Consider the following 105,238-nt stretch of genomic DNA (forward strand, 5'->3'; position numbering starts at 1 on the left):
AAACTCCATCTAAAAAAAAAAAAAAAAAAAATAAAAGAAAAGAAAATCATCTTTAGAAGAATGTCTGCTCAAGTCCTTTACCATTTTTTTTTTCTTCAGCACCTTTTTTACTCATTTTTTAAGTGGGAATATTTAATTGTTTTCTTGTTGAGTTGTAGGGTTTATTTATTCTAGATGAAAATCCATATCAGAGATATGATCTGCAAATATTTTCTCTCAGCTTGTAGGTTACCTTTTCACTTCGCCGTTAGTGTTTTTTGAGGCATGAAAGTATTTATGATTGACGTACTTCTGTCTGTCTGTTTTTGCTTTGGTTTGCCTGCGTTTTTGGTGTCATGTCTGAAAAGTCAGATATGCAATTTCAAACTTTCTTGTATTTTCTTCTAGAGGTTGTGCAGTTACAGATATTATCATTAGGTTCTTATTTCATTTCTAGTTAATTTTTGAATGTGGTGTAAGGCAAGGGTCTCCCTTTATGCTTCTGCAAATGAATATCATTTTCCCAGCACCATTTGTTGGAGAAACTGTCCTTTCCCCAGTGACAGGTCTCAGTACCGTTGTTGAGGATCACTTGAACATGTACACAAGGGTTTATTTCTGGGTTCTCTGTTTTATTCTATTGGTCTATATCTTTGCCTTTGGCCAGTACCACATTGTTTTGATAACTGTAGTTTAGTAATATGTTTTGAATTCAGGACGTGTGAGTCCTCCACTTTGTTCTTTTTCCAAATTGTCTTGGCTATTTGGGGTCCTTTGAGATTCCATGTGAATTTTAGGGTGAATTTTTATATTTATGAAACAAATACCATTTGGATTTTGATAGAAATTGCACTGAATCACTTCAAGTGGTAGGGAAAATTGACAAGATTAAGGTCTTTGAATCCAAGAACACAAGATATCTTTCCATTTATTTGTGTCTTCTCTAATTTCTTTCAGCAACATTTTATAGTTTTCAGTGTACAAGTCTTTGAGCTTGTAGGATAGGTTTATCCCTTAGTATTTCATTATTTTTGATGCCACTGTATTGAAATTATTTTCTTAATTCCTTTTGGATTATTGATTGTTAGTGTATGGAAAGGCAATTGATTTTTGAATGCTGATTTTATATCAGCAACTTGGCTGAATTCATGTACGTTTCTAACTTTTTTTGATAACTTTAGGGTTTGCTAAATATAAGATCATGATTTTACTTCTTCCTTTCCAATTTGAATGCCTTTGCTTTCTTTTTCTCACCTAACTCATCCGGTTATGAGTTTCAATACTAACTTGAATAGAAAAGACAAGAGCCAGCACCCTTGCTTGTTCCCACTCTCGGAGGAAAAGCGTTCAGTCTCTCACCATTGAGTATGATGTTAGAAGTGAGCTTTTCATAAGCAACCTTCATTGTGTTGAGGCAGTTTCATCCTCTTCCTATGTGTGGAGTGTTTTTTTTACTGTGAAAGGATGTTGAATTTTGCCACATGCTGTTTCTGCATCAGTTGGCATTACCATGGGGTTTGCCCTTCATTCTGCTAATGTGTCTGCATGGTTCATATGTTGCTTCATCCTCAGAATATACTGTCGTGTGTCTGGCTTCCTGCATTCAGCTCATGGGATTCATAAATGTCTGTGTTTCAGTCTGGGTTGACTCCATTCTTTTCTCTCTCTCTCTCTCTCTCTCTCTCTCTCTCTCTCTCTCTATCTATTTCTCTCTCTCTCTCTCTTTCTCTCTTACTGTCTTTCTTTTTTGACAGAGTCTCACTCTGTTCCCCAGGCTGGAGTATAGTGGCACGATCTTGGCTCACTGCAACCTCCACCTCCTGGGTTCAAGTGATTCTCCTGCCTCAGCCTCCCAAGTAGCTGGGACTATAGGCACGCACCACCATGCCTGGCTAACTTTTGCATTTTTAGTAGAGACTGGGTTTCACTATGTTGGCCAGGCTGGTCTCGAACTCCTGGCCTCAAGAGATCTGCCCACCTCAGCTTCCCAAAGTGCTGAGATTACAAGCATGAGCCACCCCACCCCACAAGCCTCCATTCATTTCTGTTGCTCTGCGTGTCTGTTTTGTGCACTACAACCTCACTGCCTTGACTCCTGTAGCATCATAAGTCTGAATATCTCATAGCATAAGTCCTCCAAATTTGTTCTTATTCAAGATTCGTCTGATTCTTTTAGTCCTTTGTGTTCCTCAGATTCCACATAGCAATATCTGCTGTTGTATTTCATAAAGAATGTATTGCATCTATAGATCAATTTGGGGAGAACTCAACTCAGTAATATGTGGTAGGGGGAGCCCCACAATGTGAAAAGGAAGGAATTATAAGCTGGGAAAAAATACCTGCAGCTCTTATCTCAGGAAAATGACTCACATCCCCAATATGTAAAGAGCTCCTAGAAATTGATAAGAAAAAGATCAGCAGAGTATGAGCCCCTTTATAAAAAGAAATACAGAAGGCTTTACGCATATGAACATATGTCCATTCTCAATGATAATATACAACATTGTCTAATCCAAAGGTTTGAAAATATACTCTGAAGTTGTGTAGAAATAGGAACTTTTATTCATTGCTGACAGAAATATAAGTTGCCTGCCAATGGATGCAGTTTGACCGTATCTATCAAAATTACAAACTGGCCAGGTGCAGTGGCTCATACTTGTAATACTAGCACTTTGGGAAGCCAAGGCAGGAGGATTACTTGAGGTGGGGAGTTCGAGACCAACCTGTCCAACATGGTGAAACCCCATCTCTACAAAACAAAAAATACAAAAATTAGCTGGGCATGATGGTGCTCCTGTAATCCCAGCTTCTTGGGAGGCTGAGGCACTTGAACCCAGGAGGCAGAGGTTGCAGTGAGTCGAGATCGCACCACTGCACTCCAGCCTGGGCAACAGAGAGAGACTCTGTCTCAAAACAACAGCAAAAAAAAAAAAAAAAAAACCCACAAAATTACAAATGTATTTACCCTTTCGTTTATCAGTCCTGGTATAGGGAATTCATCCCACTTAACACTTCTACACTTGACATATGTTCACAGTTATTGATTGCGGCTTTCCTCACAAGAGCAAAAGCTTAGAAACAACCCAGTTTGCTCCAGCAAGGATCTAGTTAAATAAATGATGACCATCCACATGACAAAATACAATGTAGTTGGGAAAGTAGATAAGAAAGAGAGAAAGGAGGGAGCCTTTTATGTATCACTCTGGAAAGATCTCTGGCTAAACCCAGTTGCTACCAGGGCTAGCACTTACTGTTCTGTGCCTGAGACACCCAGTTGGATTTTGTCAGCACCTTGGGAGATTGCTTTACCAACATGTCCCCAACACCTGGGTCATCATGGTCACTATGGGCCAGGCCGGAGATCCTGGCCCAGCTCAGCCACCAACCAGAAGAGAGACATTGGCCATTCCTCCCATGGGGGACGTAGCCCAGGTCCTGCAGTGAACTCTAACCCTGGGCCTCCAGGTCACGTGAAGACAGACAAACCGCAGGGAGTTCTTCTTTGCTTGCCTTAAAGAATCAAGGCCGGCCGGGCGCAGTGGCTCAAGCCTGTAATCCCAGCACTTTGGGAGGCCGAGACGGGCGGATCACGAGGTCAGGAGATCGAGACCATCCTGGCGAATATGGTGAAACCCCGTCTCTACTAAAAAATACAAAAAAACTAGCCGGGCAAGGTGGTGGGCACCTGTAGTCCCAGCTACTTGGGAGGCTGAAGCAGGAGAACGGCGTAAACCCGGGAGGCGGAGCTTGCAGTGAGCTGAGATCCGGCCACTGCACTCCAGCCTGGGTGACAGAGCAAGACTCCGTCTCCAAAAAAAAAAAAAAAAAAAAAATCAAGGCCAACTTCATTATGGAACCAGGAAATGGATTTCCTCACATGCCCATTTTATAGATGGGAAAACTGAGGCCCAGTGAAGGGAAAGCCATTGGGAATCATGGATAGCATGGCATGGCCATTCGGAGCAAGGATCCCACATCCCCTCCACCACAGGCCCCACCCAGGCTGGCCTTGAGCTGCTGGACAGGAACTTGTGCCTGACCTACCAATCCAGACAGCTGCTCCCACTGAGCTTGGACCACATGCTTGAGACCTGCCTCCCCTCTTTAAACCCTGCTCGGGCAGCCTCACACCAGTGGGGACCGTGCTTGTTCACAGCAATTCTCTCAAGCCTCTAGAACAGAGCCTGACACCAGAGGCGCTTAATGTTTACTGAATAAATAGATGAATGAATCAGTGTAATCCTCCCAACAGCCCTTCAAGGAGGTGCTCTAAAGAATCCTCCAACTTGGCCGGGCGCGGTGGCTCAAGCCTGTAATCCCAGCACTTTGGGAGGCCGAGACGGGCGGATCACGAGGTCAGGAGATCGAGACCATCCTGGCTAACACGGTGAAACCCCGTCTCTACTAAAAAATGCAAAAAAACTAGCCGGGCGAGGTGGTGGGCGCCTGTAGTCCCAGCTACTCGGGAGGCTGAGGCAGGAGAATGGCGTAAACCTGGGAGGCGGAGCTTGCAGTGAGCTGAGATCCGGCCACTGCACTCCAGCCTGGGCGACAGAGCGAGACTCCGTCTCCAAAAAAAAAAAAAAAAAAAGAATCCTCCAACTCAAAGAAGTCTTGGATTCATTCATTCATTCATTCATGCATGCATGCATTCAGCACCTGTGTGCTGCTCCCTGTTGTATGCAGACACCTGGAATATGACAGTGAACTTCAGACACCTGGAATATAACAGTGAACCCCAGACTCCTGGAATATGATGGTGAACTCCAGACACCTGGAATACAATGGTGAATGCCAGACCCTTGGAATACGATGGTGAACCCCAGCCCCTGGAATATGACAGTGAACCCCAGACACCTGGAATACAATGGTGAACCCCAGATACCTGGAATACGATGGTGGACCCCAGACACCTGGAATACGATGGTGGACCCCAGACACCTGGAATACGACGGTGACCACAGACACCTGGAATATGATGGTGAACCCCAGGCCCCTGTAATATGATGGTGAACCCCAGACCCCTGGAATGTAACAGTGAACCTAGACACCATCCCAGTCCTGAGAGCTCACAGCCCAGCAGAGGGGACAGCATCTCACCCACAGCCAGCAGTGGGGGCTACAGAACTAGAGCCTACTCTAGCATAAGGTCTTGTGCCAGCCACAGAGCTAGAGCCATCTCCAGCTCCAACACTCGGAGAGCTAAAGCCATCTTCAGTGTCGGTTCTTGCACCCCTTCTGGCACCAGGCTAGAGTTAGAATCAGCTCCAGAACAAGAGCCAGTTCTAGATCCAGCTCCAGCACCACTGCCCGGGATAGAGGCAGCTCCTGCCCTGGCTCAGGCCCCAGCTACTGAGCCAGTTCCATAGCCAGAGCCCGGCAGCTTGAGTGTCAGCCACCACTCCAGCTCCAGTGCGGGAGCCTCAGGCCGGCACCACCTTCAGCGCCAGCTCCTGTGCCAGAGCTTTACTGCCCCTCCCTGGGATGACAACATTTAATTTTTATAGTATGTTTCTATTTCACATTCTTTGTGGTTTATTATATTTTGTGATTTAAGTTTTAAATACAGGTCAGGTGCAGTGGCTCATGCCTATAATTCCAGCTCCTGGGAGGCCGAGGCGGGTGGATCGCTGGAGCCCAGGAGTTTAAGACTGGCCTGGGAAACATGGTGAAACCTCGTTTCTACCAAAAAAAAAAAAAAAAAAAAAAATAGCCGAGCTGTAGTCCCAGCTCCTTGGGAGGCTGAGGTGGGAGGATCACTTGAGCCTGGGAGGTTGAGGTTGCAGTGAGCCGAGATCACGCCACTGCACTCCAGTCTGGGTGACAGAGCAATACTCTGTCTCAGAAAACAAAAACAAATTATACACAATGAAATGAAATTTAACCTTTAATCATTGTAAACTGTACAATTCATGGATATTAAATGCATTTACTATGTGGTGTAAGCATCACCACTATCTAGTTCTAGAATCTTTTCATCACCACTAACAGACACCCTGTACCCATTAAGCAGTCACTCTCCACCCCTCACCCCTGACAACCACTCATCCACTTTCTGTCTCTATGGAGTTCTCTGGCCTGTGGCCCCGTCATGAGCACAGCTGACCATCCTTCTGCCCTTCCCCACTAAGCTGGAGACCCCTGACAAAGCTAACATGTTTGCAACCATGAACTCTACCGCTGACTACAACTTTGTCCAAAAGAAGCAATCCTTACCAAGGGACACTGGTCAGGTGTGGAGCCAACTCAGTCCTCCTCCCATGAAGCAGAAGGGACTGGAGATTCCCAAAAGCATCCTCTCAGCCATCTCCTGTGCTGACTCACCACAGGGCTGCCCTCCCCAGGGTCTGGCTGGTGGCTAGGCACTTACAGACTGGAGGGGACCAAGCCAGTCAGCCACCTTCTACCCACTGCAAGCCCAGGCCACCCCAGAATCCAGTAACTCTGTCCGTCTGTTGGATAAAACATCTGCAGGTCACCAGGTTGACCTGGCCTCAGTGGACCGCCATAGGCACCTTCTGTGCCCTGGGAACCAGAGGACCAGCTAACCCTTGCCAGTGGGTGCTGCCACCATGCTCCGATCCCCGTTGACCCCAGGTGCTGCCCCCCGCTGGCATGTCCCTGACACCTTTCCAGTACAGGTCACTGCCATCCATGCCCAGGGGTATCCTGGAGCACCCACTCACCCAGCAGATCTGACCACGGTGAAGCTGCCCTTCCAGCCGCTAGGCCCCCAGTGGGGAACTCAGGACCAGAGGCAGCTTCCACCCAAGCCCTGAGACCAGCTCAGGTGAGGCTCCTCCCTCAGCAGCTGGGACATTGCCAATGCACTCAGCATGCACTCAGCCGGCTCCTCCAGCAGCAAAGTGGAGGAGATCAATGTCAGCTTTGTCCTGGAGCCCCCTAATGGCAGGAAAAGAAGGCGACTGATCACCCTTCTCCCTGACAGCTCTTTCATTCTACGTCCCCTCCCAGCCAGGTGCCTGCATTCCCCACTCTGCACCCACAAAAGAAGCAACAAACCCTCTGACTCCTGAATGGAGCTGCTAAGAAGCCCCAGAAATAGACGCTGGCCTCAGAAGTCCTGCAGGGTCCAGGCTTCTGCTGATCTTGCTATTCCACTCAGTTCTGGGAATCGACCTCGCTGTCATCCCCAGGGACCTCCGGCATCAACTCCGACTCCAGCAGCACCTCCTCCTCTTCAGCCTCCAGCACACCACGGCTGCTAAACCCACCTTCAAACTCTCAGTCTCAGGGTTCTGCAGCCACAGCTCCTCACACTGCTCTACAACCTGCAGGTAGGCGACACCACATCATCCACATCAGCCTGGACAAGGACAAGGCAACAGGTACAAGAGCGTCCTGGGGAGCCAGGCGGGCAGGCAGTCCCTGGTCCCCTCACTCAGGCCTGTCTGGATACAGACAGACCTCTCCTGCAGGACTGTTTTGACAAGTAGCCAGTTCTGGGCCATCCAGGCAGCATGCCCAGCCTGAGAGGAAGCAGATGGCCCCCACAGGCCTTATCAAGAGCCAGAACCAGCTCCCAAACCAATTTAGAGTTGGAGCCAGCAGCAGACACAGAGCTAGACCCAGGGCCAAGTCCAGACGAAGAGCCAGTGGCAGCACTGTCGCTCGCATCAGCTCCAGAGGTACAGCCCAGGCCAGCACCAGCTCCTGCACCAGCTGCAGAGCTACAGACAGCCCCAGCACCAGCTTCAGAGCTACAAGCAGCTCTAGAAACAGCTCTAGCGCCATCAGCGGAGGTAGATCTAGCTCCAATATGAACTTGAACATCAAATCCAGAGTTTGGGCACCTTTATCACAAATTGCTGCACCAGCTGCAGTGGTAGTTCCAGCACCAGCTCTAGAGCTTGAACCGACTCTAAACCAAGCACAGAATTAGAGTCAATGCCAGGTTCATACTATAGCCAACACCAGATTCCGAGGAAGAGTCAGGTCCAGAACCACCTCCAGCACTAGCTCCAAGCTAGAGCCTGTGCTGCCTCCAGAGCCTAAACAAGAGCTCTAGCTCCAACACCAAAGCAACTCCAGAGATACAGGCAGCTCTGTCAACTCGGATACCATCTCTAGAGCTAACCCCAGCTGCAACAAGAGCTCTAGCTCAAACACCAATCTAGAAATCGCTCAAGCACTACCACTCCCAGCAACTCCAAGGATAGAGGCAGCTCTAATGCCAACTCTGATGCCATCTCTAGAGCTATGACCTGCCCCAGCACCAATTCAAGGAGATAGCCAGTGAGAGTTTTCCTTTTAGATACAGCTCCAGAACCTCCTGTAGCATCGCCTCCTGACCTAGAGCCACTTCAGCATCCACTTCACAGCTAAGGCTAGTGCCGGCTACATGTCAAGACCTGACTCTGCCATCACGTCCAGAGGCAGAGCCAGTCTCTGGCCCAGAACCACAGCTAGAATCAGCTCTGGCACCAGCTCCAGTGCCAGCTCCCAAGATACAGCCAGTGCCAGCCCCAGAACCAGAAGCTTCATGACCCTCACCTGTCAAGGCATTCTTTTTTTTTTTCTGCCTGTTTTCTTTTATCCGTATACTTTATAGTTACCTGTATTTTATGTTATCAAATTCATATAAAATAAAGATTACCATTTTTTCTTTTTTTCTTTTTTTTTGACACAGAGTATTGCTCTGTTGCCAGGCTGGAATGCAATGGCATGATCTCAGCTCACTGCAACCTCCGCCTCCTGAGTTCAAGCGATTCTCCTGCCTCAGCTCCCGCGTAGCCATGCCCGGCTAATTTTTGTATTTTTAGTAGAGACGGAGTTTAACCATGTTGGCCAGGCTGGTCTCGAACTCCTGACGTCGTGATCTGCCCGCCTCGGCCTCCCAAAGTGCTAGGATTACAGGCGTGAGCCACCACGCCCAGCCTAAAGATGACCTTTTAAAACATATTCAGTTGTATAACTGAATGGTATTCACTACATTCACCATCCTGGGCACCAACACTACTCTCTAGTTCTAAACACTTTCATCACCCCAAACGGAAACCCCGCCCCTGGTAAGTAGTCACGCCCCATCTCCCACTCCGCGCCTCTAGCACCAGAGCTGGCCCCTGAGCTGGCATTAGAGCTCCCCCTGCTGTCAGCCTCGAATCTGCCACCCATGTCTGCTTGTTTACCTTCTCTGGATTTTTCATACAAGTGGAATCATATCACGTGTGGCCCTCGCTGAAGGGTTTACTGCACTTAGTAAGATGTTTTCAAGGTTCATCCACTTTGTAGCATATATCAATACCTCATCTCTCCTTATGGCTGAATAATATTCCACTGTATGGCCAGACCACACTTTTTTTTTTTTTTTGAGACAGGGTCTCACTCTCTTGCCTGCCCATGCTGGAGTGCAATGGCACAATTACGGCTCACTGCAGCCTCGGCAACCCAGGTTCAAGCAATCCTCTCACCTCAGCCTCCTGAGTAGTTGGGATTACAGGCACATGTCATCACACCCGACTAATTTTTTTTTTTTTTTTTTTGGTAGGGATGAGGTCTTACTGTGTTGCCTAGACTGATGTTGAACTACTCCTGACCTCAAGTGATCCTCCTACCTCATCCTCCCAAAATGCTGGGATTACAGGCATGAGCCACCACATCCAGCTTGTATTCAATTCTTTTGAGTATATATACCTAGGAAAGAAATCACGGAGTCAAATGGTAGCACTATGCTGAATTTTCTGGGGAACGGCCAAACTGCTTTCCATAGCCACTGCACCATTTTACACTTACTCCAGCAAAATATGAGGCTTTGGTTTCCTCAACATCCTCTCCAGCAGTCGTTACGTTCATGTTTTAAAAATATAGCCACCTAGTGGGTGTGCAGTGGGATCTCATTGTGGTTTTAATTTACATTTCTCCAATATCTCAGGATGCTAATCATCTTTTCCTGTGTCAATGGTCACTTACTTGTACATCTGCTTTGGAGAAATGTCTATTAAGACTTTCACCCATTTTTAATCAGGTTATTTGTGTTTCAATGTTGAGCGGTAAAAATTCTGTATATATTCTGGATATAAAACCATTGTCAGATTTATAATTTGCAAATACTTTCTGCCATCCTGTGGGTTCGCTTTTCATTCTTTTCAGGGTGTACTTAAGGGGCTTTAATTCCAATGAAGTCCAATTTACCTGTTTTTTTCTTCTGTTGTTTGTGCTTTTTGTATATTTAAGAAACCATTTCCAAATCAACAGGCATAAAGATTTGCTCCCATGTTTTCTCTAAGAGTGTCATTTTTCTTCCCCCCGCCCAGGATGGAGTGAGTGCAGTGGCGCAACCTCGGCTTACTATAGCCTCCACCTCCTGTATTCGAACAATTCTCGTGCCTCAGTCTCCCAAGTAGCTGGGATTACAGGCATGTGCCACCATATCTGGTTAATGTTTTTGTATTTTTAATAGAGACAGGTTTTGCCATGTTGGCCAGGCTGCTCTTGAACTCCTGGCCATAGGCGTTCTACCCTCCTCAACCTCCCAAAGTGCTGGGATTACAGGCATGAGCCACCACACCCGGCTGAGTGTTAAAGTTTTATTTCTCAAATTTAGGTCTTTAATTCCTTTTAAGTCAATATTTTATATGGTATTAGGTAAGGCTCCAACTTCCCTCTTTTGCCTGGGGATATCCAGTTCTGCTGGCACCATTTGTGGAAGGGACTGTTTCTGCCTCATTGAATGATCCTGATAGCCATGTTGAAAATCAGTTGACATACATGTATGGATTTATCTCCTGATTCTCAACTGTATTCCACTGATCTGTATGTGTGTTCCTCATCTCTGCTGAAACTTTGCTGAAATTGTTTATTAACTCTAACACTATTTTTATTCCGTAGAATGTTCTACACATAAGTTCATGTCATCAATAAATAGAGATACTTGGCCGGGTGCAGTGGCTTATGCCTGTAATCCCAACACTTTGGAGGGCTGAGGCAGGCGGATCACAAGGTCAGGAGTTTGAGACCAGCCTGGCCAACATAGTGAAACCCCATCTCTACTAAAAATACAAAAATTAGCTGGGCATGGTGGTACGCACCTGTAATCCCCGCTACTCGGGTGGCTGAGGCAGGAGAGTCACTTGAACCTGGGAGGCAGAGGTTGCAGTAAGCCGAGATTGCCCTGCTGCACTCCAGCCCGGGCAACAGGGTGAGACTTCATCTCAAAAAAAAAAAAAAATAAATAAATAATTAATTAAAAAAAAAAACAGAGATACTTTTACTTCTTCCTTTCCAATTTCAGTGCCTTTATTTCTTTGTCTTGCCTAATTGCTCTGGCCAGTCTTCCATCACGATGTTGGAGTGAAGTGGTGAAAGCAGGCATCCTCCTCCTGTTCTTCATCTTAGGTGGAAAGCTCTCAGTCCTTCACTCCCGAGTGACAGTAGGTGTGAGTTTTTCGTAAGCACTCTTTATCCTGTTGAGGAAGTTCCCTTGTATTTCTCTTTTATTGAGTGCTCCTATCATGACAGTGTTGGATTTTGTCAAATGCTTTTTCTACATGAATTGAGATGGTGGGTTTTTCCCCTCATTCTAGGGAGATGGTGTGTTATGGTGAAGATTTTGAAAACTCTGAGAAGGATTGGTGTTACATGTCAAATGTTTGGGAGGATTCGCCAGTGAAGTCACCTGGTTCTGAGCTTTTCTTTGTTGGGAAGTTTCTGATCACTGACTCAGTCTCCTCACTCTGACAGCTCTGTTTAGACTTTCCATTTCTTCACTCAGGTGTGGTAGTTTGTAGATTTCTAGGAATTTGTCCATTTCATTTATGTTAACCAACTAGTGCCGGGGTCCAGCCCTAGCGTGTCCAAGGTAACAACCCAAAGGGAGAGCAACGAGATTGGCGAAGACATAAGGACACCGGACACAACATATAAGAAGACACAGACCAGACTGTCAGCCCAGCAAAGGCTGACCAGCCTCCGAATGATTTTTACTACAAGCTTATAGAGTATCTTATAGAACATTGTCAATTAGTAGAGCATCAGGCGATACAATAATTATAGAACAAAATTGTCAATCGCAGGATCAGGTGATTAACATATATATCGATTATTAGGATAGTCTCAGAATACATCAAGAACAGTTCTCTTCATAGATGGTTCAGTTGTTCTTCATTTCCTTGCTTATTTCCTTTTGAGGGAATAGCAGCTTAATGGTTAACATAACAAGTCTTATATTAGCTTGGTGGTCTTGCGGTTACCAGGTGCAGAGGGACTATTGTGATGGTCTTCTTGAGGAAATGGTCATGGGACAATTATAGCGCACCAATTGGTTATAGGCTTAGAACTGGCACAGCAAGTCTCTATTAAGTGCAAGGTGATACGTTTAACATTGATTATATAACTAGACAACAATTTTTTTTTTTCTAGTTTAGGTATTTTACTTTTTTTTGTTTAGGGCACCATGAATGTTAATATCCTTGTCGTCTTACTGATGTCCCAATCTTAAATCTTTTTATAGAATTAACCTCCCATCTATTCACACATTTTTTCAACCATTTATATAATCCCAGAATATGAAATAGTTAGGAACTAACCATGACAATTTATGCAAGAATTTTTGCCTTTAGGGAATACCATATTTCCTTTTTTCCCTTATGTGTTTCCATACATACCCCACTGGCCATTAACTCATATTGTAGGGACAGGCCCAGGGCCAAATTTTCCGAGGGTAATGTGGTAACGATCTCCTTCTATCTTTCCAAGCTCATGGGTCTTGCCCCTTTTGCAGATTGGAGATGGGGGTACCATTACCGAATGAGTAACACTCCCCAGACCTCACCGTGAATCCCCTCCAATAGTTATCTGCATATATATGATCAGCCAAATGCAAAGCAAAATAGCATAGATTATTCCAGCGATACAGAAGAGCCCACCAGCGCCACCTGCTGCACAGGCCTTGGAAGTGGCCTTGCCAACATCCAGAGGGCTCTGAGCCTTGCTCGAGAGCAGCCTTATGCGATCAGGGTCCGGGCGTCCCTCTCCTGCATGGCCTGCGCCAAACTAGTTGGCCTACAATTGTTCCTAGCATTCTCTTTATAACTCCTTTTTATATCTGTGGGGTCATTGGTGATGTCGCACTGTCATTTCTGATTTTAGTAATTTGAGTCTTCTCTTTTTTTTTCTTAGTCAACTGGCTAAAGGGTTCTCAGTTTTGTAAATCTTTCATAGAAGGAACATGTTTTCATTGATGTTCTCTAGAGCGCCTCTGTCCTCTACCCCATTTATCTCTGCTCTAATCTTTACTATTCCCTTTCATCTGCTAACTTTATGGGGTTTGGGGGTTTTTTTTGTTTGTTTGCTTGCTTTACGACAGGGTCTCACTCCAGACTGGAGTGCAGTGATGTCATCTTGGCTCACTACAGCCTTGACCTCATGGACTCAAGTGATCCTGTCACCTCAGTCTCTCAAGTAGCTGGGACCACAAGTACATGCTAATTTTTTGAATTTTTTGTAGAGACAGGGTTTCACCATCTTGCCCAAGCTGGTCTTAAACTCCTGAGCTCAAGCAATCCTTCTGCCTCAGTCTCCCAAAGTGCTGGGATGACAGACATGAGCCTCTGTGTCTGCAAGGACATCTTCTAACCAACCCCGGGCAACAACCAGGGCTTCCCTTCCTAGGCTCTCACTTGCAGAGTGGCTAAGCACTTACAGACTGGAGTAGATAAAGCCAACCAGACACCCTCCACCCGCCTGTCATCCCAGGCCACCTCCAGATTCCAGTTTCACACTGAACCTATCCTGCTGCTGGGTAGGACACCTCCTGGTCACCAAGCTGACCTGGCCTCTGTGGACTACTCACTGCCTCAGGTGCCTTTTGCTCCCCAGGATCCAAAGGAGTAGCTGACTTTTTCCAAGGAGCACTGCCCATACGGACAGAGCCCTGACACTAAGGGATGGCTGCCCTCCGTGCTCTTCCCTCATACCTTTCCAGATATGAGTAACAGCCACCTGTGCCAATGAGCACCCTTAGAACACCCATCCACCCAGCAGATGTGACCGCTGCAAAGCTGAACCTTCCATCCGGCCGCCAGGCCCCCAACACGGAGCCTAGGACCAGCAGCAGCCCCTACTCCAACTCCTGGAACCAGCTCAGATTTCACTCTCAATCCAAGGAGTCTGGACTCCACATTCTGGGACTCCAGCTAATTTTATGCATAAAAATTACGGGTCCAGAACTTGCGCATTTTCAGAAAAATGGGTTAACCTAACTAAAGAAAACTTAGAATTAAGATGGCTGCAATGGGGAAGTTTTAATTTGGATAAAATTGTTTATTTATGAGGCATATTAGAAAAGGGGAATAAAACCCCACAAAACAGTGTGATGTATTCTTTGACTGCTATGCATTTACTCTAAAAGAGTAAATGAATCAAAAATTGACTCCTTAAAAGATTCTTTACAAAAAGCAAACGAAAAGCTTAAGCAACAGACTAAGGACATGATGAAAGAGGACTATACTGTGACTGACCTCATCCCAACTGTTCCTTCTCTTTATCCTTCTCTACCTACATACTCTGAGTCCACTAACCTTTTTGCTAAATTACCCTTTCAGGCCAGGCATGGTGGCTCGTGCCTATAATCCCAACATTTTGGGAGGCTGAGGTGGGTGGATCACCTGAGGTCAGGAGTTTGAGATCAGCCTGTCCAATATGGTGAAACCTTGTCTCTACTAAAAATACAAAATTAGCCAGGGGTGGTGCCGCGCGCCTGTAATCCCAGCTACTCGGGAGGCTTAGGCGGGAAAATTGCTTGAACCCAGGAGGCAGAGGTTGCAGGGAGCCGAGATCACGCCACTGCACTCCAGCTTGGGTGACAGAGTAAGACTCTGTCTCAAAAAAATAAAAAAATAAAAAATAAATAAATTACCCTTTCACCCTGAAGATGATTAAAAAAGAAAGAAGAAAGGAAGTTAGGCACGTTACAAAGTGAGACCTTCCGATCAGTCAGGACTGCCTGCAGGAACTACTTTCGCTCCATAGTCTAAAACCGAGCTTAGAGCCATTGTGAGGGACTTCCCTGGATCCAAGAGAAAATCCTCAAAAATTTACTGAGGAATTTAGAATCCTCATAGGAGCTTATGATCCAGGACTTCCTGACCCTTACTAATGTATTCCCATGATATTGGAGCCTGGTAAAGCTTGGAAATGGATGGCAACAGCAGAATGGGACAAACCTGAGGAGGATGTTAAAGACCCTTCCAAAAGCTCCTCACAAGAAGGACCAAAAGTCGCTGGAAAAATTGCTGAAAACCTTTTAAATTCAATTCTTAAAATTTTTCCACAAAAAATTGACTGGTCCATCATACCATCTTGTAAACAACAACAAAAAAGAATGAACCTGTCTCGGATTACAGAACTCACTTAGAAATGCTGTTTGTGAAACATTCTGATCCAAGTACTGCAAGAAGTATTTCCTACAGGGACTGAAACAGCATTAAGTACTCTATTGGTAAATGGACTCCATCCCGAACGCAGCAATTTAGTTAAAATACGTAAGTTGGGATAGGAAGTTACAGATATGACTGAATTGTTGGCCTTAGCTGAACATTTTGAGAGGATCTAGAGCAAGAAAAAGCTCAAAAGGCTGACAAGCTTGTGGCCCTTCAATTACAACAGTTACAGGGACCGGGACCCAAGGAACCAATCATTTTATTTATTTATTTAGAGCGGAGTTTCGCTCTATTGCCCCGGCTGGAGTGCAATGGCGAGATCTCGGCTCACTGCAACCTCCACCTCCCAGGTTCAAGCGATTCTCGTGCCTTAGCTTCCCAGGTAGCTGGGATTACAGGTGTGTGCCACCGTGCCTAGCTAATTTTTGCATTTTTAGTAGAGACAGGGTTTCAGCATGTTGGCCAGGCTGGTCTCTAACTCCTGACCTCAAATGATCCGCCCGCTTTTGGCCTCCCAAATTGCTGGGATTACAGGCGTGAGCCACCGCGCCCCGCCTCCTTCTCATTTTAAATCACAATCAAGAGATCCTAGAACAAGAAGTTCTTTACCCCAAGATGTCTGCCTGTATTGCAACCAACCAGGGCACTGGAAAAGGGGCTGTCCGCTTTTGTATCAGTCCACCAATGAGCCTCCCTTTTGGCCAAACTGTTTTACCACTAGAGGGAGCCCAAGAGACCTTAGTCCTTCTGATAAAAATCAACCTTGATGAGGTTCCAAGGGATTCTCCAGTAGATTGCTCTCCTTAACACCTTTAAATCAACGTGGAGAAACAGGCTAAAATAAATGGGGAGTTGTATACAGTCCTTGGGGTATGGGGCTACTCTATCTACCGTAAGCCACGCTTTAAAAGCCAACAAATCCCTCGGAGTAAAAGGGTCATTTCTGTGGTGGGAGTTTCCAATCAAGTTCAAGAGGTTCCCGTATCTGAACCGATCCAATTAACTTTGGGCCCCTTTTCAGAAAAACACTTTTTTACTCTGTTATACTGCTCCAGTAAACTTGTTAGGGCGAGATTTACTTTCAAAGCTGGAAGGGCACATAAAATTTTTCTCAGGAGAAATAATCTTAGAGTTTCCTGATTCTCCTGAACTAGAATCGTTATGCTGTCTACAGGCAGAAATCTGTAAGATAGAAACTCAGGCCCATAATAACCCTGATCGTTCAAAAATATCTAAATGTTTTTGGGCCTCTTCCCCAAATGATATCTTAAGAATTAAAAGTTTGGAACCTATAAAAGGACAAAGAGATCATTCCAAACCTTTGCCTAAATTACACCAATATCCTCTAAAACCTGAAGCAGTTCAAGGACTCACGCCAATTATAGAAGATTTAATTAAACAAGGACTCATAATCCCATGTACCAGCCCTTGTAACACTCCAGTCCTACCAGTTAAAAAACCAAATGGATGTGGCTGGAGATTTGTTCAAGATTTACGGGCAATTAATAAAATTATAATAACAAGATTTCCTGTAGTTCCAAATCTTGATACTTTATTATCTATGGTACCAATTAGTTCCAACTGGTCCACAGTAATAGATCTCTGCTCAGCCTTCTTTAGCATTCCAGTTCACAAAGAAAGTTTGGTGGCTCACGCCTGTAATCTCAACACTTTAAGAGGCTGAGGTGGGTGAATCACCTGAGACCAGGAGCTCGAGACCAGCCTGACCAACATGGTGAAACCCCGTCTCTACTAAAAATATAAAAAGTAGTCACGCATGGTGGCAGGCACCTGTAATCCCAGCTACTTGGGAGGCTGAAGCAGGAGAATCGGTTGAACCCAGGAGGCAGAGGTTGCAATGAGTCAAGACCATGCCATTGTACTCCAGCCTGGGCAACAAAAACTCCATCTCAAAAAAAAAAAAAAAAGTCAATACTTGTTTGCCTTTACTTGGAAAAATAGGCAATACACCTGGGCTGTAATGCCACTAGGGTTTACCAAAGCCACTTCATATTTTTCCCAGACATTACATCAGGACTTAATATCACTACAATTTCTTCAAAATTCTACTCTCATTTAGTATGTAGATGACTTATTGTTGTGCTCTCCCACTAAGGACTGATCTGAAATGGACTCAGTTTACCTTTTACAGCAACTTGCATATAAAGGTCACAAGGCTTCAATGGAAAAATTTCAGTTTTCAAAAAAAAAAGTCCACTATTTGGGACATGACTTGACTGCCGAAGGGAGTTCCTCTCACCTGAGAGGATAAAAACTATTCAAAATTTTCCTTGAACTGAAACCAAAAGCAACTAAGAGGCTTTTTTGGACTTATAGGATATTGCAGATTCTGGGTTCCAAATTTTTCCTTAATGGCTTCACCATTGTATGAGCTCACTAAAAATGCTGTACCAGAGCCTTTACCTTGGGAAGATAGTCATGAGCAGGTTTTTAGCCAAATGAAGTTGGCCTTACAACAGCCCCCAGCTTTAGGACTTCCAAATTACCCTAAGCCTTTCACCTTGTTTGTTAGTGAGTGTGACAATCAGGCATTAGGAGTCCTTACACAAAAACATGGTGCTAAACATAGGCCCATTGCATACGATAGCCTGCAATATGGCTCAGACTCTAATGCTTATTCTAACTGTTTAAAAGCAGCAGCAGCAACTGCCAAGCTGGTAGAAGCTTCCTCAGATCTGGTTTTAGGAAGTGAACTTAATTTGCAAATTTCACGTGCTGTGGAAAGTCTGTTAAATTCCAACCAAACCCAGCATTTTTCAGTAAGTAAACTAACATCTTATGCATTACTGCTATCTCCTAATCTTCATTTAAAATGTTATAATCTACTTAACGCTGCTATTCTGTTACCTCTGCCTGCCGATGGTGAAGACCACGATTGTGTAAGTGTAGTGTCAGAAATAGTGGCCCCTCGTGTTGATTTACAAGATACTCCACTGGATAATCCTGAATTAATACCTTTTGTTGATGGGTCCTATCCTAAAAACTCAGAAGGAAAACACCAAGCAGGATATGCTGCAGGAAACTCTTCCTCAGTTTAAGTCAGCCCAACCTGCAGAGCTTTTTACCCTTACCCAAGTTTGTCATATAGCTAAGGATAAGTCAGTAAATATTTATACAGATAGTAGATACGCTTTCAGAGTGGTACGTGATTTTGGCATGATATGGAAACTACGCGGGTTTCTCACCTCTAGTGGGACCTCCATCAACAATGGACTCCAAGTAAATGAGCCCCTTTCTGCTATCCCGTTACCATTGTAGATTGTTGTTATTAAGATTGAAGCTCATGGCCGGGCACAGTGGCTCAAGCCTGTAATCCCAGCACTTTGGGAGGCTGAGACGGGCAGATCACCAGGTCAGGAGATCGAGACCATCCTGGCTAACACGGTGAAACCCCGTCTCTACTAAAAAATACAAAAAACTAGCTGGGCGAGGTGGCGGGGCCTGTAGTCCCAGCTACTCAGGAGGCTGAGGCAGGAGAATGGCGTAAACCCAGGAGGCGGAGCTTGCAGTGAGCTGAGATCCAGCCACTGCACTACAGCCTGGACGACAGAGTAAGACTCCATCTCAAAAAAAAAGAAAAAGATTGAAGCTCATACTTGTAGAACTGAACCCAAATATCAGGGAAATGTTTTAGCAGATTTTTCTGCTAAATCAGCTAGTGCTGAAACTGTTAAGATATGCAATCTGAATGAACTCCATTAGATTAAGCCAAGCCAACTTCCTTATGATGACCTGTTTAGTAAACAGTGCAGTGCACCTGATTTGGAAAAATAAAACTGGTATCTAAAAGGATGTAAATTTAATGTGAAGCAGAGACTCATGGAGGGCCCGGATGGCCGCCTGGTCCTTCCTGAGTCTTTGAAGCCTCCATTGTTGAAAACTCTGCACTCCACAACTCATCATGGAACAGACAAAATGATCCAAATTATGAAAAAATACTGGTGGGGTGACTGTTCCAAAATCACTAAAATGGTTTGTAATCAATGTTTGACTTGTCAAACTCATAATCCTGGAAAAACAGTCAAAACTTCAAGTCGTATATTTCCACCACCTGATGAACCATTTGAGCGTTTACGGATGGGCTTAATTCCGTTGTGACCCGCAATGGGGTATCAGTATGTTCTTGTAATAGTTTGTATGTTTTCTGGTTGGATAGAGGCCTTCCCATATAGGAAAGCTGATCCTGTGACCGTAGCTAAGAAATTATTTTAAAATGTCTTTTCTTGGCCAGGCGCGGTGGCTCAAGCCTGTAATCCCAGCACTTTGGGAGGCCGAGACGGGCGGATCACGAGGTCAGGAGATCAAGACCATCCTGGCTAACCCGGTGAAACCCTGTCTCTACTAAAAAATACAAAACCTAGCCGGGCGAGGTGGTGGGCGCCTGTAGTCCCAGCTACTCGGGAGGCTGAGGCAGGAGAATGGCGTGAACCCGGGAGGCGGAGCTTGCAGTGAGCTGAGATCCGGCCACTGCACTCCAGCCTGGGTGACAGAGCTAGACTCTGTCTCAAGAAAAAAAAAAAAATGTATTTTCTTTAATATGAAAGCTGATCCTGTGACCGTAGCTAAGAAATTATTTTAAAGTGTCTTTTCTTTAAGGGGGATCCCTCTAAAAATCTCCAGCAATAGAGGAACTCCTTTTACTGGGCAAATTATAAAGCAGTTCAATAAGGTGTTACTGACAGGGTGCAATTACCATTGTCCCTATCACCCTCGGTCTTCAGGAAAGTTGAAAGAACAAATGGCAAATTAAAACTGAAATTGGCAAAGTTAACTGAATCAATTGGGTTGCCTTGGCCAAAGGTAATAACTTGAATTGCAATCAGATCCACTCCCACTGGAAAACACAAATTGACCCCTTATGAAATAGTCACTGGAAGGCCTATGTCCCTAATAATAGCACTTCGTGCTTCTCCTGATCTCTTGGGCTCTGATATGACTAAATACTGCAAGGCTTTAATATATTATACCAAAGTATACTTCCACCAGGTATGGGAAGCTTTTCCAGATCCACCAACTGCGGATAATCAAATCTTCCATGATCTGGAACCTGGAGACTGGGTCTTCTGGAAACGACATTAGAGGAAGACCGCTCTTGAACCTCATTGGAAGGGACCATACCAAGTTCTCCTCACCACCCACACTGCAGTGAAGCTTCAGGGCCTTGAATCTTGGGTCCACGTCTCATGAGTCAAAAGGGCCCCTTCAGGCCGGGTGCGGTGGCTCACGCCTGTAATCCTAGGACTTTGAGAGGCTGAGGCAGGCAGATCACGAGGTCAGGAGATGGAGACCATCCTGGCCAACATGGTGAGACCCCGTCTCTACTAAAACTACAAAAAATTAACTGGGCATGGTGGCAGGCACCTGTAGTACCAGCTACTCGGGAGACTGAGGCAAGAGAATGGTGTGAACCCGGGAGGCAGAGCTTGCAGTGAGCCGAGATCGTGCCACTGCACTCCAGACTCGGTGACAGAGCAAGACTCCATCTCGGAAAAAAAAAAAAAAAAAAAGGCCCCTTCAGACTCCTGGAACTGTACACCTGTTGGAGACTTTAAAGTAAAGCTGACCAAGGAAATCTCTGCTCAGAAACAGACAGCATCCCAGTTTTGGAGAGCTTTCCCAAGATCACGGATCGAGACTTCTCAATCATCAGGAAAGCCTTGTGTGATTTTCTGTTTTCCTCATCTTCTGCCCTAATCCTGTCCTTTTGCCTACAGGCAAACCTATGGCACCATAATCAGTGGATGGCTTTAGCTCAAGTTTATGCTCTAGCACAAAACAAGAGTAATTGTTGGGTTTGTGGGCTAATGCCAAAAAATCAGGAAATGATTCCACTGGTGCCCATGCCCCTCTGCATTCCCAATGAGAGTTACCTGAAACTCCAAGGGAAGAACAGAAAGTTATTCTTGATATTCTAAACATCACTGCTACTTGCTTCCTATACTCACTAAAACCAACACTCTAACTTTTCCAATTGATAACTCGATCATTACCAAATATAAAAAACCAATCCAAAGCTGGGTGCAGTGGCTCACATCTGTAATCCCAGCACTTTGGGAGGCTGAGGCAGGTGGATCACCTGAGGTCAGGAGTTCGAGACCAGCCTGCCCAACATGGTGAAACCCCCATCTCTACTGAAAATACAAAAATTAGCCAGGCATGATGGTACACGCCTGTAATCCCAGCTACTGGGGAGTCTGAGGCATGGGAATCACTTGAACCTGGTAGGCAGAGGTTGCAGTGAGCCAAGATTGTGCCACTCCACTCCACTCCAGCCTGGGCAACAAGAGCGAAACTTCGTCTCAAAAAAAAAAAAAAAAATTCCAAGTGATGCCAGCAAAAGGTATGTTGTGCTTCTAGGCATCTCACACTCAAGATTTGGGAATTATTTATGTTGATACAAGTAGTTGCTTATATAATGTAACTGAATTAAATCCAGTAGGATCTCTTTTTACTAGATGTGGTTATATACCCTTACAACATGCTATAAAGGGGCCACAGAAAAGTAAATTTCCCACTGGACGTTGTTCAGGAGGTATGCAGATTTATGGTTGAACAAACCTGACTGATCTCTGCTCAAATGCAACTAGGTGACCCTCTTTTCCAATCCCCGAGGGTCTGTACTGGGTCTGTGAAGAATCTGCATATTCTGTTCTACCCCCTCACTGGTTTGGTTCTTGTTATTTGGCCTGGCCTGCTCCTGCCTTTCAAATAGCTTCCCCTGAAAATTCTCATGATAGCCCTTATGATCAATAACTGAAATTAGCACTAGCCTTGAAATAGACGAGGATACGCTAGTTTCTCTCTTTTTTTTTTTTTTTTTTTGAGTCAGAGTCTCACTCTGTCGCCCAGGCTGGAGTGCAGTGGCGCCATCTCGGCTCACTGCAAGCTCCGCCTCCTGGGTTCATGCCATTCTCCTGCCCCAGCCTCCTGAGTAGCTGGGACTACAGGCGCCCGCCACCATGCCCGGCTAATTTGTTTTTTATATATATTTTTAGTAGAGACAGGGTTTCACCATGTTAACCAGAATGGTCTCAATCTCCTGACCTCATGATCTGCCTGCCTCGGCCTCCCAAACCAAAGTGCTGGGATTACAGGTGTGAGCCACCGCACCCGGCAAAGGATAAGCTAGTTTCCACTGAAGAAAGATTCCAGTGGGGTTCCTGCGGGCGCACTCTTGGTGGTAGTGAGATACCAGTTGTATGGAATTTAAAGCTAATTTGTAAATTGGGAAACAGCTTGGATTTTGTAATCCGATCAGACCTCCCAGAGTTTCAGATGGGTAGAAGCTATTCTCAGAAAGGCAGATGACAGGGCTGGGCGCGGTGGCTCACGCCTGTAATCCCAGCACTTTGGGAGATGGAGGCAGGCAGATCTCTTGACGTCAGGAGTTTGAGACCAACTTGGCCAACATGGTGAAACCCCATCTCTATTAAAAACACAAAAATTAGCCGGGTGTGGTGGCTCATGCCTGTAATCCCAGCTACTTGGGAATCTGAAGTAGGAGAATCGCTTGAACCCAGGAGGTGGTGGTCGCAGTGAGCCAAGATAATACCATTGCACTCCAGCCTGGGCAACAGAGTGAGACTCCATCTCAAAAAACAAACAAAAAAACAAAAGGTAGATGACAACATACGTATTCAACAAAAACACTTAATGGAACATCGTGCAGCCTCAGATCCTCTTTTTGCTCAAGCTGGAAGCCTAGGTTTGGTGTTAAACAAAACTGAATATTGTACTTATCTCTTACCTGATTTTGTTACTACAGGAAGCTTAATTTAAAAGGTGCTGATACTGCTGTTTCCTTAGACACTGCCACCAAATACATTAAAGACATCTCTCAAGAGGAAAGAGCCCACGACGTATTTACAGGAACAGCTAACGGTTTGCAGGCCGCCTAAGGGTGGATGGCAAGCTTGGGTTTTCCAAGGGCTTCTAATCCTTATAATTCTTCTAGTAGGTTTCCAAGTTATTATGACTTGTATTACCAGTGTAACAATGAAAATGAGTAACTCTAAGTCACGCTACTTTACAGCAAACCGTGGTCCTTAATTGCTATCATACTCCAAACGAGGATAATGACCAGTTAGACCCTAATACTGTTCAACTGCCTATATTGTCTGAACCTTCACTTGGCTAATTTGGTTCGGTTCGGTTCATAAGCACTCTTTTTTTTTTTTTTGAGATGGAGTCTCGCTCTGTCGCCCAGGCTGGAGTGCAGTGGCCGGATCTCAGCTCACTGCAAGCTCCGCCTCCCAGGTTTATGCCATTCTCCTGCCTCAGCCTCCCGAGTAGCTGGGACTACAGGCGCCTGCCACCTCGCCCGGCTAGTTTTTTGTATGTTTTAGTAGAGACGGGGTTTCACCGGGTTAGCCAGGATGGTCTCGATCTCCTGACCTCGTGATCCGCCCGTCTTGGCCTCCCAAAGTGCTGGGATTACAGGCTTGAGCCACCGCCCGGCCCGTTTCATAAGCACTCTTATTAAGGAGTACGCTTTGGCATGTTGATAGTATCCTCTTGATAGCAATCATCATCATCATCATCATCATCATCATCACCCTGTTACATTGTATCCTCTCAAGTATTAAATGTTTTGTATGCAGCCATCCATTGAGAGTTGAATGGCCTCATTCCAACCAGGTCAAAAAGTACATAAAGAATCACTTAGCTGGTACAAAGTTGCAACTTGTGAATTCCGTATTAACATCAAAGAAGACTTGTGAGACTCCATACTGAAGCTAAAGAAGACCTGCGAATTCCACACTGAGACTAAATAAGTCTTTAGGATGGTGACAGAGAGTGGCATCAATGCCCAAAGTTTCGGTCAATCTCTCTAAATTGAAAGGCTGACCAAAAGAGGGGAATTGCTAAAGCAAACTAAATATGGCCTAAGAAGAGACTCCCTACCTCTATATTTGAGTCCTTGTGGATCAACCATTACCTGGCTTAATAGGCAGACAAAATGGAAAACCCAACTTAGTAGTATGCACCTATAACAATGGCTGAGTGTTGGCCAATCTCAGTGGCCGTACTTCAACCACTCATAGACTGCTGAGTGTTCAAACCATGCTCAACTAAGGTAAATGCCGAGCTGCAACCAATCTCACTGTTTCTGCACCTCACTTCCGATTCCTGTACGTCACTTTACTTTTTTGTCTATAAATTTGTTCTGCCCACGAGGAACCCCCAGAGTCTCTCTGAATCTGCTGTGATTCTGGAGGCTGCCCAATTTGTGAATAATTTCTTTCTTTTTTTTTTTTTCAATTAAACTCCATCAAACTTAACTTGTCTGAAGTTTTCTTTTAACAGCTGGTAACGTCGGCACCGTAGCTTCCTGATTCATTCACTCATTCAGCAAATATTCTCCGGTCCTGCTGTGTGCCCAGCTGTGTGCCTCAGTGGGCATGACCCAAGGAGGTCACTCCCCACGTGGGGCTTACGCCCACTCTGTGATGTGTAGGGCAGTCCATCGGGTTAGTGGGGATGATGGGCACCGGGAATTGGCCATTTTACCAAAAGAGAGGCCTGTACTTGAAAGAAATAATGGAGAAAAGGCCTACTTGGCACTTGATCTTGAAAAATGAAATAATTAAAATATGAAAAATAAATGTAGCCTTTTTTGTTTGCTTGTTTGCTTTAAGACAGGGTCTCACTCTGTCATCCAGGCTGAAGTGCAGTATTGCAATCTCAGCGCACTGCAATCTTTCCCTCCCTGGCTCAAGCAATCCTCCCACCTCAGACTCCCAAGTAGCTGGGACTACAGGCACACACCACCACACCCAGTTAATTTTTGTATTCTTTGTAGAAGTGGGGTTTCTCCATGTTGCCCAGGCTGGTCTTGAACTCCTGGCTTCAAGGAATCTGCCCAGTTTAGGCTCCCAAAGTGCTGGGATTACAAGTGTGAGCTGCCACGGCCAGTCAAATGTATATTTAACAAAATGTGGCCTGGTGTGTTGGCTCATGCATGTAATCGCAGCACTTTGGGAGGCTGTGGCAGGTGGATGACCTGAGGTCAGGAGTTTGAGACCAGCCTGGCCAACATGGAGAAACCCCATGTCTCCTGAAAATACAAAAAGTAGCTGGGCGTGGTGGCGGGCACCTGTAATCCCAGCTACTCAGGAGGCTGAGGCTGAGAATTGCTTGAACCTAACAGGCAGAGATTGCAGTGAGCCGAGATCGTGCCACTGCACTCCAGCCTGGGTGACAGAGCAAGACTCTGTCCCACCTCCCCCCAAAAAAGGAAGCTCTAATTGCAAGTATACACTGAGTTTTAGAAACAACAATGAATAAGTCTGCTGTAGATTAGGTATGTGTGACACATTTTTTATGACAAAATTATAGCATATCAGCAGAAATCTTCTAGGACCTCATTACTTTTCCTAAGGGTTCTTACATCTTCTAGTGCTTAAATTGTTCTCTTTGAAAACGGTTTTCTGTCGCCTTATCTTTTTTGTCAGTTGTCTCTTATTCCATTGCTAAGTGATCCCACTCTGCCAGAGTCTCCCTTGGCAGTGGCTTGCTATGTCTGGACAGGCTGCCAGCAGCCCTTCCTCAGCCTGGCGAGCTCCGGTTTCTTCCTACGATTTGCACTTCCCTTTGCAATTGATTGGCATTTTGACTGTAGATCACTTTGCATGTGCACATGCCATGTCTCCTTTAATTACTTCATGAGTTAGGACTTTTGTTCCGATTTTACAGACGAGGACACTCAAATCCAGAAGGTGGAGACCACCTGCTCAAGTCCTGCAGCCAGTGTGGAACCCTGGCAGAGTCTGGGTCCCTGAAAGCAGACAAGGACTTGGAGACACATCATTTGTTACAGATGATCCCAGGACACCTGAGTGAGGACATGGGAAGGTGAGCCCGGAGGAGGGGAGCCAGAGAGTGGCCCTGATGAGCGAGCTCTGCGGTGGGCGCCTGGGCTCAGTCTCGGCTCAGCCTCCCAGTGTCCCACCTGGATGAGCTCCGCCTCTGTGGTAGAGGGTCGTCCCTGGGGCATTAATGCTCTTGCTCTGCTGGCTGGTGCTGGCGTGCAAAAGAGGAAGCTCCCATGGGGTTTGAGGTACATGATGCCAGCCCACCTGGGAGCAGGGGTCTTCACCGTGGATCCCTGTTCTGTTCTAAACAAGCAAGCCGGTGCTCAGAGAAGGAAATGGTCATGACTAAAATCTCTCAGCCAGAGAGCAGTGCAGCTGTGGTTCCTGCCCAGCTCGGGCTGCCTCGGCACAGAGCCTGAAGGGAATGCACCAGGAGCTTTGTAAGTAGAAAAATCCCTGGCTGGGTGCGGTGGCTCAAGCCTGTAATCCCAGCACTTTGGGAGGCCGAGACGGCAGATCACGAGGTCAGGAGATTGAGACCATCCTGGCGAACACGGTGAAACCCGGTCTCTACTTAAAAAATATAAAAAACTAGCCGGGCGAGGTGGTGGACGCCTGTAGTCCCAGCTACTCGGGAGGCTGAGGCAGGAGAATGGCATAAACCCGGGAGGCAGAGCTTGCAGTGAGCCGAGATACGGCTACTGCACTGCAGCCTGGGCAACAGAACGAGACTCCATCTCCAAAAAAAAAAAAGAAAAGAAAAGAAAAGAAAAATCCCAGCACAGCCAGGGGCTGCCTCCTTTCTGCCTCCCTGGGGTCTCTGCATGCATCTTCTTTGTGAGAGGCAGGAGTAAGTGGTCTCCTCGGGCCAGGACAGCTCAGCTGGGAAGGCACCTGCTGACTGAGAGGAAACCATAGTACCTGGTCAAGCTCGAAGCAGTGGGCTGGGGGAGGGAGCTGCCTAGCACAGCCAGGTCAGACGCAGGTGCAGTCATCTACCAGCTGCTATCAGTGTGCACCAGGGGCTGGAGAGCAAACTGTGTATCACCTGCAACCAAGCCTCTGAGGTGGGGACCATGGTTCCCCCATGCTCTAAGTGAGAAATGGAAACACCGCCTGGCCAGTGAGTAGCAGGGCTGGGGATTTAGCTGAGTCTGTCTGGCTCAAAGACAAGGCTTCCCACTTTCCTGGAAATGGGGAGTCCTGAGCAAGAATGTCAGAGGCCAAGAGGCCTCTCCTGTACAGGTGTCCTGGGCTACCCCAACCCCCTCCCACACCTGCCATACCTGGCCTGTCCCCCGTCTGGAACACTTCATGTCTGACGGCGTCCACACACACACCTGAGACCAGCAGTCCACAAAACCCTGGCCCTTCCTGTGAGGCCACTCTCTAATGTTTTCTATTTTGTTTAAAATCCAGCCCAGGAGCCTGGATTTGTATTTTTGTAAAAATACAAACAGCTGGGCATGGTGGCTCACACCTGTAATCCCAGCACTTTTGGAGGCCGAGGCGGGCAGATCATGAGGTCAGGAGTTTGAAACCAGCCTGGCCACATAGTAAGACCCCATTTCTACTAAAAATAAAAAAAAAAATTAGCCAGTCATGGTGGCATGCTCCTGTAGTCCCAGCTACTTGGGAGGCTGAGGCAGGAGAATCGCTTGAACCCAGGAGGCAGAGGTTGCAGTGAGCTGAGACTGCGCCACTGCACTCCAGCCTGGGAGATAGAATGAGACTCCATCTCAAAAAAAAAAAAAAAAAAAAAAAATGCTGGTGTCAGGTCAGGCATGGTGGCTCACACCTGTAATCCCAGAACTTCGGGAGGCCAAGGCAGGTGGATCACTTGAGCTCAGCGTTTCAAGACAAGCCTGGGTAACATAGGGATACCCCATCTCTACAGAAAAATTAGCTGAGTGTGGTGGCATGCACCTGTGGTCCCAGCTACTTGGGAGGCTGAGGCAGGAGGATGGCTTGAGCCCAAGAAGTTGAGGCTCCAGTGAGCCATGATCATGCCACTGCTCTCTAGCCTGGGCGACAGAGTAAGACCCTGTCTCAAAGAAAAAAAAATACTGGTGTCAGACAGAGGTCAGCACACCCCTCAGTGGACCATGAGCTGAGTTAATGGGGTAGGCTGGGATTTTATTTATTTATTTATTTTTGAGATAGAATTTCACTCTTGTTGCCCAGGCTGGAGTGCAATGGCGCGATCTCAGCTCACTGGAACCTCCGCCTCCCAGGTTCAAGTAATTCTCCTGCCTCAGCTTCCCAAGTAGCTGGAATCACACCGCACCCCCGCCAACAGCAGCACCTTTAATGGTTGCAGGGCCTGTTTCCTCCTCCAGGGACACCAGATCCCCCTGCTCAAGGCTGGGGGGCGAGTGTGCCACTCGGGGCCTGAGATGGGCAGAGATGACTCTCCTCGAACTTGAACCCTTTGTTCATGTCTCTAAAGCTTTCCTATTTTCTAGAAGTAGACAAACTGAATCCAAGGGGGGTGTGCTGGGGTCTTAGTGCCAACTCACCCTCTAGGAGAAGAGTTCAGACCCCCCCTCCCACTGCCAGGGGAAAGTGTCCATCCCCCTCAGCCACTCCAAGGGTTTCGAATTTCAGGGGTATGATATCATGCCCTATCTATCTATCTATCTATCTACACACACACACACATACATACATACACATTTCCAGCCACGATTCCTGGCTCGTAACTCCCATAGCCCTTGTTATAATGTTGGGGTGCTTTAGGCCTCAGCAGCAGGCCTCAGAAAACAGAGTATCTCTCTCTCTCTTTCTCTGACCTTCTCCTGCCCACCTTTCACCTGCTCCTTTTTCTCCTCAGGGCAAGAATCTTCCCCTGCCTTTCTGTCTGGCCATAAATTATCTGACCCACCTTGTCTAATTATAGGTCACAAGATCCCCATCTTAGGAGTCCTGCTCCATTCCCTGGAGGAAGGAATGCTGCAGGGAGAAGCCAAGAAGAATCTGCACAGACAGGCCTTGTGAGTTTCCCACTCCACCAATGCTAGAGCTGAGTTCTGTGGGCTGCTCTAGCAAATTAATTGAACCCAAAGAGGAGGCTGTGGGAACCCAGTTTGCAGCTGGTGGGTCAGAAGCCCTGGAAGCCCAGATTTGTTTGTTTGCTTATTTGTTTGTTTGTTTGTTTGGAGATGGAGTCTCACTCTATCATCCAGGCTGGAGCGCAGTGGTGTGATCTCAGCTCACTGCAACCTCTGCCTCCTGGGTTCAAGCAATTGTCCTTGGAAGCCCAGATTTGCCATGGCGTCTGTGGGAAGCGGGGGAGGGGGCAGCCTTGTGGGACTGAGATCTCAACCCGGGAGATCTGACGCTACCTCCAGGTAGACAGTGTCAGAAGCAGATTGAATTAGAGGACATCCAACTGGTGTCTGTCGCCTGTGTGTGTGGGAAACCCTCACACATTGGGCCACAGAAGTCTCCTGGATGACAGAAGAGAAGAAGCCCTTTGAGAGAGAGACAGAGAGACAGAGAGAGTTTGTGTGTGTTTTCCACTCAAGGGGCTTTAGGGGAAAAGGCGGCACACTTGGTGGGTGAGATATGCCATCTAACTCACTGTCTTATTTTATTGCCCTGATGCAGGCGGAGGCTGGATTTTTATCTTTCCACCATTTCTGAAGTGTGTCCCCTTCTGCTCTCAGGGGAGCCTGCTGAACATGTGTTTTCTGGGCATTCCTGGGGTCAAAGTCTGGGTGTGGCTTCCAGCACAGCCAAGAAGCTCCCCTCCCAGGTACTGGGGGCCCAGGAACCAGCCCTGAGATCCCTCCTCCGGGCCTAGCTTGCTGGTTTCAGTTAGTGCTTGGATTTGCTCCCCTGGGACAGGGTGCTGTGGGTTCTGCTTGTATCCAGGCCAGGCCTTAGCTAGTGCAGGATGATGGGCTTGGATCAAAGGCTGGCTCCTGGATGCTGCTGGGTTCTGGGTGGGCCAGCTGTGTGGATGTGAATGCACCTGTCCTCCTGAACCACCAGGTCAAAGAGGAATAGAGTGCAGGGAGCCCCAGAGGGGCAGGGCTGGCCCAGAGTCCACCCAGCTCTATAGTCTTTAAACCCCACTTTTTTTTTTTTGAGGCAGTGATACATTGTTCTGATAATACAGATGTAGAACCCCAATGTATCCAACACAGGACAGAGCTGCTCAGGGTGGAGCTGGGATGAGGCCTGTACTCCCTACCCCCAACCCAGACACACTACAGGAACCTCCTCCCTGACACCCCATTCCTAGGCCTCTGAGAGGCACAGCTTGACAAGCACTAAAGGAAGCTGTCACCGCGATGCATAGTGGAAAAAACTGAGGCTTTGTCCAAGGTCATCCAGCAAAGCAGGGGCAGAACCTTGGGTGATGGACTGAGACTTGGGGTCTATCCTCAGGACCCTCCTGCTGCTGCCCATCCCCAGGTTCCAAGGCCAAGGGGATCCAAAATCAATGTCTGGGTCCAAATTGAGCTTTGCAGAGATGCCTGCTGGCCACTCAGAAGAACACTGGCTCTTGTTCCAGACAGGAGTTTCTCCTAAGGTGAGGAGAGTGAGGCCCACACGGGGGGCCACCGGGCCTGCCTCCGCCCTGCCCAGTCCCTCCACCCCAGCTCCACCTCTAGGGAAGCACTGCAGACTCTCCCCACCTCCCCTTAGAGATTAAAGGTCTGGGAGGTTCTGCCACCCCTGCTCACCTGAGTTCCCAGACTTGACCATGAACTCCCTTATTTCTGGGAAACATTCGGGAGCATTCTGTGGCATCCCAGAGGTAGGTCACAGCTGGGGATCAATTACAGAGGGTCTGTGCATGGTGGGGAGCCCAAGGACTGGCTTTGGAGCCAAGGGGTCTCAGCCCAGCTCTGCCGCTAACCAGAGGGGGAACTTAGCCAGTCCCCTAGCAGAGGACGTTTCCCCTGTTCCCTTCATGAACGCAAACCTCAGCCCTCCAGGATTACCAGTGGGAAGACAGTCACTTCTTTGTCTGCTTCAGAAGATCAAGACCAATTTATGGAGAAACTGAGAGATGGATATCCTCACAAGCCCATTTTCCAGATGAAAAGCTGAGGCTCAGTAAGGGGAATGGTTACGTGGGGACACTGGATAGCCTGGGAGTTCAGACCAAGGATCCTACATCCCCTCCACCGCAGACCCCACCCAGGCTGGTCTTGAGCTGCTGCACAGAAACTTGTGCGTGACCTCCCGATCCCAGCAGCTGCTCTCACTGAGCTGGGACCACGTGCCTGAGACCCACCTTCCCTCATTTAAACCCTGCTGGGGGTTGGGGGTGGGTGCTCCACACCATCAGGGAACATGCTTGTTCACCGTGTGTTCCTAGCTTCTAGAACAGAGCCTCAGGTACAGGAGGCACTTCACATTTACTGAATAAATAGATGAATGAGTAAGTGTCATCCTCCCAACAGCCCCTTGAAGTAGGTACTCTTATTTGACAGAGGAGGAATCTGAGACACAAAGAAGTCTCGGGTTCATTCATTCCTTCACTCATGCATGCATCCAGCACCCCTGTTGTGTGCAGACACCTGAAATATGACAGTGAACCCCAGACACCATTCCTGTCCTGAGAGCTCACAGCCCAAAAGCAGGGACAGCATCTCACCCACAGCCAGCAGTGGAAGCACCGATCTGGGTCCCAGCTTCAGTGGCCCACCACCTCCTCAAAAGATAGTTAAGTAAGGCCAGGCACGGTGGCTCACACCTGTAATCCCAGCACTTTGGGAGACCGAGGTGGGTGGATCACCAGAGGTCAGGAGTTCGAGACCAGCCTAGCCAACATGGTGAAACCCTCTACTAAAAAAAAAATAAAAATCAGCCAGGTGTTGCAATCCCAGCTACTCAGGAGGCTGAGGCAGGAGAATTGCTTGAACTGGGAGGCAGAGGTTGCAGTGAGCCGAGACTGCACCACAGCACTCCACGCTGGGTGACAGAGCGAGACTCCATTAAAAAAAAAAAAAAAAAAAAGTACAACAAAAATTTTATTTATTTACTTATTTTTGAGACATAGTCTCACTCTGGCACCCTGGCTCCAGCCCCATAGCTTGCTATGTTGCCCAGGCTGCTCTTGAACTCCTGGGCTCACATGATCCTCCCACCCTGGCCTCCCAAATACTGGGATTACAGGTTTGAGCCACCATGCTCGGCCTTAAGTAATATTTAATAAGAGTTTTCTTTAAGTCGTATATAGAGACAGACAGAAAAACAGAGACAGAGAGAGACAACTGGAAGGCTAGCAGCGACTTTTCTCCCCACTGTTCTTCTCCCGCTCTGCCTGACTTGGATTTGTTCTTTCTGGTTCCCTTGAACACCGCAAGTCTCTGCCTACATTCCTATTTCAGCCCACTTAACTCCCAGATGAGAAAGATGTCCACATGGACCTACAGTGTTTTCTCCCATCTTCCTTTTACCTCCCTTGCCTTTGATTATTATATTTTTAAGTCATGGATGTCTCTCTTGTCTTTCTTTACCTTTGCATCCAGCCCCTTCCAGGCCAGTGCTGTCTTTAGGCCAAATTCTTTCTCCTCTCGGGGTGCAGCAGGGAGGGATGGAGAGACTGCTAGCTGCGTCCAGTAGGCAGAGCCATAGGGCTAGGTCGGCCCTGTCTTGGTCACCTTAAAGCTGTATTAGAAAACAATTCCCAGAGAGGCATCAGTGTCTGGAAGGCAGACCAGGGAACTCTGCAAACATAAACTGAGTAACGAAAATGAATCAGCAGATCCCAGACCAGGTCCCAGGGAGGTCGTGTTTGCAATTAAAAGGTGGAAGCGTGACCTTTTAAACAGCACTCACCAGCTCCCAGGGCCGGTGCCAGGCTCCCACAGACTGAGAAAACAGGCCCTGCCTTATAGGAACCTGTGGTCCTCTAGAGAAACCCCAAGGACACAGGTAATCATTACACCTCTGAGGCGACTGGGAGGCTGTGCCCAGGCACCAGGCAGGTCTGGGTTTCCAAATTCCAGCTACACTGTGACCTGGAGCACACCCGTAACCTCTCTGAGCCCTTCTCTGGCTGGGTCCCACCCCCCACCCCTTTGGTCACTCTCTCCTTTATTTTCCCTTAGGGCCCCTTCATTTTGCCTTCCTGCCCCTCCCCTCCTACACCCTGCCTAGAAGAGGCTTCTGCTACAAAAACCTTCTACCCTATGCGCTGGTCGACCTCTGGTGAGCTGCAAGAGGGTCTCTCCTGGGGTCCCAGAGTCCCTGGGGTGGACAAGAGCAGCCCTTCGTGGAAGGGATAATGCAACACAGGCCGTGGAAAGAAAGCGCGACCAGTGCCATTTCACAGAAGAGGACACGGAGGTTCCCGGTAATTCTGGGAGGCACTCGCTTGTGTCCCCTCGCTAGGCAGGGGCGCCTGGCTCAGAGGCCCCGAGCAAAGGAGGACAGATCCTAAACCGGACAGCAAGTGGCGTCCAGCTCGTTCTCCCTTTCCGTGGACTGCTTCAAAGTTCTTATAAACAAGGTAAGGTTTTCCTCACAAATCGCTTCATTTCTCCACCTGCACCCTACCCTGCCCCCGGACCTGCGCTTCTTGGCCCCCCGAGCTGCGCCTGCTGCATCCTAGGCCGAGTTCTAGGCGGCTAGCGGAAGCCAGGCCCAGGGGTCAGCTCAGGCGCTCGGTCCCCCGGGATCCAGCTCCTGGGCCGCAGGGAAGGCGCTCTCGGACCGCAGGGGAAGGGCCTGCGGTAGGTGGGCGGGGCTGCGGCTCCCTCTTTCCTGCCTGGCTTCTCCAGCCTCGCCCGCTGCCCCGCTGCCTGCCCTGCTCCAGGCTCTGCCTGCCCTGCTCCAGGCTCCACCTGCGCCGCCGATTGCCTGGGTATCGCGGGGGCCCAGGCCAGCTGAGTCCGTTTTCTGCGCCGGGGTGGCGCCCCTCCATCCGTCGTAACGCCGGTCCGGCAGCAAGGAGTAAGTCTGCACCCGGTAGGGAGAGTCGCGCTCCCTCGGGCCCACCCAGTCCCTGCCGCGCCGGGGGCCAAGGAGGAGGGCCCTGAGCCCAGGAGGTGCGCATCTCGGACCCAGAGTCTCGGGTCCCGACCACGGGCTGGGGCCGGCGGCGCTCGGGAATGGGCTCTGCGTTCGCGGGAGGCGGGGGCGAGACGGAGCTTGGAGGCCCGGGTGGGGAAACTGAGGCCCCAGAGGAAGAGAGAGGGAGAGTGCTTGCCGGACACTCCCGAGTGGCAGCGGCCTAATCCCCAGAACCCCCGCCCTCCGCTCACTGTGGCCCAGGCTGCGCCCAGCGTTTCACAGCCTTTCCCGTGCATCTTCCCCCCGGGGGCCGCGTGCCGGCCGCCATCCACTGAGGCCGGGAGCAGGGGATGACTGACCCAAGGTCACCAAGCCAGCGGGTTGAGGCGCGTTCCCATCGTTCCGTGGAGAACCCGGGGCCTGCCTCCCAGAGAGGTGGACAGCGACCACCTCGCTCCGCTCGGGGAATCCTGGGCGCCCCTCCCCGCTCGTCCTGCGCTGGGACTGCGTGTGTCCTCGCTGTGCCTCGGGGCTTGATTTCCAGCGGACGGTGGACTGGCCCATGCGCCCCTCCCGGCAGCCTCGGCTCCCCTCCGAGAATGGACCTAGTGAGGGAGACGCGGGAGCCAAGGCAGGGGTCCACCGCCTCCGCGAAGTCAGTCCCAGCCCCTCTCCTAAAGGGCTGCTGGAAGTAACAGCTGAGCACCCAGCCACTGCCATCGTGCGCCTCCCAGAGCTGCCAGAGCTGAACCCGGGATCTAGCGGGACCCAGAGTCCACATGACCCCAGTGGGTGACCGAGGGGAGGGCAGGGCTGCAGGGCTGGGGTCACCGTCTCCCGATAAAGAGCATTCCTGGCCCGGCGAGGTGGCTCATGCGTGTAATCCCAACACTTTGGGAGGCCGAGACGGGAGGATCACCTGAGGTCGGGAGACCAGCCTGACCAACATGGAGAAACCTCGTCTCTACTAAAAATACAGAAATTAGCTGGGCGTGGTGGCTTATGCCTGGAATCCAGCTACTCGGAAGGCTGAGACAAGAGAATCGCTTGAACCCAAGAGAAGAGGTTGCAGTGAACTGAGATTGCGCCACTGCACTCCAGCCCTGGTGACAAGAGTGAAACTCCATCTCAAAAAAAAGCGTTCCTTTGCAGGTGTTTCCCGGACCTCAGAAACCAGGCTCAGAGCTTGACATCCCTGCAAGGGGATGGCCTCATCTGCCCAGACCGGTGGGGTCTCTGCAGGTGCCCAGGCTCTGGTGCAGCCCCCAGCAATACATCGCCAGAGACTGGCCCTGGGTCTGGGGTTCTGCCTGTTGGCAGGCACAAGCCTCAGTGTCCTGTGGTGAGTCTGCCCCACGGAACTCTTCCTGTCTCTGTTCCCACCTAGGACTCTCACTGTCTCTGAAGGTCAACCCCAAAACCTTGATCTCCTCGTAGGATTCCAGATCCCACCAACCCCTCCTGACTCACCTGTCCTCCAATCTCAGCTCCAGCAAGACCCAACTAGTGTCCCTGGCTTCTGAATTCTGTCTTGTACTGGTCTCCTGGCCTTTGACTTGCTTTTTTTTTTTTTTTTTTTTTTTTTTTGTTGTTGTTGTTGTTGTTGTTGTTGAGACAGAGTCTTGATCTGTGGCCAAGGCTGGAGTGCAGTGGCACGGTCTCAGCTCACAGCAAGCTCCACCTCCCAGGTTCACTCCATTCTCCTGCCTCAGCCTCCTGAGTAGCTGGGACTACAGGCGCCCGCCACCACGCCCAGCTAACTTATTTGTACTTTTAGGAGAGACGGGGTTTCACCATGTTAGTCAGGATGGTCTCGATCTCCTGACCTTGTGATCCGCCTGCCTCGGCCTCCCAAAGTGTTGGGATTACAGGCGTGAGCCACCGCGCCCGGTCCTTGACTTGCTCTTTTCTCTGCCTGGACCATCCTTCAACCAATGTTGATGGGGAATCCCTGTTCACGCTCTGATATTCCCTCTTTGTTTCTGTCCTTCCATGAAGCTCCTGGGGCTGCCCCTCACCCTGCTGTTTGTGTGGGGGGGCCTGGCATCAAGAATGTATACTCCCTGGGAATGAATGACTGCATGGGTGAATGAATGACTGCATGCCAGGCCCTGTGACACATGCCGGGAATACCAGTAGGCTTTGTCCTCCGAGGTCAGCCAGACCTACAGAATGACAGGGGACCTGGTCTCCTAATGCACTGTGGGAGACCTTCACTCCCAGTGATGTGCGTGAGGTGTGTTTTCAGCCTCTGGAGCAGAGTGGATCAACAGATTTTTTCTTTTTCTTCACAGGGTGTATGCTGAGAACTGGCTGCCAGTCTCCTATGTCCCCTATTATCTCTCCTGCCCAGAGATCTTGTAAGTATGGGTGGGGCTAGGAGAACTGGGGGCCCTGTGGGCTGCTCACAGCTGGGGAGACCTGAGAGTATTTAAGTTCACTTCATCTGCCGGTTCCTGAGTTCTAAGTTCATGTTTCTGATAAATGCAATAGTATTTAGGTAATTTAAGGGCTGTGACAAATGTGAAGTGAAATTCCCATTTCGGTCTTTCAGCAATCCTTGCAGCTCCCTGCATGGTCTGACCTTCCACATTTTGCACAGCTGTGAGCCTCACTTGCTGTGTCTGGCCACTGAGAACAGAGAGTGCAATGATGCCCATAAATAGCCTGCTGTTGCTCCTGGTGACCAGCAGGGCCCAGTGCTTTTAGGACTTGACCCTGTTGCTCAGTTTTGTGTTCCGTGGATTCAAGGAACAAATGAACATGTGACCAAAGTCCTCCTTATTTAAGGAGCTGTTTTTTTTCTGTTTTGTGTGTGTGTGTGTGTGTGTGTGTGTGTGTGTGTGTGTGTCAGAATCTCACTCCGTTGCCCTGGCTGGAGTGCAGTGGTACCATCTCAGCTCACCACAACCTCTGCCTCCCCAGTTCAGGAGATTCTCCTGTCTCAGCCTCCCGAGTAGCTGCGATTACAGGCACCTGCCACCATACCCGGCTAATTTTTGTATTTTTAGTTGAGACAGCGTTTCGCCATGTTGGCCAGGCTGGTCTCGAACCCCTGACCTCAAGTGATCCACCTACCTCGGCCTCCCAAAGTGCTGGGATTATAGGCGTGAGCCACTGCGCCCGGCCGAGTCTGACTTTTTAACAGTTAAGCCTGAAAAAATGAGTTGGGATAATCTCAGAGGAGCATCTGGTCTTTTGTTTTTCATGACAACTCAAGGAAAGTTAAACATCTGAATCATAGACCACTAATTAACAAGGCATGTTTTATATTGTAAACATAGAAGATAGTAAATTAGGAAGCCAGGAAGGAGAAAAGACGAAAGAAAAAGAAAACCCTGTCAGGTTCACCTGTCAAAAATTACACTCCAATTCCGAAGTTCGTTGTTTGCTTTGCTTGTTTGTTCCGCTTTCAAATTTAACAGATTAGATATTTACATGGTTCTAAATGCAAAATGGCTGCTTGCCATTTAGAACAGTTGTGGTCATACTGTTTTTGCAGTTTTTATTCTGTTTTCCCAGAATGAACTTTATTTTTCAATGTGTGTCGCATCTCCTTTTTTTTCAAAATGAGATAAGGTCTCACTGTGTTGTCCAGTCTGGTCTCGGACTCCTGGGCTCAAGCAATCCTCCTGCCTCAGCCTCCCAAAGTGCTGAGATTACAGGCATGAGCTACCGCATCGGCCTGATCACCATCATCTTATTCCACCCAGGGGCTGGCACATAATTTTTCAGTCTCTCTCTCTTTCCCACCACCAATTGCTCTCGGCATTTATGATGCTCCCAGTTTCCCAGGGCTCTAAGTTAGTTTGTGATGAGCAGCATAACCCTTTCTCCATTTCAAAGATCGTTTTGTTCAGACGTGTTCCTTTAGTGGCCGGAGGATGTGGATAGGTTCTGATCCGTCTCATTGGGTTATTTCAGAAGGACCACAGCACAGCAGTCACTCACTCATGTGCCCTGCCTGAGCAGTACCCAGCAAAGCCACCCTGTAATACACCTGGGCTACTGCTGGGAATACCAGGGGTTATGAAAACAAAAATGAACCTACCTTGCTGATTGGGAGAGGGAAATGCTATCCTCTTTGGTATAAATTTTATTTATGATGATGATTATATTGAGACAGAGGCTCACTTTGCCGCTCAGGCGGGAGTGCAGTGGCGTGATCTCAGCTCATTGCAACCTCCGCCTCCAGGGTTCAAGCAATTCTCATGCCTCAGTCATCTAAACAGCTGGGATTACAGGTGCACCAGCTAATTATTGTATTTTTAGTAGAAACGGGGTTTCATCATGTTGGCCAGTCTGGTCTTTGCCCGCCTCAGCCAGGCTTCGCCCCCCACCACTGGCCTCCCAAAGTGCTGGGATTAAAGGCGTGAATCACCACCCCTGGACTTAATTTTTTTTTTTTTTTTTATTGTTACTAGTGAGACTCTCTTTTCCCTATGTCTTCCCATTAATTGAATTTTTTCTTGTGTGAAGTGCTTCCTCCCCACCTTCTCTGTTTGGTCCATTTGTGGGTTCCCTATCATCACCCTTGGCTGAGTATAACTACAACATTTTTTTCTTCTTTACAGTTTGTCTATCTTTTGTGTGTGTGTGTGGTGGGGGAAGATAAGGTCTGGCTCTGTCACTCAGGCTGGAGTGCAGTGGCATTATTACAGCTCACTACAGCCTTGACCTCCTGGGTTCAAGTGATCCTCATACCTTAGCCTCCCGAGTAGCTGGGACCACAGGTACGCACCACCACACCTCCTAGCTCATTTTTTATTTGTAGAGACAGGGTCTCACTATGTTGCCCAGGCTGGTCTGGAACTCCTGGCCTCAAAGGATCCTCCCAACTCACCCTTGCTGGGATTGCAGGTGTGAGCCACCACACCGGCCTGCTTTTGTATTCTTGTGTGTAACTCTTCACTGCAGCTGGAGTGTGTCTGGGCTTGTGGAGAGAAAAGAGGAGCCAGGGAGGTACAGAATGTTGGGCTGTTTGGTGCCCCTTCTAACTCCTGACAACTTCTTGAAATCCCAGGGCTTTCTGAGCAGGGCCCTGAAATATGCTTGCTTGTAGGAAACTAGGGCAGAGGGCCAGTTTGACAAATTGACTTGAAAAAATTCTTGATTCAAGAGTAGCAACTTGGCTGGGTGTGGTGGCTTACGCCTATAATCCCAGCACTTTAGGAGGCCAAGGCTGGTGGATCACTTGAGCTCAGGAGTTGAGACCAGTCTGGCCAACATGATGAAACCTCATCTCTAATAAAAATACAAAAACTGGCGGGTGTGGTGGCACACACCTGTAGTCCCAGCTACTTGGGAGGCTGAGGCAGGAGAATCACTTGAACCTGGGAGGCTGAGGTTACAGTGAGCCAAGATCACACCACTGCACTCAAGCTGGGAAGACAAGATTACTGAGGCTCCATCTAAAAAAAGAAAAAAAAAGTAGCTACTATTCACAAAAGGACAAAAACTTAATTATTCCACTTATAGGAAGTACCTTCCATACTCAAGTTCATAGAGGCAGAAGTAGAATTATGGTTCCCAGGGGCTGGGGGAGGGGCAATGGCAAACTCTTGTTTAATGAGGGTCCAAGCTTCCTTTTGGGATGATAAAAAAGTCTGAACACAAATGTTGGATTGTTGCATGACAATGTGAATGTACCTAATGCCACTGAACTGTACACTTAAAAGTTGGCTAAGGTAGTAAATCTTGTGTTTTGTACACTTTACCACAAATAAAAGAGCGTAGCCTAGAGATAGAAGAGTTCAAGGAGGCTTCAGCCATCCCATCATACATGACGTATTGAAACTCACAGGGGACCAGGCCAGGCGGCTCATGCCTGTAATCCTAGCACTGTGGGAGTCCGAGACAGGCAGATGACTTGAGCTCAGGAGTTCAAGACCAGCCTGGGCAACATGGTGAAACCCCGTCTCTACCAAAAATATTAATACAAAAACAGCTGGGTGTGGTGGTGGGCACCTGTGGTCCCAGCTCCTCAGGGGACTGGTGTGGGAGCATCGCTTGGGCTCAGGCAGTCAAGGCTGCAGTTAGCTGAGTTTGTGCCACTGCACTCTAGCCTGGGCAACACAGAGAGACCCCATCTCAAAAAAGAAAAGAAAGAAAGAAAAGAAACTTACAAGGACCTGGCAGACTACTGTGTCATCAGTGGGTGGGATCCTTACAAGCTTCTGCCTGGGGACAATCGGCCTCGGGCCTTTTCTTGCTGCTGCTGGCTGGGTGGCTTTTCCCTTTCCTTTTCTTTCTTTTTTTTTTTTTTTGAGACGGATTCTCCCACTGTTGCCAGGCAGGAATGCAATGGCGGGATCTCGGCTCACTGCACCCTCCGCCTCCCGCATTCAAGCGATTCTCCTGCCTCAGCCTCCTGAGTAGCTGGGACTACAGGCGCGCGTCACCACGCCCAGCTAATTTTTGTATTTTTATTAGAGACGGGGTTTCACCATGTTGGCCAGGTTGGTCTCGATCTCTTGACCTTGTGATCCGTCTGCCTCGGCCTCCCAAAGTGCTGGCATTACAGACGTGAGCCACTGCGCCCGGCCAGTCTTTCCCTTCTCTGTGCCTCGCTTCCACCTGCTGGAAACACTCTAAGTGGATGGTTTTACTGTCCCCATTTTGTGGATGAGGAAACTAAAGTTCATAGGGTCAAATGTCTGGCTCCAGGTCCCTGGGCCAGTTGGTGGCAGAGCCAGAGGTGAGCCCAGGGGTCTGACCCTGCAGCCCTGGCACCTCCTTCATGGACCCCCTTCTTTCTTCTCCACCCAGTTTGACTTTGAAAGTGACCATGCAGACTGCCTGCCAAGACTTGCCCAGGATCCCTCACCTTACTGAGCACTTGCTCCATGCTGGACATGGGCCAAGAGCCCCTCACACACCTTGTGTAATTCTCGCCACTGCTAGGGCTAAGGTTGGTTTTGCCCATTTTGCAGATGCAGAGAAATGGCAGTCAGGGATCCACTAGAGAAACAGAACCAGTAAGAGGTAGGCAGGTAGACAGACGGGCCAACATACCTGGGAAAATTGACGTATGTGATGGTGAGGCTGGCTAGGTAGCTGAAACTCAGACAGGAGTGGACACTACAGCCCACAGGTGAAAGTTCTTTTTTTTTTTTTGAGACAGGGTCCCACTTTGTGGGTGGCCCAGGCTGGAGTGCAGTAGTATGATTACAGCTCACTACAGCCTCCACCTCCTGGGCTCAAACCATCCTCCTGCTTCAGCCTCCCAAGTAGCCAGGACCACAGGTGCACACCACCACACCCAGCTAATTTTTGTTGTTTTTGTAGAGACTAGGACTTGCCATGTTTCCCAAGCTGGTCTTGAACTTCTGGATTCAAGTGCTTTGCCCACCTCGGCCTCCCAAAGTGCTGGGATTACAGGTGTGAGTGACCTGGGCTGGCCACCAGTTCTGTTCTTAAGGGCTTTCAACCAATTGGATCAGTCCCACCCAGGTTGTCTAGGATATTCTGTTGGGGTCCGCGTGTTTCCTAAACAAAGGAATGAACACACAAGACAACACAGGACAAGACATACATGGCGGCCGCGCCGAACGGCACACTCTGCTTTATTTTATACAGCCGTTTGTGGAATGTTACCAAGTCATGGGGCATGTGTTGCTTCTCTGACCTTTCCTTGACTCCCAAGATCAGTAAACATTGACCAGTTCCCAGAGCCCACTGTTTACAGCTGGGTCCTTTGTCCTTTCTGTTTGCAGAAAAGGACCGTCCTGCTGTGTCTGCAAGAGCAGGGCTTATCGGGAACGTCTCGTTTGCGAGCACGCAGTCCTCTACATATTCCCTTTTACATAAAATCAACTGATATAGAATGTTAATCACATCTACAGAATACTTTCACAGACCAACCTGGGCAACACAGCAAGACCCCATCTCTACAAAATTTTAAAAAATCAGCCGGGGGTGGTAATGAGTGCCTGGCAGGTGCAGCTACTCAGGAGGCTAAGGTAGGAGGATTGCTTGAACCCAGGAGGTTGAGGCTGCAGTGAGCTATGATTGTACCACTACACTCCAGCCTGGGCAACAGAGCAAGACCCTGTCTCTTAAAAAAAAAAAAAAATGTTTCACAGCAACACTTTGACTTGTGTTTGAGAAACCGGATACTACAGCCTAACCAAGTTAACACATACAACTGACCATTACAGTGAGCTCAGGTTAATTAGCTCACCTGAGGTCCCAGTCACCAGGCCTTTGCAGCTTTTCTTCCTTTTTTTTTTTTTTGAGACAGAATCTCGCTCTGTCACCCAGGCTGGAGTGCAGTGGTGCAATCTCGGCTCACTGCAACCTCTGCCTCCTGGGTTCAAGCAATTCTCCTGCCTCAGCCTCCCGAGTAGCTGGGATTACAGGCGCCCGCCACCACGCCCAGCTAATTTTTTGTATTTTTAGTAGGGACGGGGTTTCACCATCTTGGCCAGGCTGGTCTTGATCTCCTGGCTTCGTGATCCACCTGCCTCGGCCTCCCAAAGTGGTGGGATTACAGGCATGAGCTACCGTGCTCCGCCCTTTGCAGCTTTTCAAACCTTCTCTCTGACAATGAGAGCGACATGGTTGGAAAAGCATCAGCCTTGGGACTAAGCAGCACTGGGTTCGAGTCACTGCCCTGTCACTCACTCTCTCAACAACCCTGGACAGATCACTTCTGCAAGGGTCCCCAGCTCCTCTGTAGAGTCGGGTGGGGCTGTGGGGGAAGGTCAGAGGGAGCCTGCATGGACCCTGGGTGCCCGCCCACAGGGGCCTCTGACTCCTCCTTCTTCCTGTGCTGAGTATCTCTGTCCCCAGTCCCACGATGATGGCTCTCTCTTGCCTCTGCCACCAGCAACATGAAGCTGCACTGCAAGAGGGAGAAGCCACTCCAGCCCGTGGCATGGTAAGGAGACTGGCATTTCCCCTTTTGTGGCCTTGAGGGTGGTGGCTCCCCTCCACCACTGGTCCTTCTTGGTTGCAGGTCACAGTACCCCCAGCCCAAGCTGCTGGAGCACAGGTAGGTGTCATGGAGAGGCCTGAAGGGGGTGGGGGGAGGGGCCAAAAGAGCTCTGATTTATAAGTTGGGGTAGTGGAGGTGCCAATATCAGGGTGGCCTTGGGGCCCAGAGAGTTAGGGACTATGGACAGACACAGGGCTGGGAGTCAGGGACCTGGGCTGTGTGACCTTGGGCAGGGTACCCAACTGCTCTGAGCTTTTTCTGTGCAGGTGGATAATAGTACCTAGCTCCCTGGAGGTTGGAGGAGCAGATGAGAGGTACTGTAACATCTGCGGTGTCTGCACTCGGTGCTCGGGCCATTGTTCTTAACAATGTTGCCTTGCCCTTTTTCATGACCCTCACTTATTAGGGGCCCGGCACACATGGACAATGCCAGGCTCCTCCTTGGTGTGCGTTAACTCCTGCTCCTCCTAACCCTGCTGGGAGGTGACTGTCATTATTCCCCCTTTCCATGTGAGGAAAGGGAGGCCCAGAGATGGGGACGAAGCTGCCCCGGTCACACAGTGTGAGAGCCAGGGCTGGGAGGAGACTTAGGCTTTCACAGGGGAGGGTCTCAGTGCCCACGGCCCCCCTGCTGCCAGGCCCACACAGCTGCTGACACTCACACCCTGGTTAGCGCCCATCGTCTCCGAGGGGACCTTCAACCCAGAGCTTCTGCAGCACATCTACCAGCCACTGAACCTGACCATTGGGGTCATGGTGTTTGCCGTGGGGAAGTGAGTTGTGGGCTGGGGAAGGGGAGGGAGGTCTCTCTGAGCCACAGGAGTTTATAGTCAGGAAGAGCCCAGACGTGCACACAGGACCCTGCTGGGCACCCGGGGGGCTCAGAACCAGGTGCCGAGCAGACAGAAAGTGCAGAGTAGGGTGTGATAGTGGGATGGGGGCTTCCTGGGGTAGGGGGTCTGGCTCTAGCATAGACAGGAGGCAGAGTCCAGGTGAGGGGACAGCAGGAGCCTTTGTCAGGAGGTCCCATTGCCCCTCCCTGTTTCATCTGGACCCCTCCTCTGCCCTCGTCTCTCCCTGACCCCACCTGGCCTTCCTTAGGAGCTGCTGCTTGGCAGCCTCCCTTTGGGCCCCTGGGACTCCTTCCTGGAACTTCCTGGGGCCCCAAGCCCTAAAGCATGGCCAGATGATGAATGGCCCACCTAGGGTCAGGTGGCCCCCTTGTCCAATGAGTTTTGGCCTGGGGGCAGGGCTGTGTCAACCACACTCCACTCCATGCCCCCAGCATCTAGCTCAACTGCTTTCCCTTAATTCGTCCACTTAATTCGTCCACTTAGCCGCTTCTTGGCTACTTTCTTCTCTGTGGTACTCAATGTTCCTGCCTGTATAATGGGCATGCTTTAAGGCAGCTTTTTTTTTTTTTTTTTTTTTTTTTTTTTTTGAGACGGAGTCTTGCTCTGTCGCCCGGGCTGGAGTGCAGTGGCCAGATCTCAGCTCATTGCAAGCTCCGCCTCCCGGGTTCACGCCATTCTCCTGCCTCAGCCTCTCGAGTAGCTGGGACTACAGGCGCCCGCCACCTCGCCCGGCTAGTTTTTTTGTATTTTTTAGTAGAGACGGGGTTTCACCGTGTTAGCCAGGATAGTCTCGATCTCCTGACTTCGTGATCCGCCCGTCTCGGCCTCCCAAAGTGCTGGGATTACAGGCTTGAGCCACCGCGCCCGGCCTTAAGGCAGCTTATGAAGATCAAAGATCATAAGAATTCTTAGAACGTTGCTGGGCACTTAGAAATTGCTCAATAAAACTTCACCTGGTCTAGGAGGATAAGAATCTCTACCAGGGCCGGGCACGGTGGCTCACGCCTGTAATCCCAGCACTTTGGGAGGCCGAGACGGGCGGATCACGAGGTCAGGAGATCGAGACCATCCTGGCTAACACGGTGAAACTCTGTCTCTACTAAAAATACATTTAAAAAATTAGCTGGGCGCGGTGGTGGGCGCCTGTAGTCCCAGCTACATGGGAGGCTGAGGCAGGAGAATGGCATGAACCTGGGAAGCGGAGCTTGCAGTGAGTGGAGATCGTGCCACTGCACTCCAGCCTGGGCGACAGAGTGAGACTCCGTCTCAAAAAAAAAAAAAAATAAGAATCTCTACCAGGAGGCCGGGCGCAGTGGCTCATGCCTGTAATCCTAGCACTTTGGGAGGCCGAGGCAGACAGATCACGAGGTCAGGAGATCGAGACCCTCCTGGCCACAAAAAAAATTAGCCAGGCGTGGTGGCAGGTGCCTGTAGTCCCAGCTACCTGGGAGGCTGAGGCAGGAGAATGGCATGAACTCGGGATGCGGAGCTTGCAGTGAGCCGAGATCACGCCACTGCACTCCAGCCTGGGCAACAGAGCGAGACTCCACCTCAAAAAAAAAAAAAATCTACCAGGAACATGCTTACAACAGCCGTTAAGAGGCTGGTACTAGCGTTTTGGGAATTGGACAAATGAGGACCCGGAGGGTTGGAGCAGAGTGACATCTTGAGATGGGGAGCAGGTAAGTGGACCCCAGCCTGGCTGACCCCAGCACACAGTGGAGACCCAGGCAGGCTGCTGGGGTAGCGGTGGGTGACCGGGTGATCATCACTAGGTACACTGACTTCATCCAGTCCTTCCTGGAGTCAGCCGAGGAGTTCTTCATGCGTGGGTACCAGGTACACTACTACATCTTCACTGACAACCCTGCAGCCGTTCCTGGGGTCCCGCTGGGTCCCCGTCGGCTCCTCAGCACCATCCCCATTCAGGGTCACTCCAACTGGGAAGAGACATCCATGTGCCGGATGGAGACCATCAGCCAGCACATTGCTAAGAGGGCTCACCGGGAGGTGGACTACCTCTTTTGCCTTGATGTGGACATGGTGTTTCGGAACCCGTGGGGCCCTGAGACCTTGGGAGACCTGGTGGCTGCCATTCACCCAAGCTACTACGCCACACCCCACCAGCAGTTTCCCTACAAGCGCAGGCGTGTTTCCACTGCCTTTGTGGCAGACAGCGAAGGGGACTTCTATTATGGTGGGAAAGTCTTTGGGGGGCAGGTGGCCAGGGTATATGAGTTTACCAGGGGCTGTCACATGGCCATCCTGGCAGACAAGGCCAACGGCATCATGGCAGCCTGGCGGGAGGAAAGCCATCTGAATCGTCGCTTCATCTCAAACAAGCCGTCCAAGGTGCTGTCCCCCGAGTACCTCTGGGATGACAGGAAGCCCCAGCCGCCCAGCCTGAAGCTGATCCGCTTTTCTACACTGGACAAGGATATCAGCTCCTGAGGCGCTGACCATGGAGCTGGGGGTGCCATGGATGGGGATCCAAAGCCCTGCAGCCACCAGTGCTTCACTAGCGTGCAGACCAGCCCTGTCCCACCTCCCTCTGTCAGTCAGGCGAATTCAACTGGAAAAGGGATGTGGAAAGGCCACTGTGAACTGCAGAGGGCTGTGCACACAGTAGCACACAAGATCTCACAGTCATGTGGCACAGGAACGGTGAGACGGGGGAGGGGAGGCGCAGTTACAAAGGCATGGCCCAGCAGGCTTGCCGTGTTCTGCAGCCGTGCCTTTGTGGGGCAGGCTCTGAAGCCTAAGCCCGACTCAGAGTGCCTGAACCCCGCAGCGCCAGCCTCCCGTTTATTGCATATTGCCCTTAACATAGCATTTCTCATACCCTAGTGTGAAGGCACCCGAGACCCCTTTTCTCTGGTCACAGGGGTCCTGTGTCCCTTGATGTCTCCCAACCACATGTAGCTAATTCCTCACTCAGGTCCCCAGAGCGAGCCTTTGAAATGGAGCAGGTCTAGGCTCCCTCTGGTTTCCTGCACCCCAAAGTGAGCCGCACTCTCAGGGGACTAGTCACCTCCTTCTTAAGAGGGTTTGGGGCAGTTTATAATAAAGGTGGTGTGTGCTCGACCCTAGCTAGGGTGATTTTTCGTTTGTTTTGCTTTTGTTTTTTTTGAGACTGAGTTTCGCTCTTGTCACCCAGGCTGGAGTTCAGTGGCGTGATCTCAGCTCACTGCAACCTCCGCCTCCCAGGTTCAAGCGATTCTCCTGCCTCAGCCTCCCAAGTAGCTGGGATTACAGGCACCCGCCACAGCCAGCTAATTTTTAAATTTTTAGTAGAAACGGGGTTTCACCATATTGGCCAGGTTGGTCTCAAACTCCTGACCTCGAGTGATCCACCTGCCTCGACTTCCCAAAGTGCTAGGATTACAGATGTGAGCCACCGTGCCTGGCCACTAAGGTGGTTTTTACCTGCACATCCAGCCTGCCTGTGTCTCCAGTGCCTGTTCCATCAGGCAGACTGGATTTCAAACAGAATCGAATGGGGGTGGGGAGTAGGGGATATAGTTACTCCAGAAAATCTGAGCTAAAGCTAGAGGCTGCAACAGTAAGTACTTCATTCCAGTTCTCCAGGGAGACCGGGTGAAGCGGAGCGTGCTGGCAGACCTACCACACTCCTGACTGTGTAGAGGGATATGGAGCCCAGCAGCTGGACAACCCTGGGAGCTCCTGTATCCAGGGTCACTGCAGCCCTGTGAGGCCACCAGTGGGCATGGGGCTGTGTGCCAATGGTGCAGGCCAGGATTAGAGAGCTTAGGAAGATGACCTCTCCAGTCTGGACCCAGAAGGACTTCAGAGACCTACAGTGGTTGTCTGCCTGGCCACACAGAGATGGGGTGGGGTATGGGTTCAGGGCTTGGTGGCCTGGTGCTTACTGCCCTGGAGACAGTAGCATCTTTTTCGTGGAAGGAGAAGACAGAGAGGAGGGTGGGGTAGACTCTGGTCATACCAGAATGGGCAGGTACCCACCCACTTGGTCACCCGTAGAAAAGTTGGGGCCAGCCCTGAGTTCATTCTTCCTGCACCTGTGGTTTGGCCAGCGAGCAGAGACAGATCCCAAGAGTGTGGACAGATGGAGTGACTAGTTGGAGGAGACAGACTGGGCTGGAGAGGCCTGGAGTTTAGAAGGGGCTCTGAGTGCTTCCTGGGCAGAGGGGCAGGAATGGAACCATGGTCTCTGTGTCCCTCATAGGGAGCGCCTGCTCCAGGGGAGAGGGGGCTGTGCTGACGGAATACGCCCTGCCTCTGGGGAGCTTCTGTTGAAAGCACATAGAGGGCCATGGAAGTGCTGGACTCAGCTGGGTGGATGACTGGGAGATGGGGGACCCGAGGTGACAGCAGACCCTGAGGCTTGGGCAGCTCTGCCTAGCAGGGAAGAAACCCCCCACACCCCTCTCACCCCACTTATACCCAGCTTTACCCCTGGCACACCCTCCCGGATGGGAGTCCCTGAGCCATTTTCAGTAGAGGAAACTGAGACTCTGAGAGGTCCCCAGGAGCTTGCCTGTGATGTGGTCCAGCTGCAGGTTTGAACCCAGGTCGTCTGGGTTCAAGACTGTGCACTGCCTGGGGTGGGAGGAGTGCAGCTCTGAAGGTGAGTGCATTGTGGAGGATACAGGGAGGGACGGTGCTGGCAGGGGGCTCTGAGACAGGCAGGAGCTTGATGGGGTCCCTGAGTCAGGATGGCCCCAGGAGGTTAGAGTTGGGGTATAGGGACCAGGTCACACAGGGTTCTGAATGCCAGGCAAGGAGGCAGGGGTCACTGCCGGTCTGTCCCAGCAGGGGGATCAATATAAATGGGGCCCAAGTGCTGGACTCAGGGGAAACCTGGCCAGCGAGGCCCCAACACAGGATGAGGCCTCTGATGACCAGCTTGGGGATGAGCGACGGGGAAGAGCCATGAAGTGTGGGGGTCACCACACACAGCAGGGCCTGGCCAGTCAGAGCTGAGTGGCCTGCAGTGCTGGTGCCTTGGCTCTGGTGTAAAATTGAATGAGGCCGGGCATGGTGGCTCATGCCTGTAATTCTAGCACTTTGGGAGGCCAAGGCAGGAGGATTGCTGGAACCCAGGAGTTTCAAACCAGCCCGGGCAACATAGTGAGACTTCATCTCTACATAGTTGTTTTAAAAATAAAAAGGGCTGGGCACAGTGGCTCACACCTGTAATCCCAACACTTTGGGAGGCCGAGGCAGGTAGATCACCTGAGGTCAGGAGTTCGAGAACAGCCTGGCCAACATGGTGAAACCCAGTCTCTACTAAAATACGAAATCAGCTGGGCGTCGTGGCAGGTGCCTGTAATCCCAGCTACTCAGGAGGCTGAGGCAGGAGAATTGCTTGAATCCAGGAGGCGGAGGTTGCAGTGAGCCGAGATCGCACGATTGCATTCCAGCCTGGGGGACAAGAGTGAGACTTCGTCTCAAAAAACAAACAAATGAGACTACATCTGAAAACAAAATAAATAAATAAAAAATAAAAGGGACGAAATCAGTGAGCCCTAATAACACTGACTACCCCCAACACTCGCTCAACCCGTGTGAGGCCTCCTTCCCCCAGGCTCCCTCGAGCCCCATCTTACACCAGCTGAAGCTGCAGCTCGACGTCGTGGTCCCGGGTGCTGTCAGGGAAGACAAGGATGGAGGTGGGGAAGGGGTGACCTGACTTTCTCCCTGCCCAGGCTGAGTCCGCTGTCACCTTGGGTCCCCCAGCTCTCAGCCGTCCGCCAAGCCGAGTCCAGCAGGTGGCATCGGGGTGCTGGGCGACAGGGTGAGCGTGTATATTTGGTGACGCCTGCGCGCCGAGTCAGCAGCCCCCGCCTGACTGGGGCGAGGTTGGCCCTAGGTCCTAGCGGGGTGGGGAGTACTGAGCAGGCGGCTGGGGCGGAGGGACACGTGAGATCGGCTGCACACAGCGCTTAGCGCTTGGCGCGTGGCGCTTGGCGCGTGGCGCGTGCGCGCGGCGAGGCGGAGTGACGTGCACGCGCTGTCTGCGGTCCCGCGCAGGCCCCGTGTGCGCGCTCGGCCTTGGACTCCAGGCCCCGCTGCCCCGCGCTGGGAACACCCCCGTCGGCCCGCGGGAGGGAGGCCTGAGCGCGCCTCCGAGCGCGGCTCCCGAGCTCGTGGGCCGGCGGGCAGCCCCCTCGCACCTTGCGGGGCGGGCTGGGCGGGTCCGCAGCTTGTCCCCGCCCACCCAGGCCCGAAGCCCGGGAGCCGGGCGTGAACTCGGTGGCGGGGCCCGAGCGGCCGGAAGCGCTGGCGCGGCGCAGACAATGGGAGCGGCGCTGGCGGCGGCTGGGGCGGCCCCGGGGCCACAGAGTCCTGGGCCCGCGGGACGGAGGCCGCGCCATGACCCCACCGGGCGCACCCCTGCGCCGCGCGCGGGCCGAGGCGAGCGGCCTCTGCGAGCCCCGGGCCCCGCCCTGGGGCCGGCGATGAGCCACCGAGGCTGAGGATGATGGTAGATTGCCAGGTGAGTGCGCGCTGGCCCCAGCCCCGCGTCGCGGGTGGAGGGAGGACCGCACGCCCCCGCCCACACCCACCCGGGGGAGGGAGGCCGGCGCGGCGTCCACGCTGAGCGTGCGCTTACGCAGCTCCGCGTCCAACCCCGACCGGGACAGTAGGGAAACTGAGGACAGGAGAGGGGCAGGGACTGGCCCGGGGCACACGAAGTGGGCGGAGTCCAGAGGTGAAGGGAGGGTTCCGACCTCTTAGGCCAGGAAGGGCTGGACTCACCCTTCCCATGGGGTTTGCTTTGGGAATGACAGCCTCTAAGATCCTGAGGACCCCTGCCCATCTCCCATGTGGGCTCTTTTGCCTGGGCTTCGCGCACGCACAGGCGCAGGCCTGCGCACACATGCTCACACACACGCAGACACACACACCACACACTTCCTGGGAACGGGACGGGACGCTGGGGAAGTGACTGGGGGAAAGAAGAAAGAGGGCAGGGGGTGCTCTGTCATGGGCAGGGGCATCCAGTACCCAACAACATGCCCGGGGCCATGGCACGGGGTGGGGGGCAAGGGGAGGACACGCCAGCTTGATGGGCGGGGGTTCTCCAGGGTTCCCAGGATCTGTCTGGGCTTGGGCAGCCTGGAGAGGACAGATTGTGGGACTCTGTGTTCACCACTGTGATCACCTAGAAGCAGGAAGAGACCCCTTCAGTGTGGACGGGACGGTAGGAAAGGGAGCCTCAAATTCCTGCTCTACAAATTGGAATGTTCGGCCTGGGTGACCCCAGGGGTCCCACAGGCTCATAGACGTGTCTGTCGGCCTTAGGTCTCCACTGGGGGATGCTCCCACTACCCACCGAGGTCTGTGGAAAATGCCTTATTCTTGAAGGTCCTTCTGAGCAAGAGAAGCCTGGGGGGCTGAAGGGCTGAGGGCCTGGGGTGGTGCAGAGTGCGCCCAAGCACTGGACCACTCTCGTGGGGCAAGACTGTCCTTGTGGAAGCCTCAGGGTTCTTATTTGGAAGTGGGGCCAGAGCCGTTGCCCTGGTTGGAGTGGGGAGGCCTCACGAGTGAACTGGACACCCCAGGGCCAGCAGAGGGAAAGAGGGGAGCAAATGAAGCTTCCGAGGCTCCTTGAATTACCTCTGGAGCCTGCAGGTTCTGCTCCTTTGACCCTCTGGGACTCAGGAGAGCTGCTACCTTGACAACACCCAAACAAAGGTGTGTGTTTTGTTTTCTGGGTTTTCTGCCCGAGGCTGCTGCTGTGCTAGTGCCGGCCACCAGGGGGAGGCAGTGCCCACTGTGCTCCATGGAGCAACTGGAGTCAGGGAGAGCCCCGCAGGCTCCCTCTGGGTGACCCCGGCCTCCACCCAATGCACACCCCCCATTACTAGCATCCCTCTCCACAACGTTAGCTGCTCAGATGCGGGAGTGGGCTCCAAGAGCCTCCTCTATCCCTTCAGCAGGTGTGCCCAAGCACTCACCCTGGATAGAGGAGCAGCATTGGGCTTGGGCGTGGCTCTGAAAATGACCCAGGTGGGCCTGCCCTCTGGAGCTGGCAGTCTGGAGGGGGCGATGGACAGGGCACAAAAAGCAAACAGGCAAAGAAAGGAAAAAGGAAGTGCTGCAGCGAAAATAATGCCAGTGCTGCCAGGGAGGGCTGGGGCCTGCTGGGTGGGGGTCTGGGAGGTCTTGCTAAGGGGACATCTGTGCTGTGACCAGAAGACAAAGCATGGGCCAGCCCTGCACGAGTCTGGACAGTGTGATGGAGAAGGCTCAGCAGACAGGGCTGGGAGGCACAAATGAGTTTGGCCAGAGAGGAGTGAGAAAACAGGCCAGTGTGGCCCAAGTGAGCTGGGGGCGGGAGGGGAAGCCCAGGGGCCTGGAGACAGCTGTGTGACAACACTACCCTAATGTACAGCTTTCAGCAACAGACACTGATCATCACACAGCTTCTGTGGACCCAGATCCAGGGCAGCTCAGCTGGGTGCCTCAGCCCCCAGGTCTCAAGGGAGGCTGGGACTGGGGTCTCAGCCGTGGCTGGACTGGGCAGGACCGGCCCTCAGGCCTTTCTCATGTTATTGGCAGGATTCAGTTTTGACTGAGGGTGTCAGTTCCTCTGTGACTGTTGGTGGGGACCCTCCCTTGGTTCACTGCCATGTGGGCCTCTCTGTAGGGCAGGCAGCTCACCGCATCAGAATTCACTTCTCCAGCGTGAGGGGTGAGGGTGGGGAGGAAAACAAGAGCAAACAAGCAAGACAGAAGTCATGGTTTTTTGTAAATCTTGGAAGTGACCTCATGTCACTTGTGCTGTATTCTGTGAGAATCCAGTCACTAAATGCAGTCACCCTTGGAGGAAGGGGATCACTCAGCAACTTATGTATCAGGAGGCAGGGATCTCTGGAGCCAGTGTGGAGGCTGCCTGGGACAGTGGCTGAGAGGAGGCAGTCAGGCCTGATTCTAAACATAATGGAGTCCAGGTGCGGTGGCTCACACCTGTAATCTCAGCACTTTGGGAGGCCGAGGCGGGTGGATCACTTAAGGTCAGGAGTTCAACACCAACCTGGCCAACATGGTGAAACCCCATCTCCACACACACACACAAAAAATACAAAAAGTAGTCGGGCGTCTTGGCAGGTGCCTATAATCCCAGCTACTTCAGAGGCTGAGGCAGGAGAATCACTTGAACCTGGGAGGTGGAGGTTGCAGTGAGCCAAGATCATGCCACTGCACTCCAGCCTGGGCAACAGAGCCAGACCTTGTCTCAATAAACAAACAAACAAACAAACAAACAAACATAATGGGAACCAGTAGAAGGTGTTCCCACTGGGAGATGCTTCCATATGCCACAGGGGGCCGACATCTGATGTTTGCTTAATTTTTAACCCGTTCATGGTGCAGACAAGGAAACCAGACTAAGAAGGGAGTGACTCCCTAGATACAGCACCAGTGCCCATCCTGTCCCACTTGTATTCCGGGCTGTGTCTCACCCCTGTGAGAAGTTTCTTTCCTCACAGTTGTAAAGGCCAAAGGCCCAAAATCCGGGGGTCAGCAGGGCCCTGCTGTCTCTGAAGACCCCTTCCCTTCCTAATCCTTCCATCTCAAAGTCTGTGCAGTAGCTAACAGGTTTGGTAGTATTGTCTCACATTAGCATGGTGATGTCCCCAGGAAGTAGGTGTTAGAACCATCCCCATTGTGCAGGTCAGGAGACTGGGGAGGCCCTGAAAGGCACAATGACTAGTTTGGGGTCACAGAACTGGCAAGAGGCAGGAGCTTGGTGACCCAGATGGCTTTCCCTCTCTGAGCCTCAGGGGCTGGGAGCATGAGAACACAGTGGTTGGCTGTCCCAGCTGCCAGAGTGACTGTGAGTACCTGGAAGTGCCCCTCGTCCCCCCTCACACACCTGTCATCGCTCTCCCCATTTCCTAAACCCCCAGCACTGCTGCCACTTGATTTTTATGAACATCTGAATATGACGAAGTAGCAAAGGTGGATATTCGCTCATTCATTTTGCATCTGTCTCCTGGGTCCAGGCCATGCCAGAGGAGGGGGTAACACAGTCCGGGGAGTTGCCAGGGAAAGAGACAGTGCTCATCTGGGGAGTGAGTGGGCACAGAGAGATTCCAGAAGGAGGTGTCCTGTGGTCGTGGTTGATTCGCAGAGGGGAGGTGTGGTGATGGCGCAGAGGGCGATGACTGGGGCCAGTGTCTATCAGGTCAGTTTCCCGGGCTGCTGTCACAAAGTACTGGGTGGCTCAACACAACAGAAATTTATTCTCTCACAGTTCTAAAGGCCAGAAGTCCAAAATTCAGGGGTCAGCCAGGCCCTGCTATCTCTCAAGGCTCTAGGAGAGGATCCTTCCTTGCATCTTCCAAACTCTGGTGGCTGCCAGTTTCTTTGGCATTCGTTCCTGGTGTTGTAGACGTGTGACTCCAAACTGTGCCTTCATCATCACATGGCCGCCTGTGCGTGACTGTCCAGTTTTCCCTGTTATCATAACGATAGCAGTCACTGGATTAAGACCCACCCTAATCCAGTATGACCTCATCCGGATTCAATCCGCACAGACCCTATTTCCAAATAAAATCTCATTCACGGGTACCAGGGATCTTTTTGGGGGACACAGTTCAACCCGTAACAGGAGTATTGGGAATGACTCCCCTCCCACAGGCCGGATACCCGCGTGCCTACGGGGACTAGGGAAGCAGCGGGGAGTCAGAGGACATCCCAGGAACCCAGCCCCCAGCTAGGGGCTGTGGGGGCGTGAGCGGAGCCCGCCTGCTCCCTAGCTTGGCGTATTTTGGCGGCAGCACCAGCAGGTGGCGCTGTGCACTCCCGTGCGGCCGCCCAGCCCGGCGCGGAGCTGCCGCAGACAAAGGTCTCGCTTTCGGGTTGCGAGGAGCTTGCGCACAGCTGTAAACAGGCCAGGGGCACGGCCACCTCATGGGTGACACACACGGGAGGAAATCAAACCAGGCGGGGCTGAGGCGGGGTGACTGGGTGGCGACTTTGCGTCGGAGGCCGTTGGGGGGCCGAGGAGGAGGTGACGGGGTGGCAAGGAGGACCATGGTTTGCAGACCGTGGTGTCAGCGGGGCGGGAAGGAAGGCAGGGACGAGGGATAGGGGACCTGGGAGGCTGCAGGGGCCGGGCCCACAGGGGCCAGGAGTTTGCCTTTCGTTTGGTTCCTCACCTGCAAGCTGAGCCAGCCTTTCTGAGGCCTCTCCAGAGGCCCTGTGGCTGGTTACACCTGCAAATAGCTCTCCTGTTACTACTGCAGGGCCGTCTGGCCCAGGTCTGCGGGTGCTCAGAAGGCAGCCCTGGGCACGGAGGGGGCTGTCTGTGCAGATCGAGACTTGAGGGGTCCTTGCCCCCAGCCCCAGACCCTGTCTCCGGGAGCTGGGATGCCTGAGGTGGTCCTGCTGCTCCTGGTGGGGGTCAGCACGGCCCCTCAGGGGCCCCTTTGATATACAAAGGGGCGAGGCAGTGTGGGTCTGAGGAGCAGGGGTCAGGTCCCTGCCATGGAGCCGCTCACATGGCATCAGTGAAAGGGAGCGGAGTGCACAGCGAGCCGCTGGCCCAGGAGTGGAATGAGTGGAAGCCATTCCTTTTTTTTTTTTTTTTTTTTTTTTTTAAGACAAGGTCTTGCTCTGTGGCCCAGGCTACAGTGCAGGGGCGGGATCACAGCTCACTGCAGCCTCGACCTCTTGGGCTCAGGCCTCCAGAGTAGCTGGGGCGGCAGGCGCACCCCAACACTCCCAGCTAATTTTTGGATATTTTGTAGAGACAGTTTCCCCATGTTGCCCAGGCTGGTCTCAAACACCTGGGCTCAAGCGATCCCCCCGCCTCGGCCTCCCAAAGTGCTAGGATTACAGGCATGAGACACTGCATCCAGCCAGAGGCCATTTCTTACTGTCACCTCCCTACCTGCACAAGGCCCTCCCACCACCTCCTTGTTCATGGAGCTACCAGGCCCACCCCTGAGGCTGCTGGTCCTTGACAGTTGGTTCAGTGATTGATTCACATAGCAGATATTGGCCTCTGTACACCTGGCTGGCACTGGGTGCCTGGCCTGTGGGGAGCACCCTGGCTCCTGTGGAAGGGTCAGGGATATGGAGCAGACAGATCTTGTGGAGAAGGCATGGGCTGGGAGCTTGGTGACCTGGATTCAGTGGCTATTCTGCCATCAGCGGCGTGGTCAGTCACCATTGCATGCTAGCCACAGGATCATACTCCACAGAGTCCTTCCCAGGCCATCCCTGCACCTCTGTCCCATGCTGCAGAGGTGCCTGGTGGTAACAGCCAGCCCATAGTCCTTGTGCTAAGGTGTCCCTTGTATCTGCTCAGCACTCTGCAAGATAAGTGCCACTGCCATCCTCCCTTCCAGGTGGGGAAACCGAGGCACTGGGAGGGGAAGGGACTCCACAGCTAGGTAGTGGCAGTTTGGCAATGGCGCCTCCCTGTGTGCACACAAGCCTGGGAAGGGCCAGGCACCAGGACCACATTCCTTCCAATTACAGCGGCCTTCCAACGGTCAGGTCTGGGCCTGGCTGCTGGGCAGGGCGGGGCTGGTAGGCCCCAGGCCCCAAGTGGTGGTTAATGGCGGCAAGGAGACGTAAACAGAGCTAATGAGCCCCTTTCATCGTCTCCCTGCTCTAATGAAGGCCTTGGACTCTGGGCTCTGCATTTTGGGGGTTCTTGATTCTGGAGCCTCAAAGAGTCTTAGGGTCAGGGATATGTAGGCCCTCCACAGGGGTGAGGTGTGAGCTTATGGACTCCCAGTGTCCCCTCCCAGGGCAGCCAAGCCAGGGTGAGGAAGTGGAGAGGAAAGGGCATGGAAAGCATCGTGGCATCCCCCTAAAAATTACAAGCCCCAAGAAAAGGGAGTGTTCCCATGGCAACCCAGAGCAGTTGCTTGGCAACTGCTGGCCCCCAAAATACTTGCCTGCAGGAAGGCTCAGGACTGGGGCTTTCCGATGGGCTTTCCGATGGTTCACCTCCAACCCCCGCCAGTGCACACCCACCCCTGACCCGAAGAGAAGACTGAGGCTGAAAGAGAAAATGCAGAGACCAGGGTCCAGGACCTTCATTAGAGCCTGGGGAGGAGGGGGCCTGACCTGCCGAGTTTCCTCAGATACTTCTCAAGGCCCACCGCCCTCCACCTCCACCCGGAGACAGGACCCAGCAGCCTCTGCCCCTGGATCCTTCCTGAGGGACACCCCAGTCCACTCCTCTCTCCCTATCTCCCCGCTCTGCCAGCCACCCGTCATCAAGCCAGTCCCCTAGCAACAGAGGCCACTTCCTGGATACCTGAGTGAGAGTTGACAGTGGCAGAATGTCAGAAAATGCAAGGTCAGAAGGCACAGCAATGGCTTGGTGCCAGCCAGAGTGTGTGGGACCATGGGGTACCATGTGTGGTACCATGTGCTTTGCAGCCGTGGGCTCCCTGGCCTGGGGCAGGCTGGCATGCCAGGGTGTGGTTGAGCTGGGTAGAGCCCCTGGAACAGGGGACTGTGGTTCTGGGCCAACTTTGATACCGACTGACTATGTGACCTTAGCGTGTCCCTTCTCACTGGCCTCAGTTTCCCCATTGGTGACCCATCTACCCCTCTGCCTGTGTGTTCACCGTTCAATGCAAAAACATTGCCCTGTGAATTATGTCACCTAATGGGGCCTTGGGGCAGGAGAGTGAGGGGACCAGGACCAGGCCAGCCACTGCCTTTCCTCCTCATCTGCCAGCATCCACCTCAGCTATCAGGCCCCTGGTCCTCAGGTGAAGCAGGTGGCTTTGGAGCAGGACACTTGGGTCGGAATTCCAGCTCAGCGCTTATTGCCGGGCATCCTAGAAGCAGCACAGGACCCCCTCCGAGCCTCACTGTCTGCCCTGAGGCCCCTGCAGTTGCTGTGAGGGTGTAAGGAAGCCCTGCCCTCTGGGCTCCCATAGGGACTGCCTTAGTTTGTGGGCGCCCACCCTGCACCCAGACCTGGGCACTGCGGGAGCCGAGGTGAGAACGCAGATGAGGGGTGTCCAGCCTGGAAGGAGTGAGGTGGAGCCCCAGACCCTGGGAAAGGGTGGGGCAGCAGAATGGTGGGAGAAGGCAGGTGGGGCCACACTGCCCAGTGGGTTGGACTTTGGAGATGGGAAGGATGTGAGACCTGGTCGCCTCAGATGTTCTCTCTGGGGATGGCAGTGAGGGTAGGACTGTTGGTGACCACCCCCCCGGGGCCTCCCGGTGCTCTCATGGAGCCAGGATGCCAGTCTGACCCTGATCATTTGCTCACTATGTGACCCTGGGTCATGACCTCACCCCTCTGAGTCTTCCTTGCCCCATCTGTCAAATGGATAAGGGGCGTGCCCACCCCCAGAGTTGGGTGCTGAACTCGTATGTTCACTTGGGGGTCATCGCCTGGGCTCAGGGTGATCCCGTGGGGACTCTGCCCGGCCGCCCCCAATTGGAGTGCCACATGAGGAGGGACAGGGCAGGGGGCAGCACAGACAGTGGCGGGGAACTGCTGGCCCACAGCCCAAGGTGCATGCAGCCCTGGCCCGGATGCCACACCAAGAAGGCGGGCGGACGAGGTGAGCCCCCAGCCTAGCACTGAAGAACAGGCGGCAGGAGGCCGCTTCAGCTGGTGGGAGGGAAGATTCAGGCATGCAGCCCCACCCACCCTGCCTGGGTGCTGCACCAAGGACCCTCCCCCGCCTCCCCTACATTGGCCTCCCCTCCCTGCACTGCCTGGTGGGCACATAAAAAACTGGGAGGGTGAGACCATGAGAGGGTGGGACCATGGGGAGGGTGAGACTGTGGGGAGGGTGGTGGAAGGTATTTAAGCCCTGGGGGCTGCCACCACCTGACCTGAATCCATTCCAGAGGGATTCCAGCTCCCACCCCACACCTGCTGGGCTGTGGCTGCGGGGAGGGAGAACCCCGGCCCTGAGCAGCACTTATCTGTCCCGATGATCAAGTGATTGGCTGATTAATCACCTGATGAGTGCTGTCATCTGTCATGATGATCACCAGGAACAGAAGCCCCAGGGAAGTTCGGGCTGTCTAGAGGTCAAGGGGAGAGAAGCCTGGGAGGCGGGATGGGAGCCCTGGCTTGGCCTCAGGGGACCCAGACAAGTGGGCTCCCTAACTCCTCTGCACCCCCATTGCCTCCTCTGTAGACCTACACATGTGGGGGAGTGTGAGATGCTCCTAAGGCCCCTGGCACGACATGGGCAGGCCCTCCACAGGTGGCAGCCAATGTCCGTTCCCCTTCACAGAAGGGAGATGGCCGATGGCCCACCAGCTCCGGCTGCCCTTGGGGAGCCAGGGTGTGGGCGGAGGGCAGGGACACTTGCAGGCCCTAAGTTGAATCCACAGGTCTTTTCAGGTAGGGGAACTACGGCCCAGAGGAGGCGAGTAAGTTGCCCAGGCCAAGCATCGCTTCTTCTCTGAGGCCAAGTTCCAGGTCCTGGCTGCCCAGTTGCTCAGGACTAGAGTTCAAGGGTGAAGCGGTCCACCTGGCCCCAGGCCCTGGGTGGCTGGGGAGGTGACAGCTGGGGGTAGTGTGCAGGTGGGTAGTGCCCAGTGTGGAAGGTCCCAGCTGGCAGCGCTGCCTGCCTGGCCCCCTACCCCCTCGAAACAGATGCTTGCCATTCTTCAGGACTCCATGAGGAGTTTCCTTCCCAGCTGCTGGGGCCAGGGAGTCCCTGCATGGAGCCCTGCCTCCTCCCCTCTACGCAGCCCTGAGGGAGTGTGCTCAGGGGGGTCCTGGGGATGTGGGGTACCCATTGCTGGTCTGGCAGATATGCAGGGAGCAGGGTGTGTATCCGGGGCCCTCTGGGCCTTGCAGGGGTCAGGGGCTGTGTGCTTGGGGATACCGTGGGGTACATGTGCATTCCTGCACGTGTGTTGGGGGCAGGGGCATCTCTCTGCCTTTGGGTGACCCCGTATGTCTGCAGCATGCATGTGCCCAGATGTGACAAGCTGGACAGTGGCTGAGGGAGCACATACATGAAGGGGTGCATGTGGCTGCATGTGGGGACACATGGCTGGTGCCTGGGGAGGGAGAGCACATCGCCACAGTGAGTGTGGGAGGGAGTGGGGGTTTGCATTTTGCCTTTTTAAAGTACTACACCTGGCTCGGTGCGGTGGCTCATGCCTGTACTCCCAGCACTTTGGAAGCCAAGGCGGGTGGATCACCTGAGGTCAGGAGTTTGAGACCAGCCTGACCAACATGGTAAAACCCCATCTCTACTAAAAATACAAAAATTAGCCAGGCGTGGTGGCGCACACCTGTAATTCCAGCTACTCTGTCGCTTGAACCTGGGAGACAGAGGTTGCAGCGAGCTGAAATCACGCCCCTTTACTCCAGCCTGGGTGACAGAGCAAGACTCTGTCACAAACAAACAAACAAACAAAGCACCAGGCCCATGCTGGAGCCGTGACCATGAGCAGGGCTGTCAGTTTTTTCATCCGTTACTGGGTTGACAACCAGGCCCAGCTCACAGGGTTGTGGTGGCTGGAAACTGCTCAGCCACTGCCTGGCACACCCAGCTGCCCACCGTGGTGCTGGCATGGAGACCTGAACAGCTCTCGGAGGGTCCCTGGGCAGGGGAGGGCAGCTGGTACCTTGCTCTCCTTTGTCAGGTGTCCCAGGTGAGGCAGAGAGGAGAGGCCCTTGAGTCTCACCTTCCAGGGGAGAAGCCAAGGAAGGAGCCAAGCCCAGGGGTTAACGGGACAGTGGGTGGCAGGAGGGTGGAACACAGCAGTGTCCCTCAGACCCAGGGCCCTAGATCCCCAAGGAATTACTCTTCTCTAGCTCTGGGGAACTTCTTGCAGGCCAAGGACTGTGAGAAAGAGGGCAGTGGGCACTAGCCCTGCCACCTCCTGGCAGCCAGCCAAGGCCCTGTGCCCTCTCCAGAGGCCAGGGCAGCTCAGGAGGTCCCCTTCGGAAAGGGTAGCCCCACTTCTCAGGCCCTCAGCCCCCTCAGGCAGGCGACAGGCTGGTGGCGGCACCGGGCACACAGTGTCCCTGGCACGGCAGGCAGCCTCCCAACCACAAGGGCCCGTTTGTCCTGGTTCCCTTGGCCCCAGTGCACTGGGTGACCAGGGCCTGCTGGACACAGGGGCCTGCTGTGGGCCCAGCCCCCATCCCCCATCCTCACCAGCCACGGCTGTGTGGTGGGGAGGGGTCTCTGCCCACCCCAGAGCAACTTCTACTTACCTGTGAACAGAGACCCATTGCCCAAGAATTGTTCCTGGGCCAGGAATTTAGGAAGGGAAAATCCCCTAGTTAAACCAGGGCCAACCTGACCACCTACCACTGCCTCCACCGTCCCAGGGCAGGCTGGCTTCTGGGAAACTCCAGGGCCCTGCTTCTAAGAAAAAGGGCTCTTGCTTCCCAGAAAGCGTGGCCGCCTTCCTCCTCGCTCTTCCCCCGCCTGGACTTGCCTCTGCCTCTCTCCTCAGCCTGGTTCCCAGGAAAGCACTTTAATGGGAGGGAGCCAGGTGAGCAGAGGCAACCCCGCCCTTCCCTGGCCCTCCACCCCCCTGCCCTCCCTCAGGCTCCTCTCCAGTCTCATCACCTCCTCCAGGGAGCTCTCCTGGTGATCTTCCCACAAGAACCTCCGAATATTTTAGAGACTGGCCCATCGAGCTCACTTGTTCATCTAGGCATTTATGGAGAGCCTGCTGTGTGCTAGATGCTGTTCCAGGCATCAGGATCCTGGGGAACAGAGTCCCTGCTCTCAAGGAGCTTAGAAACTCCCTGCTAAGGGGGGCATGAAAGGACCTCATGGTAGATGAATTGTGTTGTTTTGTTTTGTTTTGTTTTGTTTTGTTTTGAGACGAGTCTTGCTCTGTCGCCCAGGCTGGAGTGCAGTGGCACGATCTCACCTCACTGCAACCTTTACCTCCCGGGTTCAAGCAGTTCTCCCGCTTCAGCCTCCTGAGTAGCTGAGATTACAGGCACACCACCACACCCAGCTATTTTTTGTATTTTTAGTAGAGATGGGGTTTTACCGTGTTGGTCAGGCTGGTCTCGAACTCCTGAGCTCAAGTGATCCGCCCACCTCGGCCTCCGAAAGTGCTGGGATTATAGGCGTGAGCCACCACGCCCAGCCTTGTTTTGTTTTTTGAGATGGAGTCTTGCTCTCTCGTCTAGGCTGGAGTATGCAGTGGTGCTATCTCAGCTCACGGCAACCTCCACTTCCTGGATTTAAGTCATTTTCCTGCCTCAGCCTCCTGAGTAGCTGGGATTATAGGCACGCACCACCATGCCCAGCTAGTTTGTTTGTTTGTTTGTTTGTTTGTTTGTTTTTGCGATGGAGTCTTGCTCTGTTGCCCAGGCTGGAGTGCAGTGGCACCATCTTGGTCACTGCAGCCTCCACCTCCCAGGTTCAAGCGATTTTCCTGCCTCAGCCTCCCGAGTAGCTGGGGTTATAGGCGCCCGTCACCACACTCAGCTAATTTTTGTATTTTTAGTAGAGACAGGGTTTCACCATGTTGGCCAGGCTGGTCTTGAACTCCTGACCTTGTGATCCACCAGCCTCGGCCTCCCAAAGTGCTGGGATTACAGGCGTGAGCCACTGTGCCTGGCCTAGTTTTTTTGTATTTTTAGTAGATGCAGGGTTTCACCACGTTGACCAGGCTGGTCTCGAACTCCTGACCTCAAGTGATTCACTTGTCTTGGTCTCCCAAAGTGCTAGGATTATAGACGTGAGCCACTGCGCCTGGCCTAGGTGAAACGTTTTAATGTTCCTCCTTCCAGCCATACCCGTGCTGCCCCCTCAGCTCTCCTGGTCTCTCTGCAGTTGTAACACCTGCTCCTGCCCCACGGGCCCCATCAACCTTCTCTGTTGTTTTTGCCTTCTGGAACATTATTTTCAAACATGCATTTTACTTATTATGACCCAGGCCAAAGGTGATTTTTATGTTTTGTGTTTTTCCCTGGTCTATCGCTGGCACTTGAATAGTGCCTGGCACCTAGTAGGTGTTCAGTTAATTCGCGTGGTCTGGCTGTGTGAATATAGTCGTGCCCCGGGCCCTCTCTGTGGTCCACAGACAGTGCAGGCCACAAACTCTGTTACTGATCCTCATCTACTTCAGTAGAGAAATGGACATTGTTTAGAAACTCTATGGCAGTTGACATTGCTGCAACATTTCAGTTGCATTTTACAGAAGTATCAGCTGGCCTTGAATTCAAAATAAGAACTCTGGTTCTTCCCTGTAGAGGATGCCAGCTTGGCGTGCCATGTTTTGACACGGAGCATGTGCCAGGCCCTATCTTGAGTGCTTCCCATCCAGTGTTTCAGCATGCAATCTTTTAGAGGCAGAGGTGATCCCTGTTTATGGGCCAGAACCAAGGCCCAGCAAGGGAAAGGGACCTGCCTGGCTCACCCAGCTCTGAGGGCTTAGCCCCAGACTCCTGACACTGTAGGCCCCAGCTCCCAGCCGCTGCTCGGATCCTTACAGTTAGATGTTGGGTTCCTCCTGGAGCTGGACCTGGGGGCAGGCAGGTTGGGGGAGGGGAGCTGCGGTGCCCTTGGCAGGGCTGGGTCCTGGTGGGCTCCAAGCCAATGGGAGCGGCTGGGGCAGGGCCTGGATTCTTGGATCCTCAGTTTCTTGGCAACCTGCAACCTGCATGATTCAGTGGGCTGGTAATAGGGGCCGGCAGGCAGTCAGCCAGTGCAGGGGAGCCCTGCGGTGGGTGAATCAGCCAGTTGCTGAATTACTGTCCTGCCTGGGGTGGTGCCAAGCCCCAGCTGCCAAAATAAACACAGCCCCTCTTTGCCTTTCTGTCCCCGCTCCAGGGTGGCCCACCTTCCACATGCCTTGGCAGGTGTGTCCTGTGGAGGGAAAGGGCCTCCCCATTGGGGTGTGTAGCCTTCCACAAGTCATTCGGAGGCTCTGCCTCCCCATCACACACGGGCCCTCCCGTGAACCAGAGGCCATTGAGATACTGGCACCCTGGACCTAGAAGGGCACCGTGAGGATAAAATCAACTTTGACTCTTTTTCCCAGCACCCTGGACCTAGAAGGGCACCATGAGGATAAAATCACCTCTGACTCTTTTCCCAGCACTTTGGGAGGCCGAGGCGGGAGGATCACGAGATCAGGAGATCGAGACCATCCTGGCTAACACGGTGAAACCCTGTCTCTACTAAAATAGAAAACTTAGCCGGGCGTGGTGGTGGGCACCTGTAGTCCCAGCTACTCGGGAGGCTGAGGCAGGAGAATGGCATGAACCTGGGAGGCGGAGCTTGCAGTGAGCCGAGATCCCGCCACTGCGCTCCAGCCTAGGCAACAGAGCAGACTCTGTCTCAAAAAAAAAAAAGAGTCTTCCCGCTAAGAGTTTGCAGGAGGGAGCGACTGGGAGCGCAGTCTCAGAGTCAGACAGGATTGGAAGCCCTGCTCTGCTGTGTGTCTTTGGATGAGTTTTGTGCCATCTCTGAGCTTCTGTCCTCAAACTCACCTGCAAAACCTGCTTTATGTATCATGATGGTGAAATGATACCCGCATTGGCATGGCAGTGAGTAGTAGAAATTATCAGGGGGTTGTGGACTCTGGTTTAGGCACCAGGGTGGAGGCAGCAGTGATCAGGAGAAATGGAAGTCAGAGTTCCCAGCCTGGGCCTCCTACAGGGGACAGACCACCCACCCCAGGGACAGGGACCCAGCAGTGTCAAGTCTGTGTGCTGCCTGGAACAAATCTACTTGTGATCCTTACTTTGGAACAGAGTAGAGGGAAAGCAAGGGGGCCAGACTTATACCCTACCTTGGCACTAACACGCTGTGTGACCTCAGGCAAGTTGTTCGCCCTCTCTGGGCCTCAGTTTTCTCAGTTTTACAACAGAGATGATGACTGTGGCTTCATCTTTCTGGCAGAGGCTGTGTGGAAAAGTGCTTTGTCCCCACTGAGGTATGCTAAAGGCAGCGCCAGACTAGGCTTTAGGGGATGAAGACATGTCAGGAGTTGATCCTGCCTCCCAGGCTTCTGAACATGGCAAGAATTTGCCTCTGGACTGCACGGTGACAGGTGTCAGTGGTGCCCCCATCCCTGGGAGTCTCCTAGTCAGATGCCAGACATAGGTGCAGGCTCCAGGGGCAGGATCCATCTCGTGCACGGCCACAGCACCATCGCTGCCTAGCAGAGCCGGCTGGGCCTGAATGTGTGTTGAGTGACTTGACGGGCCCTCAGGTTCCCAGAAGCCAGGGGGAGGGGAGCTGGAGTGTCCCCCCAGCTGGATACCAAGTCTGGTCAGCAGGTCCCTGAGTCAAGTTAGCAGCAGGAAAGAGGAGCAAAAGCCAGGCCTCAGCCTCTGCTATCTGCTTCCTGGACAGGATGTGGTGCTGAGTAAACAGCTTCGCGAGGAGTCACCGCTCTGGCTCTGAGTCACAGCTCCTAGCGACAGCTGCACGGTGTTTGTAAACAATGGGCCTCGCACCAGCCCGGCCCTGCCCCTACCTAGAAAGGTGCTTGTGGGTTGGGTTTTGCTAGCCTGGGCTTGTGTGTGTGGCCAGGTGCATTATCCCAGGCCACCTGGCCTGCTGGGCAGAGCGTCGTGGGACCGCTGGCAGGTCATGTGTCGTGGGAGAAGCCTGAGGTCAGGGCTGTCGTGAGCTTCACACACAGTAGCTGGAAATGTTTGTGTCGTGTATGGCCCTCACTAGGCCCAGCTCCTGAAGGCAGCCAGAGTTGGGGTGGTGGGGGGGCTGCAGGTGGAGCTCCTCCAACTGGCCTCACCCCCAGGCCCCAGCGCCTGGGCTCTCCATGGCGGTCTTCGCTCCAGGCAGTGACAGTGATGTGGTGCATCACGTGGCATCCTGGCCGGCAGGGAACAAAGACCCTGCTCTCCCCCAGGCTGACGGCAGAGGCAGGGCCAGGGACCACGTGGGTGGGAGGAGGGGTGCGTGGGCCTGCTGCTCCCCTCCCGCTGGCACCACCACCTCCTCCGGACGCCTGCATTTCTGAGTGGCAGCTGGTGCTGCTCCTCCTGCAGCCTGACTGTGTCACCAGCCCCTCGACCACCTTTTCAGCAAGCTCAGTGCCCACTACCCTGGGTAGCCCTGCTCACCCTGGCTGCAAAAGGAGGAGCCCCAGGATTGGGCCCTGAGGCCAGGCTGACCTGTGCTGGAGGTGGGGGCAGGGGAGATATGGGGGTAATAGGCTTGGGAAGCTGGGCTGGAGTGGGCTATTCAAGAATAACACAGAAAGCTTGCGTGAGAGATGCGATGGCCTGCACAGGGCCTGGTACCCAGGAGCTGCTTGTCCAAGTAAAGGCATTAGCTCACAAACACACCTAGCAGGGTAGCCTGGTTCCCTGCCACTTCCCTACTGGTCCACCACCATGAAAGCTGAGCACTTCTGGCCGGGCGCAGTGGCTCTCGCCTGTAATCCCAGCACTTTGGGAGGCCAAGGCAGGTGGATCTCGAGGTCAGGAGTTTGAAACCATCCTGGTCAACGTGTGAAACCCCGTCTCTATTAAAAATACAAAAATCAGCCGGGCGTGGTGGCATGTGCCTGTAATCCCAGCTACTCGGGAGGCTGAGGCAGGAGACAAGCTTGAACCCGGGAGTTGGAGGTTACAGTGAGCTGAATTGGTGCCACTGCATTCCAGCCTGGGTGACAGAGTGAGACTCTGTCTCAAAAAAAAAAAAAAAAAAAAGGAAAAAAGGGAAAAAGAAAGTTGAGCGCTTCCTTCCAGGGCCTCTTTAAGCCTCCCACCCACCCAAACGCGCACACACTGTAGGAAACAGCTTCTCGCCCACTGAGCCCTTCTACGGGGCTGGGCTGAGAGGTCACACTTTACAGACAAGGAAACCAAGGCTCAGGGAAAGCCCTCCCCACCCTCCCAAACCACGTGCTGAGCTCCCTGTTAAACTTGGAGTGGCAGCCGAACCACACCACACAATGCCCACGGTCACATGGCCAGGCAGTTGGTGACACCGGAGTGAGAGGCCGAAGCTGGGGATAGTCTCGGATCCCTGCTTGGATACCAACCCCTGCCGCCTGCCTCACCCAGATCCTGCCTGTCTGCACAGGGCTTCTTTCCCGTTAAGAGTGTGTACCTAGCCAGGCGCGGTGGCTCAAGCCTGCATGCAATCCCAGCACTTTGGGAGGCCGAGACGGGCGGATCACGAGGTCAGGAGATCGAGACCATCCTGGCTAACACGGTGAAACCCCGTCTCTACTAAAAAATACAAAAAAACTAGCCAGGCGAGGTGGCAGCACCTGTAGTCCCAGCTACTCGGGAGGCTGAGCCAGGAGAATGGCGTAAACCCGGGAGGAGGAGCTTGCAGTGAGCTGAGATCCGGCCACCGCACTCCAGCCTTGGCGACAGAGCGAGACTCCGTCCCAAAAAAAAAAAAAAGAAGAGTGTGTACCCAGACAGCATCCTCTTCGTTGGTCTCCTCTCCCGGGACCAGGCCTGCCTCGCAGTACCCATCTGTGTGTGCTTCTACATCGGCAAACATTTCCGAGCTGTCTGCTAGGATCCAGATACAAGCCACACTCTGAGCACTGGGCAGACCCTGGACTGCCATCTGGACCTTGCTCTCAGGGATGGAGTCAGGCTATGGCACTCCTGGCACAGGGGCAGCACTCACCAACATTGATCAAATATCTGTTATGTGCCTGGCACCGGAGCAGGCATGTGACCCTGTGGCACCTGAACTCAAGTCCCCATGGGAGATGATCATTGCACATCTGCCAAGCACGACCATGAGCCAAGCCCATGCTGAGTTATTGTGGAATCCTCCAGCCGCCTTTGTGCCCATTTTACAGAGGAGCAAACTGAGGCCCAGAGATGCTAAATCACTGGCCCAGGGTCCCAGAGTCCCTGGGGATCGGAAATTTCAATCCTGGGCTGACCAGTTCACAGCCTGGTTGGCTCTACTATTTCTCGAAGCTAAAGGTTGAGTCACTGTGTGCGAGAGAGGCCAGAGGTGATGCCTGACTTTCCCAGGGGACAGGGCCTTGGAGCCTGGCCCACAGGAGGAAGTGTACCAGATGGAAAAAGGACAGGGAATGGGGTGGCTGGGGCAGGGATAATCAGGGATGGTGTTGGTGCATTAAGACAGGGGCGTTGGAGAAGGCTGCTCTGAGTGGGGACCGAGTCCTGAGACCAACGGGGAAGAACATAGTTCCCAGCAGAGGACACTGGCAGCTGGAGTTAGTAGGAGGGGGCTGTGGGCAGGTGAAGACTTGAGATTCTCTTCTGGGTGGGACAGAAATGGTGGAGGGATTTTAGCAGAGGTGATTTGTTCTGGCCGCAGGGTGAGTCCAGGGAGGCAGGAAGGTGGCTGCTCCAGGGCCCCCCTGAAATGACCCTCTAGCTCCATTTCTCTGATGCCCCGCAGCCCAGTCTGGCCCCACCCCCAGATGTCCACCCACATCCCCTGAGAGTCCCCACCCCAAGGGTGGCAGAGCTCCCAGGCCCTGAACTGCCTGCTCAGCTGGGTCCCCTGAGGCCCACAAAGCCACCGGAAGAGGATGTGAGATGCTCAGAGGAGCCCGGTTGGGAGCGAGCTGCTGCTGGGGCAGTGTCTGGGCGGGACGCTGGGCCTCGGGGCCTGATGTGCCTGTGGGGGCCCTCCACAGCCCCTGCCCACACCCCCTCATCCCTGCCTCTGCTGTCCTGCTCCCTGCCCTGTGCCCTCCACTTACAGCCAGGGACTGGGCATCCACCCGGCCAGGGTCCCAGGAAGGTAAGGAAGTAGCTGAGACCCTTGGCCTCTGACTTCACCGTGGCATCTCTGGGCTTTGGGGTTGGGGTTCTGAGTGTTCTTACCCCCAGGTCAGGATGGAGGGAGCGTCTGCAAGCTTTGCAGAGCAGCTGGACAGACGTGAGTCTCGGGTTTTCCTGTGAGATCTTGGGCAAGTCCCTGTTCTCTCTGGGGCTCATCTTTCCATTTGTCAGGTGGGTGTGTTGGATGCGTCCGATGGCTTCCAATGTCTGGTTTGAAGCAAAATGAGAAAAACAGAGATGGGGACAAGGTAGTAAGTTTTGTGTTGTGGTCGTGGTTTACAACTCCAGTGGTCACTCTAGTAAATTATTCTAAAAGCCAAATGTACTCATTTCATGGCTGCCCTTCTTTCTGATGGCAGCCCTTTCTTGTTACCTTTGGTGGTGGTTTTCTGAATGGTGGGAGTAGTGGTGGTGATATTATTATTTTTTACCATCCTACTTAATGAAACAAACAGCTGGCAACCCCCACCCCTGTGCCCAGTTAAAATGAAATCTTGTGGCTAGGTGCGGTGGCTCATGCCTGAAATCTTACCACTTTGGAAGGCCAAGGCAGATAGATCACCTGAGGTCAAGAGTTCGAGACCAGCCTAGCCAATATGGCGAAACCCCATCTCTAATAAAAATACAAAAAAATTAGCCAAGTGGCTGAGTGCAGTGGCTCACGCCTGCGCCTGTAACTACCAGCACTTATGGGAGACTGAGCAGGCAGATCACGAGGTCAGGACTCGATGACCGAGCTCTGTAGGCCAACTAGTGAAACCCCAGGGGATTGTCTCTACCTGAAAATACAAAAATTAGGGCGGCGGGGTCGGCGCTCGATCTCGGTGGCTCAAGCCCTGTTCAATCCAGCAGCTTTGGCGTTGGCGCATGGAGACTGCTTGCGGATACGAGGTCAGGGATCGAGATATCCTGGCTAACACGGTGAACCCCCGATCTCTACTAAAAAATACTCGAAAACTGCCGCGGGCGACGGTGGTGGGCGCCTGTAGTCCAGCTACTGGGGAGGCTGAGGCAGGCAGAATGGCGTGGGAACCGGGAGGCGGAGCTTGCAGTGAGCTGAGATCCGGCACTGCACTCCAGCACCCGGCGGCAGACGAGATCATCTCAAAAAAAAAAAAAAATACAAAAATTAGCCGGGTGTGGGGCACGTGTCTGTAGTCCAGCTACTCGGGAGGCTGAGGCAGGAGAATTGCTTGAACCCAGGAGGCGAAGGTGCAGTGAGCTGAGACCACACCATTGCACTCCAGCCTGGGTGACACAGTGAGACGATGTCTCAAAAAAAAAAAAAAAATTAGCTGAGCATGGTGGCATGTGCCTGTAATCCCAGATACTCGGGAGGCTGAGGCAGGAGAATCACTTGAACTGGGAGGCAGAGGTTATAGTGAGCCGAGATCGCACCACTGCACTCCAGCCTGGGCGACAGAGAGAGATTCCATTTCAGGAGGAAAAAAAAAAAAGAGAGAAGAAAGGAAATCTCGTGCCTGGGTGCCAGGGATAGAGGAGCTCAGGTCTAGGGGGCAGGGAAGCCTTCCAGAACAAGTGAGTAGTGGTCTCCTGCCTGCCTCCCAGTGGCTCTGGCTAGACTCACATCCACCTGGTAGCTCTGCTGACTGAGCCCTGTTTTGATTTGGTTACTTGTATCTGTCACCTTTCTGACTCTGTGTAGTGGTTTCCAGTCCCCTGACACAGGAGGAATGGGAGTGGGGGCTTGGAGAATTAAGGGAGAAAGCTGGGCTAGTTTGGGGCAGCCTCTCCACTCGTCCTCGGCTGGCCCATGGCCTGGTACAAGCGGGAATTCCTGGCCCTGCCTGTCACAGGAGCAGGTATGACAGCCACGCGGGTGACACCAGGCCTAGGCACTCGGGTGCTCCACTCCACTAAGGCACGTAGGCGACAAGCACACTGGCAGAGGGCCTCCCGCAGGGCCCACTTCCCACCTGGCTCTCACCCCACTATGGCCCGGGAAGCAGGCCAGGTTTGTGCCAGGCCTGCTGTGCCCAGAGTAGGGAAGGGCTCTGTGTTCTTTGCCTGTGTCTCTGTGGTGACTGCCAGGAGGAGGGCCATCGCCCGCCGTGTCGCTCTCCAAAGCCCGACACCTTGGCTGGCACCTCTGCCACCACCGACCACCACTGAGGTGAGTTTCCAGGGCAGCCAGTGCCTCTGCCGGGGAGAGGCTGGGTGGGTCACCGCCGGGCCCCAGGCGCGGGAGTTGCTTTCCCAGGACTCCCCTTCTTCCCCGTCAGAACTGGTTGGAGGAGTTTGGAACTCGCAGTGGAGTCTTCATCTCCCGTCTCGGGTATGAGAGAGGAGACTGGGGGTCTGCTCTGCTGCTGGTGCCTGTGTGCACCCACTTGGCCTCCCCAGCTGCCCCCTGCTCCGCGGGTCGGTCCAGGGTGGCTGTGGGCTGTCCCAGCAGCTCTGTCCGGAGAGTGCTTCTTGGATTACCAAGGACTTCTATGCACTGCTTCACTGTCTGCTCTCTTGAGAAGCCTGAGAGCCTGGTGCTATGACGGTTACTGTCCTCATTTTACTGATGGAGAAATGGAGGCCCCGAGAGGTGAAACTAAGGCTAGGAAGACACAGGGCAGGCACTGGAACCTGAATCTGTGCTCCAGATCTTAGAAGAGTTCCCCAAACCCACAGGAAAGAATGGCCCCTTGGGGTGGGCTCATCCCAAGGCCCCCTGTGCTATGACATTTCCAGCTGGCACTTTGTGGAGCATTTCCAAGGAGTCCAGGGCCAGGCTGGCGGCTGACCACCCTGCAGGAGGGGAGACCATGGATGCTGGGACCCCTCGGGGTGTGATGTGCCCCACCTATCACAGCTGTGGGACAGACGTCGCTGCCTCCTGATCAGGGCCCCCGGGCTTGGGGACAGGTACTAGGCTGAGATTATGGGACCCTCTGGGCCTTCGGTCCCTTCCTCAGCCAGGTGTGCCCAGCGCCCCCGCAACCCCTCTGCCGCTCTCTCTCCTCACCTCCGTCTGCCTGCTGTCTCCCTCTCCCGCTGTGGTCCTCCAGCTCACTTTTGGCTCTTAGACTCAGTTTCCCTCTATGTCTTCCTCTCTCCTCTGCTTCCATCCACGTTGGGCTGTCACATGTTGAATTGGCAGCCCCTTGGGGGTGGCAGTGACTCCTCATGGTGCCAGGCAGCGAGCACCGCAGGAGTGGGGGACAGCTGTCCAAGCGGTCCCCGGTTTGCAGCCCATGGATGCATTTATCACGTTTGCTCCTCTGCGTGCCTACCCCTCAATATGCTGTGGGTGTACCCATTTTCAGAGGATGACAGCAGGGCCCCACAGCGAGTCCCAGGCTGATCCGGAGCCCTCTGCATCCCCATCCAGGGCCGTTTCCGCTGCTCCCGGCATCGGCACACCTTGTTCCGGTTGTGCTGAGATAGCAGCGCCCTGTGAGGTCAGAGGGTTGCTGTCACCCCGCCACCCAGTGTGGTCTCCTGGAGATTTCAGTGGTTCGGTGCTTCGCTTCTCACCTGGCTAGCTCTGAGTTCAGCCTCTCGCCTGTGGGGACCCCTGCATCCTGGGGGTAGAAGGAGGAGGAAGAAGCTACCAGAGGGAGGTGGGGCTGAGCCAGGTCCGACCGCTGTGCCGGGAGTTCCCACGCGTGGTCCAGCTGCGTCACCTCCTGCCAAGGTGTGTGCTCACCCGCCCACAGAGGGTCACCCCAGGACCTAGGCAGGCTAGGAATGGTGACGCCAGTGTTGGGAAATGACCGAGGAGCGTGTCCAGGCCTCACCCTGTTCATGTCCTCCCCAGGCTCTAAATATAGATCACAAGAGACAGAAGGGGGTCAGTGACCTCCACCTGCCCAACAGGAGGTGACAGGTTTTCCACCAGGGCCTGACCTGAGTCTGGGTACCTGGCTGCCTTTCCTCCCGGCCTTGGCCGAGCCCAGGTTGGAAAGGGTGATAGCCAAAGGCCACAGTCACCCAGACACTGCCTTGTGCCCGGTTCCCGCTCTGAACTGCTGTGTGTCTGGCAGTCTCCAGAACTGCACCCCAGGCCCAAAACCCATTCCCTGGGATCCTGCCTAAAGGCAGGCCTGGGTCCCGACTTGAAGGTCCACAGGGACAGCTTTTATGATCCGCCTCTCAGGTACCGGCCAAGGATGTACCGGCCAAGGAACGGGTAGAAGGAGGGAAGGACCAGCCAGAGAGAAGGGGCAGCCTGAAGAAGGAGCTGCAGCAGTTCTGCCGAGAGGGAGCCTGGAGGGGGAAGCTAGGACCACACCGAGCCAGTGGTCTTCTGCCTGAGGGCAGTGGGATCAGGACCCCACTGGCCACAGTGTCTGGGTATGGGAGCAGGGAGAAGAGGAACCACAGAGATCCAGCCTGAACACATCTTTTCCTTAAATGAGACAGCTGCTCAGGGGCTGAGGAGTGACGTAAGATGCCCAGGGAGTCTCTCCTCGCCTCCGTCTGCCTGCTGCTTCCCTCTTGCGCTGTCCCTCACTGTGGTCCTCAGGCTCACTCTTGGTTCTTGGGCTCAGTTTCCATCTGTGTGTCCCCCTCTGTCTCTTCCTCCTCTGCTTCCTTCCACTTCGGGCTGTCACATGTTGAATTGGTGGCCCCTCTGGGGTGGCAGTGACTCCCCTGGGTGTCGGGCACTGGGCACTGCAGGAGTGGGGGACAATTGTCAGAGCAATCCCCACGCATGCCCTGGCTACAGGAGGCAGCTGCAGTCAGCTTCCGGCGACACTCGGGAACACAGACCCGGTGTGGTCAGGTCAGCCAGAGTTACAAGAGAAGTGGGAAATGTGGATTTTTATATGAAATCACCTGACCTTTTACTGTTGGCTTAAAATTTTAAAAACACTTCGCAAGCCAAACAAAACACATGTGTGGGCGGGAGCTGGCTGCCATCTGTCAGTTCACAGCCTGCCTTTTTAAGTTCCCCTGCATGCAGCGTCCTGGCTTCTGAAAGGTCTGTGCAGCTGTGCTCTCCAGGGGCTTGTGGTTGTAGCCCCCAAGGAAAGGCAGGTGCATGTTCCAGGGGGAGGTTGGGAACCTGGGAAGGCTAGGTAGGGGTGGGGGGCATGATCTGGAGCAGGAGGGAGGAAGGGACCGACGCCGATTCATAAGAACCCCCACTTCCGGGCAGTGCTTAGTGCTCTCCAGAGTCCCTAGTTCCTCCCAGCAGAGGCTCCAACAGCCAAGCACAGGGTTGTCATTGGCCTTGAGCGTCAAACCCACCCAAGTTGACCCGGGCTGCCCCCAGCCGCCTCTGACAGCCCCATCTGGGCATCTGGACTTGGGTTCTAGCTGCCCACGGCCTCAGTCCCTGCAGCAGGGCCCCCAACCCCTTTTGTAGTAAAGATGCCATCAGTGACCCCTGAGCACACAGAGAGTAATACAGGAAGTGGTGAGCCTGGCCAGGTGTCACTGCCCGGGGTCAGAAGTTTGTAGTCCTCTCTGGAGGGCTGCTGGGAGCCTCAGAGGTATCAGAGGGCGAGTCTCAAGCTGTGTCCTTTTTTCCTCTTTTTTTTTTGAGACGGAGTCTCGCTCTGTCGCCCAGGCTGGAGTGCGGTGGTGCAATCTCGGCTCACTGCAAGCTCCACCTCCCAGGTTCAAGCGATTCTCCTGCCTCAGCCTCCCGAGTAGCTGGGATTACAGGCACGTGTCACCATGCCAGGCTAATTTTTTTGTATTTTTAGTAGAGACGAGGTTTCACCACATTGGCCAGGCTGGTCTCGAACTCCTGACCTCAAGTGATCCACCCAACTCAACCTCCCAAAGTGCTGGGATTCCACTGTCTGGCCATTTTTCTTCTTATAACTTTTATAATGGATAATTCCAAATAGACACAAAAATAGATAAAATTACATAAAGACCCCCAGCTTTCACGACCATCGGTGCAGGGCCACTCTTGTTCACCTCTTACTGCCCCACTCCCTGCCCATCCCTGGAGATGTTTACATGAATCCCAGGCATGTGATACCATCCACAGATAGCCCAAGATGTAACTCTGCTAGTGACCACAACACCATTCTCACACCTAAAAAGATGTCTAATGTCACCCAGTATGCAGCAGTATTCAGACAATCCACGTGTCTTGTAGCTGTTTTTTTTTTTTTAACAGTTGTCTTGCTGACATGATGATCCAAAATCCACACATTGCATTTGTTAGATGTCTCTTACCCTTCTTCTAATCTAGTTTCCCCTTTCTTTTTCCTCTGAAATGTATTTGTTGAAGAAACTGGGTTGTTTGTCCTGTAGAGGTTCCCACAGCCTGGATTTGTGGATTGCACCCTTGTGGTGTGTTGAACATGTTCCTCTGTCCCCTGTAATCCCAAAAATGGCAGTTATATGCAGAGGCCTGCTTTGATTTAGGTTTGGGTTTTGAGGAGAACACTGTGAGTGGTGCTATGTTCCTCCACTGGTGACATGTGCTGTCCCAGGATGGCCTCGCCCTTGGTTAGGGTGTCCCCAGAGCGCACAGGAGGCACAGGAGGCCTCAGAAGAGGGTCTTGCATGCAGCAGGCGTCCCATGAATGCCAAGCCCAGTTGCTAACAGTGTGGAGCAGTCAGGCCTGCCCGATCTGGGGGCATTGGGCAACACATCCTGTGCAGGGAACTTTACCTGTACATTCATTAGTGGGGTGTGGGTATCTGTGTCTCTGTCTCTATGTGTGTGTATCTCTATCGGTCTATGTCTCTATATCTGTGTGTGTGTCTGTGTCTATCTCAAACTTGTTTTTTCCCTTTTTGTGGAGAATGGGGTCTTGCTGTGTTGCCCAGGCTGGTCTCCAATTTCTGGGCTCAAGAAATCCTGCCTCTGCCTCCCTAAGCTCTGGGTTATAAGCATGAGCCACCACGCCCAGTCTCTTTGTCTCTGAGTATGTATGTCCTCTGTCTGTGTGTCTCTAATCTCTGTTGTATGTGTGATGTCCTGTCCCTATGTCTCTGTGGTGGTCTCTGTCTCTATATGTGTGCGCCCTTTGTCCTGTCTCTGTGTTTTGTCTCTGTGTGTGTCTGTCTCTCTGTGTCCTCTGGTGTGTCCGTGTGTCCTGTGTCTCTGTCCTCTATGTATGGTCTCCAGCGGTGTGCATCATCTGTTGTATCTTTGTGTCCTCTGTCTCTATATGTCTGTGTGTGTGTCTCATGTGTACAGCCCATAAAAAAGAAGTGATTAGCTTCCAGGAGTTGGGAGGGGAGTTCCAAAGGTTAGGTGAACAAGCAGGAATAGGAACTTTGTAAAAACAGACACCAGCCCAGAGGGACTGGCTAAGTAATGCTCTCCTCCCACCGCTGGCTCCTGTAGAATGATATAAGTCAGATGGGAAAGGAGCCAGGCCAGCCCTGCGGTTGGAGGGTTTAAGTGGTGATGAATTCTACTTCTTCACCCTCTCCAGCTCCTTTGGGCCACCCTCGCCCAGCACCAAAGCCAGAATATGTGGTGGACTCCTTCTGTGTCCTCATGAGTCACTGTCCCTTCTGGGCTATAAAACGGGTAGGCCTTGTTCCCAGGCCCATCACTCAGCGAAGCAGCTTCTGGACTTTACAGTTTCCTGGAGGCACTTGGGAGCTTGGGCCCCAGGAGAAAGGGAATGGAGGAGGAGCTTAGGCCAGAGGGCATGTCTAGGTCACCTCTTTGTGGCCCGTGGACCTCCTGCCCTCCTAAATGTGCCTCCACCTACATTACCCTCCCTGGCCAAAGGGCTTGGAGGCTTCCCTAAACAGCCTCTAGGGATCTCCATCCCAAATCAGATCTACCATCTGCTTCTTAAAAAAAAAACAAAAACAGGCTGGGTAATGGTGCTCATGCCTGTAAATCCCAGCTCTTTGGGATGCCGAGGAGAGCGCTTCACTTGAGGCCAGAAAGTCAAGACCAGCCTGCCAACATGGCGAAACCCTGTCTGTATGAAAAATATCAAAACTAGCATGTGCATGGTGGCAGGTGCCTGTAATCCAGGGTCCTCAAGAGGCTTGAAGCAGGAGAATCACTTGAACCAGAGGCGGAGACTGCAGTGATCCGAGATCACACCACTGCACTCCAGCTCTGGGTGACAGAGCCGAGACTCTGTCTTAAAAAACAAATCAAAAAACAGCATTTATCACATACAGCTGATTATTAAATATGCTGATTTTAGAATTAGAAATTCAGGGAAGTAAGTGAAAGCGCAGTATAACTTCTACCACAGCGCAACTTACCACCATAATTTTCTGGTGAAGTAGCCCTTCCTAGTACATGTGCACATGGGGGTCTGGTTCGAAAGGATTGACCTGCCCCTCCCTCCAGTCATAGGGAAGCGTTTTCCATGGTGTCCCCTGAGATTGGCACCTTGGGAAGGGGGCCAGATGTGGCTCATGGAATGTCTGTCTGGTCCCCGCCCTCTCAGTTTACTAGATGGGGAAACTGAGGCCCATGGGTACAGACCAAATGGGGAGGTTGGCATGGCCAGGCTGCTGGCAGCGATTGCTGGTCATCCCTGAGGGACTGAGGGCTGAGGCCGGGACAGGCCCAGTGGTGGGTGAGGCACGAGGAAGGGCCCATTGATTTCATCCATCCGTAGCCTGCTGTTACCAGCTTGTCTTCCTTCCTACTGGCTTCCAGAAAGAGGTAGTTGAGGATCTCCCTGTCCTGCTTCCCCTTCAGGCCCAGCAGCCCACTCCCACCCTGAGACCAGGGATGTCCAAGCGACTAGTAGCCCAGCAGCTGACAGGCCGCAGCCATGTGCTCTGCCCAGCATTGTCCACTCTTGATGCCTTCCTGGTCAGTTTGCCTTCAGCACCAACCCTTTGGCGCCTCCGCGCTCTCCCCACCTCCTGCATTTCCCCTCCTCTGAGGGTGTCTGTAAGGCTGAAAGGAGGATAAGTGTGGGGCTTTACCCCAAAAAAATGGAGGCCCCACGCTCTGACCCCTTTCCCCCCACTGCACACACAGCGCCACACTCAGGATTTCCAATTGCACTGACGTGGTCCACTGAACACATGGTCAGCCTCTTCAAACCTCGGCATGAACCTGTAGTCAGGGCAGGTGCGTGAGTGCTCTAGCCCCTACGTAATGTCATCCTCCCGCAAATTGTTTGAGGGAAGTCATTTTCACTACCCAGATTTTTCCAGATGAAGAAACAAGTGAGACTCAGAGGGGTTAAGCAACTTGTGGACAGGCCACAGAGCTGGGGAGAGACTTGTGGAATTCGGGGTAGCGACACCAGGAGGGCGGCTTCCCCACACAATCATAAGCACGTACAGATTTGAGACCTACACACACACGCCAGCCTGCAGAAGCCGTGACACGCAGACGGTGCCTAAGCGGGTAACCAAGGCCCCACGACACCACGTGACAGCAGGATCCTTTGGGAGACCCATGCCAGCGGCGCGCCCGCTCCGACCTCCCCGGCCCCGCCCTCTTTGTTCAGAACCGCGCCCTTCCAGGCTCCCCGGTCACCGCCCCGGTCTGACCTCGGCGCGGCCCGCGGACTCGCGCGCGCACCGGCGTCCCTGGGCCTCTCCCGCTCCACTCCCTGGCCCCCGCCCTCCTTCACCCCCTCCGGCTCCGGCCCCAGCCTGACATCATCAGGGGCCGGGCCGCGGGCTCACAGCCGAGGCAAAGCCCAGGCCGCGGCGGGCCGCGGCCGCCCCCGCCGCGCCCGGCGCCCCGCCGCCCCGCGCTGCCCGGGTCCCCGCGGCCCGGCCCCCGCCGCGAGCCTTCTGGTGCAGCGGTGGGCCGAGGCGGCAGGGCCTGCTGGCGGCGCCGAGCCGCTGTTTCCGGGCTCCCGGCGGAGCCGCAGCGTGTGGGACGCCGTGCGCCTGGAGGTGGGCGTCCCCGACAGCTGCCCGGTGGTGCTGCACAGCTTCACGCAGCTCGACCCCGACCTGCCGCGCCCGGAGGTGGGTGAGCTGGGGCGGTCGGGTGGGGGATGCGTCGGAGCCTGCCCACCCACGGCAGAGCTGGGCAGGCCGGGGCGAGCCCTGGACGGGGCCGGGCGATCTCAGCGGGCCGCCTGCCTCCTCCCTCCTCCGTAGGTGGGGGTCGGGGCCTTCTGCAGAAATCAGCCAGCAGGGTGGGCCAGGGGGCTGCCGCCCCGCCCCGTCCAACAGTAGGGACCACGGCTGGGATTTTGCTCCCCTCAATACCGTCCCAGGGCCTGCTGTCACCGAGCCCCCGCAACCCAGGTGGACCTTTTCCTGCGGCATTGTCACTGTTTACATCGGTGGCCTGTGCCTTATTTCACCCAGTTGCCCACCCAGGGCCTGCACCACGTCGGTAGCCTTTCCGATGCAGGTGTGGAACAAGTGGTCGCAAGGGCCGACTCCTAGAATCCTCAGAGGTGATGAGACCATAGGGGCCTTCCAGACAGACCGTACTTGGGGCAGATGTGGATCTGGTGACCAGGGACATCGGGGCTGCTCAGAGCGGGGCGGGTCTGGGGGGAGGGTCGGGGGATGAGGCGAAGCAGCAGGCCTCCAACACGTGGGACCAGATGTCCTGGTGGTAAGGGGAGGAGGGTGGCCCAGGCCCAGAGCGGGCGAGACTTGTTTCTGCTTAACTGGAAAGAGTGCCAGCACCCTGGATCTGTAAGCACTGGGTAGGATTCAGAGAAGGGAGTGGTGTACCTGTGATGGATGAATGGGAGGGTGACCAGGTGAGGGCTGGGGCTTGTTTCTCGTGTGCCCTGGGCCTCTGGGTGGTGCCATCTGCCTCCCACCTGACTGCACAGGAGAGGGGCTGGAATCCAGAGACGCGCCCTTTGCCCTGCTCTGCCTGGGCACAGGGTCTGCACAGAGGCCATCCCTGGATCAGGGGCTCAGGGCCCATCAGAGCTCTGGCCGGGCTGCAGCCTTCACAGTCAATCTCCTGAATCCCCCTGCTGCATCGTGTCGCCTTGGTGCATCTCCAGTCCCTTCATGGCTTTAGACTGGCGTGTTGTGATTGCTGGCGATTGTTAGCCTGAGTCTCATTCCTCTTGGTGTCCTGGTACCTAGACAGGGCCTGGATGAGACTTGTTTCTCCGCCTGGTGTTGGGAAGAGCTCTTGGTGGGGGAACACCCCACGCCTGAGAGACCCTTTCCTCCTGAGCTTGGCAGATGGCCGGACCAGACGTGTTCCCTCAACCCTCATCTACCCAGCGCTCTGGTCCTCATTGGCGGCTGGAGAGGGACCCCTGGGAGGGTGGGGGTGGGAGTGGGAGGCTGACAGCAGCCCAGCACTCATCTGGCTTTCATTACCTCTGGCAGCAGCTCGGCCTTTGTGTGCTGGGAGGGTCTGGCGGAGCGCTCACATGGGCCGTGCAGGTTCGCTCTCTCCGTCCTTGAGGAACCAAGGGAGAGGCAGAGCTGAGCCCCACCCCTGCCTGGGGTCTTGCCTTCCCTCTCTGGCCCTGGCCCTCCTCGCCCAGCCTCAGCTCTGAGATCCAGCCTGTGGCTGCTATTTAAAAATCAAAGGGGAAACTTCTGGCTGGGTCAGGAAAACCAGGATCCTGGCAGGAGAGGAGGCCACTGCCGGAAACTGAACACAATGACCATTTACCAAGGGCCCAAGGGAGGGGGCGGGGAAGTCCCTGTCCCTCCTGCCAGCACCCCCTATCCTGGGGCTGGTTTCCTGGTGGCTATGTCGCCTGCCAGAGCTGACGCTGCGCACTTGGTCCCTGTCCTCTGGAAACCACCAGACAGTTTTTGCCTTCCCCCACACCCGTTTCCCTACCTAGCTTCCACCCGGTGCTTCCCTCTGGGCTGCCAGATGTCCTCACATCTGGGCTTCCGCTTATCTCCTCTATTCTAAGCCAAGCCACCACCGACCCAGCTTGGCCTGCACAGGTTTTGCTTTCTGGAGGTGACCTGGTTGGTGCCACCATCTCTGGACAGGCTGTTGCTTTGGCCTGGCAAAAAGTGCAGGTTGTGGGCGACCCCCTCACTTCATCTGCCTTAGACCAACCCTACAGAGTAGGTGCCAACACCACCTTCTAGGAAGCTAGGGGGTCAGAGAAGGGAAGTCTCTGACCTAAACCCCCGTGCAGCCAAGGGCGGCAGCCGGGATTTGAGCATGGGCTATGTTCTCTGTGGCACCCACTGTGTGCAGGAGCTGTCAGGAATCGGAGAAGGCCCAGGCAGCCCAGATGCCCCGAGCAGTAGGGAAGCTTATGGCTCAGAGGAAGGCAAAAGTGCTTTGGGCCACAGGACGCTGGGGAGAGCTACCCGGAGGAAGCAAGCCCAGAACTGGACCCTGCAGGTTTAAAATGACAGCTAATAGGAGCGAGCAGGTTTTGGGGAGGTTCTGAGCTAAGTAATTTGCATCACCTCCTTTTGGGGTCAAGACTGGTAAGAGCCCATTTGACGGATAAAGTCACTGAGGCAACAGAGGCTAATTAGATTGTGCAGAGTGACCAAGCTGGTCAGTGGCAGGGGCAGGATTCTGACCCAAGGCCTGAGGGCAGTTGTAGGTGGGCTGGAGTGGAGAGGGCCTCTCTGTATTTACAGGGAGCATCGCCCTTCAGCCTCCCACATCTTCCCACTGTTTGATCTCTTGATCACACTGTGTGCAGGTCTTTGGTTTAATCACCAGGGCTCATGAGCACTTTGACACTGAAGACCCGAGGCAAGGAGCCTGTCCCTGTGTAGCTGTGTGTCCCTGCGTGCGTGTGTGCAGACTGTGGTCTTCCAGGAGAGCTTTCTAGGTGACTCCGAAGGGGCAGCCCCCAGGACCCTCAGGTTCCCCTCTTGCTCTGCTCCTCGGGAGGGTCCCCCAGGAGAAGAGGGCGACCAGCCTGGCTGGTCCTGGGTCTTTGTTTCTTCTCCAGGTCGGGGATGCTCAGGCATGCTGGCCTGTTTCCCAGGAAGCTCAGGAATGGCCCTGGGAGATATTCAGCTGCTTGTTGGCAGGGCTGGGGTCTGATTCTTAACCTGGAAGTTGGGCATTGGCAGGCCCTGTCTGCGTTGCCGGTGAGAAAAAGAGCGGGGAGATTTGTCACTGGCCCTCTGCAGGCAGGCTCGGAAGGAGCCAGTGGAACGGTTTCAGGAAGCTGCGCCCAGGCAGTCAAGGACTGGTTTCCAGGGGCTGCCGGTTGGCCACCCAGGTGACTCCCATGGCATGGTACCACCCTGCTGTGGCCACCCAGTTCCAGGGTTGGACTTCCAGCCTTGCAGGCCCAGAATCGCTGTGTTCACAGATATGCAGCACCAGCAGAGCAATGGTCCCCATTTGATTGTCGAGGGGCAGACACTGAAGCCTGCAGCCTCATGCAGGACAAACTGAGCTTTGAGCAGACCCAGTTCTTCCAGTTCTGCACACCTTGCCTGCCCACGGGCTGGGGAGGCAGGGGGATGACAGCCCAACGGTGGCTTGGCGGGCAGGGCAGGACACCTGCGTTGGAGGGTTTTGGCGTCTTCCTCCGTGGGGAAGCTTGCGTGCTTTGGCAGCCTCCCCTGTAGTCATTTCTGGAGACTTTTATCCATCTCAACCGAGAGGCAGGGAGCCTGGGCTCTGGAGAGAAGAGAACTATGCTGGGATGCCAGCTCAGTCCCCTGGCAGCTGTAGACGTGCTCCTGAGTCTCAGTTTCCTCATCTATGAAATGGACGTGATGCCAGGCCTCCTCTTAGGGCGAGCTCCCTCGAGTGAAACAGGAGGTCTGAGGAGTAGCCAGCACAGCACTTGGCACAGTGGATAGGTGGCAGCTGCCACAATGAGGTTTTCTGATTAGGTGCCAGGGGAGTGGCCTGAGCCTTCCAAGTGCCCTGGGCTCCTGGGGTGCATCACCTGGCACCTTCAGCATGGCACTTCCCTAGCCTGGTGTCTTGCAGGCCTTTTGCCCAGGGCACGTCCACAAACCTCTTGGAGATGCAGGTGCTGGAAAGCTGGCCCTGCCACACTCCCCTGCGAACTTGCTGTGTGACCTGAGGAAATCCCTCCTGTCTCTGGCCCCTCCTCCACATCTGTGCCACAAGGAGTTGGACTCTGCTCCAAGCTTGAGACTGTGGCAGAGGCAGCGCCAGGCCTGGGTGGGTCCCAACAGGCCAGGGTTCAAATCCACGTTCTGGCTGCCACTTCCTGGCTCCCGATCTGGGCGAGTTCCTGCCGGGCTGTTTCCTTATCCATCAGGCAGGGCGTTAGGAGGGTTAAACATGATAGGTGTCCAAAGGGCCTTGCACCCAGGAAGTGCCTGCACGTGCTGGGCACTGTGACTGGTTAAAGTTGGGGCTGGACCTTCAGCTGGCCCTGCCCTGCATCCCCTTGGGACCAGCCCACCTTCCTCCTCAGCTGCCACCAGCCATGCCCCTCCCGGGCCTGGCCCTGTGTTCGCCTGACTGTCAGGGGCTGAGTGTGGACAGGGACCCTGGATGCCCGAGGCTTGTGACTGACCTGGAGGTCTGGGTCTCCCTTCTCCTGCTTGAGGCACGATTTTCCCGTCAGTGAGTAGCACGGCACAGACCGGCAGGGAGGGTTTCTGGAGAGATGGGCCGGCCTTTGTGGGGCTCAGCACAGGCTGGTTCCCAGCCTCCACTTTCCGAGGCCAGGGAGCATCCTGGTGGGCAGGCACCTCGTGTCGTCCCGGTCTGAGGCCACCTCTGTGGGTTGCCATGCCCAGGATCAGGAAGGAATGTGGCCCACCAACACCCAGGGCTGGCCTCCTGTCATCCTGGGGCCTTGTCCATGCCCTGGGGATCAGGGTTGGGTCCACCCACCCGGAGCTGGAGGGCAGGCCCGAGGGCAGGAGGGTCACGGACACACTGTCCTTGCATTCCACCTCCCTTGATGGGGCTCGTGGTCTGAGCTTATGACTTGAGAAGTCCTGGGCTCTCACCTCAGCCAGCACACGCCCCACCGGCTCCCCTCCTCGGGCCTGGGTCCCCACCTCTGTAGGACGGAGAGGGTGCACAGCAGCATGGGCCCCTCACTGTCCCGGGAGTCTGGGCTCTGTAGAGAGTGAGCAGCCTTGTCTGATGCGTTTCACATTTGGCTTCTGTATGGGAGCGAAAAGCTCAAGTCAGAAAGCTGCTCCCACCCACTGGGTTTCAGGGTGACTCAGCCTCTCTTTACAGTGCCCCTCAGCTAGGTCCCCAAGCCTTAGGCAGGCCTCAGACAAGTTTCCCTCAGGCTTTTACCGCCCAGCGTCCATCGCCGGCCCCGTGGAGGATGTGGTATCAGGTGTCATCCGGTACCATGCCGCTGTCAGGTCCCAGTGCCAGTCACCAGAGGGCTCATGCTGGGAGGAGGTGCCATTGGCCTGGGCGGGGAGATGGCAGGACTATGGCAGGCCCCGTGGGGCTCCTCAAGACCCTCACTATTCTACCCAGAGGGAATCTGGGTTTGGCCTGTGGCTTCCTCCCTCTGTCAGCCAGGGACATGGCATCCTGCTGGCCTGTCACTCTGAGAAGGCTGATCAGGTGACACGCTCAACCAGACGCCACCAGGCCCTGTTTCCCCTCCTCATCTTCAGGGCTCTGGGCTGTGTCCCTGGGGACACTGGGGTGTGGGGGCCCCTGCTCACCAGGGACCCCATGCCACCCTCACTGCACTGACCCAAATGTTAGAAGACCGGGCAGTGTGTTTACGGGCACAGCTGCTGACTGGGTCCCAGAGCCCGGGGACATCACGTCTGCTGGGGGTGGGACAGGAGTGTCCCCTGAGTACACAGCCAAGCATGTGGTGTTCTTTTCTCCTAGCAGTCAGCTCATAGCGGCTGCCTGGGCGCCTGCCCTCGGGGAGAAGCATTTTGTCTGCATCAGCTGTTCACTAGGCTGCTTCTGCTCCTCCGCCTCTGAGCTCCCAGCCCTGCCAGAGTGCCCTGGGGCCCAAGCGCTCCCCAGATGGGGTGTCCGCTAACAGAGTGACCTAAGGTGGCCTGTGGGTGTCGGAACCCTACCTTTCTTGCTCCAGAGGGTCCCGGGGCAGCCGCCAGGGCTGTTGGCTTGCTTTCTCTGTCCTGTGAGGGGGGCTTAGCCCAAGGGGTAGAGGCCCTACTCTGCCACTTTGTTCCCAGACCCCAGGGCAGCTTGCTCTGGAGCCTGCACCTCCACCATCTGAGCAGGCGGTTTAAACGGCCCCTGTGCTCCACGTAGCTCTATGGTCGGTTCCATGCCCGCTGCTGCTGTGACGGGAAGGGACCAGAGAAGACAGACCTAGCTCCGCGAGGGCTAGAACGTCTCCCCGACCATGTGACAGGGTGGCAACTCCCTCATCCCAAGCCTGTGTGGCTCTCAGCATCGGGCCTGCATCCCTCCCCACCACCCGGCCGGCAGAAGAGGGCCCCCGGGGGGTGGGGGAAGGGTGCAGGGATCATATGACACCAGGCAGGGCTGGGTCAGCTGCTGGCCCGCCAGCTCATGGAGGAGCCACTATCTAGACCTGCTCAGGGATGGCTGAGGCCACCTGACTTTAGCCCCTCCTGGGGACTGGTCTGCCTGGGGACACCTCTGTCCGGCAGGCACTGATGGTGCTCAGCCAGGACCTGGGTGCTGTGCCGGGCTCCCCCGGGGTTAATGTTTAGTCCCCTGTGGCGGGCTTGTCCTGCACGAGACCTCAGAGCCACTGCCGGTGACTTGGGCACTCAGGATACTGTCTGCCTTCCGGCTGGTCCAGATGTGGCTAAAATCTCTGGGGGAGAGAGAGACTCCCAGCTGAGCCAACAGCCTTCACAGGAGGCAGTCTGGGACCCCTGAGGAGGCCAGGGTGGTTGGGGGCCCTGGTCACTGTAATCTCTAATGCTTTTCTTTTCAAAGGAACGATTTTCTGGGCAGGGGACAGACGTGTGAGTCAGGAAAGGGGGTGAGCGTATGTCTCTGTTTTCCTGTCAGTGGAAGGGCCGGACCTCCCCTGGCGGGACTGTTTGTGGGCCGTGGGTGTGAGTGTGCCTGTGGGTTCCCTGCTAACTTCCAAGAAATGGGGCTGGCTCTCTGTCCAGAGGCGGTGGCGGTCAGGAGCCCAGCGTGGTGCCCACAGCTTTCCTGTTGTATAAAGCCCAGAGTGGGAGGGCGACCTCGGGTCAGAGGAAGTGGACTTCCAGGATGGCTCCTGGGCCTCCCAGGGCCGGGCCTCCGAGGGTGCACAGGAGGCAGGAGGCCGGGGTCCCGTCCACAGCATGCTGGACAGTCTGCCTGACTCCTGCCGGGGTTGAGGGAAGGGCCCGAGTCAGCACTGTCCACCAGGCCTTCGCTGAGCTCCACTCCCACCTGGGTTGGGGCATTGACTGTGCGGTTAATGACCCTGGGCCAGGCCAGTACTTCCCACCTCCTTCCTAACCTCTGAGGTTGGTGTCCTTACCCCATCCCCGACCCCGGCTCCTCTACCTGCTGCAAGCTCATTCCATCCCTGGACAGAGCAAGTGGCAGAGGGGGCTGTGAGGCAGGGGGTAATGGTGGCTAAGTGACCTAGGCCAGCCTGCCAGGTGCGGGGAGTCTGTCTCCTAAGACAAGGGCCTTTCCTTACTGCCTCGAGCCAGATGCCCCCTTCCTGTTCCAGCCCAGGCCTGTGGTTTAGGGCTCTGTGGAACCCCAGCATCTGCCTGGATACTGGCACCGTCACCTCTCACGCCCATCCCCTCACGTGATGACGGTCAGGGAACTGGGAAATCCCATTGCCCAAGCAGGCACGAGGGCATGAATGAGCAGAGGGGAAGGAAGTGGCTGGGATGTGGCCGTCGGGGGTGCCCCACACCTGCCCAGATCCGGGCTGCCGGCACCTCAGAGCTGGCCCTGGAGGAGCTGCCCACTCCTGCTGGGTCAGCCAGGGCCCGCCAGGCTGGGCAGAAGGAGGGGTGAATGTGAGGACGCCCATGGGCCTCTGGCCCTGGGGAGGTGGGGGGGGACCTTCTCTTGGGGCATAGCCGCCTGGATGCAGTCAGCCGTGTCAGAGCCCTGGGATCCCTGCCTCACCGCTTACCTGAGGCAGCGTGACCTTGGACCAGTTGTTCCTCTCTCAGCCTCTATTTACCCATCTGTGAAATGGCTAAATAACAGTCCCCACTGTGGAGAGGGCTGACTTGAGGGTGGGTCCATCCTGGGCAGGAACAGGAGCCAGTTACTAGGGGATCGGAAGCCTGGTGAACCCATCATGACCATGTCCCAGGTCATGGCTAGCCAGGTTGGGGAAGTGGAATGCCAGGACAGTGGCCCTCTGTGCCGTTGTTAAACCCAGGCCCTCGAGCTGTGATCTCATTCCACCCCGGGCTATAGGTCTGTGCAGCCACCAGTCTGTGCCCTGTCTGGGGAACAGGTTGCACAGGTCCATCCCCTGCACAGTGTCCAGGCAGGCCCCTGACGTCCCCACGCCCGGCTGCTGGGCGTTCTCTTCACAGAGCTCCACGCAGGAGATCGGTGAGGAGCTGATCAACGGAGTCATCTACTCCATCTCCCTGCGCAAGGTGCAGCTGCACCACGGAGCCAACAAGGGCCAGCGCTGGCTCGGGGTGAGTGCGCTCTGGGTCTCCACTAGGAGGCGCAGCTGGGGATCCCTCCCAGGGCTTTGCTCCTTGAGGGCCCCACAGTTCTGATCCCAAAGGAAACGGCCCTCACTCCCTTCCCGACCCCCACTGTCCAGCCCAGGCTTGATCAGGTTTTCTGCAGCGAGTTTTCATGTTTGACCTCCCTTTTCCAGGTGTGCAGCCATCAGCCTCGCCATCCTCCATGCCTCCTCCCAGACGTGCACACCGTCTGGAGTAGTAGGGCTGTCTTCACCCAAGAAGAACAGGGTTTCAGGCTGTTAGGTCTCTGCAAATTGCCGTCTCCCAGAACACATCCCTGGGGTTCCTCCAGGTTGAGAGCCAGTGCCTGACTCAGCTGCGTAATATTCTAGAAGGGAGGCTGGGGCCACTGCCGCGGTTCAGCTCCTCATGGCGGTGGGGCCACTTCGACAGTGCTGCAGGAGCCAGGCGCGGTGGCTCATGCCTGTAATCTCAGCATTTTGGGAGGCCGAGGCAGGAGGATCACCTAAGGTCAGGAGTTCGAGACCAGCCTGGCCCACCATGGTGAAACCCCCATCTCTACTAAAAATACAAAAATTAGCCAGGCATGGTGGTGTGCGCCTATAATCCCAGCTACTTGGGAGACTGAGACATGAGAATTGCTTGAGCCCAGGAGGCTGAGGTTGCAGTGAGCTGAGATCACGCCACTGTGCTCTAGCCTGGGTGACTGTCTCAAAGCAAAACGAATCAGTGCCACAAGGAAGATGCTGTGTGTCCTAACGGACCAGTCCTTCCCAGCTCCTGGGTAAGCCTCTGTTTCCTCATCTCTAGAATGGGGATACCTTTTGTTGTTGTTGTTGAGATAGAATCTCATTCTGTCGCCCAGGCTGGAGTGCAGTGGCGCGATCTCAGCTCACTGCAAGCTCCTCCTCCCAGGTTCACGCCATTCTCCCGCCTCAGCCTCCCGAGTAGCTGGGACTACAGGCGCCCGCCACCTCGCCCGGCTAATTTTTTGTATTTTTAGTAGAGACGGGGTTTCACCGTGTTAGCCAGGGTGGTCTTGATCTCCCGCCCTCGTGATCTGCCCGCCTCGGTCTCCCAAAGTGCTGGGATTACAGGCGTGAGCCACTGCGCCAGGCCTAGAATGGGGATGTTTTGTTAGAACTCTTAGGTGACGCTCTTCCCACAGGGCAGCTACCATTACTCAGTTAACAACTGACTGACCTGAAGGTGTTAATATTTAAATCATTCCTGCACCTCAAATTCTCCTTTAAATTTTTTTCACTCTTTTAGAGACAGGGTCTCACTCTGTCACCCAGGCAGTGGTATGATCATAGCTCACAGCAGCCTTGACCTCCTGGGCTCAAGCGATCCTCCCCCCTCAGCTCCCCAGGTAGCTGGGACTACAGGCATGCGCCACCACACCTGGCTAATTTTGTATTTTTTGTAGAGATGGAGTTTTGCCTTGTTGCCCAGGCTGGTCTCAAACTCCTGGACTCAAGTGATTTGCCCACCTCAGCCTCCCAAAATGCTGGGACGACAGGTGTAAGCCACCATGCCTGGCCCTGGCTAATTTTTAAGTTTTGTAAACAATTTTTTGTAGAGATGGGATTTCACTTTGTTGCCCAGGCTGGTCTCGAACTCCTGGCTTCAAGCGGTGCTCCCACCTTGGCCTCTCAAAGTGCTGGAATTACTGGTGTGAGCCACCACACCTGGCCTGAAATTCTACTTTTAAAGCTGATAACCTTTTTCTGCTAGAGACATTCAGTCCTGCCTCTTGCCACAAGCCACTGAGGGCTCGGGGTTCCATCTGAGCTCCAGGAGATTCATGTGCTGCCACTGACTGTCCTTCCTCTGTCCCACCCCAGTATGAGAATGAGTCGGCCCTGAACCTTTATGAGACTTGCAAGGTGCGGACCGTGAAGGCTGGCACGCTGGAGAAGCTGGTGGAGCACCTGGTGCCCGCCTTCCAGGGCAGCGACCTCTCCTACGTCACCATCTTCCTGTGTACCTACAGAGCCTTCACCACCACCCAACAGGTCCTGGACCTGCTGTTTAAAAGGTGAGCACGCACCCTTCACAGCATCGGGTGCACAGGGCCCCTCACCCCCGCCTGGCTGTGGGTCTTGACAATGCTGGTTCACTTCTCTGAGCCTCGCTTTTCTCGTACGAAAGAAAAACTGGGTGCTAAGAGGACCTCATGGGGTTATTGTCAGGCCTGGGCGGGATGAGGGGTGGAAAGTGCTCCCCCACCACCTGGCCCTAGGGAATGGGCTGCGGTGCTCGTATTTATGACTTTCCTGTCCCCCATGGGGAAGCTCTCTGCCCCAAGCCTCACTTCTATGTGGCCTTGGACAAAGCAGTTTTCCCACTTGTCAAGGACATTCCAGATTGTACCCGGGAGCTGGTGGAGGGGGTCCAAGGGGCGCTCAGCTGGTTGGGGCTCATTCATTGAACAAATGTATATGAAGCACCTACTGTGTGCTGGCCCTTTTCTAGGCGTTTAATATAATTTGATGAAAAAAAGCAAAAAAAAAAAAAAAAAAAACCCTGCCCTCCTGGGCCTCCGTTCTAGTCGGAGAGTCAGTAACACAAGACGTCGTAAGCAGGTACGGTAGATGTGACGCCCTCACGGCCTCCTCTAGATACGGCTGCGTCCTTCCCTATTCCGACGAGGATGGCGGACCCCAGGACCAACTTAAAAAGTGAGTGAGCGTTGAGCCAAGAGGAAGGGACCCTGTCTCCTGCAAACAGTGGGAGAGTACATGGGGCTGGGGCTGGCGCCGGCTGCGCAGAACCGTGGCTCCCACACCTCTTGCGGTTCCTGCTGGAGGGCTGGGGTCTGGGGGCTTCGCCTGCAGGAGGAAATAAGAGCAAGAGCTGTGGAGGGGTCCTGGGGTGGCCAGGGCTCAGAGCAGCCGCCGGGGGGAACCCATCCCACCATAGCCTCATCCCAGCTGGGTGTGGCTCAGTGTGCCCTGATCTAGGGGCCCAGGGCAGGAGGTGGGATGAGCCTCTGCTCTCACATCACCTCGCCCCTCAATAATGAGTGCTTAGGGGGCAGGCTGCACCCCACTCTTTAGGAGAAGGGGATCAGTGGGGAGATGAGACCCACACAGCTCTCAGAGAGAAGGCAGCTCACCAGCACCAAGCTACAAGTTGAGGAGGCGCCAGGGACCTGCGGATGCCAGGCAGGAGGACAGATCCAGTTTATGGTCCAGCGAGGAGAGGGGCCAGGAGACGTGCAGAGGCATGGGCGGGGCTTCCCTGGAGGAGGGGAGAGGTGGTCCCCATGTCCAGGGGGCTCCTTGGTTCTTTGGACAGCCACGGGGGCTGAGGCTTTGGCTGGGGCGGATGGCCTCCGGATGGACAGGGGCCAGCACAGGACCCCAGCCTAGCTCAGGGGAGCTATGGGAGGGCCATGGGGAAGGGGAGCCCGGGCCTCTGACTCCGATGCCCACCCACCTGTCCCCAGTGCCATCTCCTCCATCCTGGGCACCTGGCTGGACCAGTACTCGGAGGATTTCTGTCAACCCCCGGACTTTCCCTGCCTCAAGCAGCTGGTGGCCTACGTGCAGCTCAACATGCCAGGCTCAGACCTGGAGCGCCGTGCCCACCTTCTCCTGGCCCAGCTGGAGCACTCGGAACCCATTGAGGCAGAGCCTGAGGGTGAGGAGGACTGGGGTGGGTGCCAGAGGTTGAATGAGGAGGGGTCAGTGCTGGGCCACACGAGGCGGCGGCTCCAGGGTCTGGTGCTGGGCCAGGGGCATAGATGTGACTCAGACCACACAGGCAGGGACCACAGGTGGGAGGGCAGCCTGGTGTAGGTTTTGTGGGTTCGAGGGGAGCAGCTGCTCTGGAAGCCGGGGCTGTTCTTTGAAAAGGCACAGGAAGGCCGGGCGCGGTGGCTCAAGCCTGTAATCCCAGCACTTTGGGAGGCCGAGATGGGCGGATCACGAGGTCAGGAGATCGAGACCATCCTGGCTAACATGGTGAAACCTTGTCTCTACTAAAATACAAAACCTAGCCGGGCGAGGTGGTGGGCGCCTGTAGTCCCAGCTACTCCGGAGGCTGAGGCAGGAGAATGGCATAAACCCGGGAGGCGGAGCTTGCAGTGAGCTGAGATCCGGCCACTGCACTCCAGCCCGGGCGACAGAGCAAGACTCCGTCTCAAAAAAAAAAAAAGAAAAAGAAAAGGCACAGGAAGGGCTGGCATGTTTTTGAACTTTTTTCCTTTTACAGCTCTGTCACCAGTGCCAGCTGTAAAACCAACTCCAGAGCTAGAGCTAGCTCTAACACCAGCTCGAGCACCCAGCCCACTGCCAGTGCCAGCCCCAGCTCCAACACCAGCTTCAGGTTCAGAGCTAGAGGTTGCTCCACCGCCAGCTCCGAAGCTCCAGCAGGCTCCAGAGCCAGCTGTGGAACTAGAACCAGCTCCAGCGCCAGCTCCAGAACTAGAGCCAGCTCCAGTACCACCTCCAGAACAGGATCCAGCTCCCTCCCAAACTCTAGAGCTGGAGCCAGCTCCAGTGCCAGTGCCATCATTAGAGCCTTCCTGGCCTTCACCTGTGGTTGCAGAAAACGGGCTGAGTGAGGAGAAGCCTCACCTCTTGATGTTCCCTCCCGACTTGGTAGCAGAGCAGTTTACACTGATGGATGCGGTGAGCGGCTCAGCTTGGCAGGGCAGGGGTGGGCCTGCCTTCTGGCATCTGCTGGTCCAGAGCTGATGTTCTGGTCAAATCCCAGCTTTACCGTTACACACCAAGTAACCAGGGCCAGTTTCCCTCCAGACGGTAGAGATGGGGTCACCCCTGTCCTCCAGAGTGACTGTTCAAATTCCAGATGGAACAGACGGGAAGCTCAGCAGGCCTGGCCTGTGGGAGTGGAGGGTGCTCACCAGGGCGCACCCATGGGTCACCCCCATCTGTTTAGGAGGCGCAGCAGCCTCAGCACTTATTAGGCATTTGGTGTGTCCTGGAGCCCATGGCAGAGACTGGACAAAGCCCCTCGTTGTAGCGCCCACAGCAGATGTGCGTCTGGATGCCAGGGGGATGGCGGGGGTTGGGGGGTGGGCAAGCAGTGCCCTTTGGTCCATGCAGGTGCGAGCCGCCTGCCGGCACTGGGGCTTGGCGAGGATGCGCGAGGCAGTGCTCCTGTTGTTCCCACCAGCATTTTGTCCTGGGTCACTTGTGTGCTAGGCACCCTGCATGGACATGGGATAAAATCCAGAGACCGCCCCCCCCCCCCCCCCCCCCCCCCCCCCCCCCCCCCCCCCCCCCCCCCCCCCAAGGCTCAAGCTACATCCTCAGCTTCCCCAGCGCCAGCCCAGACTGCTGGGGCAGGGCCAGGTGACACTTCCCCTCCTCCCCAGGAGCTGTTCAAGAAGGTGGTGCCCTACCACTGCCTGGGCTCTATCTGGTCGCAGCGGGACAAGAAGGGCAAGGAGCACCTGGCACCCACCATCCGCGCCACTGTCACCCAGTTCAACAGCGTGGCCAACTGCGTCATCACCACCTGCCTCGGGGACCGAAGCACAAAAGCCCCAGACCGGGCCAGGGTGGTGGAGCACTGGATCGAGGTGGCCAGGGTACGCCACAGGAGGGGCCTGGGCCCCCTCTTTGCCTTCATCTGTTCTCGGGTTGTGGTCTGCAGTCCAAGCCCCTGTACAGGCCCCAGTCCACTTTTCCCAGGGGCACGCTTTCCTTGACACTCCCAGCCCACTGCCTGGATGCTCACGTCCTCCTGTTTCTTTAGGTTAAAATCCTCCTGTCACCCCTGGGTCGCAGGTGTGCCCTCTGGGGACTCCCTGAGCGTCTGTCTCATTAGGAGGGAAGGGGAGGCTAAGGGGGACTGAGGCCAGGCAAGCTGGGAGCCCCAGCCCCACCTCACGCCTCCCGCTCTTCCCGCCCCAGGAGTGCCGGATCCTCAAGAACTTCTCGTCACTGTATGCCATCCTCTCTGCCCTGCAGAGCAACTCCATCCACCGGCTGAAGAAGACGTGGGAAGACGTTTCCAGGTGGGCATGCCTCTGTAGGAGCTCCTGCTGCACCGGGGACCTCCCACAGGGCTGGCATTGCCCCTTTAGTGAGCCCATGGGAGGCCACAAACCCTGAGCGCAGGGATCCTCCACTGACCTGAGCCGGCAGCTCTGCCTCAGAGCTTGGCTTCCTAAGCTGTCAGATGGTGGGTTGAGCCACATCAGAGATTTTCAGGTATTCGTGTTGTGGCCACAGAACCCTTATGCTATTGAAATCAAAACCTTTGTGCCAGGCACAGTGGCTAACGCCTGTAATCCCAGCTACTCGGAAGGCTGAGGCCAGGAGAATCTCTTGAACCCAGGAGATGGAGGTTGCAATGAGTTGAGATCGGACCACTGCACTCCAGCCTGGGTGGCTGAAACTGTCTCCAAAAAAAGAAAAAAAAAACCCTTTGGCAATAGCTGCTCACTAGAAACGGGAACAGGGGGTCCTGTTGCACCAACACGAAGGCCCCCTCCCCAGACCTGCAGAGCGTTGGTGCTCTGCGGAACCCTGTGTGCTGCGTTCAGGCAGTCTGGGGTCTTTCAGCTGTAAAATAAAATGGATTTGCACTCACACCCCTCCCCGCCATTGCTAGCTTTTTCTTTCCTTTGCCCTTCTGACAGGGACAGTTTTCGGATCTTTCAGAAGCTGTCGGAGATCTTCTCAGATGAGAACAACTACTCATTGAGCCGGGAGCTGCTCATCAAGGTGGAGTGGCGGCAGGCAGGCAGGCAGAGGCAGGGAGGCAGGGACTGAGGCAGAGAGGCAGAGGCTGGGACTGGGGCAGTGGGTGGTGGCATTCGCTTCTTGCTGGCAAAGATCCTTTCCCGTGTGCACAAAGAGGGAAGAGGGATCTGCTTGGCCCCTGGGCGTTTGAGGGACAGGGCCCCGGTTAATCGGACACAATAAGGGTGGCAGTGGAGGTTCCAGGAGAAGTAGATGAGTGTCAGGACCAGCAGGTCTCTGGCTTCCTCGCTGGTCCCTCCTGCTGGCTGGGAAGGGGATGCAGCTCCTGCCCCCACACCGGCCCAGTCTGTCCCCAGGAGGCCAGGCTCCTCTCTCTGTTCTGCACACCCAAGGAGAGGGCAGCCTGCCTACCCCAGGGACAGGAGCTGTAGGGGATACCAAGGGCCAGGTGACTGGACCTGGCAGGTAGATTTGGAGGCCCTGTGTGGCTTCCCCACCCTACCCTGAGAAGAGACACTGACCAGAGAACCCTGTAGAATTCTTCTCGTGGTACCCCGTTAGCCATGGCAGAGACCCCAGATGACTGAGGAGAACTTTCAGGGACTAATGGATTCAGGAGGCCTCAGGTGAAGTGTCACTGCCTGGTGCCCCGGCATGCCTGGTCAGTGAAATGACATCTAGGGCCCCCCTCCTACATGGACAAACGCAGAGTTCCCTACAGGGGAGTATCACAGGGGGTTCTGGAACACCTGTCCCTCTCCCTCCGTGGCACAGCTCTGCTGGGGGCCCCAGCATGCACGAGAAGCCCAGAGGATGGTATCCTGATCAGTGGCCAAACGGGTAAAGGCAGATGGGGCAGAGCCTCTGGCTAGGACAGACAAGCCTGTTCCGAGTCCCTGGGGGGCCCTGGGCAAGTCGCTGCCCACCTCAGGGCCACAGTTTCCTCATCTGGAAAACGGAGGAATGCCAGCCCTGGGGTACTGATCTCACGGAAGGTTCAAGGGAGAAAAGGAGTGTTCAGCCAAAACAGGACTGTAGCGCACAGTCTCTGAGGCCCTGCAAGATAGGCAGAGGTTTTTTTTAAGAGGAGTTTCGCTGTCACCCAGGCTGGAGTGCAATGGCGCGATCTCGGCTCACTGCAATCCCTGCCTCCTGGGTTCAAGGGATTCTCCTGCCTCAGCTTCCCAAGTAGCTGGGATTACAGGTGTGCACCACCATGCCCAGCTAATATTTGTATTTTTTTAGTAGAGATGGGATTTCACTGTGTTGGCCAGGCAGGTCTTGAACTCCTGACCTCAAGTGATCCACCTGCCTTGGCCTTCCAAAATGCTGGGATTACAGGCGTGAGCCACCTCATCCACACTTTCCAGAGGGGGAGGCAGGCTCGGGGAGGCCAGGCTGCCGGCCCAGGACCCCACACTAGTGAGTATTGATACCAGGGTCAGCCCTGGAACCCAAGCACACTGGCGGCACCCCAGGTCAGGGTGCTTGAGAGCTAAGGGCTGAGGGGATAGGGCCTCGCTGACCCTGTCCTCTCTACCCTGGCAGGAGGGGACCTCCAAGTTTGCCACCCTGGAGATGAACCCCAAGAGAGCCCAGAAACGGCCAAAGGAGACGGTGAGAGTGCCCAAGGCTGCGGAGGGGAAGGGGGCTGGCCTGGGAGTAGGGAGGAGGGGCCCTTTCCTCTGTAGCCATGGTGCCTATGGGCCCCATTAGAGGTGGCCTCCTCTGGACCCTGGCAGAGCCATGCCTGGATCAGCTGGTATCTGGGAGGACCAGCTGCAGCCACGAAAGGATAGGCCTGGCAGAGCCAGCTCAGGCGGGTGTGGGGCTGGGGAGGACCAGGGGCCACATGACTCAGGAACCCGGCATTTCCCAGATGCCAGCCAGGGAGGTGGCTAGAGGGAATCTGAGGTCCAGCAAGGCAGCGGGCTCCAGGAGGCCCCTGGAGGTCCCCAGGCTGTTCCAAGTGAGGCTAGTTGGGTCTGGGGGCTGAGAAAGCCTTCAGGGGAGGGGTCTTGTTCATCCTTCTACCCCAATGCCACAGGGCATCATCCAGGGCACCGTTCCCTACCTGGGCACGTTCCTCACCGACCTGGTGATGCTGGACACCGCCATGAAGGACTATCTGTATGTGAGTATGCCGGGCGAGGCGGGAGTGGGGCCCGGGAGGAGATACCTTCCCTAAGCCCTGGGGGCTGGGCCGCCACGCCTGTCCTAGCAATGAGTAAACAGCTCAATGCCCGGCTGGTGACACCCCAGGGCTGCCCGAACACAGAGCTGAAGCGGGGTTTGGCTGAGTGGGACACATCCCATCCCTCAGGCAGTGACCTTGGGCACAGGGGGAAGCCAGGCCCTCCAAGGTCAGACGGCACATGGTGGCTGAGCAGGGCCTTCTCGCCCAAGGCCTTAGTCCATTGTCCTCGGAGAGGGCTGGACAAGAAGTCCCCAAGCCTCTGCCCACACATCACTGTGCCCTAGTGCCCAGCACGGGCTCCAGTCCAGGGCTGTGTGTGCCCTGCCCCCTGGTGGGCGCTCTTGGTCGGCTCCAGTCCGGGGGGGGGGGGGGGGGGGGTGCGCCCTGCCCCCTTGTGGGCGCTCTTGGTAGTGCAGCATGAGCTGGGGAGGCTGTAATGGTCAAGAGGTCGTTTTCTGATGGCCATTGGGTGTCCACCTTCCAGGGCAGACTCATCAACTTCGAGAAGAGGAGGAAGGTAAGCAGCTGCAGCCCTGACTGGGGGAGGGGTGGAAAATAGACCCACCAGGGTAGGACACTCGACTCCCACCCTCTCCCTCTTAGATTCATGGGACATTTGGATACAGAGAGAAGGGGGTCCCCTCCCACTGGAGGGTGGGGGTAGGAGGTTATAATCCAGGACCACCTCCTGGGGAATGGCTGTTTGAGACCAGCTTTGAGAACAGGAAGGCCTGGATGGGAGTAGAGGGGAGGAGGGGACCCCCAAAAGCAAAGACCTGGAGACTGGCCCCTGTCCTGCCCGGGCCTTGTCACCGCCCTGTGCTTCCCTCCACTCCCAGGAGTTCGAGGTGATCGCCCAGATCAAGCTGCTGCAGTCAGCCTGCAACAACTACAGCATCACGCCAGATGAGCAGTTTGGGGTCTGGTTCCGGGCCGTAGAGCGGCTCAGCGAGACTGAGAGGTGAGGCCGGGGCAGCAAATGGGGACAGCGTGGGCAGGCTGTCCTGGGGGGCCAGTTCCAGAGGGCCAGCAGCTCTGACCTATGGTCAGCGTCAGCCCCTGTTGCCTGCGGAAGGCTGGGGCACCCTGACTCCAGCTTCTGGACCAGGAGCATGGCCCCCGGTCATCACACCACTGCCCTCTGCTCATAGCTACAACCTGTCGTGCGAGCTGGAGCCCCCATCCGAGTCAGCCAGCAACACCCTCAGGACCAAGAAGAACACAGCCATTGTCAAGCGCTGGAGCGAGTAAGGGCCTGGCCGGGGTGGCAGGGGCAGCTGCCTCGGGGCTCAGAAGCCTCAGGGCTGAGCCTGGGCTCGGGGAGTCAGGGCAGCTGGCGCTGGAATCCTGCCCCGCTGCTGACTGGCCCTGAGACCGGGATGAGTTCCCCCCCACCTCTTTGGGCCTTAGTTTTCTCCTCTGTGAAATGGGGTGATACTAAATGCTCTCCCAGATGGCTGTGGTGAATGGAGTACTGGCAACTGTCCCAGCACTTAGCACAGTCCTCAGGCCCAGAGTGCAGGGGCTATGGGGGTGGGGTGTGTCCTTGGGGAGCCCCCTTAACTAAGCCGACCCTTCACCCAGCCGCCAGGCCCCCAGCACTGAGCTCAGTACCAGCGGCAGCTCCCACTCCAAGTCCTGTGACCAGCTCAGGTGTGGCCCCTACCTCAGCAGCGGGGACATTGCTGACGCGCTCAGCGTGCACTCAGCCGGCTCCTCCAGCTCTGACGTGGAGGAGATCAACATCAGCTTCGTCCCGGAGTCCCCTGATGGCCAGGAAAAGAAGGTGACTGCCTGCCCTTCTCCCCAGTATCCTTCCCCATCTCCCTACTCCAAATCCGTGCACGGGACCAGGAAGCCCTGGATCCTGAACACAGCTTCTAGAAGGTTCCCCATCTGGCTGTTGGCTTGGGGTGCCCCACGGGGCAGGGGGATCTGCTGATCTTGCCGTCTCCCTCAGTTCTGGGAATCAGCCTCACAGTCGTCCCCGGAGACCTCCGGCATCAGCTCGGCCTCCAGCAGCACCTCGTCCTCCTCAGCCTCCACCACACCCGTGGCTGCCACACGCACCCACAAACGCTCCGTCTCAGGGCTCTGCAACTCCAGCTCCGCGCTGCCGCTCTACAACCAGCAGGTGGGCGACTGCTGCATCATCCGCGTCAGCCTGGACGTGGACAACGGCAACATGTACAAGAGCATCCTGGTAAGCCGGGTGGGTGGCCCGGGTCCCTCCTTCCACCGGTGGCAAACGCACCCGAACGCAGTGTACCATCCCTTCCTTCCTGGGATCCCTTTCTAGTTGGAGGGAAGGACAGATGTCAGCCAGGTACAGAAATGAAGAAGGTAGTGATCAGGGACAAGGCTGGCCTGAGGGCAGAGGGAGAGGGAAGGAGCAGCCGTGCAAAGCTCCCAGGAGGTGAAGGGGCAGTACTGTGGGGGAGATGAGGTCAGGGAAGTATCTGGGGCCTGGCCACATAGGCCCCGAGCGCTGTCAGGACCTTGACTTTCTCAGGGAGGAAGACGACTAGCTTCCTCTGTCTGGCGTGGGCTGGTACCAGAACCGCAGGGGTGTTGGTTAGGAGGCCGCTGTGGCAACCAGGCCGGGAGCCCTGGAGGGGGCCAGCAGGGTCAGAGTCTGGATAGGATTTGCAGACAGCCGATGGGAGGTGCCCACAGAATGGGTTTGTCTGGAGGCTCTTTCTTCATCCTCCGGGTGTCCTGCGACAGATGAACCATTTGTAACTCCCACCCTCTGTACCCCACACTGGGCCAGGTGCCCCCATTATTCACACACCTTCCCCGAGCCTTTCGCTGCCGGGAGCTAGCATGGTTATCATTAAGCAGTCACCGGTGGCCCTGTGTCTGAGTTCTGCCTGTGTTCTGGCCCTCAGGGTCAAGGGAGTAGGGGCCTGGCCTGTGCTGACCACACTGAGCATCCTGGCCGGCCCCTCCTTTCTTACCTCCAGGGCTTGGACTAGGGACTGTCTGTCCCCCAGGCTCAGTGATGCTGTTATCCTGGAGGGGCAAGTGTTTCCCAAGAAAGTGCGGGAGGAGGGAACAGGCTCTATCAGGAGAAGCAGGGTAGGAACTGCTGGGAAAGACCCCTCCTCATTCCACGGAGACCTCACGTGGGGAGCAGGAGAAGGTGACAAGGCCCTCTCTGGATCCAACACCTGGCCAGAGGCTGTGAGTGCCTATACCCGGAGCTGAGGGGACTGCACAGGGTCCTTAGCCACTGCACTCTGGGGGAGCTGCTCCAGGGTCTTTTCGCTGATGGTCCATCCCCCACCGCGATGCAGGTGACCAGCCAAGATAAGGCTCCGGCCGTAATCCGCAAGGCCATGGACAAACACAACCTGGAGGAAGATGAGCCGGAGGACTATGAGCTGCTGCAGATTCTCTCCGATGACCGGAGTAAGTCAGAGGACCGGAGGGCGATGGTGGAGGGGGCAGGTCCTCACCACTCCCCAGCCCCAGGTTGGAAGTCTTTGGCCCCAGAAAATTCACCAGCAGAGCGTGGGTAGACACTGGACGGGGCAGCCCTGGCTGCCCCCATTGTCGGCTTGCTGTCCCCAGTGACCACTGGACCTCTCCAGTGTGTGCTCTTCCCTAGGCGTGAAGAGGCAGTTCAAAGCTCACATCAGTGAGGAACGAAGAGAAAAGGCATTTTCATTGGGACAGGTTGGGACTGTCCCAACCTGTGGCCCACTGGAAGGGACACTTTCTGGCTAAGACAAGAAAACATGTGCTCTAGAAAGAATGGTGACCGCTGTAGACCAAAGTGTCAAGTGTTAAAATCCACGGGTGTGAGACTCTAAAAGCAGAACAGGCTACTAGGAGGCCAACTCAGTGTTCTAGAAACTGGGAAAGTGTCAAGAACCAGTGCAGGCTCAGAGTGGGATGTCCTGGGCCTGGAGACGCTGGGCAAGTTCCTTAAGCCCTCTGTGCTTTTCCCCAAATGGAAATGAAAGTAGCCAGTGGGTTGATCATACATATAAAAATCTATATGTATATACGTCTATATATATATATATGCATGTATATATAAAGCATCTATGTGCGCCATAAAAGTTAACTACAAATATTATCATCTTTTCTTCCCAGTGAGCTGAACACCTCCCCGCTCCATTAGCCCAGATAGTTAGCAATGATTCCTATGATCCCTAGAAATTATAGTCTAAATCCTCTGGCAGCTTCTTGCACCATTTTGGTTAGGTGGGCAGGGTAGGTGGGACCCCCATCTTATAGAAAAGGAAGACTGAGGCCTAGAGAGGTTCAAGATGACGACGAAAAGCCACACCATGTCGGGAGGAGCACGAATCGAGCCCAGCTCTGGTTTACAGCAGGCTGTGGGCCGGAGGAGAGGGTGGGAAATGGAGCCAAGAGGAAGTGCTTGCTGGGTGCCAGGGTTCCAGAAGTAGAGGCCTACCTGGAATGGGCGCCAGAGCCCTGGGGCAAGCCTGTCCTTTCCTGGTCCTTGGAGCCCTTGTCCTGAGTGGGGCAGGATTCCAGAAGGTGATCTGGATTCTAGAATGCCTGTTCCAGCTGGGCAGCCAACACTGCGGTATGGGCAGGACAGGGTAACCCTCTGCCAGCTCAGGCCAAGCCGGAGTGTTCTGGAGTCAGTCCCTGTTTAAACAAGAGTCATCAGGTTTTGTGAGGACCTCAGCAGAGTCTGTCCTCAGGCAGAGTCATTGAGAGGGGTCCTTGGAGTCCTGGAGCTGTATTGGAGGGGGACCTCAGGTCTGTGGTCCTTATAGGGGCTCTCAAGACGGTCCTTATAGGGGCTCTCAAGTGGTAGGGGTATCCTGCAGGGCCCCCAGGAGCACCACTGATCACCCCTCTGCCCCTCCCCCACCAGAGCTGAAGATCCCTGAAAACGCCAATGTCTTCTATGCCATGAACTCTACCGCCAACTATGACTTTGTCCTGAAGAAGCGGACCTTCACCAAGGGAGTGAAGGTCAAGCATGGAGCCAGCTCAACCCTCCCTCGCATGAAGCAGAAAGGACTCAAGATTGCCAAGGGCATCTTCTGAGGGCATCTCCCCAGGGTCTGGCTGGCTGGTAGCCAAGCACTTACGGACCAGAGTGGCCCAGGCCAGCTGGGCACCTTCTTCCCACCTGCCAGCCCAGGGTACCCCAGACTCCAGTTTCATCCTGAACCTCTCCTGCTGCTGGGATTGACGCCTGCCATTGGTCAGGCTGACCTGGCCTCCCGTGGACCACTTGCTGCCTTAGGTGCCTTCTGCTCTCTGGAACCAGAGGACTAGCTGACTTCTGCCAAGGAGCAGTGCCAACGGGCATGGTGCCCTGCCTGCCCCCGGGCACCACCTCTGTACACTTCCCTGACACCTTCCCAGGTGTGGGTCACTGCCACCTGTGCTGTGGGCACCCTGGAGCACCCACTCACCCGCCATGTCTGACCACTGCAGTTCTCTCCTCATGCCCACGGGCACTGGCCTGTGACCTTTGCAGGGGTCCCGGCCCCTCCCACCACTCTAGCCTTTCTCAGGCTGCACCAAAGATTCCATCATCAGGGCCAACTGAGAGTGAGGGATACCCCAGCCCTCCCCCGGGAGCAGAGAGAGACACCCTCCTCATGGATCAGACTCTGCACCCGGTGGATGAGGACAGTCCCAGCTGAGTTCCGTCGATACTGAATCTCATGCCACTGCAAGTGCCATTCACCACTGCGTCCTGGGCTTTACGAGACCATGCAAGACGGGGGTTAGTGAGGAAGGAGGATTTGGGGTGGGGGTGGGGCGATTGAATATTTGTATAAAAGCAAAAGAAAAAAAAATGTTTACTGATTGGGGAGGGGCAATATTTATTTGTTGTAAATAGCAAATGCTAGACTTGAATATTATATTAAAATCCTGTTTCTACTATAGCCTGGTCATCGCAGTTTTGTTCCGTCATTGCCTGTCTTAATTAAAATGAGATAGAGACTCTTACATTCCATGTTAAAATAAGGACTCTTGCAGGATTATCCAGTTATTTTATGCACAGGAAAAGCCAGCACCTTTCTCAGCACACTGAAACACAAAGTTTACCTTTCATACAGCAGATGTTCATTTCGGCATCATTAAATTGGGAAATGTGCTGAGACAGCCCTCAGAACTCCTGGGGCTAGAGGTTGGAGGTACTTTCACAAGGCATAGCAAGAATTTCTGGGCCGGGCGCGGTGGCTCAAGCCTGTATCCCAGCACTTTGGGGAGGCCGAAGAACTGGGCGGGAATCATGATGGTCAGGAGATGGGCATCCGGCTAACACTGTGAAACCCAATCTCTACTAAAAAAAAATACAAAAAACTAGCCCGGGCGAGGTGCGGCACCTGTAGTCCAGCTCTCGGGAGGGCTGAGGGCAGGAGAATTGGCGTGAACCCGGGAGGCGGAAGTTGAGCGGATCTGAGGGATCCGGCCACTGCACTCCAGCAACCGGGACAGAGGTGAGACTCCGTCTAAAAACCAAAAAAAAAAAAAAAAAGAATTTCTGAAATTTAGCTGTCTTTAAAAGTAACATTTCTGGCCAGGCACGGTGGCTCATGCCTGTAATCCCAGCACTTTGGGAGGCCAAGGCAGGTGGATCACGAGGTCAGGCATTAGAGAACAGCCTGGCCAACGTAGTGAAACCCCATCTCTACTAAAAATTAAAAAAAATTAGCCAGGTCTGGTGGCAGGCACCTGTAATCCCAGCTACACAGGAGACTGAGGCAGGAGAATCGCTTGAACCTAGGAGGCGGAGGTTGCAGTGAGCTGAGATCACGCCACTGCATTCCAGCCCGGACAACAGTGTGAGACTCCATCTCAAAAAATAATAAAGTAATATTTGTGACAAAAGATGGCAGAGTAGGAGACCCCATGGTTCAGTCTCTCCACAGGAACAATGATTAAAAAGAAAACTATCAGAATAAACTGTTTTGGGACTCGAACCTGATTGGACCTAGTCACCGGGGGAACACTTGATGAAGGGAGATGCTGCTGAACTCTAACAGTTAAGGGAACCTCCATCAAGTCAGAGGCTGACCAAGAGACAACAAAACAAACTTCGTGACTGTACACAACAAGGAATACAAATATAAGCCTGGCAAAAATACAGATACAAGCCTGACAACTATAAGCCTGGAGAAGTTACTATGGACACAGAAGATTGCATCCTTCAGTAAGTAAAAAAGCAATTCCTGAGGAGGGAGACAATCTGATTTCCAGAGTCACTGCATTATAATAATGTTCAGTTCTCAAAAAATTACAAAGAAACGAAAATGTGGCTCATTCACAGGAGAAAAGAGGATTTGACAAAAACTATCCTTGAGGAAGCTCAGACGTTAAAATTACTAGTCAGAGACATTAAATCACCTGTCCTAAATATGCTTGGTGAGCTAAAGGAAACCATGGAAAATAATGTATGAGCAAATAGGTGATTCGCAATAAAGGGATAGAAATTATAAAAACCAACTAGAAGTTCTGCAGCTGAAAAACATAATAACTGAGAAGAAAAATATACTAGAGAGGTTCAACAGCAGATTTGAGCAAGCAGAAGAATCAGTGTACGGGAAGATAAGACAATAGAAATTACTCTGTCTAGGGAACAGAAAGAAAAAGGTATGAAGAAAAGTGAACAGAACTAGAGGTTCTTGTGGGACACCATTAAATGTACCAACATACATTTAATGAGAGTTCAGAAAAGACAGAGATTATTTGAATAATGGTCCAGAACTTCCCAAATTTGTTGAAAGACATAAATCTCCATATCCAAGAAGCTCATTGAACTTCAAACAGGATAAACTCAAAGAGATCCACACCCAAATTTATTAGTCAAATTGTCAAAAGACAGAAAATCTTGAAAGCAGTAGGAAGTGATTCATCACACACAAGAGATCCTCGAGATTAACAGCTGATTTATCATCAGAAACCAAGGAGTCTAGAAGGTAATACGTTGACATATTTAAAGTGCTGAAAGAAGGCTGAGTGTGGTGGCTCACACCTGTAATTCTAGCACTTTGGGAGGCCAAGGTTGGCAGATCATCTGAAGTCAGGAGTTCGAGACCAACCTGGCTAACATGGTGAAACCTCTTTTCTACTAAAAATACAAAAATTAGCCAGGCATGGTGGCACATGCCTATAGTCCTGACTATTTGGAGGTTGAGCCAGGAGAATCGCTTGAACCCAGCAGACAGAGGTTGCAGTGAGCCAAGATCGTGCCACTGCACTCCAGCCTGGGCGGCAGAGCAAGACTCTATCTCAAAAAATATTCTCAAAATAAATAAAGTGCTGAAAGAAGAAGCAAAACATCCTTTAAGGATGAAGGAGAAATTAAGACATTCTCAGATAAAAGTTAAGGGAGTTTTATTAGTAGACCTGCCCTACAATAAATGGTAAAGGGAGTCCTTCCAGTTAAAACAAACACTAGACAGTGACTTGAAGCCATATGAAAAACTAAAGAACACTGGTAGAGATAACTAACAGGTAGTTAGCAAAGCCAGTGTTATTACACTTTGGGTTTGTGTAACTCATCCTTTTTTCTTATGATTTAAAGGTAAAATTCATAAAGCTATAAATCCACATTAATGAAAACAATGCATAAAGATATAATCTGTGACTGACAGTATAAAGAGGGAAGATATATAATAGCAGTGTATATTACTTAAATTCAGTTGATATTATTGAAACTAGATTGTTACATGTTTAAGATGTTACTTGTAATCCCAAAGGTAACCAGTAAGAAAATAACTAAAAAGTATATAGGAAAGCAAAGAAAGGAATCAAAGTTGTACAAAAGTAAATCCATAGAAAGCAGTAGTGGAGGAATTGAGGAACAAAAATCACAAGACATACAGAAAACAAACAGTTCAATGGCAGAAGTAAAGGTTTTCTCATTACTATAAATATAAATGGGTTAGATTCTCCAATTAAAAAGCAGAGATTGGGCCAGATGCAGTGGCTTACACCTGTAATCCCAGCACTTTGGGAGGCTGAGATTGGAGATGGCTTGAGCCCCAGAGTTTGAGACCAGCATGGGCAACATGGTGAGATTCCGTCTCTAAAAAAATTTAAAATTAGCCAGGCATGGTGGTGTGCATCTGTGGTCCCAACTCTCAAGAGGCTGATGTGGGAAGATCACTTAAGCCCGGGAGGTCAAGCCTGTAGTGAGCTGTGATCCTGCCACTGCACTCCAGCCTGGACAACAGAGCAAGAGCAAGACCTGTCTCAGGAAGAAAAAAAAAAAAGATTGGCAGAATGGATTTGTTACAACTTGATCAATCTATATGCTGTATAGACAATTTTTTTTTTTTTTTTTTTTT

The 105,238-nt window shown here is 53.7% G+C and overlaps 2 protein-coding genes across 13 annotated transcripts; both read left to right on the top strand.

The window, feature by feature from the left end:
* The first annotated feature begins 33,932 nt into the window (after positions 1-33,932).
* Positions 33,933-47,070, top strand: LOC108513510 (globoside alpha-1,3-N-acetylgalactosaminyltransferase 1 (FORS blood group)). Of its 7 annotated transcripts, none has more exons than XM_017849310.1 (7): positions 33,933-34,129; positions 35,342-35,531; positions 36,484-36,549; positions 42,983-43,070; positions 43,149-43,184; positions 43,766-43,900; positions 45,757-47,070. In XM_017849310.1, exons 4-7 carry the CDS (start codon positions 43,024-43,026, stop codon positions 46,430-46,432), a joined length of 894 nt encoding a protein of 297 aa, XP_017704799.1. In that variant the 5' UTR covers positions 33,933-34,129; positions 35,342-35,531; positions 36,484-36,549; positions 42,983-43,023; the 3' UTR covers positions 46,433-47,070. The 7 variants fall into 7 exon arrangements, with proteins under 7 accessions (XP_017704799.1, XP_017704781.1, XP_017704793.1 ...); XM_017849292.1 differs by having other exon boundaries at positions 43,020-43,070; positions 45,757-47,063; XM_017849298.1 differs by lacking the exon at positions 33,933-34,129 and adding an exon at positions 34,140-34,224 and having other exon boundaries at positions 43,020-43,070; positions 45,757-47,063.
* Positions 47,071-50,220: 3,150 nt separating this feature from the next.
* On the top strand, positions 50,221-101,827 carry RALGDS (ral guanine nucleotide dissociation stimulator). Of its 6 annotated transcripts, none has more exons than XM_017849271.1 (18): positions 50,221-50,462; positions 86,928-87,038; positions 88,901-89,094; positions 89,642-89,737; positions 90,508-90,701; positions 91,275-91,693; positions 92,404-92,619; positions 92,945-93,048; positions 93,676-93,760; positions 95,288-95,356; positions 95,787-95,873; positions 96,421-96,453; positions 96,776-96,897; positions 97,088-97,183; positions 97,521-97,722; positions 97,897-98,139; positions 99,236-99,350; positions 100,798-101,827. In XM_017849271.1, the coding sequence occupies exons 1-18, from the start codon at positions 50,445-50,447 to the stop codon at positions 100,971-100,973; spliced, it is 2,580 nt and encodes an 859-aa protein (XP_017704760.1). In that variant the 5' UTR covers positions 50,221-50,444; the 3' UTR covers positions 100,974-101,827. The 6 variants fall into 6 exon arrangements, with proteins under 6 accessions (XP_017704760.1, XP_017704770.1, XP_017704742.1 ...); XM_017849281.1 differs by having other exon boundaries at positions 89,678-89,737; XM_017849253.1 differs by lacking the exon at positions 50,221-50,462 and adding an exon at positions 67,971-68,637.
* Positions 101,828-105,238: the final 3,411 nt, after the last annotated feature.

Source organism: Rhinopithecus bieti, unplaced genomic scaffold (assembly GCF_001698545.2).
Source record: "Rhinopithecus bieti isolate Rb0 unplaced genomic scaffold, ASM169854v2 scaffold_2205, whole genome shotgun sequence".
Taxonomy (NCBI): domain Eukaryota; kingdom Metazoa; phylum Chordata; class Mammalia; order Primates; family Cercopithecidae; genus Rhinopithecus; species Rhinopithecus bieti.

Bases quoted from the DNA above. Each gene is read 5' to 3' on its own strand.
- LOC108513510 (XM_017849292.1), top strand. From the start codon at position 35,395: ATGGCCTCATCTGCCCAGACCGGTGGGGTCTCTGCAGGTGCCCAGGCT. The intron at 36,550-43,019 runs GTAAGTATGGGT...CTCTGCCACCAG, and splicing joins CTCTCCTGCCCAGAGATCTT to CAACATGAAGCTGCACTGCA. The intron at 43,901-45,756 runs GTGAGTTGTGGG...GATCATCACTAG, and splicing joins ATGGTGTTTGCCGTGGGGAA to GTACACTGACTTCATCCAGT.
- RALGDS (XM_017849237.1), top strand. From the start codon at position 70,453: ATGGCCTGGTACAAGCGGGAATTCCTGGCCCTGCCTGTCACAGGAGCA. The intron at 95,357-95,786 runs GTGAGAGTGCCC...CCAATGCCACAG, and splicing joins AGAAACGGCCAAAGGAGACG to GGCATCATCCAGGGCACCGT. The intron at 99,351-100,797 runs GTAAGTCAGAGG...CTCCCCCACCAG, and splicing joins GATTCTCTCCGATGACCGGA to AGCTGAAGATCCCTGAAAAC.